Below are 118,979 nucleotides of genomic sequence, written 5' to 3' on the forward strand. Positions count from 1 at the left end.
ATCTATTTACAAATAAGAAACTTCCTTTCCACAAACCGATCCCAGGTGCATTCAAGTAATTGTACAGTCCTGAATACTGTCCAGAATGAGAATGTATTTACATAAACTTGGGCTAGAAAATTAATTTTGCATTACAGTACTTCATGTCAATTTCTGAATCCTTATAAATGTTTGGAAACTCCAGGGCCGAACACAGAAAGTGTAGTTTGTTCATATGAAGGAAGTTTTCCATGTTTGACTATTTTAAGAAGATTTAAGTTGATTCTGCCTAGCTTTAAAAAAACAAAACAAACATAAAAAACATCATCATCATCATCAACAAAAAACTTGTCTGCCCACAAATCTGCTACAAGAAATGTTCAAACCAGTAGACTGGTTTGAACATTTTGAAGTAGACTTCCCTAGTTCCAAAGTATATTCAAATAAGACATTTTATTGGCATTGTATTCTATTTCCCTGGTGATAATTAGATCCAATAAAGTACAATTTTAGCTCCTCATTATTATAAATATATTCTATTTGTATAAAAGCAGAACTTGATTACATACAAAACGAAGTGTGTGTTTAACTCAATGGAGACCTATTCTGGCAGACTCCAGAATAACTTAATGGAGTTCTACTCTGGTGGACTCCAGAAGAATCTGTATTGCAGACACCAGGAGTTTTAACTGCAGATCCACTAAAAAGCACCACAAGCTGAGATTCACATTGTCTGTGTCTTCTCTTACAACTCAGGTTGCAGTTTTATTATTTTTGTCTTCTTTTGTTCTGTGTGTAGATTTTGTTAAGGAAGAAGAACATCAGATTTTTCTTTCTGACACTTTCCCTCACCGTATGGTGCTAGCATACATTATCTGTTCATTCCGACACTCAGCAAAAAGTTCTGAAAGTCAGAGTGACAGCATTTTATGGTTCCCTGTAATGCCAATTATACCAAGCCATTTCCCATCAATGAATTGTATTTCAAAATTCAAAAAGCACTGTAGTTAACACAATTGCTTGCATTTGCCTGCTGTCTTTTTCCATCCACGCAACTCTTGGCAGCATGCTGAGTTTTATCCTACAATGGGAGAAAGGCGCATGCTCCTTATAAGGAATCCCTAAGCTGCTACTGAATTGTGACTCAACTTACATGGCAAGAAATGAGTTTACTCTGTCACCAGATCAGAACCACACCAACATGTGCTGAGCAACACGACTGCCAGGCTTCAAAGTCTTGGGACACTTAATGAGCCACTGAGAGGTGTGGGCATTGCTCTTCATAAGAGAGTCAGCTTTGTTAAAGAATTAATAAAAAAATATTGAGTCTTTATTTGCATAAAACCTGTCAAAAACTATTAAAATCAACTAGTGGGCTTCTTCATTTTAGGGTCAGTTCTCTTCCATGTTTTCATAAATGACTTGGAAAGAGGACTTGAGGATGATTCGAGTAAGTTTGTGGATGACACTAGATCAGGAGGAGCTGTTGACTCTGTCATGGGTAGAGAGGCCTTGCAGAGAGATCTTGGCAAATCAGAGGGCTGGACAGTTACCAGCAGTATGAAGTTCAACAAGAGCAAGTGCTGGATTCTGCACCTGGGACGGGGTAACCCCAGCAGTCACAGACTGGTGAAAAAGAGGCCAGAGAGCAGCCCCACAGAAAGGGACCTGGGGGTTCTGGTCACTGGCAACTTGAATGTGAGTCAGCAGCGTGCCCTGGCAGCCAGGAGGGCCAACCACGTCTGAAATGGGACAAAATCAGGCTTACACTGAGAGTCCCAAAAACAAGAGATGGCTTTTCTCTTAGTCTTTATTTTCAAAGTGGATGAATTAAGAGTTGTGTTTTCTTATTTATTTATTTATTTATTTTCAGGAGCTGACTTACATGCAAACCTGTATTTACATGTGCTTCTTCCTCTTTTTTATTTTATTTTTCCTTCAGTAATGGGGTATTCGCTCATATTGCTCAAAAAAATAGCTTTCTGAGAATGACTATCAATATTGAAAAAACTTCTTTGTTCTTTTTAACTGATATTTAAAGAAAGAGCACGTTTCTAAACAGAACGTGTTTCTCTCAAATGCTGGGCCTACCAAAATAGGGGAAGGAAAACCATTACAAACGTATGTACTTATCTTTAAACTTTAAGCACTTCACATCCTGAAAGATTCCAAAAGTAGAAGAAAAAGTGAAACACAGACTTCACAGAAATTACTTAAGCAATTAACTTCTCTAGTCTTGTTCTAACTCATGAAAGTTTTGCAAATAATTCCCCCAAACCTCATGAATAAAGAACAGACTTTGAATTTAATTTTGGCTGAAAATGACAAAGCTAACCACAACTAGCAGAATGTTTGCAATAATTACAATGAAACGGCTTCTATCGTTTCTAGCTGTTTGAACATGAAAATAAAACAAAATCTATTTCCTTGTCTGCATTTGAACTTTAGAATTAGAATTTGGAACACAGAAGTATCAAGGAAGTAACACCAAATCTTTTGCAAAAGTGGCAAGAATTGTAACTTGGTTTAACCAACAGACTAACTCTGAAGGGAAATTGTTAAAACAGTTGTAAAGTAATGGTTCATATATAATTAGTGTTATTTTTGTCCATTATTTGGGGATGTTTTGTAAGTTTCTGTCTGTGTTTTACATACCTGTTTAATTTAGAACGTTGTAGTTATGCCTGTTAGTACAGCTTGCACGTATTTTGGTTTAGCATGGAAATGTAGAATGACAGGTGTAAACAGGATGAAGCTGTATCACAGTTCACTCTTAAAAAGTTGCCACCTGTTACAGGCTGACACCATTGTACTTAAGTGTGTTAATATGCAAATGTGTGGTAAGTGTATATGGTCATTTAGCAAAGACAAAAGGAAAGGGGAATGCTTTAATGGGAGTCAGATGCAAATCCAAAGTGCTGTTTTTGGTGCAGGTGCCTTTGACAGGACTTGCTAAAATGAACATAGTAGCAGGAACACAGTTGAAAATAACAAACAACCCTGAGCAGCCTAGTGAAAAGAAAAGAAAACAAACAAACAAAAAACAACAAAGCAACAAGACATTTCATAGCAGAATGTTCTAAATTGCAATTAAATATAATGGAACACACACTAACAAATGTGTCCAGTATTGCTAGGTAAACTAGTGATGGGAGTCATAATGTAGACAGGACTTCTGTAATCCCTATCAGCTAACAGTGTTCTCTTATCAGTCAAGAGTTTGTAAGATTCTGAAGGTCCAACCAAACCTGACACTGTTAAAATGTGGAAGCTTTACAAACCATAATATAAGGAAGTCCCATCCACTTTTTAAAAATTCTTTGAATTTGCAGTGTTTCGTCCACAGAGATCTCGATGAGCAGAGTCTTGGATATGCACTGACGCACAACCAACATACGACACTACTCTCCTGATCTTTTAAGTGGTCTGGATACCAGTGGTGATTATACTCTGGTGGCACCAGAACTATTTTATTTTGCAATTTGCCAGAAGTTTTCAGTGTCATGGGAGTAGGTGCTTGTGTGAGCTTTCAACATGACAGTCTGGAAAGACAGAAAGGCATTAAAAATGAAAAGCAAATTATTAAAGGATGTAGTACCAAAGAGACTTCCAGTGAGATAGGGGACTAGATAGATGTACTATAAGAAATAATAGATTTTATTTCAAAGTCACTGAGTGTCCTTTAAACTGCATATTTAAGGGAACGAAATATGCAAAGCAATGTACACACTGAGTTAACTTCTAGTTCTGAATTGCCTTAAATTTCCATAAGATGATGTCATATGACACAGGCAACTCTTTTTCTTCTGCTTAAAGAGTTCAAAAAAAACCCAAACATGCCACTGTGGAGATGGCAGTGATAAGCTTGCCTTAAAGAACATTTTTTCTTTAGCAGTACCACATGCTGTTAGCAGACAGGTACCAGTCTGCTCTGGAATTGGTCAGAGTTTTGTGTGCATCTGCTGGTGGTTTTCAGTCATCATCTATGTCAGATCAAATTGTCTTGTCAGTTCTTCCCGGTCCTTCTCTCGGTTGTCTCCTGGGAAAAGACTTCATGGTGCTTTCTTGTAGATCAAGTCCATTGATACCATCATTTTTCCTTATCTCACCATCTCTTCAGGTCAGCAGTGAAGCTCCTTCTCTTCCTGCTTGCTCCAACAGCCAGCCTGGCTCACCCCTCTCAGCGCTTTGAATGCGGCAGGTTCACTTGGCGCACACAACAGCCAGCACACAAGTCACAGTACGTTATCAAAGTTAAGGGTTGTGCAATGAACCCAGACCTGGGACAGAAATAGCAGATAAAAAAAAAAAAAAAAAAGAGAGAAAAAAGAGGTGCAGTGTTCCCGGCTAACACACACACACACAGACACACACACGGCTGCCAAGGGAGCTGCTGTTTACTCCGCCTGGCCGAGGCGCGGTCCGGCGGGCTCTGCGGCTCGCCACCTCGCCTTCTTTCCCTTTTCACCTCACAGCGGCTCCCTTTTGGGGACGGAGCGCGGAAACCTGACAGCACCGGGCGCCTGCCACCCCTCGCAGGGGAGGCACAGGAGGAGAGGAGAGGAGAGAGAAGAGGAGCGGGGGGCACCCCGTCCCCTCAGCCTCCCCCCCGCGCCCCTCAGGCGGAGGCTGCCTGACAACGGCCGCGGGGCGAGTAACGGCCGGCGGCGGCCCCGCCCCGCCGCCCAGCAGCTGCGTGATGACGCAGGCGGCGGGAGCCCCGCGGCCCGGCCCCCGCCCGCTGCTGGGAGGGGGGTGAGGGACGGGAAGGGACGGGAAGGGAAGGGAGGGGGGGAGGAGAGGTGGGGCGGGGCGGGGCGGCCGCGCGGAGGCAGCGGGCAGAGCGCGGCTGGGCTCGGCTGGGCTCGGCTCGGCACCGCGCCGCCGCCGCCTCCTCCTCCTCCTTCTCCTCCTCCTCCCCCGGCGCCGTGCATGGAGAGCGAGCAGCGGGCGCTGAGGGGCCAAGCCGCCTGCCTGCGCCGCGCCGCCCCGCCCCGCCGAGCCCCCGCCGGGTGAGTGCGGCCGGCGGCGGGTGCCCGCTGGCCGCGGCGGAGGGGGCGGGTGGCCGGGCGGGCAGGCGGCGGGTGGCCGGGCGGGTAGGCCGTACCTGCGGCGGGGGCACGGCGGGGGGCACGGCCTCGCCTGCGGGGCGGCGGCGGAGGGACGGGGGGAGGGAGGCAGCCGGCCCCGTCCCGGTGCCGGTCCCGGTGCCGGTGCCGGTCCGGCAGCCGCACCGTGTGGCAGCGCTGCCCCGGGGTGTGCGCGGCGCTGCGCGGAAATGCTGCTGGCGTGTCGGTGAACTTGGGTAACTTGCATCGGGCGAGCGGGGATCGTTAACGGACTGCAGGTTAAAACTTCCCCTTCCTTTTTCTTCCCTTTTTTTTTTTTTTTTTTAATTTTCTTTATTTTTTTTTTAAGGGGGGTGGGGGATGATGTCTGGTGTCAGCCTAATGGGCTCCGTCTTCCAATTTCCTTTCCCCACCTCTCCTGTGAGAGGGGAGAGAATAACACCTTGCTTTGGGCTCCCGTAAAACCCCCGCGTTCGGAGGGACGCGGGCTGTGCTTCCTGGTTGTTTGACAGAGGAAAGCATAACTGGGAAGGCCACTTCAAGTCTCAAGTGCGATTGTGCAGGTAAGGCTAGCTGGTTGCTCGCCAGCGTTTCTGGCATCTTAGCCCCGTACAGCTCCCCAGTTTAACGTCTAGCTCTCCCTTGTTTCTGACGTTAGTCAACGTTAATGCAGTTCAGGTGAGAGAAATATTTCTGAATTGTGTGTTTTATATAAAATCAATATTGACAAGAGATTGTAGAGAGGTTATGCTCACTGTGGAACGGTAGCTTGGACTGATTGTGTGGGTTCATTTTATTTCCTTGTCCTGTTCGCTCTTACCCGTAATTGATACGGGGTTAACGTGGTAGTGATGTTCTTCAAAGGTGCCTGGTTTTGTTCCCTGACTAGAGTCAGTGACATGGTAGTTTGAAGACTCAGTGATGGCCACCTTCTTCCTACTGTCTTCTGCTTCGAAGACAGTGAGTCCCCAGTGACTTCAGAGGTGTAAATAAATAATTTGATACTCATTAACTGTAGTATTATGGTATGAAGTGGTAGTGGTTGTAAGCGTGCTTTCCAGAGAAGCTTTAAATCTGAACCATTTACAGGAGCTCTTTCGTTTTCATAAATGTCGATGACAACAACACAGGGAAGTAGTGTTTGCTTCTGGAGGGGAAATTTTAATGAGCAACAAGTTTACAGAAGGTGGAAAATGGCTCAACACGCTTGTTGACTGGAATCAGATTGACTAGAACTGCAGAATGGAAAATGAAAGGAGACTGCTGCTTCTCACGTGTAACTGTTAGGAGTGGCGATTGGCCTAATAGAATAACCACTTCCAAACTGTGTGGAGCTGGTGTTGTGCGTGACCAGGAGTATGACTAAAAGTGAATGTCGCTGCCATCTTGTACTAGCAGTGGCCTCCTCTTTCTGAAATTGTAGGAGCAGCAGTTACTGAACAGGGCTGTAACTTTTGACATTGGTCTCTTTATCTCAGTTCTGGGGCATTTTTCCTGTATGACTTAAAGTAAACAAAAAGCTTGGAGAAAATGTTTGCAGTAACAGGAAATGTTCGAGTATCTTGGCTGAAAGAACCTCAAGAGGGGAAATAAACACGATTCACATATATGCTAACATTAAACAAATGCGTGAGTTACATTGTGTAACGTGTACCTAAAAGGGAACTACTATCAGAGGTTATGAAACTTACATTAAAAAGCAGGGTAAAATAACTACTCATGCATCAACTAAAATGTATTTGTAGCAATGAGATTTTCAAAAAAGAACAACTGATACTGAATAAGGCAATCAAAACCTAATGGCTTTTTAAAATAAAAATAACTGCAGCTTTGAGTGGGAGGTTGAACTAGATGAGACCTCGTGAGGTACCTTTCAACCTGAATTATCCTGTGCTAGTGGTAGTGTGCTATTACAAGTTAGCATTTCTGTTATAAGCATCCTTCTGTCACCCCGTTCTTTTCACCAAGGCTTGCATGCAAACATTAGCACTGTTATTAGGCAATACACAGTTATACTTTTTCCATTTAACTTAATGGAGCTGCTATTTCAAAGCATCTGACCCTGGCTATGCACTGATTTCAGTGGGTTCTGTATGAATTCATGCGTCCACCCACAGGGTTCTCAGCATGAGCCCAGTGAGATGACTAATATGAGTAAGACTAGCAAGATCTGAGTCAACATTTGAGCTCAGGCTTGTATTTGTATTTCTCTAACTTGTTTCAGATGTGACTTCTGTATCAGAAGATAAATAATCAGCTTTCTTGAATTTCTGGATGTGAGATTTTGCAAACTATTCCATATGGTAGAGCGTTTTGGAGACTTGAAAAGCAAAGCGAAAACATACGTGCGCTACAAAGTTTCCTCATAGTAGTTCCCCTGGAAGAACTGTAGTCAGTTATTTGGTACGTGCACAGACGTGCTTCTTGGCTGTATTGCTAAGTTGATCTACACAGTTCATGATGTCTGTCACTTGGGTGACCATCGGAATACAGTGACAGCTACAGGACTCGAATGTAAGGTGTCTTGGTGCTGTCATTTGTAATTTGTCCGATGCTGGAAGAAAAAAAGCTGATTCCTCACTCCATAACCAACTCTCTCGTTATACAGTACTGAACACAGAGAGATCTGATTGAAATCGAAAAAAATAGAATCCCCTTGTGTTATCATGGATATTGAGTACAGCTGATTTGATCTTTAGAAGTAATTTCTAACTTCTGTCTTGTTGACCTGTACTGGAAAGCAATTTTCTTTGGTGGAAAGTGTAGGTAGTTTTTGAGTACGCAAGTAGAATGACCTGCCAGGAAGGTATTTGTCTCTATAATTTTGGTTATGCAGTCATTCTATCAAACGTTCAAATGTAACTATTTAAATTGGACTTGTAGGGAAAAAAAAATCCTGAAGGGTGCAGCCTAACTATAGGTATTTTCTTTTAAACCAGTAAAGATGTTGCCCTTTTATGAAGTGAGTTGTCTCTGCATCTTTGTCTTTATGACAGTGACTTCCACAGTATTATTACACAGTTTCTTTTGTTCTTAATAGATCACTTTTTAATCACAGTTGAACGTGCTCTTGTGTTAGGAAGACAGGCATTAGTATTCAGTGTCTTGATTTTTTCCATACCTCTGTCCCTTCTTCTGTACTTCCTTCTGTATTTTTCCTAGAATCATTAGCATTTGTCCATAGATTAAATAAATCTGTGTCGCTTTTCTATGAATTGAGTCTGTTTTTCTGTTTTCTGTAATGTCACAAAAGACAAGATGCCAGATGAAACTAGAATGTATTTGATCCCATTCTTCGTTCATTGGAACACTTTGTTTCTTGCCTTGCATGTGCCTGTATTTAGCAGAAAGTGTTGAACTGCACATCCTGCTGCATGGTTATTTTAACCGCTTACTTAAAATTCAATGCCATTTGGAAAAACTGCACATTATTCTTTTAGGAGTTTAATAGTTTGCATTTGTTTACATAAAATGTTAATCTGTCTTCTGTTCTTCATTTGGCTAGCTCTCAATTTTGTTAAGACTAGACCAGGATCAAGATATTCTAAGTTGACCAGTTATTACCGCTGCTGTTCAGTACTTATGTGAAAGGTGAAAAGTATAATCAGTGCTAGGCTTGGGAAATAAAACTGGAGGTTTTTACAGCCTTAAGAAACTAGAAATTGGTTACTTAGGCAGGAACTCTGGAAGCGTTTATATGCTTGCGTGCCTGTGTATAGGATGGCACTTCTTGCTTTGTGTGCATACCCGCATAGAACTTGTTCTGGTATTTATTGTGGTTCGTAAGCTATGTGTTCTTCTTGATGTGAAATTTGTATTGACAGTCTGGTTGAGCTAGCTTAGCTGAATCTTTATCAGTTTGCTCATGTGCTCAAAGGGTTGCAATAGATTTCAGGGTTTACGAATGTATTTTACAAGTGTCTTAATGATTATATATGTTCAAAGTGATGCAATTAAAGTTACTTGCATATATAAAATACAAATCAGAAAATGGTTCTTTGACTTTATTGGTCCTAAAGGTTTATTTTTACAGTATTTAGTAAGAATAATTAGGAAATCAGTTTAAGTCAATTAGTGGGACTTTATTTTTGCAGTCAGCCTGTCTTTGAAAAACAGTATGAAAAAAATACGTTTCTTGTTTTTTAATATTTTATAAGAATCGTGTTAACATTTCTTAGTTCTAACATTGACATTCTGCACGTATGAAATAAATTGATCTTTAATGAAACCTAATATGCTTTAAATGAATATCTTCAGTCTTTGTTCTCCATTAATCTTTGTCAACGGCTAAGAGCTTCTTAGTTACGAGCAAAATGTTTGTAATTCTTTAGCGTGTTGTGCTGCTCCTTGTGTTTCCAGAACTGTAAGGTATTTTTAAAACAAGAAAAAATCTTTTTACTTTTAAATACCTAATCTTGATACATAAAAATATACAGTAATTTTTTTACCTTTAGTTTTCAAGCAGTCGTTGGAGGCCTCAGTAGTTCAAGTGCATTTAGATTGGGAGCCCTGTTGACTTCAATATGAAATTATGGGATTGCTTTCATGGACTCAGTTATAGAAACAGGGTTGCAGGTGGTGTCTGAGTTTCTCCGAGTATATCGGTAAAACTTGACTACAAGCCTAACACAAGAACATTTAAAGACTAAGGCTATTGGGGAAAAAACAAAACAAAACAACACTATTCCTGATGAAAGAGTTTTTGTTTTTTTCAGTCTGTTTTTTAAAGATGCTTTGGAAAGCTCTAATGATAGTCAAATGACATAGGAAGCTTTGTTGAGGTTATAAAGACAAAAGGCTCTTAACAATACAGCCTTCAAGTGAGGGCTCGTGTTGGAGAATGATGTTCAGAAAACATAAAATTAAGTCTGCTACGTGTGGTATAGTTGGTGTACTGTTTATGACATTAGAGAGTATACGCCAGCAAAGATCCTTTCTTTTGCAGCATTTCTCAGTTGTGAAGAATTCAGACATGCTGTGACGTTTAGGTCTGGTTCTACAAAATGTAGCAGTACTGTTTGTTTCTTATGTTTGTTCATAAACTGAATAGAATATAGTTGCAAGGGACAGTAATACCCAGTTCTCTGCATGTTTCTCTGCTTGCTGAAATGTAGAGGGGAAATAAAGCCACTTACATGTTTGTTATATCCCATCTGTATGAAGGAGTACTCCCATGTGCTGGGAAACCTGGAGTTGAAGCCAAATAGCAACTGGTCTCTATGAGCTGACATTCCCACATGGAGAAGCAGAATCAAAAACAGTATTATTTCAATCGTACAAAGGTAAAGAAGGCAAAACATTGCTCCCCTCTGTAAATGGGGTAGTAAAAGGAGCTGAATGAAGTGAAAGCTTTTAAAAACCCTCTGCTTGTAGCTGAAAGAATAAAAATTGGACACAAAGCCAAACTACTTCCATTTTATTGGCTGTTGAGTGAAGGCTGCCAAGAAGATACATGCACTTGAAAGCTTGACTGTTTTTCAACATTATCATCAAACTGCTAAAGAAAGATACTTTCTCTTGCAATGAAATGTACCTCACATGGAGAGAAGTACTTCTTTTACAGACTGACTTTGGAAATTATAGCTGGCATCTCTGGCCTTATTTCTGACACTATTTTGACATGCTTTGTAGTACTGTCGGCATAGCTTCTGTCTTTGGATTATTTCTGAACCATTAGAAATTCTACCATAGAACATATTACAGTCATGTCATAATATAGTCACAGAAATGTGTGCAGCTTTTGTTGTCATGTACAGTCAGATTTAATCCAGCTTTACAGGACTGTACTTTGCAGAGTCTAAGATCGCTGGTTTGAAATTTGGATACCTACTCTTGTGACTTGAGATCAGTGTTAATTATGCAGTTTTTAAGCAACTGGTTTAATTTATTAGATTGACAAATCTTCTGCTATGCAAGTTTTTCTGATTTCTGCACTAAGTAAACAGTGATGTGTTTTTTTTTTGTTTTTTTTTTCCCATGATATGATACCTTGAAGTTTTGCCCTTTGGAGCGATAGGAAGCAGACTACCTGCTTAGCCAAGGGATAGGAGAGTTTTTAATGCTGAGAAAAATGGATGGGAATCTGAGCAGACAAAGTGAAATTTGGCCTTTCTGTCAGAAATTATACACCAAGAAATCCCAGAGATCTAACAGAAAGCTAGAGGTTGGAGTTTCTTGATGTTTTAAGTGTATGCCACACAAGACGTTTCTTTCCTCAGCCTCTCATAAACTCTGGAATTTGCTGCTCCATCAGCTTTGTAAACACAACAGCTCTTTGTAGGGCTGTGCTGTAAACTGTATCACAACTGTGACCTACGCTTAAAACTTATTTTTTCCTCCTTGAAACAAGTGGCAAGAGGGAAGGGGAATGGACAGGGTAACTTCTTAAGCTGGTTTACAGTGCCAGAGAAAACGTTGTGCAACCACATCCTGGATAACCCCAAAGATGAACTGAGCTACAAAAGAAAGTTTGGGTTCCCAGTGGAATCTGAGGACATGGGATTGCACAAGACACAGATGCTCAGCTGTGGGCAATAAAGCATGTGTCAGTCCAACAGCTGGCTTCCAAAAGGTTGAGACTTTGGAACTATTCTAACAACTGTGTAAATAGGTGCATAGTTATCTTTTAATTAAACCTTTGCAACTATGTTGTCTATCAGGGATTTTATGATTAAATATTTCTAGTTGCTTTTATCTTAACTTGGCTTCAATTAAAGGTGATTTCAAGGTAGCTAGCTACAATTAGGATGTTCTGTTTGAAAAAGTACTTTGATCCCTAAAACTGGAGACTGGCACACTAAAAGTGTTCCGGACGTTGAAAGAATAGCGAAGTTGCACCGAATTCTGATGAACATTTTGGGAGCATGCTTGCCAAAATTGAGTAGAACCGTGTTTTACTGAAGTTTGTGATGATGAGAAAGTGAAACTGTTGCTAGAACTCATGGGCCGGAGCAAGGTGGGTGTAAAAAACGAGGGAGGATCTTCACTTTTCATTGTTACACATTTGCAGACCTAAAAGCAGTGTGATGAAGTAGACTCAGACCACAGCATAGAACAGATAAACCAGGAGGACTGCTTGGTTGAGGTTGATGTGATTACATCGGTCTAAGTGAGAGCCATATCAATTAGAAACTATTTCTGCAATGTAGTTGCATGTGTGATTGTAACACATGTGGATTAAGGTAGAACAAGCTCATATTTCAGCAGCTGGAAGCTGGAGGGATTGTGCAGGACACTGCCAATTTCATGTTGTTTTTGCTACCCAAGCTGGTTCTGGCACATTAATGGTGTTTACAAGGGTATCTGTAGGCTGCAGCAGACTTAAACCATACCGTAATTTTCTCGGGTTCTGGTACTTTTCCAAGTCTGTCTTTCTAGAGCTCACCATTTGCTTAGACTGATAGCTTATCAATATTTTTGTCTGTGGACTCAAAAGACCAAGTCCTAACCTAACATTATAACATAAGGGATTTTATTTGTTTACTCATTTTGTAAAAACTCAGTTGTTTATACGTCAGTTTTATAGTGGTTCTGTGAGTTTTGACACTTTTTTGGAGCACTTGTGAGATTTTTTTTTTGATAAGTTGTTAATGCAGAATGCTTTGTCTTAAGATACTATGTTGTGATCCAAAGACTGAGCCTGCTGGTGAAATGGCATTTCTTACTGTCAGATTATTTAGATTTTTTTTTTGTCATTACCTGATGTTACAGCAAGTTTGTGACATGTCATGATATGCTAGGATGTGGCAGCTGCAGAAGTGTTATCAGCTACTTATTTTCAAATATTTATTCCACGTTGTTTGAAAGGATATCTGCAAATAGCCGCATTTCAGTGTCGTCTGTCTAGTTTCTTACTGGAAAGCAGCCGTGTGGGCTGCTCTGTGCGACTTCTGTGAAATATCTTTGAGCAGCTCTATATTTAGATTACTTGAAACTCTTTCAGGAAATATGGAAAAGCTTTACTTTTAAATTGGTGCTTTGTGTTAATATGTCAAATTACTTTTCTCCTTCCTCCTTGTATGAAATCTGTCTTGGCTATGAAACCCAGTATTGTTTTGACATGCCGCAAAAGTGAAGTGTTGTGAAGCTGAAGTGTTTCAGACTGAGAATGCCTAAGGGGAAGGGACCTTCACTGCCCTTTGTCATACAAACAGATTTAATCTATTTAACAGTAGGTTAAATACGTGCAGAGCCAGGAAAAGTGGCCGTCTCATTTCACCTGAAGTAGACGAACAGAAGGAAAACAAGAACATGCCATTCCTGCTGTTGGGGGGGACAAACAGTTAATATGGATGAACAGGATTTCCTTAAATTACTGTTTGTAGAAACTGCCTCTGAATGGCTTTCCTTAAAGCGATTCTGCTGACACCTAACTTTAATCAAATAATGTAACTTTTGGTTAAACAAAGGTACTGTATTCATAGAATCATGGAATAATGGACTGTGGAGTGGACCTCACAAGATTTCTGCTCCAAGCTCCTGTCCAGAGCGGCATCGGTAATGGGGAGCTGCATCCAGTCAGGTCGTGAAAACCCCAAGGACAGGGACAGCACATCCTCTCTGCGTCCCAGCTACACTGGTGGGCTGCTCACACTTTCTCCTTGTGTCCTGTCTGAATCTCCTGTGTTTCAACTTACGCTTCTTGCCTCTTGTCCAGTGAAGAGGCAGGCTCTATCTTCCCACTAACCTCCTTGTAGGTACTGGGGGCTGCTGGTAGGTCCTCTGAAGTCAATTTTTCTCTGGGTTGAACAAGCCCAGCTCCCCATGTCTGTTTGTCCTCATGTGACTATGTCAGTTGTCCCTGCTGTGAGCTCACTCTATCCAGTCCCCAGTGTTTTTTATGTACTGGGGAAATGGGTTGAGACAGAGACCAAGCACATGAGCTTTAAATTCAGATAAGATATGAATATTGTTCAAGTTTTAGAGAAAGCCAAGACGGTAGGAAGTCAAGGACTCTCCAACAATCAAAGGCAAACACTTTACTCGCCCCATTTATGTGTAAACAAACAAACAAAAAAGAGCAAGCAACAACAACAAAAAAAATAAGATGATGAAATGTATTCATTTTAAGCCCTTAAAGGACATTGTCACCAGAAACAATCTGTTCAGTTCAAATAAGTGTAGTGTTTCCTCTCTGTAATGAACTGCTCAGTTTGAAGTGTAAAATGTGTTCTGATAACTGTATTTGGTTATGTGTCATTTCTTTAAGTGTCATATTTAAAGTCAACTTAAAAATGTATTTTTATGTATTTTTGTTATATTTCAATTTTCCAAATGTAGATTGCCAGACATGTTTAAAAACATTGTCTTGAAAATCATAGACAACATACTTGTGAGCATAATGTAATTAAACACCCAAGTCTAGATTGAACAGAGTACATTGCATTTTCGCGTGAGAAGCAATGGAACGCAGCGTGTCTTCTTTAACTAAAAAAAAAAAAAAAAAAAAAAAGATAAATCAAGTTTAATGCTAAGAAGTATTATTTGACTGGGTCAGTGATTAAATGTGGTTAACTGCAGAACAACAGCTTAAAAATCACAAATGCAAACCAAAAATGATTTATAACAAATGTTCCCTCCAATTTTAATCATAACTTAGGCAATTTTAAATTAATTTGAATAAATCAATCTGTCTTGCCCTGAGACTGTTGAATACTTAATTGTACAGAGTTTATACAGTTGTGTGTATATTTATAGTTTATTTATTTATTTTTTAAATTCTCTTTGGTTCTCTAAGATTCATGGATTGTTAGGCCAACTGGAACTTTTGGAGTATTACAATCTTGTGGTTTTGTCAAGTCATCAGACTTCAACCACTTTAGACAAATATGCCCTCTTTTCTGGGATGTTATCTAGAGTTAGTTACAGGGGTATTACAGTGGGAGATAGTTCTTTCACCACTCTGAATTCTTGGTTATGAATTCACAAATCAAGTCAGTTTTAATATTTCTATTTCTTAACAGTACTGATAAACCAATATTCCCTTTTATGTATCATTTAATGACTTTATTATCTTTGTTTAGTAAGAGGTTGTACCATTGATATTATGTATTCCTGAAGTTTTTGTTTCTCAGGGACTTAACTGTTGTACTTGAGAAACATGTTATGTATGTGAAACACCTGCCTTCTGTTTCCATATCTTTATTTTGTATTGCTTTTAAAATACCATGTTGCTGTACTTACTTTTTTGTTAAATTAAGATGAGATAAAATACTAAGTTGTTTTTTTAACTATTTAACATTAGTAAAAAGGAGGAAACAATATAAGAAATCCTAAATTTAATTGTTAAGCCAAATGCCTTTTTAAATTCTTTTCATTTGATAAATAAATCCATTTGGAAGCAGTAAGCACACATGTATTACCTCTGTGGTGTTGTTAGATGAAACCGTGTTTCCTTATTTCCAGTTTAAGCAAATACAGATTCTCATCTAACTGTTAACTTATTGTAAACCATTACAACAACTTAGAACAACAAACCTGTAGTTTGGTACAGTGTCTTTTTAATCCTGTCATCATTTCCAGTTACTAAATTTGCCTCTAGAGAAAGAAACAAGGCAAACAACACATGGACAACCTTCTGCTGTCAGGAGAATAAGATAGCAAGTCATCCTTCCTGATAACACATTAAAGAGAAGAAAGAAAGATTAAAGGAACAAGAAAACAAAAAAAATCAGGGCAAAACCAAGATAGATAGAGCAACAGAGTTAAATGGACTTGTATACTTATTTAGTAAGCTTGCATAGCAATTTTTTTTTTTTTTAAAGCACTTAAATTATAGAGGCATTCTGATATCAACAGTATTGCACCGTACACAGTAACTGTATTGAACTGACAAATTTAAAAAAAAAATTCAGTCAAAGACACTGTGGGGAGGACATAACATCTCTTTTCTTATTCTAAGTGGCTATGTTTCCTGTGCTATATAAAAAGGAATTGTCCTTTCCCACAACAGTAAAGATATTGCTGCTGTCTTCCCTTGCAGTAGTGAAGCGGCAGGTGAGTTTACAGGCAGAAGCAGGAACTCAGTAGGATTCTGGAAGCAAAATGGTTTAAAGCAAAGAGGGAGCAAGTATGCAGCTTCATCCTTTTATCCCTCCAGATACCTTCCTGCCTTTTCCCTTTTTACTGCATCTCTACTGTACTTTTTCACAACTTTTTTTTTCTTGTTGTATTCATTGGCTTCTTTTCCTACTGTGGGTTGCTTTGTTGTGTTCTTGTTCCTCCTTCTCCTCCTGTTAATAAAAGAGCCATTAGCTGCCGAGTTGTTCCTGGCGTCAAGTAGTTTTTAAGACACCTTTCTGATTTCAATAGTAGTCTGACCTACTTGGAACCAAACTTCAAGGCCAAGTGTTTAGACTTTCAGTTTACCATGGTGATACAGCCTTTTGTCCTTTTGGATCCATCATCTTCAGATTTACAGCATCTACCATTTGGGACAGAATAGTTCTCCTAGGTCCAACTCACCAGTCAACTGTGAGCCCATTTGAATGGGAAAATAGAAAAAAAAATAACCCAGAAGAACAGTTGCATAAAAAAAAATGCTAAGATCAGATGCTACATGCCATATACTGTTTAGCCCAGCTTATAACTATATTGAAACTGTCTAGGTAGTTGAAAAGTTGATTTTCAATTGGAGGAGAACTCTTGATGGTTTTGGAGGGAGCTAACTTTGATTTGTTAGTAGAAGAAAAAAATTGTGAAAAATAGTTTGTGAGAAGACTTGATACTGTTAGTCTCAGTAGGGAAAGGTGTGGTATTGTAATTAGAATTAGAATTTAAAGTGAAGATGAGAAGAATCAATTTTTATGGAAGGAAGCAAGACTGGCAGGTGGCTTGGCAGTAGACTGGAAGAGAATTTATGTTTGGTTTGAAATGGAGGGGATGATGGAAGGAAAAGTCAAAACATATTATGTATAAGAAAAACATGAGAAATGGGTACAAGGAAGTGTGGGTGGATGAGTGGTTTTGTATTGGAAATGCAGACAGGGCAAGTCCTTGTATATGTTGTTTTAATCTTGAGTTTTTGTGTACAAGTTTAATTATTCTAGAGGTTATAGCTGTTGGAAAAATATTGTGTAATTTCAAATTTCAGCAGGGCTGATAATGGAGAACATAGGAGTTGCATTCTGATAAGAATTTGGAAATTTTCTTTTGTAACTTCAGTAGAGACAGTTGATCTGGAAAAACATACTGGTAGTGTTTGGGGGCTGCTGTTCATTATGAGTGTCATGTGTACTTTTGATTCATGATGGTTGAGGGCAAGACACTGGCCATTTGTGAGCATTAAGAAATCATAGTTTAAATTAAAATTATCTCTAAAAAGAGCTAGAATTAAATCTTTGAGCAAATGCAGTTTCTGGCATGCATGTATGCATCCCTTGCTTATTTTCCACCAGTGGCTTTTTATTTTCGTAACTATGAAATGAGCAGAAACATTTCAGATTACAGTCCTTTCCTTATTTTGACCATGGGATGGCATAAAGTAGTAGTTCAACAAACCTTTTTGTTTTCTCACATCTCTGTTCTACTGTCATAGACTTTGTACAGCTTGAGTTTTTGCAATCATTATTTGTTATCTCTCCTTTCCTGTTTGTTCCTACATATTTCCTTTGCTTTTATCTTCGCAGTGGGTGAGGTCCTTTTGGAGACATAAATATCATATCACAGCATGAATGGTGGGTTATGAATTGCTACAGAACAGTAAAACTTTTAAAGTTACTTAAGCAGTCCTATACTCAGAAATACATAATTACACACGCGATGTTTACAGCAAAATACTATGTAGTTTGGAATTTATGAGAGGGAATCTCTGGTGTAGTGCCATTGCATGCATGAATATAAATATTTTTGTTATATTTAAAACTGACATATCTGGTTTATGGAACGTGGGTGTAATCTGAATCAGATTAGATGTTAGAGAGTTTGACATGCCTTCAAAATCTGAACAAAGCATTGAAAATGTTATTACTAATGTTACTGCTTTTGCTAGTTTCAAAACATCTGAAAAGTATTCTTGGTGTTTAGCGAGTAGATCATTAAGATACTAGTTGGACTAGTTCACACAAAGCCTGGCTTTAGCAAATCTCATTATATGATTACAGCCATATTTAAAGTGTTAAATGGTGTCTACAGGCATTGAAAGAAATGGCAGGTCAGCTGTGGATTACACAGTCTGTGTGGGAGTGTCAGTTTGTTCATTTGTCTATCTTTTTATTTTTGCCTTTGTAATGTGGAAATCGTGGCTCAGTAAAGAACTCCAGTCATCTTATTTGCTGTCAAGATTACTACAATAATTAGCCTGTTTCCTTGGAACAAATGTATGGTATCTAGACTCAGTAACAGTAATGCATCATTTGAGATCTGCAATCTGTTCTTTTCACATGGAAAGTAGCAGATTTAAAAAAAAAAAAAGACTTTTTTTGTGTTTCCATAACTCACTTATATTGGTGTAATGAATAAAAGTAACACTAATCTAAACTAGATCATGGTTTGATTTGAAATGATTTGCAGTACAGCAGCAAGAAAAATCTGGTAACACTATCTTTAATGGTAACATAACACTAATTTACTAGAACCCTTTCATATTAATTTTCTAGGGTTTTATGGGGAAACAACATAGAAATTTATGTAGAAGCCAGTCTGACTGGATACTGTCTGGAGATAATCTTCTGAAGTTCTGTGATCACACATAAGTAGTCTGATCAATAATTTATGCTTCTAATGGATTATTTCTAATTACTGACTTGGCAACCATTGTACAAGAAGACATTGCAGGTTATCAACTCTAAAAGTAACTTCTTGTTCTTGAGTGATAACAAAATGAAATACTAGGGAAAACTGGCTTTTTTTTTGTCTTCTACAGAAGGGAGGAAAAAAAAGCTTTCAAAGATGAGAATGGATTCCTCTGAGGAATCCTGATGTTAAAAAGGGAGTGAAAGGAGAGGAGAAATGGAGACTACCCAAAATAAACAGAAAGGCCATTTAAAGTGGAGAATGTTACAGAATAGAGCAGGGATGGAACAGGACAAGGAGTAATGGCCACAAGACAGAGCACAGGATGTTCCGCACCAACATGCGAAAGAACTTCTTCACGGTGAGGGTGATGGAGCACTGGGACAGGCTGCCCAGGGAGGTTGTGGAGTCTCCTTCTCTGGCAGTATTCAAGGCCCATGTGGACGCCTACCTGGGCAGCCTGCTCTAAGGAACCTGCTTTGGCACGGGGGCTGGACCTGATGATCTTTTGAGGTTCCTTGCAACGCCTACAGTTCTGTGATTCTGTGAAAGGGGAAAGGACAGAAGAGGGGGTGTATGTTCTTTTCTTTCTATGTCTGCTCTCTTTCTGTTCTGCTTTTTGGGGTGGGAAGTGAATCGTGTTGTAGAGAAGAGAAGGGAAGAATATAAAATCAGAGGAAAAGGTTGAAAGGGATCTAGCTGCCAATGTAATTATAGTACTGCTGGACTGGCGTCTCGACTTGAGAATTATTGTGAGGCTTTGCAAGCCAGGTATAGGCAATATATCTGCAGGCAATGTATTCCTTTGGTGGTAAAGAGAGAAATAGTCACTTAACACAAAACTGGGAGGAGTGGCTGATATACCAGAAGAGCCTGGACAGCCTGGAGGGCCCAAGCACCAGTACAGGCTGGGGGCTGACCTGCTGGAGAGCAGCTCTGCAGAGAGAGACCTGGGAGTCCTGGTGGACAGCAGGCTGACCATGAGCCAGCACTGTGCCAAGAAGGCCAATGGGATCTCGGGGTGCATTAGGAAGAGTATTACCAGCAGGTCAAGGGAAGTGATCCTCCTCCTCTACTCAGCCCTGGCAAGGCCACACCTGGAGTCCTTTGTCCAGTTTTCAGCTCCGCAGTATATGAGAGGCTTGGAGCTACTGGAGAGAGTCCTGCAGAGGGCTACAAAGATGACCGGGGACTGGATCAGGGGACTGGAAAGGCAGAGACAGCTGGGCCTGTTTAGCCAAGAGAAGAGAACATTTGGGGAAATCTTGTCAACATGTATAAATGTCTGAAGGGAGGATGTCAAGAGGATGGGGCCAGATACGTCTTAGTGGTCCCCTGTGATAGGACAAGAGGCAGTGGGCACAAAATGAAACATGGGATTTGCTGTCTGAACATGAGGAAAAAAAATATTTACTGTGAGGGTGACAGAGCACAGTAACAGGTTGCCCAGAAAGGTTCTGAAGTCTCCTTCTCTGGAGATATTTGAGACCTGCCTGGATGCCATCCTGTGCAATGTGGGTGCAGGTGACCCTGCTTGGCAGTGAGGTTGGAATGGATGATTTCCAGAGGTCCCTTGTAACCTCAACCATTCTGTGATTCGTGTCAAAGTCATGTTACTGCACCGGAAAACTCAGAAAATTAATTACTTGCAAGTAAAGGGGTTCCTCAGCAGTTGAGTGTGGAAAGGACTGATTTGAAAGCAACTGCAGCCCAAGGAGGATGGTTGGACTTTGTATGGGACAACCTTGAATTTCTCAAAGGAAAAAGATGCGATGACACTTCAGCTGTTTCAGCCATAGATGAAAATGTACTTATTTCATTAAGCATGTTGTCTATTCACCTGGATCAGGGCACTGACACCTGAAGCCTTTGATTGTCTATCTCTAACTCTCATATTAAAGATGTGACAAAAGTGTCCTATGCAACATATCAGTTATTCAAAGCACACAAAAGCAGAGTATAACGGAGAAAAACAGCACACGTGTTTATTGTTTTTGTTTGCTTATGGCGTAGAATTGCTAATCAGGTGGTAGAGGCAGTAGAGTAAGGGGGGAAGAGCTTTGGCAAGGCTGGGAAGGAAAGGTATGTGGAAATGTAGTGTCACCGTTACCAGTGCTTCCTACAGACAAACCTGATAAAACAGGAGGAATGTGATTCTGAAGAAGACACTGAGTAGAGAAAGGGAGTTAGAACACGTTAAAAGTTTTGAGTACTTATGCTTCCTGTGCTGTAAGGGGCTTGGCAAACATACAAGGCCATGCTACTGCAGCTGTTCCTGAAGGGCTCCACAAGATAGCGTTTTCAGTACTGCAAGGATCTTCCACTGACTGAGTCAATGGACCAGTGGAGTTAATGGGGGATGGGTTGCATAGACAGAGGGGGATAGTAGTTTTGTATTCATCTGTTTGTTTGTTTGCTTTCTGGAAGAGCTGCCACAGTAATAAGCAGCAGGCATTAAGTTGACAAAAGTCTTTCACCCAATTATACAATATTGTTACCGTTGTTGAAGGAATTGAAGGAAATACTGTTCTGGAGATAGATATAGGTGGCTTTCTTCAAAGTACTGATTATTTTGATTATATACAGAATAAAATAAGATGCATATAATACATTGAGTGCAAAACAATTATAAATGCATATGTGGTTAAAGCTCTTGAAGCAGATAGATTGTAGGTGCTGTTAAAGAGGATCTGCAGCCTGACTGTATCTTTTGTGTGTATTAAAATCATATCTATTCAAAAGTTTCAATATTATCATTAGAAGCCTAACTTCTGATGTTTACCTAGTTTAAAATACCCAACTCCAGAGACTCAAATTGAAAAATGCATTAAATAGACTTCCTTTTTGAATAGCAATTAATCATGTTAGACTGCCTAATCTGACCTAACTACAGCTTGTTTCATTTGACTTTTTTTTTTTTGTATCAGGATTCAAATATTATTTTGCTATTTTGGCTTTCAGTCAAAGCCTTATGAAATCAACAAAATTAATTTGAATGCTTCTCCATTTTCATTTTGAGCTATGCGGACATGATGAAAAAAATGTTTGAGTAATATTTGTGACTCAACTGGCAGCTGAATAAATCTAAGCAGGTTTTATGTAGCAAGAGATTTTTTTTTTAAATAAGGTTGATTTCTGAGTTATTGCTGAGGAAATTAAAAAGTTATACTAGATGCAAGAAAAGACAGCTTTTTTGAGGCATGGGAACATTCAGTAGGCTGTGATCTTGTTACTTTGAAGAACATTTCTTTGTTCTTCAAATTCCTGCTGTTTGTTATTAATGCCTTTAGGTTCTTGGTGTAGTCTAACAGCTTCCTTATCCCAAATCTTTTTTTACAATGCAAATGAAATGCTGAGAAGAGATCAGGGAAAATGCACCGTTCCACTTGACTTGAATCCTCCAATGATAACAGAGGGCTAGGGGTAGGAATGTAGGAAGCTCTGCCCCTTTGTGCCAAAAGATAAGCCAGCAGGGAAGAAGATTGGCCTGGCTGAACAGGGAGCCTCTGGAACTCAGGAAGAAGAGGAGAGTTTATGACCTTTGGAAGAAGGGGCACTTAACTGAGGAGGACTACAAAGATGTTGTGAAGTTATGCAGTGAAAAAATTGGAAGGTCCAAAGCCCAGCTAGGATATTATAAGACTATAAAAATGTTTAAGTAAGGAGGACAAAGGAGACCATTATATATAGGACTCCCATATGTATTGGATGTGGGGGGAAACATAGTGACAAGAGATGGGGAAAAGTCTGAGGTACTTAATGCCTTCTTTGCCTCAGTCTTTATTAGTAAGATCAGTTGTTCTGTGGGTACACATCCTACCAAGCTGGAGGCAGAGACAGGAACCAGAATGAAGCCCTTAAAATACAAAGGGAAGTGGTTAGTGCCTACTACGCCAACTGAACATCTTCAAATCCATGAAGCTGGGTGGGATCCACCCAAGGGTGCTGAAGGAGCTGGCAGAAGTGCTCACCAAGCCGCTTCCAATAGTTTAGCAACATTCCTGGCTAAAAGGGGAAGTCCCAGTTGGCTGGAGGTTGGTGAACGTCATTCTGTTCTACAACAAGGGCAGGAGGGAGGACCTGGGAATTACATGCCTGTCCGTCTGACCTGGGTGCCAGGGAAGGTTATGTAGCAGGTCGTCTTGATTGTCATCACATGCCACATGCAGGACAACAAGGTGATCAGACGCAGTCAGCCTTGATTTATGAAAGGCGAGTCCTGCCTGACAAGCCTAATCTCATTCTATGATAAGATCAGATGCTTAGTGGACAAAGGCTGTGAATGTTGCTTACTTGGACTTTAGCTAAGTATTCAATACTGTTTTCTACAGCCACCTCTGGCTGAGTGGCTGCTCGTGGCTTTGACAGATGTACTGTTTGCTGGGGAAAAAAAGCAAAACCTGAGTGGATGGTTGGGCCCAAAGGATTGAATGGAGCTAAATCCAGTTGGTCACGTGGTATTTCCCAGGGCTCAGTTTTGGGGCCAGTTTTGCTTAACATTTTTGTTAATGATATTGAGGGGATGGAGTGCACCCTCAGCAAGTTTACAGACAACACCAAGTTAGGTGTTACTGTCGATATGCTTGAGGGTAGAAAGACTGCAGAGGAACTTGGATAAGCTGGAGTGATGAGCCATATCTGATTTTACAGCATGCAACATGTCAGGTGCTCCACGTGGGTCGTAACAACCATGTGCGATGGTACAGGCTGCGGGAAGAGTGGAAGAAGACCCGGGAATGCTGGTCAGCAGCCAGCTGAACAGCAGCATTGTGCCCAGGTGGCCAAGAAGTCCAGTGGCATCCTGGCCTACATCAGAAATGGTGTGGCCAGCAGGACTAGGGAGGTGATTGTCCCCTTGTATGGTCTTACCAGTGCTGTGTTCTTCAAGTACTCTGTTTAGATTTGGGCCCCTTTCTACAGGGAGGATATTGAGTTGCTGAAGCATGTGCAGTGAAGAGCAAAAAGTCTGGTGAAGCGACTAGACAATAACACTTACGAGGAGAGGCTGAGGGAACTGGGGTTGTTTAGTCTGGAGAGAAGGAGTCTGAGGGCAGACCTTCATTGGTGTGTAAAGCTATCTGAAAGGAGATTGCAGTGAGGAGGATGTTAGCCTCTTTTCTCAGGTGATAAGTAATAGGACATGATGCAATGGCCTCAAGTTGTGCCAGCAGCAGTTTAGGCTAGATATCAGGAAGAATTTCTTCACTGAAAGCCTGGTAGGGCATTGGAACAGGCTGCTCAGGGAAGTAATGGAGTCCCTAGAAGTGTTTGAGATGCATGTGGATGTGGAGCTTTGGACATAGTTTAGTGGTGGACTTGGTAAATGTTACCTGGACTTAATGATCTCAAGGATCTTTTACAACCTAGGTGATCCTATGATTCAAGTATTCTTTTTTGATTCTAAGTGGACAGCAGAAACCAAAAGTGTTATAGGCCTTGCTTGTATTTGTTGGCAGACAATGTTTTGCAATTGCTAGTCATTTTAATATTTATGATTTATTGCCTACTTACCCTTCAAACTAGAATACTGTTAAATAAATGTCACTCCTGGTGGGACGAGAGAGCTGTAATCTTGTTTCTGATTTTAGCCATGTGGTGTGTAAAGATGAAATTATCTCCTCCCTTGATGCCTCTTTATGCCTATTTTGCTTTATATATACATATATATGCACACACACACACACACACACGTTTTTATGCTTTCTGCTGAATTATACTGGAAAATTTTATGTCTTTTCAGTTATCATAACTAATACTTTTTAATACTTTTTAGGACATTGGACTGTTTTTTATTTGTAACCTGCATTATTCTTGCACATCTAACTTGGCATTTGTATCATTAAAATGTATTTCTTTTGAAACGAACTTTTTTTTTTTTATTTCATTTCATAGAATCATAGAATCATTAAGGTTGGATTTGAAATGAATTTTAATTTTTAATTTGAAAGGACAGTCGTTTTGTCTGATTATGCTATTTCAGTTCAGACTTTCTTAGTACTAGGCAGACATTGACATGCTGGAATGAGTCCAGCAAAGGGCCACCAGAGATGTTCAGAGTGGAGCCCATGAGGCCAAGAGAACTGTGTGTGTTCAGTTTGGAGAAGTCTGAGTAGACATCTCTTTGCTGTCTTCAGCTTCCTAATGGGAGACTGTATAAAAAAAGATACAACTGGACTGTATTTGGAAATATATGGTGACTAGATGAGAGACACAAGATATTTTTGTGAGGTATTATTATTATTTTTTTTTTTTTTCAAAAAAAATTTTTGAGAGTGGTCAAATATTGAAACAAATTGTTCAAAGTGGTTGTGAAATATTCATCTTTGAAGATATTAAAAACTTCACTAGACAGGTTTTTGAGCCTGGCACAGTTTTACCCTACTTTAAGCAGGAGTATTGGACCAAATGACCACCAGAGGCCCTTTTCAAAGTATGATTTCTTGTTATTAATTTACATGATATTGGCATTTGGCATCTTCATGCATAATAGTTGCAACTTTTGTTTTTGCTCTTGTATGGAAACAATGTATTTTCTTACACAAAATGTTTGCTTGAATAACCAATTGATGCTTTGAGGCTTTAGTTAGAATGCGTAGCAGTCTCTAAAACGTTTGTTGAAGTGGAATGTAGTGGAAACTAAAGAAATCCTTGCAAAAGCCTGCTGAACCTATATAGATAGATATGTGTTTAAATGAAGTGTTATGTGTAGTTCTTTTATAACAGGGAAATGGATTAAAAAGTTGAATCTGCTTTGCAGATTAGAAATATCCCAGTAAGAATATGTTAGCTCTTATTTTTCCATGTCATTGTTTTTTGTGAGCAGAAAAATGGGTACATTTTTGAAACTGAGCAGTGCTCAAACTTGTATTATTGGCCTCAGAAAGGCCATCATCATCTGCCTTAGAAGTTAGAACTGAAACAAAGTTATAACTATATGAAACTAAATAAAATAAGATCAAGATTAGTAGAATACTGTAATACTGTTAAGGTCCTCAGTTTGAGTGGAAGCAGAAGTTAGTTGAGATGCTGAAGTGAGGTGAGAGTGAGAGGGCTAATGTGGGATGGTTGTATGTATTGAAAAGGGGACAAGTAAAGGGGTAAGCAGAGAAATTCAATAACTTTCACAAAATATCCTGAGTTGAAGGGACCCACAAGGATCATTGAGTCCAACTCCTGGCTCTGCACAGGACCAGCAAAAATCAGACCATGTGTCTAAGAGCATTGTCCAAACACTTCTTGAACTCCATCAGGCTCGGTGCTGTGCCCACTGCCCTGGGGAGCCTGTCCCTGTGCCCGACCACCCTCTGGGTGCAGACCCTTTCCCTAACCCCCCAGCCTGACCCTCCCCTGTCCCAGCTCCATGCCGTCCCCTCGGGTCCTGTCGCTGTCCCCAGAGAGCAGAGCTCAGCGCCTGCCCCTCCGCTCCCCTCGTGAGGGAGCTGCAGGCCGCCATGAGGCCTCCCCTCAGCCTGCTCTGCTCAGGGCTGAGCAAACCAAGGGGCCTCAGCTGCTCCTCATACATCTTCCCCTCTAGACCCTTCACCATCCCTGTAGCCCTTGATCTCCTTTGAACACACTTATAGTGTCCTTTGGATATAATATTTTTATAATAGTTTTATGTCCATCTTATATCAGGGAGTGTTCTTAGAATATCAAGCGTCCAGTGTATGACTAGACTAACAACAGATAAGAAAGGAGATCTAATGAGAATTGGCAAGAGCTGATGGAGTGAAGTGTGGAATGTCTGATGGGTAGAACTGTGTGTCTGATTGTAGAGGAAAGATGAGGTAAAAAAGCTGACTAAGGGTCAGAAGTGGAAAGTGGAAAGAAGGCTCTGAAAAATACTGTAGATAGCTGTTTGTTTATGGGTGCGGATATTACAATAAGGGATTGAAATGATTGGAAGCTGAGGATTGGAAAGGAAGTGATGAATCCTATAGATGCTAAGAGCAGGGCATAGAGCATTGTACAGCAGCATAAGAATCTCTTCTTCATACAGGTGAAAGCCCAACAGATTATGAATTTGGTTTATTTGTGTTAAGTTGGAAATGTTTTGTATTAATAATTTTGCATAAAATATGCTTGGAATTGGCAACAGTCTTTAATGTTCACTATAGTCACAGATTGATCAGACAGTTCAGGCTAATTTAATCCATCTGTGTAAAAATATCTTATTTCACTTCAGAATGTTTTTTTTTTTTCCAAAAAATAAAATTAATATTTTTCTTCTTGAAAAAAAAATGTTTTAACCAAAAAAATATATAATAATAACATAATAGTAGAAATTTTCATCACATCAGTCACTTTTCTCTCAAAACTGACATAAGAAAATGAAATGTGGGAATGTGGGCTTTTTTTTTTTTTTTTGACTTACCAGAACCCTGCTATAGGCTTTTGGCAGTGACATAGGAATGATACTGATGATACAGGTGGAAAATTTAATGTACAAAATTGTTTAAGTGTGAAGTAAAATATAGGGGGAAAATAATGATCTTAATGCTCGGATAAAACACCTTCACTGTAGAAAAGCTGACTCTTCTAAAGTCAGGAAAGAAAGAAGGGAGTAGGATGTATATAGGCAATTCCTGCAAATGATTAAATACCCTTCTGTCTTAATCACAGCTTAATTCTGAACCTACAGGAATGTGAGGAAATCTTGAATGTGATGTTAACAAGAACTTCAGTAGTTATAAATAACTTCGTAAACAATCATTTGTTCTACCTCTTTTCTGGTGTTGTTTACAATGATCATAAAGATGATTTTGTGTTGTTCTGGGTTTAAGAAGCTGGTGAATGTCAAATCCCTGTGAAACTATGTTGGTAAAGGACTGTTGCAGGCTTGTCCTGTTCACGTGCATGTTTGTGGGGATTCATTCTTGGCCACTGTTGGAAGAAGAGCCAATTGTGCCTTTGGTCTATTCATAATTACCTTTCCTGAAACAAGCGGGCAAGTGAATGGTTTGGAAAAATTGTACTGAGAGAGAGTTAACCCTGAAAATCATGTTCTCCTATTGTTTGTGTGCAGAAAAAATACAAGTTACAGAATTGCTTGGTGATCAGCTGCAAAGCAAAACTAGTTTGAAATCACACAATGTGGAAAACATTGAAGCTGTGAGGAAGGACCTCTCTACTTCTGGTCTTACAGGTGATTCTGAAACACTCAGCCTTCATGTCTGCCAGTAAGCAAAAAGTATGTGAAGACCAGAATGCTATGGAAAGCCAAAGATGACTCACTGCATTGCATGTAAACAGGGGAAACAGTCAAAACTGTTTCAAAAATGCTATAAATGTATTTTCACCAAGATGCAAAAGAGTTTTGATTGCTGTAGCTAAACTTTCTCAAGATATTTCAATACCGTAGTTAGTTTTCTAGCTGTCAGAACAGTTGTTATATAGCAGTCCACAAGGAAAACAAAGAATTAATGCTTCAAATAGCTAAAACTAGTGGAAGCGATAGGCTAAAGAACTGTTCCATAAGCAGCGAGCATGAAGAATTGAGCATTTCTTTCATTGTTAGTTATTGTTATCACGGAGTGTAGGTTTTCTGGAAATATTTGCTCATACTCCTTTGTTTTAAGATTAAAAGCAACACCTAGCACTGTAGAGATCAAGAGGTATTAAAGAAGAGAGAAGGGGCTTACGTGGGAGGAAGCAAACATTTAGGAGTTTAGCTTTTTAAACAAGGAATATGCATGTCCTGAGACTTCATTGAAAATGGATGAAAAGAAGGCTGTTAGGCAATAGCTGTAGTGCAGAACACGGGAAACAAAACAGCTTTTTATGTGTCTTTTCAACAGCTATGGCCCACATTTGTTATCTTTGTTGTAAGTTCACATATTTGAAAATGGCTTGCAACAACACTAGTTAATTTATCTTGTGCTCTCTGTTCTAGTATAGAATAGCTTCAGTCTCAGCAAAGGAATTGCTTGCCATCACAATATCAGTCTATTAGAGTTTTTTTCAAAAGCTTGCTGTGCTGGCTTTGACTGAGAGGGAGTTAAGTTTCCCCACAGCAGCCCATACAGTGCTGTGCTCTGGACTTGTAGCCAGAGCAGCTCTGATCTCACACCAGTGTTTTGGCTCTTGCTGAGCAGTGATGGCACAGCGCTGAGCCTGGCTCTCCAGCCCCCTCAAGGGCCGCTATGCTGGGGGTGGGCAAGAGATGGGGAGAGGACACAGCCAGGACAGCTGGCCAAAGGGGTATTGCATACCATATGATGTCGTGCTCAGCAATAAAAGTTGGAATGGAAAAAGGAAAAGGGGGGATTCATTATGAAACTATTTGTCTGCCCAAGCCACAGATATGTATATTGAAGCCCAACCTCCCAGGAAGTGGCTGAACATTGCTTGCTGATGAAAGTAGAGAATATTTGTTTTCCTGTTGCTCCTGCATGACCTTGGCTTTTTTTATTCTTCCTTTAATTAGCCCCAAATACGGAGCTTTGAGCAAGCTGGTCTAGTGGAAGGTGTCCCTGCCCATGCCAGGGAGGTTGGCATTGGATGATGTTTAAGGTCCCTCCCAACACAAACCATTCTGTGATTCTGTAATTTGAATTGAACTGCCCTTTATCTCAACCCACAAGTTTTTTTTCTCATCATGTTTCCTCACCATGTCCTTCTGAGGAGGGGAAGTGAGAGAGCAGTGTGGTGGAGCTTAGCTGCCCATCAGTTCTTAAACCATAACAGCTTTTTTTTTTGTTTGTTTGGTATGATTACAGTGGTCACTGGGCTTCTGCCAACTGCTGTGAGCAACATCCGAAGAAGTCTTAATTAGGAATTTACCAGGCATCACTGTGCCAATTCCTGTTCCTGTGCACTAGATAGCTGAATCTAGGCAGTAAGAAATTTGCATCGTGTACTGTCAACTGAAAGAAAATTAAAGAGAATTTTAGGCTCATCACGTTGGTAGTCTGGGAAAATGGTTAATAACCACAAAATAATTTGTAATGAACTGTCTCCTGCTGTGATATCTACTGTTTGTAAAAGCTATTTACTGTTACTAAAAATAAAAAACCACTAGTGTTACAATGTACTCAAGTGCTTGAGGTAAAATGCAGGTCTCAGAGTTTTTTTCCAAAGGCTCAAAAAATGAGCTACTTAAACAGCAGGTACCTGCCTCTACTTTCTCATAAATCCATCATATACATTATGATAATGACAGGTAAAGCAGCTCAGGGAAGGAGATGTACCACAAGTGCATTTAATTAACTCTGTCAGCCACTTCAGTGAATAGGTGAAACATACACCACTGAGTGTGGGAGGGTTTGCTGTGTTGGATATCATGCAGCCTCTCTCAAACCTAAATGAACCTCATGGCTGAGGACTCAGGCTGTAGAAAGACCAATATTAATTTAGCATCAGCAGGTGGGGATCAGCTAATTGTGTTGCCCATGCCTGCAGTGCTTCTGAACATCCAAATGTCTTCAGCCTGTGCTTCGACCTCTCAGCCTTCCCTGTGGTACCAAAGCCTCCAGACTCGTGTTACAAAAACAAGGGTGGGGTGGGAGTGGAAGCCCAGGGGCAAGAGAGGAGGGAGTGAGGAGCTGCTCTGAAAGCTGGCCATGAAGAACACCACCAGTGAGTACCCCATTGGAACTCTTAGTGCTGGCTGTGTGTCTGCTTGGCTGGAGAATAAACCAGCTAGCAAGCACTGATGCATTTTACACCCCTTTTCAAAGATTTATGTACGTAGTTGGCACACCTTGCTGAAAGTCATTTGTGTCAGGCTGCACATTGTAAATGCTCTGGGGAAAGACAGTTTATTCCTTGTACAAGAAGGTGCAAAACTATTCCTTCTGAGCAGATATTTGTGTAGGCTGTCTAGGAAAAATTTGAACAGTTCGCTGTCCACCTCTGAAATTCCCACGTGAGAGCTGCTGGTCTCTGCAGCACCATTTCTTCCGTTCTGTTCTGCTCTGTAGGTGTTTGAGGGACAGGCAGATGCATAGTAACATTTCAAGTTTGGCTCATTGTGCATCCCATGTGGAATGAAAAAAATACTGCTACCTCCCCATCAGCACATTCTGCTTGAGAGTAGTAGATCATGATGTTGCTGGAACCACAGACTTTAGTATTTGCTCTTCTGGAGGAGTGTGTTGCTGATTTCTTTCCGTAAGACCAGTGGGCTCTGTGACAGACATACATTTGTCAGCAGCTGATATTCTAAACATTCTTTGTTCTCTCATTGGGAATACACATCCATGTGCCACTATCTCAAGTTTGTTTGATGAGCAACAGTCAACTTCACTGTTATTTTTTACACACAGCACAAAACAGTGAGAAGGTTCAGAAGTTACGAGTAAATTTTTCACTCAGAGGGTGGTGAGGCACTGGCATGGGCTGCCCAGAGAGGCTGTGGGTGTCCCATCCCTGCAGGTGTTAAAGGACAGGTTGGATGAGGCCCTGAGCAACCTGATCTAGTGGGTGGCACCCCTGTCCATGTCAGGGCGGTTGGAACTGGGTGGTCTTTGAGGTCCCTTCCAACCCAAGCTGTTCTGTGATCCCATAAGTTAATTTGTAGATCTGCATTATCTTAGTCTTGCTCTAGTGTTCTACTGGAAGATTCCTTTAAGCCTTCTCCTGTGAATTACCCCGGATGGTCTGAGTTTCTCAAAAATATCTTTTCTACTGCTTCTCATTTTCTGTTGGTTTAAAATATGATTTCATAGGTTTCATTTCTTCTGCCATCAGAAGAAAAACAGGCTGCAAATGTCAGCTACAGGAGGGGGATGTGCAGTTTTATACTTTGCATTAGTGGCTATGGAGATGTCTCACAACTATTACCCGTGTTTAGAGAGGAAGAAATGACTTAAATCCATCCTTGGCTTAAAGATCCTTATCACCATAAAGATCCTTACCACCAGTCACCGAGGCTCTGCAATGTGATCAAATCTTTCTCTGCTGGAGAAGGGAGGTGAAAGAAAAAGCTTTCTTGTAAGGCAGGAATGTAGAGGTGCTGGAGATAAAGTGGGACAGACGACTGCCTTTTGCAAGCTTTCTTGATTTCTGTACCACCAATTCAGTGTGCTGTCTCTATCTTCCACTTGAACTGAGGCTGAACTGAGGCTCTTGCCTTTACTTCCTTTCCCGTCATGGAATATCTCAGCCATCTGGCGTCTGTCACTGCAAGTAATCACTGTGAGAAATTATCTTCTTCTCAGCAGTAGTTTAAACTTCTTCCCAAGTTTTCATTAACAAAACAAATGCTTTCGCAGAAGCTGACTGTGGCAGGATGCCTTCATTTCCTTCCTCTTTTCTGAAATTTTCCAGGAATTGAATTGAGTCTAGACTTCTGGTCATGCTAAGTAGCTACTGTGTATTTTCTTATACTTTCTGGGGTCAAGCAGGCTGCTTTTTGCATCTGTGTATGCACTATCATCTGTTTCATTTTGCATGTATTGAGGTTATGCTTGTCACTTAATTAGTAATACACCGTCACTTAATTAGTTTTAAAGTGATTTCAGTTAGAAGTATGAACCTGGTTCTGTGCAGTTGTAGATGGGAAGGTAAGAGAGCAAAGGAGAATGCCTTCTCTGCTGGGAAAGCTTGGGGAGAGGAGGAAGGATGGGGGGAGCAGAAAAACGCTGTCTTATGAGACCCATGGGCTCAGACTTGGCATGCTGATCTTTGCTTAGAAATAGGCATTCTCTGTCTTTATCTGGGGAAGATTTTGCATTTTGCTGTAATAGCTGGTTTCTGTTACATGTCATCCCATTCTCTTTGCTCTCATCTCTCCTTTTTGCCCAGGGATTTGCTTGTTTTTCTTGTTGCTCATTCTTTTTCTTCTTTCTGGCAGTGAGCAGACACAATGCCTGCTGAGGTCTTTGTGTGTGACTCAGCTGCTGTGCATGCATAGCTTAACAGGAGATATTCTGAGAGATGGATAATTTGGCTTTAGAAAGATTCTGCATCAGGTGAGATGGAATCATCTGCCAGAGGATGAGTCCTTACATTACGGTGTCTTGCTGTCAACAAAAGCATGTGGCTGATAAAACAAAGCGTGGAAGAGAACTATTGTGCACTGACACTTGTTTTGTTACTTTGCTTCTAGAGTGGTCACTAGCAAACCTTATGGATTATGAGAGTCTTCAAACTATCTTAACTCCTTTTCTCAAAAAGAAACTGATATACCACCCTACGGAGTTCTGACTGTCTGTCTGAAGGGACTGTCATGATCTGTCCCACTGTGTACTGCCCTTACATGTGGTCATGGTGACGTATGCTGCTTATGCCAGTAGGTTGATGAGGTCAAGTGTTAAGTGGTGATACTGTCTATGAACAGTTTGAGGGAAGCAGATACAGCATCTGGTAAAGGAGATAAACTTTCACTTCATTTAGAACCCATCAGTCCTGAATGGGAATGGAAAAATAACAAGAGCCCATTTCTGTGACCTTGTTTAATTTAATGCTATTTAATGCAGAGTTAAGCCTACATAGTTAGGGCGTTTAGGCTGAATCAGTACCACAGAAACACTAAGAATCCTGTTCCTGCTGAAGGAATGAAGAATGTTTTGGTCATCTGTTACGTACTGAACAATACACCCACAGCCCCTTGATAGAGATATTCACAGTAGTGTTGCTTTTCTTACATAATTCTCTTTTTTCTGAACTCTGAAGAGTAATAGAGAACAAGATTCTGCAAACTGTTTTCAAGATTTATATTCCTTGCTTTGAGATATTAAACGTCTATCTATGTCTTTCCCTCTTAATGCTTTTTCTTTGGTACAGTTTATCTCATTTTTTTTTTTTCTTACACATGCCCTTTATGTTGAACTTTGTGCATTCAGGAAAGATTATTTTTCTTTCCCCTGCTTGAGGTTTCTTCTATATACTAAGACTGAAAAATGAAACTGAGACCTTTTGAATGGAGAGACTTATGGTAAGAGCTGAATTTTAAAATGGATTTTCTCTAGCAATGTTTAAACAGTTTGGAGATTTCAACAGCACTTCCTTTGTGGTGTTACTTAATTTTTCAACTATTCATCTTCCTTGAATGGAATTATGAGGTAGTTCTTTCTTTACAATAGAAATTCATTTTATTGTCTATATTGTGAGACAAAGAGTTGTCTTTATATCTGATTTACTACCAGTGTCTCACAGTGTGAAATTAGGTAAATAATTCAGACTCCTTATATTTCTGCTTTTAGTACACTGGTACTGAAGTGCGATGCAGACTAGAAGTATGAAAATAACTATACATCATTACACATGTGCAAATTGGAGGTAATCTTTAACGGTATTCTAGGCAATCTGATGGAGCTGAGGCTGTTAGTGACAGAATTGTGTTCTGTCATTACAATAGTGCTGTATTATGATGTTTTGTTTTTAAATTTGATACCAAATACATGCTATCACTGATCTTAAAAAATAAGGCATAGTCTGGCTTCTCCTGATTTGTGCTTTTTTTTGGTACATTTTTCATTTGTCTGTGTACCAGGCAGAAGGATGTAATTCCTCTGTGACCTTCTTATTTGCTTTAACAAAATGAAACTCAATTCAGTTATTATTTGATGAATTGGCAGATGGATATCTTGATGTTTGGTTTGGAACTAGGTGTGGGTGGAATGTTTCTTGCATGTACTGGCGGTCAAAGTCCTTACTATGTGCCAATTAAGAAATGAAAAAATCTATTTAAAAAATCATTTACTGGTAGGTGACCAGATGCGGTAAACACTTAGGGTAGGAAGGGGTAGCAGGATATCCATTTATAGCGACTGAAATGCCTTGTCAGAAGTGGTCCATTCAGACGATTTTAATTCTTGCTTAGGATATCAGATGGACTGAGCTTGCTGACAAAATCTAATTTCTATTAGTGTTTATACTAATGTAAATATATTATAAATATGCACATTCTAACAGTATTTATAGCTATTTTTGGTTTGTTGCATATGTATGGTAGATCTTGAGGAGCCCAAAATATTCATAAAGATTAGATACTGTGGTCATTTGTAAAACTCCCAGTTGACTTCAGGGGGTGTCAGCAATTTGCCTTATATCTGCAAACGTGTACACAAAAATGCCTTAATGACTAGTTCATCTGGGGACGTGTCTTACTCTGTTCAGTTTCCAAGTTTAAAACAAACAAACGAACAAAAACAAAACAACAACAACAAAAAAACCTTGGCTGTAATGTATGGTCTTGGTTTTTAGATTTAGAATCGTTTTTAATTAAATCTAACTAGAAGTAAGTGTACTCAACGAAATAAATCAAAAAGGCTTCAGTGCCTTTGACAGGCATTTTCGGGAGGGCTAGCTGAGTTTATCATTGCATCATGGTCATAGCTTGTTGTAATCTCTTCAATAGCTATGTATTAATACTTAGTCTTCTGTTTTGCCTTGGGATGTGGTTCTTGAAGTCCATGAAGGTCTACTCCTTTGTAGCATCTCCTTCATAACCCTTGCAGCAAAATCTGCAATTGTAGCTTGTCAGAACTGAGTTAAAGCTGCCAAAAAGCGTTGTATATTATGCTAAAAAGTTCTATAGAAAACTGAAGCGGCTCATGATTTTGAGACTGATCTAGGAAAAAGTCCTCCTCATTCTGTAATCTAGAGAATATAGTACCCTAACATTTGAGCAGATCACATTAGGTAGATCTGGATATTCCATCCACTGTAGAGTAGCAGTTGGTGGGAAAATAACAGCTTCAGGCAAGGATAAAACAACATGGTTTCTAACTGGAAGTGGAATTTATCAGGAAGAACTGATGTGTCTTGGAAGACATTGCAGAGTGGTTACATCCACAGAATTTTCATTAGAGTAGTGGGAACTCGTCTGAAATTGAAAGGTAGGCGGAAGCCGCAAAGTTAATGGCTCAGAGGCAAAGCCTTTGCTGGAATTTGGCTTATATAATGAGAGACTTGATTATTTTTTTCTGATTTTCTGTCATCAGAGAGACTTTTAAGAATAGCTGAATTCTTAGAAGTTCAGTGGAAATTTTAAAATGTAATTTGCTATAAACAATTAAACAATTTATCAGTTTAAAAATACAGTCATGCTATAAATATTTCATCTTTATTTTACGATGCCTTCTTGTAAAGGAACTGATAATGTCACAATCTCTAGTGACACATTTTGAAATCCAGAAAAGAGCACCCTATCTTCCTATCTGATCTTCTGTGTATCATAGACCAGTTACATTTTGGATTTCCTTCTGAATGCAGCCCAGTAATTTGGGTTTATCTGAAGCCCATTTTGTAACAGTGTATCTGTTTGAGATATTTTAAAATCAAGAACTACAGAATCTACTGGTTTCTTGACTGTTTGTTCCAGTATTTTGATATTCTTATTTCTGAGAGAACAAAAAATTGTATTTCAGATAGGCATTCATATGGCTTTAATCTTCAGCCACTGTATTTTCTATTTGACTCATTACTTGCTTTTCCATTATGTTTTTTTTTTTTTTTTTTTTCTTGAATTTATTTCAGGTAGCCTGATGGAGCTGCTAGAATTATTGGGGCAGAGTTCTCATGCTCATGCTTTGTGCAATTTCCTTAATGTTTCTTAATGTTTTTATCAGAATTTAACATCAAGAATCATGGAAAAAAGCGTCAATCACCTTAGAACTTGGGAAAATATGCAAGGTGGATATAGCAAGCTCATTATAAATGTATCTTATTTCCAAATAATTTCTTTTTACTTAAAGCAAACAAATTGGAATAATCTTATTCAAAACAGCTCTGTAAATACTAGATGCATATGATGAGCATTTGTTTCTTCTCCAGTGCGAAAGGAAAAGTCAGGTGTTTTTTTAATTTACAAGAGAACACAGGGTATTTTAAATGTTGCAATGGGAAAATATGGTTGCCTTAATTAGACTTCTATTTTTGCCCTTCATTTTAAACAAGTTGATCATTTTCATCAGAGTTTTGCAGTCTACACTAATGGTATATTTTATGACGAACCTTTATTTACTTTCAGAGTCCTGCTGTTTTTTTTTTTTTTGCTTCAATTTTTTTTCTGACAATCTGTGTTTGTAGAGATAACGTGATCTTGGCAAAGCATGTAGTGCTGTATCTTTGCAGAAGCTGGCTGGTATTTCAGATAGGGAACAAGTGGAGAGGTCTCAGACCATTGGTGATTAAAGAAGCATTAAGTAAACTATCATGCAAGTACATTTTCCTGAATTATAAAGATAAAATGTCAACATTGCTATCATAAACTGTTCAACAACATAAACCATTAAAATATATATTTTTTTAAAAAAGAACATATTCTTTTTTTAACATATTATAATGCTTATATATAGCATTTTCTGTTATTTTCTTATAGATGTGGTAATTGAACTCTAAATCACTATTTCTTAGGCTTTCGAATGCATTTACATGGATTTGGGTTTTGGAGTATTAGTATTAAACTTCCAGTTACAGAGATCACTTTTTTTTCAGCTGTTCCTTTGTCATTGTCTCACAGGATTGCAGCCTGGATGTCTTAGAGGGTCTTTGTCTTTAATTGCGTCTCCTTAGGTAACCAAGCCCTGATTCCATAAGGACTTGAATACGTGATCTGCTTTGTGCACAATGCACATTTTCAGCCGTATTGCATCTGTTGAGGGTCTAAGTTGGGGGACAAGGAGGAAAGTGTTCTGTGTTTTTCGTTTGTTTGTTTTTGTGGGCAGGTTTCTGATTAGGTGGTTTGGTGCTAGTCGTTAGTCTTCACTAGGTTTTCACTTGGCATTGCAATACCAAAGAAATCTTAAATCCGAATGTACAGCAATTTATCTAGATTGAATTTACTTTGTAGAAAATCTAAATTCATACAATACAAAGTTAAACACTTGTAAATAAAAATAGTGTTTCTAGTTAGTTTAGCTGGTATGTCATTGTAAGTCATTTTATTTTGTCTAAAAATGTTAAGGACTTTTTAAAAGTCCTTAAAAAAACACTTAGGAGGGAATTCATGCATGAAATTTGCAACAGGTCTGGTCTACTCATGTATGATTTCTAAACTGAGGCAATTAAAGGAAGCTGAAAAAGCAGGGTAGGCTGAAGATGAAGGTGCGAATCTATTGCTCTTGGCTGTTCTGTGGAGATTGCTGATTCACTCTGACTTAAATGTTATCCTGTTTACATTCTGACAGTTATTTCTGCAAAGGGCTAATTTGGTGAAGCACATGTTTTCAGGTTCTCTTCAGCTGTTGTAAAAGTAAGGGGTAACTTCATTCACCCAGATGTTTTCACATTTTTGACAATGCCGTTTCAGATTTACTAGTCTTTCCCTCCCCCTATTTTTCACTGAAAAATATTAGAGAAGACAAGGTCAGGCGTGTTTATCAGGCAGCAGCATATTATGCAATGTTCTTGTCCAAGACCACTTTTCCCTCTGCTTTTGTCCAGTTACGAAAACGGGAAGAAGAAAGAAACCGTAGAACACACAGACATGGGAGCAGCAGGAGGGAATGTTTTGTAAACAATTTTGTGAAGAATGTGTTTGATCTCATTTTCTCTTTTTGTAGGCAGAAAAGGTGGCTGGGATTGTGTTGATATTCTCCATGATATTTTACCCCATATGGTAAAGTGTAAAAGTATACTTCTATTGTCTAGAGGTAGAGGTTCAGAAGCGCGCCAGAGGAGTAGTCTCAGTTATGATACCCTGGTCGTTGAACCTGGAGCCAGCAATTCGTCTCAGACAGTATAACAGAGGCATAGCGATACAGTTCTGTGATATAGCTTCTCACTACGCTTAAGGTGACTGCAAACCTCTGTAATCCATCTTTGAGGTCTGATTAACACTTTTTCTTAGACTATTCTGATGCTTGGCCAGAATCAAGATCTTTCTGTACTTTATTCATTTTTTCCCATTTTTTTAACAGTACTAGATTTGTTGGAAGAGAATAAACAGATAAAGAAAATTAAGTGGCTTAACTCATGGGAGAGAAGAAAGGTCTTTAAGCTTTGTTTTGACACTTTACATCTTTACTTTTTGGTTCATCCTTTTTCTGCATGCTTCCTACTTGCCTGTAAGAGTCTAGCAGTGCTTCTACCCACCACCCCACATAGTCTTCTGCTCCTCCTTCACAGGAAGAAGTTCTAGCTCCTCAGCCCTCGTGAATTTCTGCACACCATGTAAACACATATGACAGTTACTTCAGAAGCAGTAGTTTTACTAACCTCTGAGGAGGGAAGTTGCCAAACTGGGGAAGTGAGATAAGACAAGAAAAGGGAGATGACAGAATTCAGAAGGAAAGGACCAAAGACTTCAACTTTTTAAAATCCAGGTCTTGGGAAAAGCCTTCTGATCCACAAGCTGGGCAGTTTATCCTGATCATCATCAATGGTATCTGGAAAGAGTTAATGACTAGTTTTCCTCACAGAAATGTTTGTCATGAGAAACACTTTATCTTCAGTGAAGGAAGAGGACGTTGTGCTTTCTGTCAGGATATAACTCTGATTGATGAAGCTGTTGTGCTGTGCTATGCCTAGAAGATACCTTTTTTTGTAAACGTGGAGCTCCAGAGCACTCCCATAGCAGGAGGAGTTAAAGAACATCATCTAGTTTCTGTCGCTCTTCGGAAATACCAAACTACAGCAAGTGGTGGGTCTTGGCTGTTTTGTTTCTTCCGCGGTTAAGCTGTTGAGAGCAGACGTTTCCTTACCTGAGAAATCCCTGCCTGCCACAGGACAGGGACAGGTGTTTGGAGGCTGGGAGAAGAGTGACAGTTTTGAGACCTTTTCCTTCGTGGTATGGCCAGTGTTGTCTGACTGCAGCATGAAATGTGCATGGCTTCTGATAGCGTAGTGCTGCTTGCTTGGTTCTTGACAGCATCTGCTGAACTGGCATCTGTTCTGTAACTGTTGATGCTATTCTTTGGCAGCGTGGTGCTGTTGTAACAACTGTTAGTTCGTGTTTTGACAAAATCCTTCTTCAGTTGTGACGCTGGCAGTTGCATTTTGGAGAAGGTTAACTTGCCTTCTTCAAAAGTGTCTTCCAGCATCGCCTCCTCACTGCCTGGTGTGGCCATACCAGGAACCCTGCAGTGTTTGAGAAATCCACGCAGTTTGACAGATGACTTTGCTGCTGCTGTTGTTGTACTTTTTGCTTTTGTTTGCACTTTCAGTGTTTATTTTAACCTGTGAATGTAGCTATAACTGTCATCTGTGTGCTCCAGAGCTGGTTGATGGGTTTTTCCCCCTAAACAGTGTTTTTGACAATAACGCCTTTTAATAGAAAAATACTTCTTTCTGTTTCAGTGGTGAGTCAGAGTATTTTTTCCCACTTTGAAATGTTTCTTTCTTTTTTTTTTTTTTTTTTTTACCTTTATTACTTCCTAATTTCTTGGTAATTCATTAGTACGTGTTTTTACGCAGAAGCTGGTACTTTGATTGTTTGATGTAGGAAAGTGGTTCAACACTTTGTAACCAAAAGCCACCAGGCAGAATGAGACTACCAACTAGCAACCTTCAAAAATACTTTCTACCTTGAGTTAAGTTGTTCCAGGTACACAGGAACATTGGCAATTCCTTTTTTATATATATCTTTTGGAAATAAATTGAAGAATCTATTAAGGAAGTTCTGTACTCTCCTAATTAACCCTTATATTCATGATCTATTAAATAGAGTTCAGTTTTCAGTATAGCTCATGGAACATAAAGTCTTGCACAATGTGGCATAGTTGTGGAAATACCACTTCAGTCTCCAGGTCTGGTAGGCTATGTTTGCAAGAAAAAGAAAACATCACACAATGAGGGCATTCTGGAAATCTTTTTTTCCTCCACTTCAGTTGCAAGCACATACGTACAGACTGACCTGCTCTATTCTGTCCTAGTTCATGCTGTTGTCATCTCTTATTGCATCACTTTATAAGAATTTAAGAGAGATGTGTGAGGGAATCATGTGAAATTGATGACATTTTTCACATACCTCATGTGAAAGGTCTGTCTGACCTACTGCGGTTACTGTTCCCACATCTGCTTTGCATGTAAAGCTGTGCAGATAATGGTGACTCTGAATGGACTAAAGATCCTCAGATGCCACTGTCTCAGGAGACAATCTTTGCCAAAACAATTGGGCAACCATTTGAATTGCTTGGAAATTTTCTGATGAAATAGTCTTTTGCTGAAATTTATCAGCATGGTGAAACTGAAATGTTTTGCAGATACAGACCAACTTTTGCCAGGGTTCTGATGGAACATAAGCAGAGCTGTTGCCTTTGGTTTGATCACTTTTCTGGCAACCCACCTCCTTGGCAGGTTACTGTGATGCCCAGGCTTCTGGGATGTGTTTTTCATTCTGCTATTCATACAGCACCTGTAGGTAGGTTTTATTTATATGAAAACCTAGAGCAAGGGCTTCATTATGTTGTGAAGAACTTAAAAATCCCAGGTTTTATAATCAGAAGAAAAAGATTAAAATCATCATGCTAGCAGCTTCTGTCTGGCTAGTCCCTGTGTCGTACAGGCAGATCAGGCCAGGATCATTATTCTTTCCTTGTGCAAAAGTTCATGGACTCTTGCTGAATTGCTGATACAGGCAGTGGTTTGCCAAGTGAAAACTGTAAGTAAATGTTATCTTTGCTTCTCTGGGTTTTATAGCATATGTTTTGGTATGTTAGAGATGTCATCTTCCCTCTGTATCTGCTTGTTACCAAATGCATTCAGATTCTGATGTATCAAAAATCCTTGTGTGATATTAACATACAGCTGATGAAACAGGAAAAAATCCTTTGGAATTGCTTAACTTTTTGCAGTGATTTCTTCTATGAGCAGTTGTTTTCTTTGTGGTAGTGGCTTTACCTTGTAGTGGCTTTAGATCCCCCAAATAAGTAAAGCATATGAGAAAAAGGCGATGATAACTGAAGACGGTCTTTCCCTACAGAATGTTGTTAAACACATTTCAAGGTAACATTTTATATTTTTGTAAGAGCTATTTTAAAAGTTGCAACACCATACCTGGGAAAGGAAAGCAGAGTTTTCTTACTCTAGAACATTATACAATTAAAGCAGTAATTAATTTTCTGTGGAAACATAGCATTTGTTGTCTAAGCAATGGTAGAAGCTCTCAGATTTTCTAGGTTGCTGAAGTATTTTTGAAGGTATTGCTGAATACTGTGAGTTTGATAAAGTTAGTGAGAAGATTTTTTTTAACATTTTTTTTTTCCATGAACGCATGTAGTGGAAAGATAGGAATCTGTTGCTGTGAATTTTTTGTGAAATACTAGCTGATATATGACCATGTTCTAACAGAAGAACTTAAGAATCTTTTGTCAGGCCTTTCAGGACTAATTGTCACTATGTACTTGTGCACATAGTGACAGTTTGAAGATGCATTTCAATACCAGTTAAACAACGGTCCTTGAATTTAGTATACCTTTCTGACCACTGTCTGCCTACCCCACTCCCCAAAAAACCTTCAAGAAAGCAAATCACACCAGACGTGCAAGGACTGCTGCATACTGTGTGTTGTATGCACAAGATGAATACTGCTGTTATTGTTTTTAAGATGTTAAAATTTTCATAGTGTAACAGGCCATGCTGGACACGTGCCATGAGAAGGTCTAGTTGTGTGCAACTGTAAAGATACTCTGAATATAAATATTAAGTATAATTTTTATGTGTAAACCAAACAAGCCGAACAAAGCAATCAGATTTTGGAAACTGACTTTTTGTCTTACTCCAATCTTATTTCCAAAGGTAGAATTTATTTTATATCTTGTAATAAGATCCGCAATACTGATTAGAACTTACTAATGATGTTCTCCCATTAATATATATTAGTATATACTAATAGTATTAGTACGTATTGGTATATATGACTAATGTGTATAGAGTTCTTTCAAATTTCTTGAAAGAAGGATGTGTGTATAAGCAGGTGGAAAGTGTGTTGTTTTTTGTTTTGTTTTGTTTTGTTTTTGTATTTTAAAGTTTGCACAGGATGTCCTGCTCTACTAGCAATAAACATCTTGAGTTGTTGGGAGGCAACCTATGTCTTGAAGGCCTTAGAAATGTAGTATAATAGAAAATGCTATTATAGTCTGTCTCCTCAGTTGCTTGTAAATTGAGTATTCAAGGTGCACAGTAGCACAGGTACAATAAACACTAATTGCGTTTATGGGAGTTCTGAAAGCCTGCTGAGAAGTGACCTCTCAGGCTGTAAGGTTTCTACTGCATATTAAATTCTGTACTGTATTCTTGGCAAGTACTGACAACAGGAAGATGATGGACGAATGTGTTTTGATAGTTTCATTAGATTCTGAAGTTTGTTCTGCATTAGGGCATTTAAGTCCTTGCAGCTGCCATAAATGTGGAGTGGTATAAACTTAAACAAACTGGAAGAAAAGAGGAAATGAGAAAGGTAGATTGCTGGCGAGATGGCGCGCTCTCAGGTTGGCGCGACCAGGAATGTAGGCAACATCCTTTGCAATCCTGCTGCTAAAAGAACAAGTTGTGTCAGACAAGACTTAATGAGGCAGAAAGTTTGTAAACTGGGTAGTTTTATGAGGCATTGATACAGATCTTGTAAATAGGTATGTCTGCAGGCATGTGGGGAAGAAGGGATTGGCTCTCATTCTTCTGAGCAAGAGTTAGAGATGTTACGATAAGCCACCGTGAGCTTGTTCAGCTTTGACTCCCTAAATTTCAGTGCTTTTTGTCCAGAGCTGCGAGTTGTTCTTTCACAAGCAAGCAGTGTTTTTTCTGTTTGTCATATGAAGTAGGAGAGACTTGATATTAGGTTCCTTTATTCAATTGTAGCATTTGAAATGCAAGCGGCAGAGTTACCAAGCTTACTCAAATGCTGCAACCCTTGTTCTACTGGGCAATGCTGGCTGGAGAATGGAAGTGGCTTGAGTTTTCAGCTCGACCTGGTTTGTTCCATCACCTCATTGGCAGCTCTCTCATAGTTAATCACATTGTGCAACTGATCTGAAGTTTGTGGGAAAAGTTCACAGTTAACTACAGTCAGGTAAATCTTGATGTGGTGTCGCTCAGAGTCAAAAGCCAGGCTGGGAGAGATGGACGCAGAGCAGTTATGAACACGGGGCAGCACTTTTAAAAGAGAAGCAGTTTAGAATACCCCTAGGTCTGAAGCCTGCTTGAGCAGGTAGTGGTCCTGTGCTTCATTGGAAGCTGGGGCTGTCAGATCAGCATGCAAGAAAAACATGTTCAAAAGGTTAGTGAAAGACTGTGCCCAGTCCCCAGACAGCTTCCTCTGGAAAACTCACATTGACTCCACTGGACTTTGGATCAGATCTTAATTGGCTGACTAGACAGCATTTGAAGGAGCATCCCTGGAGGTACATACAAAATGTGCATCTGCCCAGACAAGGCATAACTGCTTATGTCTAAAGCCTGTACTGCAAGGAGAGAAACACTAACCATTTCCAGAACAGTCTGACTTCGGTGGAGACAGAAGATGAGTTTACTGCTCGCTGAGATGGTTCCGTTTCTCAGGGTGTTGATGATACTCAGGAGGCATAGCAAATGGTGCTGAGGAAATGATGTTCATTTCCTTCTCTTTGCTCCTGTCCAGGAAACTTCTGTCTGAAGTCACCAAATCTAAAACTGGAAGAGTGTTCATATTCTGAATTTCTGAATTCTATCCCCTTTGAACTTCTGTTGTCGTCCGTCCGCCTCCTTTGCCCCCCATTCAGTTTTTAAATCTGTTCTTGCTTCTCTGTCTGGCCCTTTCCTATGTTTGTAGGATCACAACGGGGAATTTCCATTTCTCACTGATGCAGAGTGCTGCCATTTTGCTTAAGTGCTTTCAAATGGTGTTTCTTATGACCACGGAAATATGCAGAGAACAGCAGCAGATGTGCCCATGTCCTCCCTTCTTCAAGACACTTGGTGTTAGCTTCCACATGCATTTAAAGGAGAGACTGTTGTCAGTTTTTAACTAGAATTGTCTTCACTAAAGGGAGTATTACTACCTGATGTAAACATGCTGTGTCGTTTTCTTCTTACTTTTCATTTCTCTTCCTTATGTAATGTTGTTATCAGTTTTCTTCAACTGATGCTGTATTTACAGAAAGGGAAAAAACATGATTGCAACAACAACAAAAAAATAATTGTATTTTAAGTCAAGTGTCCATGTTGTATCGGAAGTTCTTGCCAGGACTGAGGAGCAAGGTCTATCAGAACCAAAAATCTGTTTTTGAAAAGATATTGGTGAAGAAGACAGTAAGAATTCAGGCAAACGAGATAGGAGTGGATCACTGAAACGTAACACTGGTGTGAATTCTGAAGTAATGACGTATTATGTATTGCTCACAGCCATTAACCTTTTTTTAATGTTAAGTATGTTTCTATTGCAGATACGTTATGTTCTACCACAGTTTGTGTGCCTGCTTTGTCTGACCACCTGTGGATACCGACAGCAAGTGGGTGACTTGTGATGTTCTCATTTAAAGAGTTTCATCACTCTTATGTTTCATACGGAGCTTTCTCAAGTGATAAAAGGTAATTAACAGTCAGGGGAGTCATCTGTAGTGAGAGTGCTCTGATTTTGAATCCTCAGAGGTGTGTGTTTGAAATGATATGGCTTCAGATAGTGGCCCGGGAGGTTTCCCTAGAAACCCACAAAACCAAAAAGACATAAACTGAAAGGCAGGGGGGCGTTATTTTCAAGAGGAGAGTTTAAATTTAGAAAAATTAGTGGACCCCATAAGTGAAATTGTCTGTGAGAAGAAAAACAGTGATATTCTGAATTGGGCTGTGAATGCTGCTTTAATTACATTTTTCCTGGTTGAAGTTAAAAGAACTATATGAATTAGTACAGGCCAATGTGGCAGCTAAAATAAATGTTCACCTAAATGTTTAGGTGCATTTGAAGGTACAGAGAGAAATAGAGAATTGCATATAAACACATTGCATTGTATTGTAGATAATGGTGATTGTTGTTTGAGCAACATAAGGAATAATTAATCTACTCCTTTAAAAATTCAGATTTGTAATATTATCAAGATTAGAAATATAAATATTGGATCAATTTCATTGTTCCTCAGTTCCAGAATCAGATGTTTTATACTTATCAGCTTTGATCTCCCAATTAAGATGTTCATATACCATGAAGATTTTGGTAAACATTTTTGCTATGTGTATAAATAGATGGACAGGCCATTTTTGACTTTCACTGAGTTCTAATTACATGTTGGACATAAATGTTCAGATAGATATGTGTGGACTTTGTGTATTGCACAAATACCTCTGTGGGTACTATGAATAATGTACCTACAAATGTCCCACTCTGGGTATATTAAATCTTCTTTGCTGCCACAGGAATGTTGAAATTCTTTACATGAACACAGAAGTTCTTCTTGAGTTACAGTATGATAACAAATCTGTTTTGTGTTACTCCAGAAAGTGATACTTGGTTATGTTGTGCAAACAAGTAGATTAATGTATCCCAGTATTTTTACTCTCTAATTTCTGTCTGCGTGGAAATATTTAAAACATGGCCTTTGGTTCTTACAGTTGTGGAAGTTAATGCATTTTTTTTTTTTTGCAACGTTTAGTCTTCCTGCTGCACTAAAGCAGTGATCTGTGGATGGAACAAAGAAGGGAGTAAAGTGTGTCCAAGTGGAGTCTTGTCTGTTAAGAAATAAAAGTGAAAGCAATTTTGTTAATGGTGAGCTCTTTCACACCACCTGTGAGTGGTGACCATCTGTTTCAATGAGAAGCTCTCTTGAATTTCTTAGAACCATTTTACTTAGACGTATAGGACAAAGGCCAAGAAAACATGTTTTCTATTTTTCAGTGAAGAAAATGATGTTTCAGGGATATTTTACTTTCACCTATTTCATGTGTGCTTTGACATAAAAGACAAAGTTTGAACTTAAAGATGACTAAATTGAAATGGTGACAGAAATGGATTGCAGGTGAAAAATCTCAAAATACTATTGTCTCCTGGAAGCTTTGACATTAGTGCAAAAAAGAAAAGAGGAAAATAGGGTAGTCTGTTCCAGTATTTACTCTGAATTTTTTACTGCACGTTGTTGATACTTGATTTGCCATTCTTAGATAGGATTCAAGAATGTTCCCTTGTGTGTGGGGGGGGGGGTGGGAGGGTGTTTAAACATATAAATATGTAATAACAAGGAATTGTGAGTTTTTTTGAATTGGCATATGTGTTTATAAAAATACAACCTTTATGAAGGAGAGCTAGACACAAGCATGTCTGAGTATTTTCAAATTGGTCACCTTTTCAGTTAGCCCTGCTAAGATTAGGGAGATGATAGCAATATTTCCATTGAGTGTCAGAGAAAAGCAATACCAAATGACCAAGATAAAAGTATCTGCCAATTTAGGTGAAGGTTTGAATTCAGCAGATCATTAATATTAGAGTATTTCACAAAAAAAATCTTGGTAATTAGAGAAGGCTTGCACTGGAGATTAAAGGTGTGAAAGATTTATATAAGCGAATGCTAGAACACAAAGATTATTCTCTTCCATATTGCTGACAGAAGTAGTGAGCTGTCTTATAAGCATGACAGTTTCTGGTGAGGTCGTGGTTATTTTCTTCAATGAAACATGAATTTCTAGAACTTCACTGAACACTTAGTTCTGTACAATCTTTGCTACTTGAAAACTGAAGTATTTTCATTTTAAGGTGCCTGACTGTGGCTCAGGCCTAGTGGATCAGGACCCAAATAATGTATTAAATGACACTTGCACCTAGAAATTCAGATTTATATTTCTGTGATATACTGGATTTTTGTGTTGCTTCAATCTGGGAATTTAAATGATGTATTGTTCTGTTGATGATGGTGTTGGATTAGTGTTTGTTTTAATTACCATTAAGATAGTGTAATTTTCTTCTCCTGTATATGTAATTGAATATATTTATCTAGCACGTAGTTCATGAAGCTAATCCTTTTTTCCTTTATGATGTTAAGCCTTTTTTCTACTTAGGTATGATCCTTTCCCATAGAACAAGTCATCTTTAACCTACATAAATGTATAATCATACACTCATCCTTTCCTCAGTAATTGTAGTTTTGAGAAAATAAAAAAATCTCCAAACAGTTCTTTTATGATAAAGCAATGTAGTTCAATATAAACAAAAGCTATTGTAAATTGCACCTTAGGAATGCAACACCCATCTGGCAATAGACTTTTATAAGTTAACAGTAACATTTTAAAAATCTACTCTTTGTAACTGGTGGCTTATTTATACCTATTCCACATTTAAAAATATTAAGGTATGAATTTTAGGTGGTAGCTACTTGTTACACAGTTATCATAAAAGTAAGGCTTTATAAACTGACTTAGCCCTAATTCTGAAAAATTATATATATCTAGAAAGTCAAAGTGAAGCTCAGTTCTTAGTAAACCTTCTAAACTTGTCTCTTGTCCTCAGCAGTAGGAATCAATGTTTTCCATGTGTCAGAAAGGTACCATCATTAGATAGGCATATTGCAAGCAAAACCAAATACAGTTGGTCAAGGAGTACTCCTTACGTTTCTTTTAGGGAAATGCTCTGAGAAGAACGAGAACAAACAATGGCCTGTCTTACAATGACAAATATGGAAGGCACAGCAACTTCTACCGTGCACCAGAATGGTGACATCCTTGGGAATACCAGTGCACCCAAGCAGACAGAACCATTGCTTCAAGTGTACCTTTATCATTCTCCTGGGAAGACAGGAGGAGATTATCTTCAATTTCCAGCTGGAGAATATATTGCAGAAGAGATTTGCACTGTTGCCTGTAAAGCCTGTGGTAAGTATATACACAATAATTTTCCTAATGAGAAACTGAAATTCAACTTGATGCAAGAGTGTTTTTAATAATCCAGAGCTCATCAAAATGGTGGTGTTTTGATTACTTCTCAAACATCAGAGGGATTCGCATTTCAATCACTATCAGAAGTAATTAGCACAAGGCTGTGAAAGTCTTGCTGTTGGAAGGGTTGTGAAGCAGAGGTTATCATCAGGTCACTGCCATCTTTTTTTTTTTTTTTTTTTCAAATAATTTGAAGGTATATTATCCTTTACCCCTAAAAGTTTTATCTGAGCTGAGATATTGCTTGGAAAGTTAAATCACAGTGGGAGCTGGAAATGTATTGAATTACATTCTGATGCAACCCTGCAAAAGAGGTCAGTTCTGACAGTTAAGTATAATTTGCTATAAATGCTTGAGTCACTTTTTAGATGAAAACTGTTCCATTAGTATAACACGGCTCCTTGTGATTTTTTCCTAATTGTTTATGAAATGAAGTAAGTAAATGTAACAGCAATAAACTTGAAAAATAAATAAAAATTCTATATATAGTTAATACCTTTACCACGAACAGATGCTAAGACCTGTAGTAAGATAATTCAAACATGCATTTGGTATAGGCATTTATCTTTCATTACAAAAGTAGGTTAAATCTGTGAATTTGGGCAATTTGGGAAGAAGAAAATTAATCTCAAAAAAGTCCAGATATTAAAGCAATTCTTTGTCATCCACATGTGCGCACACATACACATGTACACAGAGTCATCTTTTATTGGCTCTCAGTGGTATGAGGCTGGTTTTGTCTTTTAGCTTTACAAGTGCTGTGTTGCAGGTGTAAGTGAATTTAAAAGAAAGGATCTTAATTTCAAATATTTCATTTCCAGTGAGTCACAAGCTGCTCTCTCTGTACATTTTGTTGTCTCTTAGTGTCTTGTATTTTGGTGGTTTTGTCTTTTGATTGCTGTACTGTATTTAAGCATGGTTTTACTTGTTTTTTTTTTGTTTTGTTTTGTTTTTTTTTTGGCAGGGGTCTAATTGTTTTTCCTGTGCTGTTGAATGTCTTGTACTGCCTGAGTTGTGTGCTGTGAGTGGGTGATTTGTTTGCATGTGGTAGTTTTCATAAAGCTTCTTCTGGATTTAAGCCCCACTGCTCCTTAGAATTGTTTAGGCATGATGGAGTCAGACTAAGATCTGAGGATCTGAGTCTGTAGTGTTGTTGTTCCTGTGATATCTTTATAAGCCTAAGAGATTTATGCAGATAGGCATGTTTTAGTGATTTTGGCAGAAGCACTGCCAGGGATTCATTTTGGGACAACCATGATGAGGTAGTATGGTATTTAAAGATTTGCAAAGTTTTAGTTGCAGTGTGAGATTCTGCTGCTTTAATGACAGAAAGACCTGAGAGTGTTCTGGAAATTGAAGCATCTTTTTGATGGTATCTTGGATCAATATCTTCCAGGTATCTTTCAGTGTCTCCCCAGACTGCTATAGTATCTTTCCTCCACTAAAAGCAAAATAAATAAATAAATAAATAAATAAATAATTGTCTTCCCCACTTTGGAAAACGTGCCCTCAGAGACTTCCCTATTGTCGTTGAGTTCTGCAGTAAGAATGCATTGCTTAGCATTGATGACAATGTTTTTTGGGCTTCAGTTTTACCTCTGTTGCATGTCAGACCCTCAGGTACAACATCTAAAAGTGTGTAAAGCTGGTGCTGCATGTGTGTGCATGTGAAGGTTCTTTGCTTTGAGTGTTAGGATGGAATTGATTTTACATTAGGTAGGTAAATATTTTTGTGAAAATAAATACTGGTGTAGTGATGAGGCATTGCTGAGGGAGTGAACTGGAGAACAATTTTACTAGATACTTGTGAGAAAAAATGCTTCTTTAGCTTTGATCTTCATGTGCTAACTTACCAGAATATTAAATCAATGGGGTCTTATATCTGTCAAACTTAGTATCTTCAAAATACCATGGTCTTGAAGGAATATACTGCATCAACATCCATGACATCAGGTACCTTGCTTCCTGTGCTTCCTGTCCTGTGATGGTGTGTGTTTTTTTTTTGTTTTGTGTTTTTTTATTAATTTTTTTATTTTTATTTTTTTTATTTTTATCTTTGTGTGTGTGTTTTTTTGTTTTTTTGTTTTTGTCTTGGGAGAATAAAAAGACATCACAAATCTTTCTATCTTTCCTGATGAATGAGTTAATTAAAACTCTCACCTTCCAGAAAAGCTCCCAGCCTAGTCTGAATTCACTGGAATAGTAATTACCTTGGTAGTTTTACTAGCTGTTTCTACTGTTATTGCTTGTCTGCCCACTTTTTTTTCTTCCTTTTTCTCAGGTTTGAATTTGCCTTGCTTAATTTTCAGATGTTTGTTCTATTTGTGTTTTTCTCAGCCTTTCCCTGTCACCAATACCTATAGCGTGAGATACTTATATTACCACCATCAGATTACTTTTAGATCTTCTTTTTGCTAAAGTTTTTTGATCGATTTCCTTAACTTGAATGTATTAACTGTTTTCATTTTTGTCTGTCTTTCACACCATCTCCAATTTCCCAATAAAATGTTCAGACCAGGCCATGTGCAATATTCTTCTCACTCATATCACAAACATAGAGACATAGAAACTAATTCCTGTTAATTCAGGAAGATTTCTCAGACCTCATCAATCTGTCTAAAAGCTTCTAGCATTTTGGGGTACTTGCTCCTGTTTTGTATCCTTTTGTAGTTGACTCTTAAAAATTATCTTGTATGAGTAGTATTCCTTACTAAGCAGTTCTTAACTTTTTATCTATTGTTCCATCATTCTTCACCAGAGTTTGTAAACTGCATTGATAATGCTTTTGTACTCATTTCTACAAATGAAAGTGTTTTATCATGTCGAGGCTTTATCCTTGTAGAGCTGAGGTCCAGAAAGTCTTCTGAAGAGTGGTTTCTGCCTGGCTGCTACTATGGCATTATTGCACAACCTGTTTCTCAGAGGAATTTGTAACTTCATTTCCTCCTGAGTTGCTGGAAAAGGATGGCTGTAGGTTTTTGTTCTCTTTCATAATAGTCATTAGTACTTAAATCACAACCTTCCACTTCTTATTATTTTCTCTTTTTTCTTGGAGCTTTTATGCTTGTGAGGCAAAACACATTGGTCTGCAAAGCACATGTGCTCCAATAGTGCTTATGTTGGCAAGACTTTTCTTTCAGGAATTTTCTGTGAATCAGTATACTTCATAAAAAAGAGAGTGGTTTAGGTAGGTAGTAGGAATGTTTGAAATACAATAAACTTGGTAAATGTTAATGAACTTTCTCCATGATTTGAGCAATTGCTAGATTTCTTGATAGCCAAGCTGGTTACATCAAAGTATGGCTGTTACTTGTGACAAGCAAGATTGGATCTAGGCAAACACAGCAGTCAGAGGGACAGCCTGGTTATGTACCTTTTACACAGTTCAAACAATTGAAGGTTTTCCAATCTATGCGAACTTGGCTTTAGATCTGTTGTATGTGGCATGTATTGGCTATATAAATATTAGTCTGCATAAATATTGTTCTGTAGTTGCTTGCCAGTTTAAGCCATGCATGTAGAAACTAAGTCTTTCCTCACTGTATTTGGAAAGAACTTCTAATTTGGGGAAAAAATATAATAAATAAGGTACTTCTCAGAGGTTGTTCAGATTTTTACATGAAAAAACGTCAGAATATGAAACTGAGAATTAAGTTTTCTAACCAGAAATGCAAGAATAATTAAGTGTCTTGAATTTAAGCTTGAATTGATTAGTCATTTTCAGGGATCAGCAGTACCAGCATGTTTGTTGTCTGCCATGTTGAAGAGCTATAAATGTCACCCCAAAAACAAGCCTTAGACCTCAGCCTGAGAAAAAAAAAATATTAGAGGAAGTAACTGACTGTGGAAATAAAATAAGACGGTATTGTGGTTTAACCCTGCAGGCTGCTAAACACTACACAGCTGCTCGCTCACCCTCCCCAGGTGGGATGGGGAAGAGAATTGGAGATGTAAAAGTGTGAGAACTCCTGGGTTGAGATACAGACAGTTGACTAGGCAAAACAAAAGCTGCACATGCAAGCAAAGCAAAACAAGGAATTCATTTGGTACTTCCCATCAGCAGGCAGGTGTCCAACCACCGACAGGAAAGTCAGGCTCATCATGTGTAAAACAGACACCTTCTGTCTTGTGTAAGACAGACACTCTTGGGAAGACAGACACCATCACTCCCATCACCCGCCCCTTCTTTCTTTATCCTGGCTTCAGCACAACGGTATAGACTAACCCTGTGGTCAGCGGGGACCAGCTGTCCTGGCTGTGTCCCTTCCAGCTCCTGCTGCACCTCCAGCCTCCTCACAGGCCCAGCAGCATGAAAAGCAGGAAAGACTCTGTGTAAGTGTTGTCTATGACAACTAGAATATTGGTGTGTTATCACCACTACTTTCTTAAAAATCCAACACACAGTCTTGTGTGAGCCTTTATGAAAAAAATCGACTATGTCCCAGCCCAAACTGTGATAGACAGAGAAATTGTTCCAGAGGTTATAGCATTGCTGTATTAGATTCATTTTCTAGATTCAGTATCCGAGACTTGTTTTCAAAAGTCATGTTTTATACCCTTCCACTTTCTCCTTTCCTCCAAATCAATCTAAAATGAAATTACTTTTAATTTGTTTTAGTGTATTTATATTCAGTTTGTTAAAAAAAAAAAAAAAAGTCAAAACCATACAAACACTAGTAGTAATGCACCAGAAATGTTGTGAGACAGCATTAAGGCAAGCTCAATGTGACATTATACAGAAGAATGGTTTAAAGAACAACTGGATTCTTCATTTATAGTTAGTTTCACTCAAAATGTAAGCTAAAAACCTATAAATCTGTTTTTAGAGATTAGAAGATGTAGTTGAAGCTATCACTGGACTGATGTTTTTGTGGTACAGGTAGATCAGATACAGACTGCTGGGACCATCTGAAGTGTTCAAATATGAATCATGGAAGTATTTATTTGTGTACGGAAATAGGGATGCTTTGTATACTATATTGGTATAATTACTTAATTGTGATTTTCAATAAGATATTGCCAAGTTTCTTGTAAATGGATTTTAGTGTTTTCATCATCAGATAAAATAATTCCAAAAGTCTATGGACTGTACACTGTAAATAACCAGAATGATACTTTATGAGCAAGATCAGTATTTCATGGGAAAATAGTTTTCTTTTAAATTTTAAACTAACATTTTGTTGACTCATTCTATCAGCTGAATTGTATGAGTAAAAAAGATGCGTGTATCATCTGCATATAATCCAAGTTGTGTGGTTACTAAATTAAAGTTAAAAAGTGAGGATATTTTATGTTACAGTAGGCAGGTGAGTTTGTAAATCACAGTTTAAATAGCTATATAGTTAAAACTATAAGCAAAGCATTGCTTTAATATTAGCCAAATACATCTTTGCTCCTAAAATCTTAATAAATTAATAGTGAAGTATGCAGAGCTAGGACCTTTGGAATGTAACTGTACTTTTTATATAGTGTACTGAAAAATGTTTTGGCAAAATCAGCCAAGAAACATAATTTTTTTTCCAGCTTACTGCATTTCTACTGTATCTTGTTTCCCCAATGTATATGAACCCTCAGTTTCTGTAGGGCCTATCTCACTTCATCATTTTTCTGATAGGGCTTTTTTTCTGATTTATTTTTTTCCCTTCTGCTAGGATCATTAAACCCCAAAGATTTAACTTCTTAATGCATCTAAAATTCCAAGAGGGAACCAATTAGACAGTCATGACTGGGTTGCTGTGTTACAGACAGCTAGCAGTTACCAAAAGACTTTGAATAAAGTTATCATTGACCATAGCTGCTCATTGGTTGTGTTTTTAGGTAGACTCTCCGGACACTTTTTTTTTTTTTTATAAATACAGTGCAAAAATTCAGTAGTTGAAACTCCAGATGATTCTTAGAATCACAGAATGGCTTGGGTTGGACGGGACCTTAAGAATCACCCAATTCCACCCCCCTGCCAGGGGCAGGGGCACCTCCCACCAGACCAGGTTGCCCAAAGCCCCATCCATCCTGGCCTTGAACACCTCCAGGGATGGGGCATCCACAGCTTCTCTGGGCAGCCTGTGCCAGTGCCTCATCACCCTCATTCTTCTGTTTCTGGCAAGAAAGGAAAGGAATTTGATTGATTAACCATTCAGAAAAGATTTTGTTGATGGGATGACAACACTGAATGGTATGTCAAAGTTTGATAAGTGTCCAGATTGTATGAAAAATTAGAGTAAGATTCTATATTTATGTTAGAAAACCCAAGGAATTTTCCTTCTGACATATGTAAGTCTAAGTTTGAGATAGTTTATTTGACCGTTGTGTGTGAGAGCAGACTCATGTTTGTATTGGGCTTTGAAAAGAGCGTTATTTTTTAATGATACTCTGCATGCAACTAATGTCGTGAGACATATACAGACAAAATCTTTATTAATATGCTTGACACTGTCAGAAGACACTTCTGGCTGTGGACTAAGTATGTTGTCCACATTGTATGGTGGTGTCATGGCTTTTTATGAGTTAAAGCTTTTTTTTTTTTTTTCTTCCCATTGCAGGGAGAAATTCCCAAATGAGATCATGCTGTGTGGGTGAAAGAGTACCTTATGCCAACAAAGGAGATGTATAACTAATATGTATTTCACTACTCCTTTGGCTGTTTCAATGTAAATGCAGTAGCATGACCAAAGTGGATATGAAGGTCTAAAAGCACAAAGAGGAAATGAAGGAGCTCTGTGTAAATCATTGTGTGGTGGTTTTTTTTTGTTTTGTTTTGGCTTGGCTTGGCTTGAGGCAGATGTTTAAGGAATAAAACTGCGTTACTGCCTTCCACGGTGCTACTTGACAAACCGTATAGAGGGAGGAGGCATTTTTATTTAGTGTTATGTACTAAATAAAATGCTTTGCAAAGAGACAATCCTGTTTTTGCCTTTGCAGCAGTCCAGAAAATCTGTTTTAATAGCCCTTGCTGGAGATGCAAAACAGGGAACTATTCGGCTTTATTATGTGTACTGAGTCATTGTTGCATCTCCTAACTATTAATTGTTTGATTTGTTAACATGATTAGTGCAGTGCAGAAATCCAGGGGAGGTTTTTAGTACCTCTGGTGAATGACCTTTTCTGATTTTACTTGTATTGAAAAAATATTTCTCAGAAATGTTCACTATTATTTACTTGTCTAGGCTTCATCAGAAGTGTGTTGACACCCCACCTCCCTCCAACCCCTTTTGGTTTTCATTGTTTGTGGAGAAAACACTGAAATGTTGCAGTTATTAGGTGCTTGAAAAGTCCCTGCAATTAATACTGCTGGTAAAATTTAAATGAAAACGGAGTTTCTGACCACTCTGCTTTCATCATCCCCATATGGACAATTTTCAAGACCTTAATAAGGGGATTTTCTCTATGTGTATAACAATTGTATGTCTTCAAGCGTGGCAATATTTTGGCATTGACGCATAATTCTTAAGGAGGAAAACAAAAGTGGTGGGTGGGAGGGGATTAAGACAATTAACACCTTTTCTTGAAAAACGTGTGAACTGTGTGTCATTAGGCAGGGGTAGTGAAAGCTGCTGGTTACCATCTGGAATTATAGATGCTGAAGTATAATGAATGCTTGAGTGCACAATTTAGTTTTCCTACATAGGAGGGAATTGAAGAGGGTTTTTTTTGTTATGTTGTTAATGCCAACATTTCTGCTTTGTAGAAGGAGTTCCAAAGTCCTGTTCTTTGCTTAGGAAAACAATTTATTTTGAGAATGGTAGTGATGTGATCATGGATTGAAATGCATGATTGAAATAGTAGGGGGCGATGCATTCACGTGTGTGTTTTGTTGCTTTTTTTTTAGTTATTATTTATGTTTTGTCCGTAGTTTATTTGATGAAATACGGCACCTTAACATTTGAATTTTAAAAAGTGTTTTTTTTTTCTTGTTCAGTGTGCTTATATGGGATTTTAATAGTTTGATAGTCTATTATTTCACTTGCATTTTAATATATTAGTGAGACTAAGTAAATATTCATCGCTTTCTTGAGTGGTATTTAGTATTTGGCTAGAATCCTGAAATAGGTTGGTGATTCACATGCATTGTACTGTAATTGTTCTGTGATTATTTGGGGTGCAGGCACCACACAGCCTCAGAACTGCTAAGGCAGTTACTGTTGCTTTAGAGGCAACTGATCTGTCATGTAATCTGGTTAATCCCATTTCACACGTTGAGTGAGGACCACATTTTGTTGCATAGGATAGATGTATTCTTAGCTCCACAAAATGAAGTTAGTTTGGTATTTCTCAAATCTCAGATGGATCTGATATTTCTTACTGCACTAAATTTGTAGCATCCTGATTTAGAGCCAACCTTTCAATTACTAATCTGTTCGAGGTTATTCCTGTGGGGTTTTTGTTTAGTTTTGGTTTCTCTTTGATTACTTTACAAAATTCTTTCAATTTCTTTACTTTCCTGTAAGTCTATGACTCCTTTTCTCTGAAAGTCATGTGTCAGGACCTGCAGTTCTGGCATGTTTTGGTGAGCTGTAGTTTAAACGAGTGTTGGATGATTAGCCTGTAGACTTCCAACAGTTTACTCTTGACAGCTGCACAATAGGGGTCTTGTTCTAAACCCTGTTGCTGGCTCCCTGCAGAGACATACCCCATTTTGTAACAAGTTCAAACTTGCTGTTCTTTAGGAGTGAATTACTTTTTGTTGTACAAGTTTGGGTTGTTTTGTATGTGGGGTGAATTAGTTGTCTTAACAGGTGCTTTAGACGTGAGGAAAGAAATATAGGTCTGCCTCCTGTAATAGTTACGCACACTTAGATGTTTTTATGAATAGAAATACATAAAGGATTTCTTTTCTCTTGTTTTTCTGTATTAATTTCTGTGATTTTATTCTAAGCCTTCAGGAGAGCGTTGTGAGTAGTTAGCGTTTCACCAGAATTCTTTTGTCTCTTAACATCATTTTAATTTATTCTTGTCATTATCCATTCCTTCTTTTAAATATTTTGAATTCTTCTCCCAAAGTATATAGTTTTAACAGAAAGACAGTGTTCTTTCTTTATGACCTACTGTGACTTTCTCTTTGCAAATTTTCGTTTTACTATGTGACCTGTAGACTTGTATCACCTTGTCTTCAAAATTTTGTTGTCAGTTGTTGATGTTCTTCACTTAATGGTGTGAAGTCTCAGACAATTAACCTGTTTTCCAAGTCATGCCGTTGGCATGCACAATGGATGCACAATGTTATGGTATATTACAATGCTGTACCATCTGTCTTTTATGTTAGACTGTACCTGCAGCTAGCGGCCCCTAAACCAAATAATAGCTCTTGTGCTACTGAGGGGTTGCTGCTCAGCTGAATTACATAGTTACATAGTGTGTAATCAAGTAAGATTCTGCCTCAGTTCTTATTAAAATAATTCTGAGGTGGTGTTGCTTTTGTTTTGTTTTGGCAAAGGGAGAAGGATATTTTCCAGTTTTGTGTACGTTTGGTTTTGTTCTTAACTGAGCTTCTAAAACATAGAAGGCATGTTGTTGTTTTAGTCATGATGGCTTCTAATTTTTCATCAGTCTAAAATAATGAAATCAATACCTACATCTGTTTTTAGAAAAGGTAAGGAAGGAGTTAATGTACTGCTGTTAGCTGTTACTTCTTAAATAAACTGAGGCTAAGAACACATTGTATTAAATGCCGTACAGATAAAGCCCTGTAATTAAAACAAATATGGGACAACAAGTGAATTCAGTCTTCAGTAAGAGAACATAAAGGAAGAATGAGAAAATAAACCAGCAAAAATGCTATAGATTTTGGTGTCATCATTGCAACACTGCTGACAGTGGTAGAGCAGTGCAATGAACAGTTGGATAACATGTACCTACCTGCTACTTTTAACCTGCAAATTATTTTTTCAGAATAAAGTTGATTCTCTATGAAAGCAATTTCTTATAAATGTATGCTTCCCTGTTCTGTGTGTAGGTATCATGCCAGTGTATCATAACATGTTTGCACTCATGAGTGAAGCAGAGAGAATTTGGTATCCCCCAAATCACATCTTCCATGTAGATGAAGCAACCAGACTCATCCTACTGTACCGGATAAGGTAATTTAAAGCAACCATTATGCACTTTTCATGCTAATACAAAACTATGGTTTTACCTTACAATAAGGTATTTACGTGAACCATAATTTCTCTCAGAAGTTACAGACAGATTGTTGGTGAGATTTTGGATAGATAAAAGAATAAAAATGGATTGAGTAGGTCTAAATGACATATTTTGTCAGTTGTCTACAAATCATACATATGCCATTTCAGGTTGAAGAAAGAAACGATTATGTATGAAATGTATCAAAAATAAAAATAATATTTTTCTTAATAATAAAATATCTCATCTTTTCCATGCTTGCCCATTTAGAGTAAGTAGGAGTTCTGAAATTCGGAATAATTGTGTAGGCAGGAGAATGTGTGCAACAGAACCACTTCCATTTGATCTGATTTTTGGATGTGGACTGTTAAAGCTACAGTCACAGTTTTCCTTAGGAAAAAGACTTTTTTATTTCTTTAAATTGCATAATGTAGCCTGAATGTTTCTTTAGGAACTGTCTCAAAGGAAACTGGAAGAGTAACACAAGATTCTCTGTATTCTTATTAGTAAAGATAAATTTGCAGATCTCCTCATTCTTACCACTTCAGCTTCTCACCCTGCTTAAATGTTGTACTACACATCAAGAACTGGATCCAAAGCCTTCTGTTCGCTTGGTGGGCTTCACGTTGGTCCTCCAAAACAGTCAGCACCAACTATTACACATCTATGAATGGAATAATGTCTTTGTGTTGGGAAAAGGTATCTTTTTATTGACCTTTGCTTAAATGTTTCTTAACAGGTTTTATTTTCCCCACTGGTATTGCAATGGCACAAGCAGAGCATATCGGTATGGCATTATTCGGGGTGCAGAAAGCCCTGTTCTTGATGATCTTGTCATGTCTTACCTATTTGCACAGGTATGATTTGCTTGATTTTTTTTTTCAAATGCAGATTAGTAACAGCCCATAGTATTTTCTCCCTTTCACATCTTCTGATAGTAGCTATGCAAGCTCTTTTGACAGCCTGAAGTTTACTTTTAAAGATGGAAATGAAAGTACGTGTCACGTTGGTTTTGGAGAGGTGAAGTCAAATGGGAGAGCAGTGCGATTGTGCAGCGATTGTGCAGCGATTGTGCAGCTCCATTCAACTGACACTGCTAGGTGGAACTCTTTCAGTGTGATTTTTCATTTTGGGCTGATAAAGTGTGTAACAGTATCTTCCACATATAGACATTGTCAAGATTTGAAAATGAAATATTTTGAGAACAGTTTCTAAGTGTGATGGTACCTGATATCCAATATGAATGTATGCAATTTACTGGGGGAAAAAAGGTTCATTCAGAAGAGTGCTGTCTTTAAATATAAATACATATTTATTGTTAAACAGCATGTCTACAATTTTAAAGTGCTTATTTGCATCTTTATTTTTCAGTGGCGAGATGATTTTTTGGATGGATGGATACAGATGCCTGTTACTCATGAAACACAGGAAGAATGCCTTGGAATGGCTGTTCTGGATATGATGAGAGTGGCCAAAGAAAGGGACCAAACACCACTGGCTATTTACAACTCGGTCAGGTAACTCCATACTTCATAACTGTATCACACCTGGTATCTGAAGACAATAATTTTACATACTAGCATCTGTGTGAGGATATTCAACTATTGAGAATTGATTTAGCCTAGCATAATGATTCCATAAATTTACTTTATAATGATGATTATGGAATCATTATTATTTCTACTGAAATCAATAGAAAGCTTGTATCACAGTAGCCATTCTTTGTTTTTCCATACATGGATTTTGTGTGCTTCAGATCAGGGTCAACTTCAAAGTTAGATGAAGTTTTTCTGGGCATCATCCTGCAAAGTTCTAAAAATGTCCAGGAATAGAGATTGTACCATATTTCTGGTACTGATGTACAGCTTTGACCTGTACATCACCCTCACTGAAGAGGATTTTAATGTTATCTCTCTCATCAGTCTCCCCTCTGTGATATTGTTTGCACATTGCCTCTTGTCCTTTTACTGTGCTTGTCTGAGAAGGGTCTAATTCAGTCTTTTCCATAACTTTTTATATGGAGACAATTATTAGAACACCCTGTTCGAGCCTTTTCCCTACACTGAACAAATCAGGCTCTCTTAGGTCTTTTTGTTTTTATCAGGCTCCTAACTATCTGTAGCAGTTCTCTACTAAACTTGCTTCAGTTTAGCAGTTCAATTTATCAACATGACCAGTTTCCACCAGTTAATTCTCTCTACTTTGTGCTTAGCGCTCGATGGTTGTCTTTTCATGAAAACTAGCAAAAAGAGTTAAATAGAATGAGATAGACTTGATCAAACTACTCCTTTGCCCTGTAATAGAATATGGACTGTAAAACAAGAAACTTAAGCAGGAACCAGCCATAGCGTTGTATTCTACCACATGTTGTTTCAGCCAGGAAATCTTGCCTCTGTCTGTGAAGTATTCCCTTTACAATTTCTACGCTAAACAAAGAAACTCTGTATGTTGGACTTTTCTCCTGCTACCTTACCTCAAATTTCAGTAATGACTAAAGCAGGCATGTCTGGATTTATGGAAAATAATGCATTATTTAATATATGTTGAAACTAAGCTGAGAGGGAAAAAAGGGAAAATGGAAGAAGAGATGGGACTGTATTTGAAGGAACATACTACAGACTGAAGAAAGGATCTTTGTTATCCTAGAGTTTAAAAAGCAAGTCTTAATATTTAGTGGAGAAGGTCTTTTCATGTTGTCTTGTTTAACACAGAAATAAACATCTTTGCTGGATTTAATGGGTAAAATCAGTAGGTTTTCTTTGCTGATCATGTATTCACAGCTACAAAATGTTTTTGCCTAAATGTGTGCGAGCAAAAATCCAAGACTACCACATTTTGACCCGAAAGAGGATAAGGTACAGGTTCCGCAAATTTATACAACAGTTTGGCCAATGCAAAGCTACTGCCAGAAACTTGAAACTCAAGTATCTCATAAATCTGGAAACCCTTCAGTCCGCCTTCTATTCAGAGGTTTTTGAAGTAAAAGAACCTGGTGGAGATCCTTCTGGAGAAGAGAGTTTTGCAACTATTGTAATAACTGGAAACGGTGGAATTCAGTGCTCAAGAGGAAAACTAAAAGACTGTGAGACCCTGGCAGAGCAGGTACTTGCTTTGGGTATATCCACTTTATTATTTTAATAATTGTTCAGTTTATAATGTGACAGACTGATAAGCTTATGCTAGAATTAGTTAGATGGAAATGCATGGTGTCTTCAAATTCTCTTTGAAATCTGGGTTTTAAGAGCTACAAAATACATAAATAAATAAATAAATTTCCCTGTACCTCTTTATTGCTGCAGTTGACTCCTACCAGTATCGAAGCTAGCAAATTTAAAGTGACATTTCTGTGACTGTGGAGTCTATTTACTCTTTGTTCAGGAATTATATACTAAATGGATGAATAACTTGTGGTAACCTTATGCCATTGCATTTTTATTTATCTGTATTGTTTCTTTTGTGTATGGTTTCTCTGCATGACTATTCTTTTGTCAAATTTACCAGAAGCTGATACTAACTCACAGCTGTATACCTTGAGAGTGTGGGAGTTTTCTAAAGATAAAATTAAAGGCAAAGTGAAGCAGATGTCAGTTTTTCAAAATAATTGCATCTGTTACATAGGCTGTTTTGATGCATAATGTGTAGCACTCAAGGCCAAACTGCAAAATAAGTGACATTTTTATGGTGTGCAATAATCTGTAAAAAATGCCACCTTTTCCTAAAACATAAAAAAAAAAAAAGAAAAAGAAAAAAAAAAAAAAGATTACATACACAGATATGCTAAGTTTCTTTTTCTTAAAATACTTGTAGATTGATGTTAGGTCTGGTTACCTCCTTCAAAGTTGTCATGTGCCAGCCCTCTGTCTTTCCTAATTGCCTGTAAGCACCAGCAATGTAGCTTCAGAGGGCAAGAGCTAATATAAATGCCATATTCCTGCAATTTCTGGTTGTAGGTGTATACAGAATTTATGCATACTATGCCGTTTGTGCATGGCAACCAAATCTTTAATCGGAACAGTGTCTGAATTGATCATTTTTCATATAGACACTTCAGAATTATTTTTCATAATTGATAGTATTAGCATCCTCACTTATTGACAAGATGTAGGCTGACTATTTTCATTAGTACAGAAGCCATTTATAAAATTGGTTGTGAAAATTTAGTAAAGGAGTGAGTCTGCCTGTAAATGTGATCATAACTCTTCTTTCAGCAAATGGTACTGATGAAAATGTATTAAGATGTTGAATTGAAACGGGAATTTAATTTTTTTTTGAAGGTTTGAATGATATACATAGGGTAGGTTATGAGGAAATTTGTTTTGACAGTTCACATTTCCAACAGAGAAATTAATACAGTTTCAGGAACTTCAATTCATTTGAGCTGATTTATGCCTGCAGATAATCATGGCTGTAAGACTCAGTAGAGATATTATACCTGTTTATGTAGTAGGATATGCTTGCAGCCATATAAATGGGGTATTTTGGTTTGAATAAAATGTTTGCTTTGGAAAAATAATTTTAGATAGATACATATATCCTTATTTAAGGCAGTTTCTTAGCATCTGAAGTTCCACAGAAAACAAAACAAGATATGACTTATGTGACTTACAAAAGGACCAGTACAAGTGATATGGAATATCATAGTATCAAAAACGACCTGAACTTGACATTAAAGGAAAATGTCATCGATTTCCCACGTGGTTAGGACAGGTTCTTCCTGAACCTTTTTACCTACTCAGAGATGACTGTGGCTGAGAGGAAAATCTTCTCTTAGACCCTTTCACCATCCATTCTACATCCATCTCAGGTAGCAGATTTTGCAGCTTGTGTCCATGCAAATGAAGCCATGATGTTTTGGAATGTAACAGGCTATCCAGTCAGGATGCTTTAAAAAAAAAAAAAAAAAAGAGAGAAAAATTGTGAATTGTCACAAAATTCCACTTTATGGAGCAAATATGGATATTTCCCTTCAAAGTTACTAGATCTTTGTGCATTTTTATTGGTGCTTCTAGTGAAGGTCCTATAAACACACGACTCCTTTCTTAAGTTTTAATTAATTAATTAAGCTTACACGTTTAGAGCTATAGGAATTCTAATGCTGCAAATAGGTGTTGTTTTTTTTTTCAGCTGAAGTTGATGTTGTTGTTAACCTTAAATAACCACCATTTATTGTAGGATTTACAAACATACTGTGATTTTCCTGATATCATTGATGTCAGCATTAAACAAGCAAGTCAAGAAGGCTCCAGTGAGAGAAGAATTGTGACCATTCACAAACAAGACAGCAAAAATCTGGTATATACATACTTCACTTGCCTATTTTTCTCAAATAGATGTTGCTTTGAGCAGACTGATTGCTATAGTATTTATGGTATTATATAGCCAGTCACCATGTTAAGCATGAGATAAAACTAAATGCATTTTGGTAATATAAACAGCCTATTACAAAATTGCTCAAAAGCCCAGAATCATAGGGGCTAGCTTGATGATCTGGAGATCATCAAGTCCATCCCTCCTGCTAAACGCAAATTCCCTACAGTAGGTTGAGCAGGAAAGCACCCGGGGGGGTCTTGAGTATCTCTAAAGAAGGAGACTCCACAACCTCTCTGAGAACCTGTTTCAGTTCTCTGCCACCTTCACTATAATGAAGTTCAGAACTTAGAGCACTGAAGGACCTGTGCATGGACTGAAGTAGACACTTACCACTAAGGATGATTTCTGATACGCAGATTGGCTATTTTGTTTAGAGTCTTAAACCTGAGTCTGTGTTTTTAGCTATCAAGTGTACTGTTTGTATGATGTCATGGTATGCTAGCTGCCAGTGACCAACACATTGAAAAAGACTTCAAGATGCTCTGAGGGAATGATTATACATAGAAAATGTATATTTTCTAAAAGTGTAGGCACAAAATTAACATTGTTGCTTTCACTGTTTAAAATTAGATGAAGGTCTTGGGAAAGAATGAGTACATGAGTGTAAAACAGAATACATGAGCATAAAAAATTGAGTTTCAGTTTGAACTCCAGCAATACACTTGAATCAGACTTTCCAGCAGGAGCAAGTGCTACATAATTGTTTCTTCCGTGACTGGTTTATGGGTCTTCAGGACCCATGATCTCTACCTTTGTGTGTCCAGAGGGCTTCCTGCTACATGTGTAAAAAAAAAAAAAAAAAAATAAGCTGCGTACAGCTTTTTTGCACTTCTTTGTAAAAGTACTACTACTAATAATAATAAAATAAGAGCATTGATCATTTTTTTAAAAATACTTCTAATGATTCTTTGGACAAGAAGACATATGGTTTACTTTTACTTATGGTCAAATTGTGATTCACAATCATTTCATGTGTTAATGGGTTAGAATTAATGACTAATTAGAATTAACACTAAGAATTTAAATTCTTTTCAATGTTTTTAATTGAAAAAGGGAGGATATCTGTGATATATATCTATGATGCCAGGAGTATAAAAATATTTTGGATAGGTGAAGGAGAATTCTTTAACCTTGAGCCATGAAAGTTCTCTTAAATTCTCAATACCAATAGAGCAAGGTTCTTGACTGCATATGTTTCTGAGGATAAAAGTAACTTTCTAAAAGCTTGTCGAAAAAAGCTCCTGAAGAGTAAGACAGAGTAGGAAAATGAAGTACAGCAGCTTCTGTGTTGCTTATGACTTTCCTGTGGACATTTTGCACATCAGAATTAGCTGATGTCTAAACTACATTTTGTGATTTAGTTTTACCTGTTACATCACTAAAATTCATTATAAAAATGTATTTCACACAGTTTTAGGATACATGGCTCAATTAAAATCGCTGGAGTTGTAGATGTGTTGTTTGTGGGGTTTTCCAATCCGGTTGAAACAACTGGAAAGACCGTTGTTTACAGGTCCACTGTAAGATAGAATCTGAAGATTCCAAACAAGTTCTTTGCACTTGATCAAGAGCACCATCTTTTTTTGTTGCTGGCTGGCAGAGAAGTTGCCAAGGACTCATGTACAGCCACTATGTGCGTCTGTCCCCAGAGTCATGGGGAAGCTTGTGCAGCATGTACTAATAATGCTGATTGGCTATGCTGCCGAATGAAATCTAGTCCAACTTTGTAGATAATGGAATAACACTTCTCAGCTGAAGTGAAGAGAGCCTTTAATGCTCTCATCCAAGTGTCTTGGTTAAGGAAATAGGGATAACTAATAGGGATAACTAAAAGAAAATAGTTTTTTTATGTATTTGGTAGTAATAAATATGTAGTGACAGATTTAATCTTGCACTGCTCTTACCTATGAAAGTATTGCGTATAGACCTTTACCATACCCAATTTTCTTTTGACCATGTTATTCTCCTCTCTGCTTCCCTCCATTGCACCTCTCTTCACAGTGGTCAAAGGTCAGCTTCTCTCTTTGGTCCAGTTTAAGTTACTAGCTTTTGGTGATGACTACATAAATTTTCAGAAATTTAGAAATTTTTTTCAGAAATTTAGATTTTTTTTTCAGAAATTTAGAAATTTTTCTTTACTACTTGAGTGCAGCCCCATAGATCTTTGATGAGTAGAGGCTTCCCTTTAGGAAAAAAAAAAATTACTGTGCTGCCAGTGCGGTAGGTGTTTGCCATGCTGAACAGTATCTCCTCAGTTTTTCCATTTCAGATGTTCTCTCTTGTCAGCATCCCTTCCTACTTAATGTATTTAGACTAAGGTTTTTTTTTATTTGTTTGTGTGTGGTTTTGGCAGATTTGTTTTGGGTTTGAATTTTGAATGTTGAATGTAGCTGACAAGTTTTGGGCACCTAGGAGGTAGAACTATGTAAACAGTAGTTAAAAACATTCTGGATGTATATAATGTACACGCATTTGTATCTGTTATACTATTGCCATATCCAGGAATTTTGCGTTGCCTATTATGAATTTAAATTCTCATTCTCGTTCTCTCTCCCTCTTTCTCTCTCTCTTTTTTTTTTTTTTTTTTTCTCCTCTCTTGGCAATTTAACAGGAGGCTGAATTTCAGTCTTTAAAGGAAGCTCTCTCCTTTGTATCGTTAATTGATGGATATTACAGATTAACTGCAGATGCCCACCATTATCTCTGTAAAGAAGTAGCACCACCATCAGTGCTTGAAAATATCCAAAGCAACTGCCATGGACCAATTTTGTAAGCAGTTTTTCAGCAGTATAACAAGTTGCTATTATTTTTGAAAGATTAACTTTAGCTGATTGCAAACCATGAAGGACATCCTGAGATGTGTATTTATTCCATTCAAGTAACATAAAATGCTTTACATTCTTGCTTTTATTTTTCACTTTACAGAATGCAATACCTTCTAGATGTATTATTAAAAGTGAAATGAAAGATTGTAGTTTTAATTTCTCCCCTTAGAATTCATTTTTTTCTTCAAATGAGACAGACAGGAAAATCATGGTGCTGATTTTTACTGAATTACAGTTATAATCAGGGCAGCAATGTATAATGTCATAGAGGATGTTATATTTTCACTGCATCCTCTAGCAATTACAGTATTTGAGGAGTAAAGGGGAAAAAGACAATTCAATACCATTCTCTTCAGGGTTCCTGCAGGAAGGCAAAGATTACAGTAAACTGTAATAAACTACTGCTAACCATATAAGTAGGAGGGTTTATTTCATTGTCTCCTTGTTCAGTTTTGCTGTACTTTCAGGGAAGAAATTAACTGCTTTATATATATATTTTTTAACAGTTCATATAATATTGTTCTTTTTTTTTATTTTTTTTCTCTGAGGCACACATGAGAACTTAAAAATATTTTGTTATATAGAAGAAAAAATGGGTATTTGCTTTAGCTACAGGAAGTTTGAAAAGAGAAATGCAAGATACATTCCATAAAACTATCACTGTCCTACTCTGCTAGTACAGAATGCTTCTGGAATTCTTCCAGTGACAGTAAGAGTGCTGTAACTTTCGGAGGATATGAAGGAAGAGAAGAATAGAGATGTCTACAGTTCAAATCCTGTTTCTTGCACCTTGCAAACCTAGACTAATGCTGTATATTGATATTTATTTAGGGCTGTTTAGAAGGATGTGCCGTGAACGTAGACCTTTCCAAGCCATTCTGTTCCTCATTCCCTGAGATGGATGAAAATAGTTAGCAAAGACTTGTTAGAGTGAGATTATTTCTTGTAATAATAAATGAAGTTTTCTTTTTCATATCCTATTTCTTGTTAGCCTTTTCCCAAATTAAATTAGTCATTTTCTGTGCAAATACTTCTCTAATTTTAGGTTGGTTGTTAGGCAGTTTTACCACAGCTTATTCCATGAAGGAGGCTGGAAGTCATATCATAAACCTAGCAGAATACTTAAGTCTGCGAAGTTTCACATCAGGTAGATCACTGTGGTGTTTTCAGTATTAAGAATTTTTAGTATATTCTTCTATACACAAGCAGCCCCCCACCTATTATTGGAAGATAAATAGACAAAAAGATTACCTTAAAGGAGATTCTAAAACAAAGAACTTGAATTGGCCTTATATTAGGTATCTCATAATAGTGTTCATCAGTCAATATCTAATCTTTTTTTTTTGGAAACTATGCAATATTAAACACTTTCTTTCTACTATAGCATGGACTTTGCTATCAGTAAACTGAAGAAAGCGGGTAATCAGACTGGCTTCTACGTTCTTCGTTGCAGTCCTAAAGATTTTAAAAAATACTTCCTCACCTTTGCGATAGAGGTTTGTATTCTGTCATAAATGGTATTTGCAAAATGTCTATTGCATTACAACAAGGAGTATGATGTGCAATAAATGATTGTGTGTCCTGTTCAAGATGTTCATGTGATATGTGTATTTATTGTACTGCTACTTGTATCAGGACAACTTTCAGGGTTGTGTGAGAAACATACCAAAATGCATTCATGGTAAAGAATTCACTAATGGCACATAATATACACCCTGAAGATCAAGAGAGGGAGTTCTTGATTTGGGACATGACTGTTGTGCTGTTGTAATTGCTGAGGTGGTGGTGTGTAGTTTTCTGATCGTGGGTTGTTTGTTTTGTTTTTGTTTTTTTTTCCACCACAGTTAGGCTAAGGTAGACACTGTTGATTCCCATGGTGATTTGAGAGTGTCTGTCCTTCTAGGTTTAGGTCTTGTCTCCCATCCACTGTGCTGGGCTAGTCAGATTATCTGGCAACTGTTGTATCAAGACAGATCTGTGTAGGATATCTGGTGTAAGTTAGGGTGGAAGCCATGCTTGAAATACCTGCTGTTCTCATGCTACTAAAGAGCCAGATGTACTTCTGCTCTATGAGATTGCAGTTAGTGATAAATACAGCACTTTAATTTTGCTGTTACATAATTACACGATCTTGTTCCAGTATTTATTTTGTGCCAAAGATGGGCTTCTTTTAATTAAATTAACAGAGCTACGTTGTGTTTGTAACTAGGGAAGGTAGTAATATATGTATTTTCCTACTTGTTTGCAGCAAGCTTTAAAATTTGCTAAATACTGTCAGAAGTATGTAAATATCTGAAAATGACAAAATAATGTGGATGCATGGATGGAGAAGTAAACAGCCCTTTTGAGACCAGTTTCAGTAAAATTATATATCCTGTCAGTGAAGTGTGTTTGGTAGAATTTTTTTAGGCTGAGATATCACTTTGACTCAAGGCATGCTCCAAGTCTGAGAGTCAATCCAGCCATTAATTGACCTGGTCATGTGTGGTTTTTTTTTTGTTTGTTTTTTTCCTTGTTGTTATTTCTGGGCAAGCATTTGAGATTCAGAATTTGTTGGAACATTTTTTCACAGCATTTATATGAAGAACCATGAAAGTGCCATTAAGAAATCCTGTCACTTAAAAATATCGAATGAGATTTTCTCAAGGTTCACTTCAGTGCATACTGAGAATTTGTACTAAGAACTAATTGCTTACAAATGCAGGATAGACAGCAGAAAAAGTTATTGCTTCCAACATTTTTTTTTTTTTTTTAAGATTACCCCTTGCAACCTTGAAAGGGGTGAAGAAATTTTCATTACTAGGTCTGAAGGACCATTCCTATGATTCTTTATCTGTTTTCTCAGCTCCATCTTTGCAGATTCAGTAATGTTTGTGCTTAGCATCAGCATACTAACTCTAGTGATGAGAGTAGAATCTAGTTTTCTCAGAATCATTATTACATTGTGAGAACAAAATAACAAACTGTGGTAATATTTTGCTGAAGCATTCTTTCTTCAGTTAGAAAAATGCTGTGCATTTAAATATTTTCTAAAGTACTAAATATTGATCTATTTTCTTTTAATGGGAAAAAAATCTCTGCAGCGTGAGAATGCCACTGATTATAAACACTGTTTGATTACGAAGAATGAGAATGGGGAATATAATCTTAGTGGAACCAAGAGAAGTTTTGGTAATCTTAAGGATCTGTTGACCTGTTACCAGACAGAAACTGTCCGTTCAGACAGCATAATTTTCCAGTTCATCAAATGCTGTCCACCAAAACCAAAAGGTAAGAGAAGGTACCTTATTTCCAAACAGGAGTGTTTTCAAGTTTTTGGTTAAAGATTTTAAAATAAAGCAACAGATAAATGACTCTCAGTTAAGTAGATGTATTGGCTTGTGTGGGTTCTTTTTATTTCACTTACCTATTTGTTCATCTTCTTGGTCAGAGTTTCCAGTCATACTGTCTGCCAAATTTTACTTCATTATGACGTGGTCTTTCAGAAGAAATTGTAGTAACTATCACAGTTTCATTATTAGAAGTAAAACCAGTTTCTTATTTGCAGTGGATTGTGTGCAAAAGCATTTCTTCTGCAATCAAGTGTTTTCAAGTCTTGAAAGGGAAAGAACTACTAAAAGTATCATTTCTCACTGTGGATAGATCCAAAAGCAATAGAAACAATAATGGCATGTTTCCAGAGAATTTTTTTTAACTGATTGTTGACATCTGAGCTGAATAACGCCAAGGCTGCACTGTGATTTAATCTTCTCTTAACACTGAAAAGTACACACTGAATAGTCCCTGCCAGAGGAGTGGATTTTTCTTTAGTTTTATTAAATGTTTTCCTTTATACTATACGGATTTTTGAATAAATTGGTATCAGTGAATATCTTATTTTTGTTAGATAACACCTTCTCATTAATAATCTTTCTGAAACAATATATTAATATATAATAGTTTTGTGTTGTATAACTTTATTTTCTTTACTCTCTTTCTTCTCCCAGATAAATCAAATCTCCTAGTCTTCAGAAGTAATAGCGTCTCTGATGTACCTTCATCACCAACGCTACAGAGGCACAATAACGTCAACCAGATGGTCTTTCACAAAATCCGGAATGAGGACTTAATCTTTGTAAGTCCGTTAGTTGCTTCTTTAACTGCAGATTGTTGGTTTAGTATATACTAAATTTTTAGAACTCAGTATCTGTTTAAAAGAATCTTATCTGAACTAAGAGATTTTGCTCTAATCTTTCCTTAAAGAGGAAAGTAATTTTTTAATCTTTCTATTATTATTGATATTATTTTGTCCTTTTGACTGCGGTAGTGGTTGTTGTTTTCTGTACTTCAAGGGATGTCTAAATATATCTTCATAATAGCAACTCCTTCCTCTCTGGTTCTTGCAGCAATTTATTTCCTGAGACCCTTGACAATCAATATTTTTTAAAAAATGAGCAAAGACTAGGTTGCTTCTTTGTCCCCTTAATCTGACTCTAGAGGTGTGCTAACTGTACAGTTTTGCATACATGCGTTACTTAGAGTGGAAGTTTTACACCTTTCACAGAACAGGTAGAGATTTCTCATTTTCCCTGTCTTTTTTTTTTTTTTTTCTTTCAGGAAGAGAGTCTTGGACAGGGCACATTTACTAAGATATTCAAAGGTACAAGGAAAGAAGTGGGAGACTATGGCCAGCTCCATCAAACTGAAGTTCTTTTAAAGGTGCTGGATAAAGTGCATAGAAACTACTCTGAGGTTGGTGTGATTTTTGGCTATTGTATAATATTTGTCCATCCTGTGTTACTTTTATTACAAAGAACAACTTGAACGTGTTATGTGGCAGAGGGTTGTTTGTTGAACCAAGCTCATTCTCGGCCTTGAGACAATGGGATTGAGACTTGCTCTGAGAAGTACACCTGCGTGCTTTGTTTCCTCTCTCCTTACTTTCAGAGAAGTCATAGCTAGCCACAGCCAGCCAGAGAATAGTTTGCTTGTTTTTTTGTTTTTTAGTTTTTTTGTACCATGCAGGTAGTACAGGAAAAACAGTTTGACCGCAGAATTACCTGTATCAGTAAATTCATTATATACAGACAAGGTACCAACAGTTAGAAAAAATACTTTCTCTTGATTTACTATCTTCAGTTTTTTTGGCATATTACAAATTCTCCAATAAAATAGACATTTCACATCAAGTCATAAAACATCAGAAATATTAATGTATGACACACACCCATTTGTAGATTCATCCATATTCAGTTAGGCTTCTCAGTCTTTGAGTGAAGCTGTGAGCAAACCTGAAACACTCTTCTGTACAAACCAGTACTCTGGTAATATAATTAATTTCAAGACTCAGTATGGGAAAATTTAATTTTAAAGAAATTAATAAATGCGGTAATTTTCACTGTTTATTATATATTTTGGTTATGTAATCATTTCAAATTCCTAATTACCCTGACAGTATTTTCAGCAAGCCAAGAGAGCCAATCTGGTATTCAGTGAACTTTTCAACTGCTTAGTGCGAATTCTATATTAAAATCTAAACAAAAAGGAAAAGACATTTTCAATAGCTAATATTCATAAGCATTGTATAGACATACACTTAATATTTGAAAACAATAAGCAATATCCTGTATTTGAATTTAGAGAAGTTAACATTTTCAAGTTAAGTGAAAATCAGATGTTAAAGGTACCTTAAGAATATAAAAATATAATCACCTGAAGGAAAACAAGCTAATTTTGACCTCATCTTCCTGGGGAAACAATCAGTACACAAGCAAGCTTAGCTGGAGATACAACTGAAAAGACTAAAAAAATGGCTAAAGAAATAAGTGTCTGAAACTTTCCTGAGGAGGTCAGGTAAGGGCTCACAGTATTGGACAAGTGATATAATAGTTCTTATCTTTTAACTTAATAATGTTCTGTGAAGAAATAAATTGGAAACTGAATAGTGCATTATGAAAGATTAAATTGGAAACTGAATAGTGCATCATGAATTTGTGCATTGTTTACTTAGTTGAGATAGAAGATGATTCTCTTTAAAATGTGGAGATACACCTGCCTGCAGAAATAAAGATCACTAACCTCTCTGGAGTGTGGATTGTTATTTAAAAGAAAACAAAAACAAAACACAGGGTCTTTGCATTGAGATAGGAGTTGAAATGGTTTTTAAAATATCCATGGTTTTAACAAAGTTTTTAGAAATAATGTATTGGAGTTTTGCTTTCACTGATTTATTCTCTCTTCTTTCTCTTTCTAAGTCCTTCTTTGAGGCAGCAAGTATGATGAGCCAGCTTTCTTACAAGCATTTGGTATTAAATTATGGAGTCTGCGTGTGCGGAGAGGAGAGTAAGTAGAAATAACTTGCTTTTTTCACTAATTTTATACAGCTGTCATTAGAGTTTGCTGTTGGAACCTTGTAAAAACAGGGAAAAAATTAAAACAACCTGTTCCCCACAAAAACTCTACAAACGTTAATAATAGTAAAAATTTATTTTCTGCAGAATTAGAATGTCTGTTTAGTTTAACCTACTGCATTGTAACTATTTATTAGTATGTTTCTAAAAACACCCGATATGGAACATCCATCTATATGATGATGGAATATCAATCCTCATAATGAAATCTTAATTTTGGACATCTGTCCAATTTTTGTGTGCTGCCTTTGAATTCACATTGCTGGATCTCGCTTTAACAGTTTCTGTCTTAATTCAGTCTTTGGCAGAGATGCCAGTTTGCAGTAAAAACATGTTTTTTTCTGTGATTAGCAATCTGTAACAAATTGAAGCATTTTTACAGTAACTGTTTATTATGTAGACAGCAGGCTCCATTCAGAGAGAGGGCATTTGCAAAACAGGCGGGGGGTGTTCTAGTGGACGTCACTTCTCTTAGCAGGTTGGAAAAGGCAGCATAATGTTTGGATGAGAACTTACAATACCACTTTCTTTAAAAAAAAAATAAAAATAAAATTGCTTTCATACTTTATTCATGGAATCATGTACAAGGACAATATATAAAATCAAATGTAAGGAGTGTATCGTTTTGAAATAAACAAAAAGAACAAACTAGTTACCTAAGAATGGATGCGGTTGCTTATTTTTCCTTTAGAGCACAGTTGTCATCCATAGTCTGTTTTAATTCTGGAGACAAGAGGCTTGCTACATTTTAGCAAGAGGCAGAAATTTAGCAGAGGCAGAAATGGGAAGAGAAACTGTCATATTTTATTCCGTGTCAGACATTTGATGTACAGATTTGAGAATAATTTCTTCATGTAATCGTGTTGTTCTTAAAAAAAAAAAAAAAAAAAAAATCCAACTACTAAATAAACATTGTGAAAATCAGTTTGTTTTCATTAACTAAATACAATACTGGTAGTTTCTGGTGTCTTCAGAGTCTAAAAAGCATGGCAATGTGAGCATCCTCTCTACAGTTTCCTGAGGACAGGAAGCAGAGAGGCAGCTGCCAGTCTATCAATGATGACAAGACATGTGGGGATGGCACAAAGCAGCACCAGGAGAGATTCAGACTGGACATTAGGAAAAATTTCTGTTCCGTGAGGGTGGCCAAACCCTGGAGCATGCTTCCTAGAGAGATGCCCCAAACCTGTCAATGTTCAAGAGAGATTTGGATGTCTTTATTAGTATGTTTTACCCTTTGGTCAGCCCTGAAGAGGTCAGGCACTAGATGATCTTTGAAGGTCCCTTCCAAATTAACTGTTCTATTTGATTCTATTCTAATCTTGCAGCTGAAGGCAAGAGTTCAGTCATGCAATTTGAAGCTTTGTATAGGAAGTGTTGAAGACTGTGTAGCAGTATGAAATTGATCTTGTTTTGTGGGTTATTTGCTGCATGACTGCATGGAGACATGTGTCATACATATACGTTTGTTTTTTAGTGCAAATTTTTATTGGTCTGTTTTTAAGACCATCTTGTTTCAGGAATAAAAAAAAAAAAAAACAACACCAAATTTTCCAGTAAGATTGCAGACTGTAATCAACTAAGAAATGAGTGACTTGAAATTTTGACTTACTACATTCATGTTACTGTGCAGTACTGTGCTTGTCAGAAGCGACATTATTTATTGTGCCTGTGGAGTGAGGATGGATGCTCACCAGATTTGTTAAGGCTGAAACCTATTTTGCAAAAGAATGATTTATTAGCTCTTGTAATTTTGCATTTTAGAAGAAATTAGTCAAAATTTAGCACCCTGAAGAAATGTAAATAGCATAGAACATTTATGGCAATATTAAGATGTCATATAAGCTTCAATTTATAGTGAATTCACCAATATGTATCAAAGAAAGTGGTCTGTAATGCTTGGATAATGTGTCTGCCTGAAATTTCATTTATTTTCTGTTAACTGTTACTCTTTTAACATTTTAAATCAGATATCCTTGTACAAGAGTATGTGAAATTTGGATCCTTGGACACGTATTTGAAAAAGAACAAAAATGTTATCAATATCGTGTGGAAGCTGGAAGTAGCCAAACAATTGGCATTAGCTATGCATTTCCTGGTGGGTAGTTTATTCTTCAGTTTTGTTAGTGGTTGAATTCAAGTGTTCCAGGTTAATGTATATAGAAGGTCTAAGCCATTACCCTACTTCTTGAAACTAAATGGGGATTGTGAAAATAAGATGACATTTGTGAATAGCCAAGGACAGACCTTTGTACAATATGCAAAATGTATTTTTTTTCTCATTTTTTAAATACTTCTTCATTCATTGTGAAATAAAAACACTTTTCCAGCAATAATTCTGGAAAAGTTATTTCTCCAGCAATAATTTTCTTCCTGCATTTTCCACCTCAGCTAATGGTTCTGAACATATAAACGCTTTCCTGGTAGTGTTAGTAGCTAACCACTGGAAGGAAAAAGTGTTTCCCTGTTAAAAGGGCCAGTACATTCTTTTTGCGCATTAGGTACCAATCTTCTATCAGTTTAAATGAGCATAAAGACCTTTATTTGAAACAGGATATGTGATTAGATTAATTTTCCTTTTAACAGAATCTAACTGTTCTTTTAGGGACATGGTTTAGTGGCTGGCACTGGTAGTAGGGTAATGGTTGGACCAGATGAGCTTGGAGGTCTTTTCCAATCCTTATGATTTTATATGTATCATATATAATGATAGCTATTAACTCAAAAGTTTATGTAGATAATTAAAATGAAAGTAATTTGGCTAGAAGCTGTTAACTTTGAGAGGAACTGGTGAAAGTTCTGAAATTTGGTATGCCTATCTATGATCATTATTTGTTTTGTTTCCCTCATGCTGGGAAGTACTGATTTTTCCTTTTCAAAGGTAGACAAAAAAAAATCTATATATAAAAGATGCATTTCTGTTCATCAGGAGGATAAAGGCCTTGTTCACGGAAATGTCTGTGCAAAAAACATCTTGCTTATCAGAGAGGAAGACAGGAAGTCTGGAAACCTTCCATTTATAAAACTAAGTGATCCTGGCATCAGTATTACAGTTTTGCCAAGAGACAGTAAGTCTTTGTGTCAACTTCCTTGTTTATTGCTTATGACTTGAAAATTAAGCTTTTTTTTTTTTTTCTTGTTACCATTGCTGTCATAATAAGTTACTTCATTCTTCTATCCCTTTAAAATAATCCCTGCAGTTCTAGTCAGCTGTCACACAGTTATCCATTGTGGAAGTGTTTCCTGCTGTCCTCAATCTGAAGAAGTATTTTTCACTGGTAGTGCTATTAGTATACTATAATGTACCACAAGTAAGCGTGCAGGTTGCTGCTGGAGTAAGTATCCTATTATTGATCAGGATTCAATTGAAAATTAAGTTAAATTATCTCCACTGCATTTCTTCTTGAATACCTGAAGTCACTGACGATGCTAAAAGTAAGCCTCTGCCACTGAGGCTGTTTCATTGCTTTATAAACAGCAAAATTAATTCAGTCTAGAAGAAACATATAGTGTGTGCAAGATCATTATGCTTGCAAGATCATTATGCTAATGAAATTGAAGTAATATTATTCTTTATATAGTCTTTTTAATGGAAAAACAAACATACTTTAGGTTTGTTGATTCTATAGATACCAAAAGAAGTAATGCACCTAAGATACTATAAGCAGCGCAGTGCTATTAGTTTCCAATTAATTTTCCCCCTTTTAATATAAGAAGCCTTCATTAATCTTACAAGATCTCACTTTAAGAAGCTTTAAATCTGCATCAGCGCAATACCATATTTAAGCCTGTTACTAGAATCAGTACCAAAAGTTCAAAAATCAAAAAGTAGGGAATTTCTCACTGTGGCTCCTTTATATTGCTGCGCCATAATGTGTCAACAACTAGTAAAGTACTTCCAACTCTTTGCAATCTAGTTACTTCACGGCAACTACTAAACCCTGATAACCTTGGGGAAAATGTTAAATTAGAGCAAAAATATAATTTGAAAATAAGGTTTACAATTTTTGACATTAGTCTAATTTTATAATAAAATCAATGATTCTCTATTCGGTTTCATAAGTATTATTTTTATAGATATTCTGTAGCATTTTCTAGGAAAGAACAAAAACTTGGAAAGGCATTAAAAACCTCTCACAGAATGAAATACCTATGTATACTAAAATAATTTTTACTGAATCAAATATGTTATAAAATTTTCTAGTTTTATTATTGATCTTAACATGTTGTTTCTATTGTGCAACTGCACAGTTCTTCTTGAAAGAATACCATGGGTTCCACCTGAATGTATTGAGAATCCCAAACAATTAAGCCTGGCTACAGATAAATGGAGTTTTGGTACTACTTTGTGGGAAATCTGCAGTGGAGGAGACAAACCTCTGAGTGCACTGGATTCTTCAAGGGTAAATATTACTGGATCTTCAATAATAAGTTGGATACTTAAAACATATGCTGCTGTACTACTCTCTAAAATGATTTATAGTATAAAAGGACCACTATTTCTTACAAAGTCTGATCCAGTTTCCCAGGTGTTGTAATCAGCTCTTACAACAAACTCCAAGGTCTACTTTAGACATAGCTTTTAGATATGTGTATTTCAGAAGTTGCCCTCCTGTCTGCTACTAATCCACATGCTTTTGTAATAACAATGAAGCTTTTTATATCTAAAGAAGCTCACATAGCCCAAAGATGGACAAATCTTTCTGTTGGATTCATCCAATTTAGGTTTCATGAAATTACCAACAAAGGAGACACCATCTTTCTCATTATCTTTCTCTCTTACCTTCCACCAGTAACTGCCTGGGAATTTTTCAACTCATTACTCTAAATTCTGCCAGTTTTGCTACATTGTCAGTCTTGGCTTTTGATGTAAATTGGTCAGATGTGCACGTTGGTGAGATAAAAAGCCTAGGCTGAGAGCTGTATTTTTTGGTTGCTTTGGTCAGAATGTTATGGTTACCGCAACTCTTTGTGGCAATATATTAAAGTGTTTTTTATCTCTCTTTAATTACAGAAACTACAGTTTTATGAGGATAGACACCAACTTCCTGCACCCAACTGGACAGAGCTAGCAAACCTTATAAACAACTGTATGGATTATGAGCCAGATTTCAGGCCTTCATTTAGAGCAATTATACGTGACTTGAATAGTTTGTTCACTCCAGGTGAGTCCAAGTCTGTGATACAACAAGAATACACTAGACAAAAAGAACCCTGATTTCTGTTGTTTCACTTTCACATAGTGTGTTCAGTTTTGGGATGTTAATCTACAACCTCTTTGGAAAGCAAACACATAAGTTAGCAATATTATATTACTACTGTTTAGGTTGCTCTGAGAGAATACATTAAAAGTTAGCATTATTATTCAAAGCAGTTTTTTGGTTTGATTAGTATCTATCTTAAATTTTTTATCTCCTAACCACAAATACTTGTGAAGCTGTTTTGTCTCTGAAAATAGAAAGACATTATTTATTTTATTAAGAGAAAGATGCATGTTATCACAAGCACTTGTGAGGTTTTCATTTCTCTCCTCCACAGCTGTGGGGTCACTGCACAATAGCTGTTAAACTGAAGTACAATAGGCCTTTAAAAAATTGTATTTGGAAATTACAGCAAGACTCACTGTGAGTTAAGAGAAGGTATTTGGCTGTTTGGTAATAGCTCTTTGTCTCTATGGCTGGAAATTACTATGTAGAAATTAGGGGGATTGTTAATACTCCACTAAGCTCAGGGTATGCCTAACAGAGGTAGAACATGCATTGTAATATTCTTTTTCATTCTCCTTTTCTGCTTCTCTGTGCTTTCTTCTCCCTTTATTTATTCCTCCTTCCCCTCAGATTACGAGTTATTGACAGAAAATGATATGTTGCCAAATATGCGAATTGGCGCACTTGGATTTTCTGGGGCTTTTGAAGATCGGGACCCAACACAATTTGAAGAAAGACATCTTAAGTTTTTACAGCAACTTGGCAAGGTAGGTTGTTTGGAAATTCTCTAAATGCCCAGAAAAGAAACATCTTTTTCAGTTATCTTCTGATGACCCCATATACGTGTGACGTTGAACACTTCAATTACAGAAAATAATAATTTGAGTCACAACACGATTTTCAAGTTCCTTTCAATTCTTTTTTCAGTTTCACAAGGTAATTAGATAGGAAAAAGGTGGCTGGTCTCTACAATGAATCCAGTCACACTGAAAGGCTAATTTCTCCAATTATTTCCTAATAATGCTGAGCTGTTGTTGTGGTTTAACTCATCAGGCAGCTAAGCACTATACATCTTTTTGTGTACTCCACACCCCTGCAGTGAGATGGGGGAGACAACTGGAGTGTGTGTGTGTGTAAAACTGATAAAGACCGTTTATTAGAACAGAAAAGGAAAATAACGATGATGATAATACACAAAGCAGGTAATGCACAATGCGATTGCTTACAACCCACTGACTGATGTCCAGCCTGTCTCTGAGCAGCAGCCCCCTACCCCTGGCCAACCACTGCAGTTTTTGTTCAGTATTACATCATATGGTATGGACTATCCCTCTGGCCAGTTGGGACCAGCTGTTGTGGTCATGAACACTCTCACATTCTTGTGCACCCCCAGCATCCTCATTGGCAGGGCAGCATGAGAAGCAGAAAGTCATTGTCTCTGTGTAAGCACTGTTCTGGAATAACTAAAACATAAGTATGTTATCAGCATTATACTTGTCCTAAACCCAAAACACAGAACCCGATCAGCTATTAGGAAAAAAATTAACTCTATCCCAGCCCAAACCAGGACAGCTGCATCTGAAACTCGTTTTTTGTCAGATGTGATTCATTTGAAATTGTTCCAGAGTAATCTTGCATAGAACTAGTGGGATTTTTTTTTTGTACGTGCATATTCTGGGATATCTACATATACAGTCTCTGAACTCAGTAGTGTGTTTGAGATATACGTAAACCTTGAACATTTTAGACTTTAGAAGTCATCATTTCACTGCTAGTTTTGCAAGTCATTGCAGGCTGGCTGTGGAAAGCATGCCTAGATAGATGACTTAGTGCAGCTGACAGTGTTACCAAAGTATCATTTTTCCAGAATGGTCTCTTGCTTTTTTGTATTACTATTGGCATGATAGATACGTATTCATTGGACTCCAAGTACTAGCAAAAACAAGTCTGAACGCAAAGTAGCAGAACTACTTTTATTTGCAGATGATTGTTGACTTTAAACAACAAAATGGCAGAGGGAGAGGAACAGAGTTGTAGGTAATGACTGCAAAAAAGAAGGTAAAGAAAATCTGAACAGAGAGAAGGAAGAAAGTAGAACAGAGAAACAGGTTGGGAAAAACTAAAACAAACAAGCAAACAAAACACAAAAAAACAGCCAGGAGAAGCCTTAATGTGATGTGGTTTTGCAAGTTCAGGAAAAGAGCTATCTCAGAAGGTGTCATGGAATTGTAGATAGAAATTTGTGGAGAAGGGGGAGAAAATAAATGTAGGTCACCCTCCTTTCCTCCAGTGCAGTTTGCTTCCTTTCATAGAGCGTGTTTATTATAGACAGTTGTTATGGAGCTGTGACCTGTGATCCTGCACTCCTACCTTTTTTCAGGTAGGGTTTGTGGTATTTCACTTAAATAATTGTCTGGTATTACATAAAACTTATTACATAATTGCATTATTTAATGCTAGTACATTGAGCACTGAGGCTATTATGAACATTTATTAAGAAAGAGAATGGTGTGGACTCATTTGTAATTCAAATACTTCTACTTCTGATCTAGGGAAATTTTGGCAGTGTTGAGATGTGCCGGTATGACCCCCTACAGGATAATACTGGAGAGGTGGTGGCTGTGAAAAAGCTGCAACATAGCACAGAAGAGCACCTTAGGGACTTCGAAAGAGAAATTGAAATACTTAAATCTCTGCAGCATGATAACATTGTTAAATACAAAGGAGTGTGCTACAGTGCAGGTATGTGCTATACTGAATACACCGTCAGCAATGCACCTAAGCATGCATACTGCGAGAAATTCAGAGAAATAAGTGTTTATGAAAGTTACCCATTTTCTTTATCTTAAAGTATGAAAGTCTTCCTAGAAATTAATTTGGGGTTAAGTAGGAAAATGTAACCATTTTTTAACTGTTGTTTTTTTGTCACTTAATGTGATGTTCCAGAGTGGATAATATTACTTCTCATACAGTCTGTATAACAGGAGACAGGAAGAAATTTCAGAAACAGATTTATTTGAGTTAATTGTTCATGGTGTTGAAAATGAGTGAAAACATGTTTTTTTGCCCAAGGTCTTACTGTAAGAAAAAAAAAAAAAAAAACTTGTGTTCAAAATCTGACTAAGTTTTAAAGATGGTAAAATTGCAGAACAGATGATGTCAGTTACTATTCTGAGTTTTACCTCAGCAATGAAGAGGAATTATATAAAACAAAGACACATATGGGTGGGATTTCTGCTTTGCTTTAGCAATAGAAGCTGAAGTCTTGATGAGGTGATATGGATCCACATTATTGCTATGTTTAAATAAATGGCATTTCTTTAACAAATGCAGTTAACTAACCAATGAAAAATTGCTTAGTGATGAACATATAATAAATTGTGTGTTTTGGTACTAAGACTTCTCTATTACTTTTATTTGTTTGTAAACACCTATTTCAAAACTTTGCATTGGAAAATGACAGAAAAATTATATGTGTTTTTTTGCTGTTGTCATCAAAGGTCGTAGGAATCTGAGATTAATTATGGAGTATTTACCGTATGGAAGTTTACGAGATTATCTGCAGAAACACAAAGAAAGACTGGACCACAAGAAGCTTTTGCTGTATGCATCTCAGATATGCAAAGTAAGAGGGCTTTCAGATGATTAATATTTTTCAACAATATCTCTCCATTTTGTACATAAATCAATTGTTTTGATGTATCCCTTATAATAGTGTTGGGCTGCTAGCAAAGTATAGACCTTACAAAATAGCAATGCATGTTCATATATTCAAGAACATTACAAATTTCTGAGTATCTCAGTGGTATTGACTCATCCATCTGCTAACTGAGGGAGAATATTTACCATTTATTTTACTGTTTGTTTAATTCATATTTTCATTCTGAAGAATTAAAAACTCTTTTATTCCTAATGAGAGCTGGAATAGAATTTTGGAAGAGTTCATATGCTTGTCCAAGCAAACACTTCTTGACATACTGTAACTGATTTTTCAAACTTAGATATTCAGCTATAAAACCACTATTAACAGTATGCATATGCTTAAGACATTTTCTTTAAAATGCAAATACTATTACCTTATTAATCTACTGGAGCAAAAAGATATGATTTTTGTCTGAAGAAATAGAGGCCATGGATGTTCCCAAAGCTGTAAAAATTAGTCTCACAGATTAGCCCTGAAAATCCTTCATAAAATTCTGAAAAGGGAGGCAAAAATATGATCTCCCTTGTAGCTACTTCATTTCCTCAGAAGCAGGGTGTATACCTGCCCTAGATTTATTCTGTTGTTGTGCTTGAGATATGAGAAACACGGACACTACAGGTTTCTCTGCATGTTCAGCAGCTTGAATAAAGAAAGAAAAGAGCAAAGCAGGCAGATAGACATGCATGCACACACACACCACGCACACTCTGCTCTCCCTGTTCCCCTTCCCCAAGGTATGTAACAAGTATTTTAAAACTTCCATTCCCAGTTTTCCACATAAAGCATGGAAACAGTAGGTTATTTAGTGAGTATTCTTCAGGGTACGTAGCCCCTACCTATTTTCACATATAGTAAACTTGTGTCCTGCCACATTCAGGGCATTTTCTGTCTGCACTATCCCTAGAAAAGGCCTAACAAGAACGAGGCAGGAGAGTCTCTGCAAAAAGCAAGATCTTCTCCAGGCATTCAAACTTTTCATCTGGTTAACACAGCTTGATAGTTTCCTTCTTGTAACTGGACTGACTTGGTAAACCTTTTAGCTGCTGAACCTGGAGCATGTCCAGATGAATGCTGCATGCTTCTTTATCAGCTGATTCTACTTATTCATGTATTCACTGAAATAAAGCTAGGTGAGTTGTCTCCAGCAAAGCCTCCTAGATGGGCAAGCAGCCTGCAACAGAGCTGAAAACAGGAAATGTTTGGTCTATGGCAAGTGTCAGTCTTCTCACAAAGAGGAAGTATTAAACATGTGACTACCCACAGAAAGAGGGTTCAAAAAGTCCTCTTATCAAGGGGTCCAAAGCAGTACGTTTCTCTCTAGTAAAAGGTCTCAAGCATTAGAAATTCTCTTGCTATTTTTGCCACAAAATAACTTGGTATCCGTGCTGGTAAATCACCTTAAACAACCTTCCTTCAAGCAAAGATCTGGAAAAGTCTAAAACTCAGCACCACCTAGGAGGAAGGAGACCGAATTTTTCATAGAATAATCAGGGATTTTTGAACAGGCAAAAGCAGCAGCCGCTTACTTGTTGTATTCTGTAGCCATCTCAGCAGACCCTGAGGGATCAGAAGATATCTGCACTGTTCATTCCCAGAAGAAGCTGTGAAAGCTTGTATTTGCAAACCTTCAGGCTTTTAATAAAGTGTCACAGTGACAACAGTTTTTGGGACCCTGGCCTCTGAGACAGATGCATCAGACAGGGGGATTGAAAAGTAGATTTTGGCTTTTGCAGGCAGTGCGAGTATGGCAGGAAACTTTGGAAAAGGAATTAAGGTCAAGAAAGTAGAAAGAAAAACGTGGTGTGTTTGTTTGTGTGTGTGTACACGTGCTTATAAGTATGCATTTATAAGTACATATGTAAGAGAAACATTAAAATACTGCAGGTCTGCAGGATGGTGCTGAAAAATCAGAAACCAGATGGATTGACTTTTTCTAAGTAGCAGACACCAGGAGTAAGGGAACTAGAATATGCGTTTTGCAGATACTTAAGTGTGAGAACTTCCTGCTTTCATGTGACAAAGCATGGGCACACGCAGTACCAGAAAGTGGGAAGTCCACATGAAGGTTTTACTCTTAAAGAAGCATCTGCAGCTAACATCTAAGGGAGTCAAAGCCCAAGAATTAAAGTGGATGTGCTTTCCTTTGACCTCTTTTCACTGTTCTATCTGTAAAGCAGAGGTTATATTGATTGCTCTGATGTTTCTGCAGTATTCTGTTGCCTCAAATTTTTTGCTCAAAGGCTGGTGAGGCACTTAAAACAGGTTGCCCAGAGAGGTTGTGGATGCCCCATCCCTGGAGATGTTCAAGACCAGGTTGAATGTGGCCCTGAGCAACCTGATCTAGTGGGTGCTGTCCCTGCCCATGGCAGGGGGGTTGGAACTAGGTGATCTTTAAGGTCCCTTCCAACCCAGGCCATTCTATGATTCTGTGATTCAAAACAGCTTATTTTTTTCTTCATAGGATCTAATGCAGAATTTCATTGTTGATAAAATCTAGAGGGCTAGTGGTTCTGTGCTTAATTTGGAATGCTGAATTAAAAAATAAGGATCTTCAAAGCTGGTTAATGAACTCTGACAAAAATATCCAAGTTATGATTTATGACAAGATATTAAAATTGTAGTGAGCGCATAATATTACAAAACTGGAATCTGAATGCTTTTCCTTCTTTTAGCTTAACACCTTTTCCCCCTTTATTTAGATATTTTTTTCTTTTGCAATGTTTGGTACTATCAGGATCTCAAATCTATTTTTCCTGCTGTGAATTTGTTACTTTTGTTTGTTGTATAAAAATCTTTTTCCTTCTGCTTTGTTGCTCTTGCCTCAAATATGTGAGAGGAATGAAGGCATGGCTCATACCTGAGGGTTAAGTTGAGTGTAGTTGCTTCTTTCTGGTTCTTTACTACTAATCTGTGACAATTGTCCTGACTTACAGATGACATTTTTTGTACACATCTCATACTGTGAAAAGCAGGGTTTTCAGAGATGGCATTTGCTAGGAGTGATATTTCTGTAGATGTAAATCAGTACAGCTATCATTGGGTGCAGCTTGTGTCAGTAGTGCTGTTTGTCTGGTGGCAAGCAATTGGACTCTACAGTCAAATTTTCAAAGAATTTTGGCAACAGAACAACAAATATATATAGATATATATAAATATATATATATAATTATATGGTTTTTTTTCCCCTCAGTACATCTGATTTTTGGGATGTTCTTTTTTGCTCTATTGGCCCCACATTTTTTTAAATGTTTGCTGATAGGGGAAGAAGCTAAGAATAAGTTTATTTTTCCATCTCATAATGCTTAAAGTACTTCATGTGTCCTTACTAGAGAGCCCCACAGCGAGCTCTTAAATGATGAAGATGGAAGCATTTGAAACAGTGTAGTTAAACTCAGCTCCTGTCATGCCACAGGATTATGATTTCCATTCAAAATTTGCATGATTTCAAGTAACCATCTCTGTGAGCCTGGAAAATGCCTGTTGTAACAGGAAACTTATTAGTATCAGATACATTTTAGGACTGTTTTCAGGACAGTATCTAAAAGTAAAAAAAACGTATAGCATTTCCATTGACTGAGTGTATATGAAACTCAGGAGTCTGGCTTTGAAAAAAGCTAGATTTGGTGTTTTTCAGGATGGCAGCAGGTAGGTGATTAACGGGGAACAGGGCAGTTCTGAACCCCGTTTTGGAATGAGATGTTCTATATAAACAGCAATGCCATCTAGCGGTACTAGGCAGTAACAAGAATCTGAGAAAAGTTAAAACTTCGTAGTTTTTCTGATTTTTTTCACTTAAAAAACAAAAAGGGAGATAAATCTTTTGGAGAGAATAAATCTATAATATTGTTGTCCAAAACACTTGAGTTTAGCAATACTACAACATCATTTATTGCTTTTTGGTAGTTGGAGTGACGTTTTCTTGTAAAATTGACAGCCTCCTTGGTGTTTTATTTCACGTGTGAGAGTCAAGCATCTTCTAACACTGTGCACTGTCCAACATTTATTGCTGTGTAAGCAAGATTTTCTTTTTTGTAATGCTCTAATACTTTAGCTTGGTTGTCACTTCACTCACTGGCTTCTTCTACACTTTATTGATAGCAAAAATAAGAATGTATATAGGTAAGAAGGGATCAACAACGGCAGTAAAAGAAGACATGGCTCCAGGCAACTGCAAATATAGCCAGAGAACAGGTGTCAGATCTGAGGAATCATAAAGTTTGATAAAGCAATCAGGATGTGGAAAACGAAGGAAGAAGATTAAATAGAAATGGGTAATGAAATAGGAGACTTTTCATATGCGCTGTATTATGTAGCTTAGCCCAAATTTTGTTTCCTTTTACCTATTACTGGCAAATTGCATTTGGAGCTGTAACAGCTATCTAGCTGTGTAATCATAAACTATTGGCTCTGAGAGGTACTCTATGTAGCTGCCATCAGTTAAGTAACGACCCTGCATTTGGAGGAGTAACTCATTAGAGAAGACAAATATTCAACAGTCTTTGGTTTTAACTTTGTCCTTAATTTATCCTTTTAGAGGAAGTGCAGTCACTTAATGCTAAAAGTAACTTTCTTTTCTTTGTGTCTGTGAATTTTATGCTTAGGGTATGGAGTATCTGGGTACAAAAAGATACATTCACCGGGATTTAGCAACAAGAAATATCTTAGTGGAGAATGAGAACAGAGTTAAAATTGGAGATTTTGGATTGACTAAAGTCTTGCCACAAGATAAGGAGTACTACAAAGTGAAAGAACCTGGTGAAAGCCCTATATTTTGGTAAGTCTCCTTTTGATATATGAAATCATGGCACATTTTCAGCTCCGTATTTTCAGCAAATTGTTTTGCATATTGTAGAATTATGAAGTGCAAACTCCAACTCAGTTGTGAAAGCACTGTGAAGGTCCCACTCATGATATATGACTTTACATGGTGTAAGTGTAGGTATTCTCAACATATTTTAATGAAAAAAAAAAAAAACCAAAAAACTTCGGTATTTAAAAAATGCCTTAGGAATTGGCTCTTATCTAACATGGGAAAGCTTCTGGACTCTCACAGAGGCCACCATTGCAACCCCCTGCTACTAAACCTTGCCATATAAACCCTATACAACTGTACAACCTATACAACTGCATTCAGAATACAATAACATATACTTCTGTTCTGTGTATTCATAACGAAGACACAGGAGTACTTAGAAAATAGTCTCACAGATAATTGTGATAAAACCATTTTCTGTCTTGACAATGAAAGAAAATTCAATCTCATACCTTTGATTTTTGTCTATATAGCTGCTGTAGATGCTATTAAAATGTAATATTTAAAGGATGAATAAAATACTATAAAATACTATAAAAATAAAAACAGCTGGTGTTTTTGAGAGTTCAGAAGTACCTGGGACACAAGTCAAAGCTTACTGAAAGTGAAGGAAGGTGCTTACTGGCTAGAATTGTCTTTCTTTCCAGTCCTTTTCACATTAAAATCTTGTTCAACAAACAAAAAAAAACAGCCTTGGATATAGTAATCACTAGCTGTGTTAGTGTAAGCTAGTTTGTGTTTTTCAGTACCATTTAGTTACTGTTAACAGTAATTAGTGAAGGTAATGGTAGGAAACGGGAATGTGCTAATGCCTGTATACTAAGGGTACGTACTTGTGAAAAATCAATCCTGGTCTTAGTAAAAGAAATATATTCAAAACTAAAAAGCAACAAATCACACAGAACAATTTTTTTTTTTGACTATGTCTTGCAGGTATGCTCCAGAATCTCTGACAGAGAGCAAATTTTCTGTGGCCTCAGATGTGTGGAGTTTTGGTGTAGTCTTATATGAACTCTTCACTTATATTGAAAAGAGCAAAAGCCCACCAGCTGTAAGTACATAATGAATGGTTCTCGGAGGTTTATTTAAATTTTCAGAAAGATAGATTTTTACGGTACTTAAATAGCTTGAGAGTTACTGATCCTTTTCAGATGACACCTTCACATTTGAGACCACATCCAATCAGAAGCAGTAGCGTGCTGAGAAACATTACTATCGAGACATAGGAAGCAAAAGAGATCTGGAAAATCACCTGATAGTCTGCGCAAATTTTATCCACACTGTTACTCCCAGCTGTTTGGGAAAGATTTTAAAGTCTCTAAGTATAGATTCATCTTTCTTCTCCTTCATGGAGAGCGATCCCAGATGCAACTATTTCTTTGCAACATGACAAGTATATTTAATGCCATTCCAAATCAAAGGCTAAGCCAAACAATTACTTAAACATTAAGTTGTTTTAAATGTAGTTACTCTTAAAGTTATTTTGTTATGTTACTCAAACCCAAGCTAATAATCTTTTGAATTTCAGGAAAGAAAGGGAATAATTTTTGCAGACTCTTTACAGATGCTTTTAAGGACGAGTTTATACTAAACAGAAAAATATTACTTCTGCACTACAAAACAGTTCTCCAATTGGAAATGAGATTCACGATGTTACTTATACCTAGCATGCTCTGAAGGCAATACAGGGGAGAGCTGAGTATTATATATGTAGTGGAGCTGTCCTCACTGTTGGCTAGTGTTTCAGTCATGGCAAATGTAGTCTTGAGAGCTCAACGATTGTAGGTGAAAATGTACTTGGGAGACCGCTGCACTGACCTCAGCAGACCTGTAAGTAATTGAATACAATTACTAAACTATCAAGGAAGAACTCTCAAAGCAAGGACAGCACTCCCTGTGTAGGAACAAACATTGCAGACATCTGGAGTTCTTCAAAGGGACTGTGAGATGGAAAGTAATGGAGTAAGTCATGGGCTCAGGTGGAATATGCTTTGAATAAATGAACTTTTGGGGTAGGTTACTCTGTTATGCATCAACAAAAAATCATTTGTACCAATTAGCCAAAGCAGTCATTCATCACCTTTACAATTATTCATTGTATTATTGACATTGTCTGTTCGCATGTTCTATCAACAGTTATTTTGCATTTTCATATCAAGCATCATTAAAGAAATATATGTAGCATTGGATGAGTAACAGTTCAATTACATTATGCTTAGAAATTATTTTCAGAATAATTAGATATTATATAATATATATATTATAAATACTTGCTCATTTACTTTTGATCTCTGACATTCTGAGAAATATTTTTATCTACTTTCAGTATTATGTTCATTTCGGCTAGCAATATTTATCTAGTCCATTTCGGCTGGCTTTAATTATGCCATCCTTTCTGGCCTGTAGTTACTGATTAATCCTGTTTGTCTTTTTTTTAATACATCAGGAAGTTATTGCCTGTTTTCTGTTTGTTAAGAATTTTTAAAGCATCAAGATTTTTTGTTAATGTTTCTGGAAGATCTTTAAAATTAGCAGTAAGATTTATCCTTTTAAAAGGATTTAATCATCATCAGATGATAAATATTTTAAAGATTTTAATTTATTGCTTTAGATCTTGTGTATATAATCTTATTGTCTTACACACATACACACAAAAAAAAGGTGATTATTAACATTTGTCTGGACTTATTTATAGTTTTATCATTGCTATATACTGTGCTATTTATAGAATTTCTACGGTTTTTCTTATAAAGAGTTTTGCTTTGGTAATGATTTTTCAGCATCCTTTTTTTCCCTTCAAATATTATTTACAATAGTTGGCCTTCTGTTTCAGGAATTCATGCGCATGATTGGCAATGATAAACAAGGGCAGATGATTGTATTTCATTTGATAGAGCTTTTGAAGAATAATGGACGACTGCCAAGACCAGATGGATGCCCTGATGAGGTGAAGTATTATTATAGTAATACATTACTATAGTCTGAAAGGTGCTCAGTAAGGGTGAGCACATGGTAAATGCAAACCTTGTTTCCTTCTGCACGGATTACTGAAATATTTATACAGCCTGAATGGTTGTGCTGTTATTTTATCAGTTACATGATGAGTATAATCACATTTCTTTTATGATTCTTTAGATTGTATTCCCTCAGGAGCCTAGTATGTAGTCCTTCTAAATATACGAAATAGGATTATTGTGGCTGACTGCTGCAGTGGAGCACTCAGGCTTCTACTGCAAAAATGTAAATTTATTAAAGCAATGAAGTTAGCATATAGAATTTGATCCATAGAAGTCCCATATAAACATTCTTGTTCAAAATTGTGGACAGTGGATTTTTTGACATTTAAAGTTTAGCAGAAAAAAAAAAAAGCTTCTTCAGATTTAATGAATCACATTTAATTCCAAGATTTAAAAAAAACTTTATCTTGATAATACTCGTTCGCTTGCTCTTTCCTCCTCAAGTACAGGAAAACAACTCATGTTTATCATGTATATTATTCATTGTCGAGCATTCTCATCCAGGAGCTACCTGAAGTCTGTAGCCACAATGAATTATATGAATCAGATTTTATATGGTCAGGGCCTTTAGATTTGTATGCAGGTTCTTCATAGATACTGAATTTTATATGCCTGTAAAGTCATCTTCAGTGCACACATTAATTCAGTGTTCTTTTATTTTGCTAATACTCCAGGTGTTTTTAAAAAAATATTTCTAAGTCTTAATTCTCTGCTCTTTAGAGGAGGGGGCACTTCAGCTTGAGTCAAACTAGTAGGGCTGGGTAAGTGAATCAGTAAGGAAAGAATGTTTTATTTGTGTAACTTGTAGCTCAGATCAAATCCTACATCACTTTAAAACCAGACACACTTGGCAATAAGTCCTGAAATAATTCATTCAAACCTGGAGACAGAAGAGAGATCAGGGTCAAGTGATCTAGAGGAAAAACAACAGTACAAGTGGGGCAGAGAAAAACTAGTATACATTATATAGAACTATAGTATATACTAGTATATAGAACTATACAGAAAATTAAAGGAGAAGTCTCTGAAGTAACCTTTCTTCTATTATACATATGAGTATAACAATTGTTGAATCACAACTGTTGAATTGCTTAGCTTTTCACAGATAACCTGAATGTCATATTTATATGATAATACAGAATGTGTTATATTGAAACTGTCAATATCAGACACTGGAATCTTTGCAAAACTTAAGGTATCAAAGCAAGATGGAAATTCCTCTCTTCTGTCAGAAACTGCTCTTCCCATTTTGATCCTAAGAGGGTAGTCATAACAGATCTTAAATTTTCTGGATGTCTGTAGCATACAAGCTGCTTTAGTTTCAGGTCGATGCAGGAATTCCAGATTTGCGGAAAACAAAAGAACTGAAAGCTACATTTGTCTTGCGAGCCTTGCAGGGAGTTCCTCAGCAATACTTGAGAAAGTGTTGGTAGTATGAGAAGTTGGTAATGATCTGGGTTAAATTAGTGAGAAATGTATAGATAAAGAGGCTGGCATAGAAATCCTATTCTGGGATCAGGTATCAGTTACATGTTTAGGAAAAGAGTGTGGTCAAATGCCTATTGTAATAGAAATATCTTCAAAAAGTTCACTCAAATTCATTTTTACTAGAAGCAGGTTCAGTTTGTTCTGTCTTCTTTCTGATTAGATATCAAGGATAATGAAGAATTTAATAAAAGAATATGGAGAAATGTATGTTAAAGTTCTTGGAGCAGTTCAGAGTAACTCTTAACTATAGTGCCTGTGCCTAATACTGATTTTCTTTGTTTCTCCTCCAGATTTATGCTATCATGAAAGAATGCTGGAACAACAATGTTACCCAGCGCCCCACCTTTAGGGATCTTGCTCAACGAGTGGATCATATAAGGGACAACATGGGTGGATAAGAAAACTGTCCCTCCTTAAGAGGATGCATTGTGATGCAGAACAAAATGTACTTGGTCTGCTGTGTATAATTGACATATGTGCACTTGTGCATCTATCTTTCCTGGGAGTAAAATCTGTGTGGAAAATATCCTATCCGAATCTGCAAACTGAGGAATCCTGCTGGTTTTCTTTATCAGGATATATTTGTTACTATGAGAACATGTTGAAATTCACAATAGGGAGAGAAATTATTTTTCTAAATAAAATAATCTAATATATGGTCAGTCTACAACACCATTATTTGCCTTACTTGGCAGTGCAAAAAAAGAGGTGACTGAAAATATGGTGTGAGTAAGAAATGTAAAGACAGTGTATTTCCCTGTTGAAATGGAGATGCACAGAAAAGACTCCTAGTCCTTTCACTACAAGTCTGTAGTGACTTGGCACCCTGTTTTGTGTGTTGCACAAGGGCTTGTGTTTGTTAATACACTTTTATAACTTTCATTGTTGATGCAGAAATGGCTTCTCTGTATAATGAAATGGAAGTGGTTATGTAATCTGGCAACTTCTACTGTGCCTGTCTGAATCAGTTGTTGGTCAGCAATATATGCAAGGAGACAGAATAGGCTGTGTGATGTATAAAAATACTTAGGGGAAGGGAGCAAATTGTTTTTCATTTGGACAGACAGAAAACTTACCCATGTGAAAATTTTAATTTAAAATGAAAAGGCAAACATTCTTGTTTTTTCTTACTCTTCCTGTCTTGATTAAATATTGGATACCCTTAACATATCTAAAGATGTAATATAACAAGTAGAACTGAAGCCATTTTATACAAGGTAGTGTCTTCAGTTTGTTTCTGAGTATTAAAAAGCCAAACATATTGCTTTTAAATACTTCTTTTATTCCTTCCATCTTTGTAATTTTCATGTAGTTCTCAGTGTATCTATAAATCGGAAACTTTTTAAAACAGAATTAAAAATATAGAAAATGCCCTTCATTTTCCAGTTGCTCACTTTGATGTCATGATCATCATCGTATACATTCCTTCCAGTACCCTAAAAGAATGTTTATGTCCCCTTATGTCTGATATGGCCAGTCGCAAACACCTTGGGTCAGTTTTGCAGTGAATTGACCCAAAGTTATCTGATTTTTTTTTTTCTGTGGTAAAACCCAATGTAAGACCATTTGGAAGGAGGAAATATAAGTGCAGTTGCTCCACAGTCGGCTGGGGGCAAGAACATGATCCCAGTTATTGATAACTGGAAGGAGGTCAAAACTACTTGAACAGATTACTCTGTGTAATTCCAATTTTGAAATAAGTCTAACAAATTTATAGACAAGGCAACTGTTTGGTTTTTGCCTCCAAGCATAAAACTTGGGGAATAATTTCATATCTCAAAGCAGTAAAGGTTTCAGGTTTTGTTTATTTTAAATTCAAATATATATATATATTTTTTACTTAGATATTGTTGTAAAGTACAATGCTGGTTCTTCTTGGATGTTTGCTGAGAGAGGCTCAATCAAAGCTACGTAACTCGGCAAACTCTTGAAATGCACATTTGTATTTAAAATGAAGTGTTCATTTCTGAAATTCATGGCAGTGAATATGTGAAATAGAGAAGTTACTTCACTCTGAGGCCTCATTAAGATTTATGATTTAAATACATCCATCTTATCATAAGTTTAAGTACCTCAATTTATAAGAAGTAAAAATTCCTTATTCAATTAACATTGTGCCAGTATTGCAAAGTTTTGTACCACTATGATGTTTCTCTCCCACAATCACTCGTTCCAAATTCTGATTGTATAATATGGGAGATTGGTAAGTAGTGAAGGGGCACCATCAGTCCTCTTTCTGCCCATTGCATTTAATAAAAATTTTTGTTTGTTTTCTTGCCACCAAACTCTTGCATAGATAATTTTTAAACTAATTTCACAAGCAGTTTTCAAGCTGCAAATAATTTTAAAGTGCTTTGTTCAATTTAACATGTTTTCTCTACTTCTATACATTGCTTTCAAGATGATTTAAAAATTTCATGCAAGAAATGTCTTTGAATGTTTAGTCTCAGTTGTGTGTATGTGTTTTTTTTTTTGGTTTTTTTTTTTTTTGGTAGCAAGAGAAGGTAAAGCTTTAAAGCATTGAAACAGCATTTTAGCTGGAATAACATATGCAGGAACTATGTAAAATTTGCAGTGTATGACACTGAGTAGCCAATTGGTTTCCAATATATAATAGACTAAACATAATTTATGTAAAAATCTCAGGGAGGTTTGTGTAATGCAATGAAGAGATCTTCCAGTCTGCTCTTTTTTCAAGTGAATAAAAAGTCTTTTGCTTGTTCTACTACAGTATGACTGATTACATAGTCTATTTGATTGCTTAAATATAGTGTGGAACTCAAGGATAATTTTTAAGTGTTTTTGTGGATTTTTTACTTAAATACTTTATAATTTTAGAGGAAGCCATATCTTTACACTGCACTATAATTGTGTGCTGTTGGTCAGGAACATATTTAGTCCATTGTAACAAGTCTGTGCAAAGGGCTTGATCATTCAGGATGAGTATTCTCAGCTGGGTGAATAGGACCAAGTAGTGCTTAGGTCTCAGGGGATGTGTGATCACCTGCAGTGTCAATGTTTAGGTCCTGGTGCAGACAGAATCATGGTTTTCTCAAAAAGCTGTTGAAGATGTAAATGCAGTGATTTGCTGAATTTGCTAATGCCAAATGTAACCTTTTTTTTTTTTAAAAAAAAAAAAAAAAAAAACACATAAAAATGGCAATTCAAAAGCTCTGAGATCTACAGTAGAGTTGTATAATGCCATATTTTTATATAGTCTTTGTATTAACAGATCAGTTTTTGTTTTAGAATCTTTCTTCAGTTGGCATTGCATTTGTCACACTTCAGTGTAATCAATATGCTACTCAAAATGCTGTGATTTGTTGTAGGAAAGTGCTGTTTTACGCATACATGACTGCTGCTATGATGTAGAATTAAAATCCTAACTACTGCTTTGCACTTATATTTGAAGTGAAAGAATTTTTCAGTAAGTGCACAATGTATCTTAAAAAATCTCTGCAAACAAGTATTGTCTAATATAATATTGGTTTGTTGCCTATCGGTATAAATATGCTAAGCTTCAAAATCCATTTTAAACATATTCCACAACCTTGCAACAGTCATGTAATAAGCCAGATGAGGAATGGATTTTCAAGAAAAGAAACCCAAATTCTGTTGAGTCATGATATTGATTAAAAGCTTCCACAGTTGAGATAATTATTATTATATATACAGACAAATAACTGTAAAAAAAAAAAGATGTAAAATTATTTTTAGAAATCCAAGTTTTTGATTTTTACATTTGGTTGAGATATGGCCAACTGTCTTGATATGTGTGAGAAAAGATGTTGCTGCATAAGGTATGAAGAAAAGTAACTCTTGTGTAAAGAAAGCAAGCTTTTCAGGAATGTATGACCTGGAGGACAGACTTCTGAGAGTAAGAATGGAAGTTCAGAAGAACAAGAAGACTGTTGGAAAAAGGCTGATGTTACACAACAAAGAAGCTTTCTGAAATAAGAAATGCACGATGATTTATGAAAAACTGATAATGTCTACTGAAAATGCCATATCATGACAAATATTTGCTGATGTATTTCTTAGCTGTGTATTGTCTGCCTTAAATGTAAAATACTCACAGAGACCTAACTTGTTGGAAAAAATTCAAGGGTTGCTATACCAAAAGAAACTGCATAAAGTTATGCAACGCCAGACAGCAATTTTGAAAGATGTTTGACTAAGAAGGGTTTTTTTCTGAATTTTGCTTTCTGAATAAGAGGTTTAAAATACTTTATATTAAAGTAGAAAAAGTCCCTTTGGGGGAAGGGAGAAAAAAACACGTGCTACTTGTAGTTGGACTGCAAACATTTGAGCACATGGCTTATTGAAGAGAACGTGAAGGGGATATTTTCTAGCAAACTGTGTATTAATAACTGAAAACTGTGCATTTCTTTTGAGTATGGTTAGTAAAAATAAAATAAATACAATGAAAGGCGCATGCCTGCAAAGATTTTCATTTATATAATACTTAAAATTATTTTATGGTGTTCAAGTTGCTATTGAAGAGAACTGCTCTGTTTAAAGGGGTATAATACAGCACACACAACTTTGTGACTTTCCCAGAATTAGCCATATGTAGTGTTTATCTTTTTGTAAGGAATCTTTATGTACCAAACAAAAAGCTGACTATTGGGTGCTCCCTAAAAACAAGACTGATCTGATCTACCCCTTATTAAGCTGGTTATTGTGGGATGAAGAAGCACTTCCCTTTACTTTCAGTATTTAGTGAGAGGCAAGTCTGTAAGCCAAGAAGAACAGACTGACTGGTACCAGGGTACGGTTCTTCGGAATTTCTAACACCAGTAAACTATTATGCAAATATGCAAATCAAGAGATTATTCCATTAATTTATTGTCTTTATTGTAGGATTTTCCTGTAATTTTGAATTCCTGGGAAACATGAAGATTATCAACAGTTACTCTTGGAAAGAGTTGATGCAGATCTTTTTTTAAATTACGTTTGGAGAAGTGCAATGACAACACAAAATACACAAATACACAGAATCTGCAGATAAATACACAAGTATATGCTTAAGCTAGTACACTGTGGTGGAAGTAAAGCATTGTTCAGTTACACTTCCAACTCATACCATCCTAATGAAGTTTTAAAGGTTATTGTAGGCAGTGTTCCTCCTGACAACTACCAAAGATCATTGAGGATCTTTAATTGTTATAGGAAACAAATTTTAGATAATGAAGAAGTTAGAAGAAAATACTGATGCTCTCATGTGATTATTGTATATTGTATGATAGTAAGTGTGGCACAATATAGCCTTTAGTTCCTCTTCATGCTCTTGAAATAGTGTGATGTTCTGCCTTTACTTTGAGATAAATATAATATTCTTCTTTGGGGCTTACTTGACAAGGTTTGGGTAACTGGGGTGGGGGGTTGGGGAGGTGCTGCAGAGGTGGCCTCTCTGAGCAGAGCTCAGCAGCTGCCTCATGTCAGATCAGAGCCAGCTCTAGATGGCTCCAAAGGGGACCTACTGCTGGCCAGAGACAGGCCAAGGAGCTAGCCAAGGTGGACCTCTGGGAGAGCAAATCGAAGGAAGGGTGGCAGGAAAGACCTGCACACAACCCTTGCAGCCCCCCAGGTCAGTGCAGCAGGAGGGCAGGAGGTGCTCCAGGCAGGCAGCAGCAGTTCCTCTGCGGGCTGTGCAGGGAGAGGCCCCTGGTGGAGCAGGCTGTCCCCCTGCAGCCAATGGGTCCCACATGGAGCAGATCTCCACGCTGCAGCCCCCCCATGGGTGGAGGAGCCCCCGGCAGGTCTGGGGGAACTGCTGCCTGTAGGGGACCTGTGCTGGAGCAGTTTGCTCCTGGGGGATGGATGGACCCCGTGGTACGGAGCTGTGTGGGAGCAGTGCTTGAAGAGCTGCTGCCTGTGGGCAGCCCCCACAGGCTCAGTTCGGGAAGGACCCCACGTGGAGCAGGGGCAGAGAGGGATGTGAAGGAGTGGCGGAGACGAAGCAAGAGGGACTGACCACAGGTCCATTCTGTGCTCCTATGCACCACTTGGCAGGAGGACATAGAAGAGGGAGGGTGGAAGTGAAGATGTTTTTAGTTTGCTTGTACTTTCTCACTGTTCTAGTCTGTTAGTAATAGGCAGTACATTGTATTAATTTTCCTATGCTGAGTCTGTTTTGCTTGTGATGGTAGTTGATGGTATCTCAACCCATGAGATATTTTCATATTCTTCCCCCTTTTCCTTTGAGGAGGAGGAGTGAGAAATGGTGTGGTGGTGGTGTTGAGCTGCCCATTGGCGTGAAACCACCACATAAGGTAGGAGGAAGTGCAGAAACATTAAATTTTAAGGTATTAGCTAAGAAATGCTCATAGAAGTAGAACATGATAAAATTGAAAATGCTTGAAGTTTTAGGTAACTAATTATTTTAAGGAATATGGAAGCATCAGGAATAGAAGGAATTCCAGAACTTGTAGCTAGATAATACTATAGCACAGCACGTACTGAATTCTGATAAAATTTATAGAACTGTGGTTTTGTTTGTTTGTTTTATCTGTGGTTGGTTGCATTTTCTGTATGGTGCCATGCCATAAAACTTCAACTCAGTGAGCAATATCTATTAAAAATAAAAATAAGAATGCATCTATAAAAACACCTCTATATCACTTGTGTTTCCTGGTAGTAATTTTCCCTCTAGTGTTATAAAGATGTGAAACCTTTAGTGAATTTATAAAAATACATTCACATTCATGTAAGTTGACTAAAAAAAAAGAAGTGAAATAGTCATTTCTGCAACAACTTGAGATCACTACTGGAAGTCTGTGTAGTAATGGAGCCATTATGTTCAGATCCGTTTTTGGTCTTTGCTTTCTGTGTAAGTTTTACTGGAGACATGTAAATCCCCTGCCGCCCCCCCCCCCCCCCTTTTTTTTTTTTTGCCGCGGGGGGGGAGGGGATTTAAATGTCTCTAGTAAAACTAGAGGGGTATCACACTTTTGTGAAGCACATAGTGTGCTATGGTATTAACTTTAGAAAACTGGAATTTGATGGCAAATAGCAGCCTAGAAGGTAACAATTACCATATTAAAGCCAAGAAAATTGGACTAAGAAGTAAAACTTGGAAAAATCCTGGTGTATAATAATTGTATGGATACAATTCACAAAGCCAGATGCTGCTGTTGCAAACAGGTAAAAAAGCAAGAGAACCTGAAGAATTAAATCTGGAAAATGCTGCAATAAGTGGTAAGAGCAGAGACGTGAATCATTCATAAACCAAGTTATGTTTAATTCCTCCTTTCTAGAGGATAGCATCTAGCTGATAAACTGTTGTGTCACTTAAACCTCTTCAAAGAAGTGTTTGAGCTGTGGTTTGAAGTACTTCTGACACTGAGACTTTACAGGACTTAAGAAACACAGAGTGGAGCAAGGAGGACTTCAGTGCTTGCTGGCATTGCCTTGTTGTGCAAGAGCCGCTGGAGCAGCCAGAGGGGCAGGGATCTCCCCCTGCGTGGGATCCACATCTGGCAGGGTGCTCTGTGCCAGGAGCTGCCTCAGGAAGACATGCTGGTTTTGTCAGCTGGCTAAAACGAGGCCCGTACACTGCAAGGGGGTTTTGGAGAACATTGCATTCCTAGCAGTCACGATTCACGGTTTGTTGCCACCAGGACAATGCACACACATGTCCCTAGGGATGAGTTCCAGGATGGGGACCCCTGAATCTCCAAGCAGCCATGTGACAGCCAGGTGTTTGCAGGGACGTCTTGCAGGGGACTTCCATGAGGCCTCAGGAGTGTGTCCTTCTGTACCATGGCCATGGTGCCTATTGGAGCAGGGGGCATAGATCACGTATTTTTTTGTAATGCTATCATTAAATAGATAAATGAACAAGTAATACTAATTGAGCTAAATGACAATTGTGGGGGAACAGCAGCAAAAGTTAAAGAAAGCACATCTGAGCTTCTAACCCAAGAAAGCAGATTACTGGAGAATGAACAATGAATGAATGAAGTTCGGGAACAGGAGCTTGTATTTAGAATGTGAAGGCTCAGGTTAATAAATGTGCATGTGGAAATGGTCTTCCCTTCTTTTTGCTTCTCTACTCTTGATCTCTTGATTTGTAACAGTGTTTTTCTCTTAGCAGAATGGCATCCAATATTGAAAGGTCTGTGCAAGACAAAACAAACTTCAAATCTGTGGGGAAGATCAAAATAAATAATACTTGTATGTCAGCAAGGTATGAGCTTTCATTTCTCGGGATTAAGAAAGGTTTTATTACCTTGATGTGAACTGTACAACGCTAAGGCTAGTAACACTATGGGGAAGTTGATATGGTAATACCATGACATCCTTACAAGACTTTTGGGACATCCAATGATGCAAGTGTCTAGACAAATATGCAGTTATGGGAACAAAATGGTGTGGAGAAAAAAAAAAAAAAAAGCTGCCCTAAAGGAGCTTTAACCTTCTGTACTGGGACTGTTGGGCCCCTGAGGACATGGGGCTACAGACTACCTAAATGAGGACAGCAAAGATAAAAGTCATGCTCAAGTTCAAGTGTGTGATCAGGATATACTTTAGTTAAATACAACCAATTTTAACTTGGTGGTGTACATTTGAATGCTGCATGGTGGGAGAGAATTAACACTGTATTTCATTCTCTCTGTAAGTTGTCTTATTACTGATTTCCTAATAATAATAATAATAATAAAATAGTCCTACAAATGTAGTATCTAGTCGTGATTTTGTTTTGACAGTATAACCATCTACTTTTTTATTAAACTTAGACAACTTATTTTAACTTTATTCTTCATATCTCTATAACAAATTCTACAGAGTAAAATGTCATTAAGTAAATAAATATTAGTAAATAAGTTGTTTTAATTAGTCAAATATAGCTGAGTATATAGTCTAAGCATATTGCAATTCATGTAAAATTGCAGTAACTTCCCCTCAACATGAACTCTAGTTAGTAACTACCATCTTGTGTGTTAATTAGCACATCTGATTTCAACAACAGAGCAACTAAAGTTAGACAATTACATCAAGAGAAGTAGAGAAGAGAGTAGAAATGTGGATGGTAAATGTGTTGCCTGAGCTGCAGCTGAATGAGCTCTAGTCAAATCTCTGGTCTTTTCTGGTTATGCCATTAGAAGTTCACTATTAGAAGTGGCTTTTCCTCCGAATTGCTGATCTATCAATTAAACAGGTAAATCAAACTTAATACTGAGTCTGTGTACAGCAGCTTCCATATCTGAAGCACATGACTTATCAAAAAACAAGCAAACAAACAAACAAAAACCACAGAGGATTTCACCTACAACTGAATAGAACTCTCAAAAGACCTCAAATAAAATTTAAGGCTGAGTCTAAACTTGGCTTCAGCCTTCAGCAGAAGAGTATCTGACACAGGAACATGAATTCCTCTATTCCGTTAGTGAGAGGTATGGCTATTTAACAGGATGTTTTCAGAGCAACTAAAAACAAAACAAACAAACAAACAGTTTCCCAAAGATTTAAAGAATTTCTCCACTAAAAACCAAACAGAACCAAACAGGTTGGAATCCCATTACAAACTGAATCCTTAAGCAGGCTGAGATGGGAAAAAATGTGGATAATTTCAGAAATCCGAGGAGAATTCCCAAAGTGGGAGAACACCAAATTCATTAAAAGGGAGGACTGTTAAGTGAATTTTAAATGAACTAACATAGGCAGCACTTCAATTTTAAGGTATATTTCAGATAAATGGATGGGGCGATTGAATGAGTGTATCATAATCATGTCCTTTTTTCATACCACAAGCCACTTATGAAGACTGTATCCTGAACTAATTATTTTCTAGTATTTATAAAGAAGTTGTCATTAAAGAGATGAAGTCTTATTCCTTCCTTCCTTCCTTCCTTCCTTGCTTTCTTCCTTTCTTCCTTTCTTCCTTTCTTCCCTTCTTTCTTCACCTCTTTCTTCCTTTCTTTCTCTCTTTCTCTCTTTCTTCTTCTTGTTTTCTTTTTAATTGTTTCTTTGCAGACCTACCTCTCTTGCTATAGTGAAGTTATTCCTTGACAGGTACTTTTCCAGCATGCTGCAGAAACATTTCAGCAGTGAGGATCCCATAAGCTCTACAGGAAATCTGTTCCTGTGATTACTTTTCCTTACTCTGCAAAAGGCTCCTGGTTCTAAAATACCTTTCTATAATGTAAACACATCACTCTTTGTCCTATGCTGCTTATGTGAATTTTCTTTCTTTCATCTTTACTGTTTACATATCTGAAGACTTCTGTGTATTCTTGCTTCAGTCATTTTTTTTCTCTGTATAAAACAACAGCCATTTCCACATTCTTTCTTCATTATAGCCACATTTCCTACATCTTTGATATTTCTTGTTACTCTTTCACAGACTTTCTCCTTGCCAGTTGGTATTGTCCAAAACTGGACACAGTACTGCAGGCCTTACTTGTTCAGAATAGAAGAATTATTTAACATATCTTAAAGATAAAATTCTCATTTATATGTCCCTCTATGACATTTGCCTCTATTTGCAACAATATGATATCATTATCTCATTCTGTGATCATCCATAACCCAAGATTCTTCTCTATAACCAGAAACTGCTTGTATTTGTGTTTTCAATTATTTCTAAATGTAGGGAATAGTTTCCCTAATTTTTGAAAACCAGTCTCAACTCTTTATCTTCTAAAATAATTCCAGTCCCTTCCTTCTAAATGCCATCTGTGAATTCTTCTGTAGCATTTCTCTAGTTCTTTCTGCATATTTATTGTCTCCCTTCTTGCAGTCAATTAATGAAAATGTCAAATAGTTCCAGACCTAGAAGAAGATCTTCCTTGTCAGTAGTCTCTCTTCCTTGTCAGTACACCTTTGATAAATGGCTGGAATACAATACTGACGGACTCTGACGGTGTTTTTCTCCTAAAAGTTTAGTTCAGCTTGTGTTACCCTGGATTACTTGCAATGATTGTCAAATAAGTCTGTGTAAAAATTTTTGCTGCCAACATATGAGACAACTTACCTAACCACAAGGGCTGGAAGATTATTTTTTTCCTCACAAATCCATGATGGCGGTTGTTCATCACCTTCTATGTATCAGCATATTGTTTGTATAACAGTTTGTTATGTTTCTGCTTGCCCCCTATATTGCAGTCAGAGTGATTGTTCCGTAGTTCTTTGTCTAATTTTTAAACGGACCTTATATTTGTCTTTTCCAAACATCTGAAAGCTCTCTTGTCCACTTTGAATTCCCACAGATACGTATCTGGGAATTTAAGGCTTTAGCCTGGGGGATTGTGATGGGTTGACCTTGGCTGGTCACCAGAAACCCACCCAGCTGCTCTCTCACACCCCATCCTCAGCAAGATGTAGGGAGAAAGTACAATGCAAAACTTGTTAATTGAGATAAGGATAGAAAACTCACTTGCCATGGACCACTGTGAAGAGCCTTGCCCCTTGATGATCTCCCTACAGTTAGGGAGTGTCTATGTTGTAATTTTTTGCCTCCACTAAATGAAGTATACAGATCACCACACAATTCTTCTAAAGTAAATTGATTATTTTTTCTGTACTTAGTTGGTAAACATTAGTAAACTTAAATGTCTTACACTATCCTATGCTATTTTACAATTATAACAAGTCACTCACTGGTCTCTAAGTATTTTCTGCTCCTCTCTGTTCTAGCATTGTACCCCCACTGGCCAGGGAAGCTACATACAAATAGTCCAGTTACATGTACTATGAATTTTCCAAATGCTTATCAGTGTGTTTGCTTTTTATCGTGTCAGTTTAGGGTGGCTTAGCCCATAATCTATCTCCACTGATTCCCTTGTTGCTCACATGGACAGTATGAACATTTCTATGCTGACTTTTTCTTGATTTTTGCTGAGACATCTTGGTCTTTGATGACTCAGCTAATTGGTGTAGCATGCGCATTATACCCTGGACAGGGAGTACTAAATGGGTGCAGGCTGCTTGATAATGATTTTTGGGTTCCAATATATCCTTCCTGTGTGTCCTGAGATCCTATGCAAGCTCAAACCCACCTCACTGACAAATTTTGAGGTGGATGGCATTGCCTTAGTAAAGTTTTGAGAAGCTTATAGCCACAATAAGAAAACTCTCATGTATGCTTGAAGGTTCATTGACAAAGATAGAATTAGAGATGGTATGCTAGAGAGTTGGTGGGGGACAGCAAGAAAATGGAAGGTATGCTTCCACATGCCAGTGTGGGAAAGATTCCCAGGAACTGCAAGGAACTACAAATCCTTGACAAGAGAAAGTATGGACCTTGAAGGGTGACTTGCTAATGAATGAAAAGTCCTTTGCAAGATGAGTGTGTCTCTTTGAAGATACCTCCACACATCTCAAAGGCAATGTAGATGGGTAGCTGAGGTAATACACAGGAAGGTGTAACTACCTACTCTACAGTGCAGGGCAGGAAGTCATTTAAGTTTCCAAAAGCAAAGCAGAGAACACTTAGCTGACATCAGGTGGATGAATGTGTGAATGTTAAACCTGGGTTAAAAGCAAAACAAAATTAGACTTACATTGAGGAAAGAAGAGCTGATTTGCTTCTTTCAGCTGTCCAGCAGAAGAATAAGCTTCCCCTATGTCATATTAAATTTCTGAGCCTTCTAATTAGACAATACACAGAGAGTCCTCTCTCTAAGGCAACACTCAATCAGAGTGGAAAAGACCCAAGTCTTATTTGTCTCATTAGTCTATGCTAAGAGACATAAGATGAATGTGTGTAATGCTTTTTAGGAAAGCCAGGTCAGGAAGACAAGATGTTGCCCTTTTTGTGAGAGAACAACTGGAATATATGGAGCTCTGCCTTGAGGTGAATAGCAAATGGATCAAGAGCTTATGGGTAAAGACTAAAGGACAGACTAATAAGAGTGACACTGTAGTTGCCACAGGCCACCTGAACAGGAGGAAGTACATGAGGACTTTTACAAGGCCTGAATGCCTTCTTTGCTTTAGTTTTCACTGCAACAATTAGTTCTTGGGAATCCCTAACACTGGAGACCAGGGAGACTGCCTGGAGAAAGGAAGACTTTCCCTTGGTTGAGAAGGATCGGGTTAGAAATCATTTAGGTAAACTTGACATCCACGAGTCCATGGGCCCTGATAGGATTGCACCCACAAGAGCTGAGGGTCCTGGTGGACATCGTTGCTAGGCCATTCTTAATCATATTGCTAAAGATCATGGAGAATGGGAGAGGTTCCTGAGGACTGTAAGAAAGCAGATGTCTCACCAGTCTTCAAAAGGACAAGGAGAACCCAGGGAACTACAGGCCAGCCAGCTTCACCTCCATCCCTGGAAAGGTGATGGAACAGCTTATACTGGAGGCCACCTCTAAGCATGTGGAAGACAAAAAGATGGTCAGGAGTAGTCACATGGATTCACCAAAGAGAAGTCATGCTTAACTAAGCAGATTGCCTTCTATTATGGGAACAATCATCTGGATAGATTAGGGGAGAACAGTGGATGTTGTCTACCTGGACTTCAGCAAGACTTTTGACGCTGTCTCCCATGATATCCTCATAGGCAAGTTCAAGATGTGTGGACTAGGTAAGTGGACAGTGAGGTGGATTGAGAACTGGCTGAATGCTAGGTCCCAGAGGGTTCTGATCAGGGTCACAGAGCCCAGTTGGAGGCCTGTAGCTGTCTGTGTCCCCCAGGGGTCCACACTGGAGCTAGTATTGTTTAAATTAATTCGTCTATGACTTGGATGAAGGGACAGAGTGCCTCCTCGGTAAGTTTGCCTGTGATACAAAACTGTGAGGAGTAGCACCCAAAGTGCTGTGCTGCCATTCAGAAGGATCTCGACAGGCTGGAGAGCTGGGCAGAGAGGAACCTCTTGAAATTCAACAAAGGCAAGTGCGGGGTCCTTCACCTGGGGAAGAATGACTCCATGCACCAGTACAGGCTAGGGGCTGACCTGATGAAATGTAGCTCTGCGGAGAAGGACCCGGGTGTCTTGGTGAACAACAAGTTAACCATAAGCCAGCAATGTGCCCTTGTGACCAAAAAGACCAATGCTGTCCTGGGGTGCGTTAGGAAGAGTGTTGCCAGCAGGTGATCCTGTCCCTCTACTCACCTCTAGTGTGGCCACAGCAGGAATGCTGTGTGTTTGATTTGGGGTCCCCCAGTACAAGAAAGTCATAGAGCTACTGGAGAGTGCAGCAGAAGGCCCCGAGGAAACTGGAGCTCCAAGGGACTGGAGCGTCTCTCATATGAGGAAAGGTTTTGGGAGCTGGGCATGTTCAGCCTGGAGAACACTCAGAGGGAAATCTTGTCAATGTGTATACGTGTCTGAAGGGAAGATGTCAAGAGCATGGAGTCCGACTCTTCTTAGTGGTCCCCTGTGATAGGAGAAGAGGCAATGGGCACAAAATGAAATACAGGATGCTCTGTCTGAACACGAGGAAAAACTTCTTTACTGTGAGGGTGACTGAGCACAGGAACAGGTTGTCCAGAGAGGCTGTGGAGTCCACTGCTCTGGAGATATTCAAAAGTCATCTGGACACAATCCTGGATAATGTGCTACAGGGAACCCTGCTTGAGCAGGGAAGTTGGACTAGACGATCTCCAGAAGTCCCTTGTAAACCTCAACCATTCTGTGATTCTGTGAAAACTGGCAAACAGTGAAAAGTATCCAAATTTCTTCTAAGTTCATCAACACTGCTACAAACCTTAAGAGGTTCTGGAAGATTGTCTACTTGGTCAGCTAAATTGGCCTACACACATGGTAGAACACAGCAGCCTGTTCCTATGTTACTGGAAAAGTTATATACCAAAATATCACATTTTGGCAGCACAGAAAGTTAGACCTGACTACTGAAGTCTCAGTCCCTCAGGAGCTCTGCAGAGAGGGCACGAGACATCAGGGGTCAACCTGGCACTGCACTGGAACTTTCAGCCCAGTGTTGTGATCTCAAACGAAAAAGGGTGGGGGTGAAATGTGTGCTGTCACATGGTGACACATGTGTGCTGTTGCATGGGAAACACCCTGGTTTAGAAGCAATTTCATCTCTTGGCACAGGGCCAAAAGACGTAAAACCACAGAGACAAAGAAACACTTCAGTGATGGCCTCTGATGCCAAGATTGGTTGGCACTGAGCCCAAAGATTTCTGCAGTGCCAGAAGCACAGTCATAGGCAAGTGCTTTACACCAGGTTGCTGACACAGGGAACAACTTCATGTTAGTATTGAATAATCTAGTGAAGAGCAGTAACTGGAGAGCTGAAACCAGTGTGATTCAACTCAGGTGTGGAGGCAGAAACCGTCATCTTACTGTACTTGGCTTTCAGCTCATCAGGACAAAACAATTCCTGAAGAGGCACTCCTTGGTGCCAGAAAGGATCCATCACTGATCAGCTGAGATTTCACAGAAACTGCAAGTACCTGGAAAGTCTTGGGACAAGCAGCATAATCCTGAGAAGGTACACATCCTGCTGGGGGCTGTTCTTTTGGCCCATTTGGAAGGACAGATCTCACTATTTTTTGAAGTAAAAAGGCTGGAAGCCATTTTTTGTATCTCTTCTGAGTTTCTCTATGTTATATTTGCTACCTTGTGCAGCTGTGTTAAGAGTGAAACTCCTTGACAGCTCATGGGTACAGATTTGGCTTTAAGCATTTCAAGGTTAAAACATGAGAGAAGGCTGCAGCTGAAGGGATTTAAGTATTGCATATCAAGTACAGGAAAAATACAGATGCAAAGGAGGTTCGGTGGAGGAAACAAAGAATTTGCAGAGTACCAAATTTGCTTTCCTTCTTAGAAGTCCTGGTCAGAAAATAGTCCTGGACAAGCACACTGTGGAGGAACAGTATTTGATACCAAGACTTGACTGCAAAGTGGGTGGCTGTAAGAGTGAAGTAAACTCTGTTGGAGTGAAAATCCATAGAAAAGAGACAACAGCACCCGTGTTTGTTCCCAGGATATGGAAGAGCTGTGTGATGGAAAAGTCATTCAGCATATGATGGCAACTTGTGGCACAAATGAGAAAAAGAGCTTCTTACAGCTATTTGCTGACAATGGTGAGTGGCTGTAGAGCAGCAGAGTGGGTACAAATCTACCCACATTCTGCTGAGGAGCAAAGGAGTTTGCATTTTTTGTTTTGTCTCTGCTATTTGCTGAGGAGGAGAGACTGTAGTCTCAGAAAGTTTTTCAGAAACTGTGTGCTAACCTGAGGGCTGTTTCTGACTTCTTCAGCTTGTAGAAATACTTCAGTAACTCATAAGACTAGAATTTTCTGTATGTTTTATTAAAGATTGGGTGAAGTAAGCAGAAGATCAAGTAGGACTAGATGTAGAAGGAACTGCTGTCTCCCAGGTCTCTAGGACTTGTTACGATAGCTATCTGCAGCACAGTTAAGCAGTGCATGTGTCAGAAAACATCTTTTCAGAAACATCTTGATGCACATCTTGATGCTAGTAAAGTCTTTAGTTGTGTCCCTTCAATTCAGTGACATCAAAAATGAAATTATGTCCAAGGCTGTCTGGTGAGCAGGTACCATCTAGGAATTGAGAGACAGGCACAAAGCCCCTCTTTGTCACAGACATGGAATGCAATCTTTGGACAAATCACAAAGCTAAAAAGAGATTAAAGCTCCTAAACAGGACATTGGGAGTTTCTTGGTATGAGAAACTGCAGTTCTGAAAACTCCCATTCAACCATCACCCAAACTCTAACTTTCACACTGAAAATTTGTGGATAACTAAATTCTGTTTCAGGGTGTCATCAGACTTATTATCTAATGTACTTGACTCTAGATATATCACAGTCCGTATTTCTTCTCATTATTTCAGAATTTACACAAAGAATTCTGGCAGATTTTGAAAAAGGTGAAAACAGGGAATAGAGCTGGAAAACCTGTTGTTTATACTGCTACAGGTTATCCTCATGTGGGCAGGTTTCTAATGAGTTCGTAATCAGACCTGATTCAGACTTTACCCACAGTGAAAAAAAAAATAAAATCCTGAACTCCCCCAGAAGAATAAACTCTTGCAGACACAGATAGTGCTAATATGGCAACATGGTAATGTATCATTTTTTACTCAAAAACTCAAAATAACTCTTCAGAAGCTGGCTCACACTTGTTAATAGTTTACCCAGAAATTGGCCACTTCCTGTGAGCTAAGACCACATCAATGGGACTGCAATTTCTGTAAGCAGTGAGATGCTAAGACAATGGTGTTTTCTATAGCTAATTGCTCACTGAGTGAAATGTGAAAAAGAGGGAAAAAAAAAAAAAAAAAAAAAAAAAAAAAAAAGATATCTTTTCAAGAAGTGTGTTTTTGAACAGCCAAGATGGTAAACACAATGTGTTGCTGTGAAATGCTGTGCTCATATTTATGCTGCTAGAGATGTATGGCAGTATGCCCAGGGGAGCTTTCAGCAGAGGAAAGGTCCTTCAGGTTTGCCATTTGGATCAATATGCTAACTCAATAATGATCTTATACGAGCGTGTAATGATTTTATGAGCTGCCTGCTTCAAAACATGATAATTTCCCCTGTGTGGCTGGTCAGACATGTCATTTTATGTGACAGATTTGCTTCTGTTCTTAAAAAAAACTTTAATGTTTTTCTGTTTGGACACCAAGTCGTACAATCAGCAGCAGATGGCATCCTACTGCATGGCTATTCCTGTTGCAATTGAGTGACACGTAATGGTCACCTTCGGCTAGACTGTAAAGAAGCCTCTATGAGATGTGACTTACCACACAGACGTCTTTCAGGACTACATTTTCATTAAAACAAACAGAAAACCTTTGAGTATTCACATGTATACACAGCTACTACTTTACTGAAAAATATGGACTGAATTTCAACTTAATTCAACTTATTTGATACCTGTCATGGCTGGGCTACAAGCGGTGTACCTGGACTGATCTGTGGAAACAGAGTAGAATAGAACAAGCAGCATATTCCCCTTTCCCCATATTTCTTTTTGAAAGTTAGGCAGAAGGTTTTCTGGCAAAATGAGAAAAGCATACAGGCTAATTTTCATGTTCAGTCACGACATTCTCACATTTTCCCTTTTATCAGGGATTCTGTGTACTGCTTAGCTTCTACCTTAGTAAACAAACAAACAACTCCCAAAGCCCTTGATCCTGCTCAAAAATAAGGAATGCTTCCCCTCAAACTCCTCCTGTATTCTTCTAGGAAATCCTTACCTAAACTAGGGAATCTCTAGCACCAAAATTATTTGTGGAAGCTGGAAGATAAGCTACAGAAGCTTATCTAGGCTGTTGCAAAAAATACTACAGCGGAACTTTACACAGCTACCTTCCCCCCTCAGACTGACAAGAAGCATCTTACATTCACTAAAACAGAGGCGTGGGAGAAGATATCTCAGTTCTTGCTCAGCATTATCCCTATGACTAAAGAGCTGATGCTTTCCAGCTGGAGGGTAACATTCGCAGTGAATGCACATTCTGCGCAGTCTTTACTAAGATTGACATGGTTTGAAAAAAAATAATAAAAAGGATTAATAGATGCCTAAGTGCTGGAATAACAGTACCTTAGGAAAATGGATAAAGAAGTGAGGCTACAATCTCGTTAAGCAGTATTTTGTTCAAAGAACACTTTTTAAAAAACAACTTGAAGAATGAAGCACCATCAGCCAAAGGTAAGGATTGTGTAGTCCAAGCTATGAAGTATACTGAGTAAGCTGCTACAAAAGAGAAGTTACCATGAGCATCATTAAGGTAACAATAAATAAATAAATAAATAAATCAGAAACCTAATGGCATCAACATAGCTAGAAATGCTATTTATCAGAGCTGATAAGTTAGTGAAAGACAAAAGTTTACAAACTGCAAAGACTAAAGCAGCTGTTTTTAGGAGCAGTAGCTGTTACCAATTTAGGAACATGCCTGAAGTAGTGTAGAACAGCATAGTGTAGGAAGACATGGGAAAGTGTCTACATAACATGAGTTATTTGAAGCACATCCAACAGTCTCACTAAGCAATAGTAGACAAAAATGAGAAAGGTAAATAAGAATTAACATAAGGGTTAATACTTCAGCTCCTAATTCATTAGGTTTTTCTATGAAGATGAAGAAATATTTAGGCTGCAAGTATTCTATTGAGGTAAAAATGCAGAAAAGTATTGCATAAAGCAATTCTACAATTGTAAGGGAAGCGGGAAAGTGTGTTTAAAATAATCAGCAAGCTGAGTCGGTGTTTAGTGGAGTTTCATGCAAAATGTCCTTTTTGTACAGCTCTGTAGCATGAATCTCATCTCAAGAATATCACTGGGTGTTCCTTCTGTCAGAGAAAGAATAACTCTGTAACACTTAGTATAATTACATTTTAATTAAACACTTAATTTTTTCCTTACATGTTACAAAGATATATTACATTTGTAATATAAGAGTAAAGGCTAGACATTAAAATGAATTGTAAAGACTTTTTAAAAAAATATAGATTAAAAGTTACTGCAGCAAAACAAAGTCATTACAGTTACACTTGAGGATTTTTTTTAAAGAAAACCAGCAGTATTGACTGGCAATTACAGACAAAATAAAATACAGTAAGAGTTTTATTCCTCCATACAGTATTCAACCAAGTAGCACTGCAACTAACATAGATTTCATGCATAAGTGCAGAGAGGGTTTTAAACTCTGCATATAGTACTAATTTCAGCTTTTGTACAGCCCCATTTGCAACACATTCCTGCCAAACCCAGAGATTCACGTTTTCTTCTGGGATATCTGGCCCAAGGATAACTGTTTGATCCCACAGGATTTGCAATTCCTTTTCCTCCCCTGTCCTTCTGAGCAGCTTCTTCCACCTGTTGAAGAAGTTCTTTGAAGTCATCTGCCACAGGTTCATACTCATTATAGTCATTTAAACTATACAAGTCCTTCAGTATCTCCCATCCAAGAAATGGGCTGCTTCTCTGCATCTGTTCCAATTCAGGACCCAAAATTGATTGCAACTTGAAGTTTCCCAGAAGTTTGTTGCTTTCTGCTTGAGAGGAATCTATTTAAAGAAAAGACTTAAAGTTAAGACTTAGGAATATCACAAAGAGCACACAGTTCTAAAAATCATCAATAAAAAGCCTATTCGGCTGGCAATAAGGAAAGCATTTTTATTTAGGAGAGAAATCAGCTGCAGAGCTTCCGCTCATGATTTACTTATAGATTACTTCTAGGGCAAGCCTTGTTTTGAAGGCTGTCTATTAGACATGGGAACTATGCTGTGACAACTGTCACTGACGCATCCACGTCCTATTACAGCTGCACTGTTACGTATGGAGATGTGTCAGTCATTCTGTAAAGAAAATTGTAAAGTGATATATCCAGAGACTGCATAAAACTGTGTCATGCAATTCACAAATTAGATTAGATCACTCCTTTCCCATGCACAGTTACAGAAGCCAGTACCATAAGAAGAACAAATGGAGGGAGAAGGACTGAGTATTAGACTCAGCAAGCAAATATTTCGTGTATACTCTTGTAGATGGCATTTTTCTACAGCTATTTCAGCTGATATTTGCCACTCATTTCTCAAGACTTGCAGAATTTACTTAGAAACACACTTGGTCTCACTGACCCCAGACTTCTCAAAAATCCAGCACTACTTCCATTCACCTCACAGTTTCTCTTGTTTTTGCTTCTGCAAGGTGAGTGGCACTGCATACTTCAGCTGACGTGAGGAAAAGCAGCTTTTTTAGCTGTTAAGTTAAAAAAAAAAATCTGAAATAGGTGTTTGCCATGTGGTCTGCATGCTGTTAATTTGGTTTTGTATTTTTGTTTCGGAACATGAGAACATCAAGTGAACATTAGATTTACTTTAGTATAGCTAATCGACTTGTAAATAAATAAATAAAATAAAATAAATAGATGTAGCTACTTTACTAGTCAAACAGTTACTACGAATCAGTAGTCACTTGGGGCAGGGAAAGACTTCCAGCTGGACAGTACAGAGCACAGCGGGGTCTCCTTAGTGACTCTTAGAAGATGCTCTTAGAAGCTACTGCTCAAGCATAGAAAGAAAAAGTTTCCTGTGAACTTTGGTGGCTGCTCATGAGGTCTTCCCTTTGGAATTATAACAAGTTACATATTATTACTCTATTTGTTACAGAAAAAGGTAAAATAAACCCAAAATACAGGCTCCATTTACAGCATAAGTAAAAGGTTACTTCATTAATGGTATGCTGAAGGAAGAAAGAAAGCTCTTTCTTTGCAAGTACTAGCCGTAATTCCACCTTCCTTCCTGCTTAAAAGTGTTATTTCCACTTTTTGAAACATCAGCATAAGTGAGACCCAGTGCCTCGGATTACGTATTAGTATTTTGCAAGCAGAAGAAATACCTGCTTACCCTTTCTTAGTGTTTTTGCCTTAGTACCTGTGACAGGAAACCCTCAGGGGTATTTCACCCGCCAGAAACTTCCCCACCGACCCTAGAGGCGGCAGGGTTTGCGTTCATTCAGACCGCAGCCCGCAGCGCCAAGCGCGGGACCCCCCGCTCCTCACCGCGCCCGTCGCAAACCGAGCAGAAAGAAAAGAAAAAAAAAAAAAGAGAGAGAGATAAAAGTCCCGATCCCGTAACCCCACAGCCCAGCCCGGAAAGCTCAGCAGCACCGCTCTGCGCCCCCTGACAGAGGGGAAAACCCGACGGGAGCCGGCGGGGAGCTCCCCGGCGGCGTCGGGGCGCCCCGAGCCCCCTCCTCTCCTCTCCTCTCCCCTCGCCCCTGGGCACTCACCGCCGGCGGGCGCCGGCTCCGCGGCCAGCAGGGAGAGGCGCTTCCAGCGGGACCCGCCGCAGGTGAAGATGACGGCGCGGATGAACTCGCGGCCGCACAGCTTCACCCCGTAGCCGTCGCCGTCGCCCGCCGACAGCAGCGCGCCCCGTGCCGCCGGCTGCCCCGGCGGGGCGCAGCACAGCAGCAGCGCCGCCGCGGCGCACACCACTCGCAGCTTGGCCCCCATGGCGGCCCCCGACGGCCGCACAACCGCCGGCCCCTCGCGGCCTCGAGCCCGACCCTCGCCGCCGCCGCCGCCGCCGCCACCGCCGCTCCTCGGCCGCCTCCCGCCTTTTTATGGGCTGAGGGCGGCGCTGAGTCACCGCCTCGACACCGGCCCCGCCGACCAGGCTCGGGCCGGGGCGAGCTCCTACCCCGCCCCGGTCGCCCCCGCCGCTGACGGAGAGCCCCCCGCTGCTGAAATTGGCCTCCGGCCCCGCTCCGTGCTCTGGGCCCTCGGGGAGCGGCGGGGAGGCGTGAAGGAGGGGGCGAGCTCGCCCCGTCTGGGTGAAAGTCCTGAACGCTGTGGGTGAAGCACAGAGCGCGGAGCCACACGGTCCTGGCGGCTGGGAAAGCCCCCCAGGATCATCTGGTCCAACCGTCCCCCTACCACCAGTGTCACCCACTGAGCCGTGTCCCCAGGCACCACGTCCAGACTCTCCTTGACACCCCAAGGGACGGTGACTCCACCACCTCCCTGGGCAACCCGTCCCAATGTCTGACTAGATACACCTTTGCAAAGATGTTAAAGGAAGTAAAGTAAAACACAGGCAGCTCCTCGGAACCATTTAAGCACTGGACTCTTGAGGTGGGATTGGAGAGCCCGAATTCCTCCCGAGTTTGTCATTCTCAAGGCGAGGCTCAGACGTGGCCGTGGGCAGCCCAGCTTCAGGGCCACCTCAGCTCTGATAGCAGCCTCCCAGGGCTTTGAAGCTCTGGGTCCGTGTGTTCCACCATCAGGCCCCTGCAGCCTCTTGCTGATAAGGGTTTCTTGGACTCACCTTGTAGGCTACACTCCCGGTGAAAGTAAAGTTTGTATTTTTTTTTTTTTTTTGTTTGTTTGTTTGTTTGTTTTTTTCTCCCAGCACAACTGGACAAGAAATAGCTGCCATCCACTTTTCTAAACAGCAATTCTATGGAAAAACAGAAAAACTTCATCTGTAAAATAATAGAGTAAGGCAGTGTTCTGTGGATCTTTTTGTGTGAGGGCTATGCTTTCTGTTCCTTGAGAACTGTTTGTATATAGAAAAGCCTCAAAACTCAATCTAGAAGGAAAGCACCTCTAAAACATGTCCACAGACTAGCCTATAAAGGTGAATGATTCACTTGCACTGGAAGAGAAGACACAGACTCAACTACATTTTCAAGGAGGACTTTTGTGTTTTACACCCAGCTGGATTTCTGAAGTATGGAAGCTACAACGTTGTGTATATTTGGACTTTCTTTTTGGTCAAGTCTGAAACATTTTGGACCAGTGTACCTTCAACAGCAGACACAAACTGTTATCTAGGCTGTTACTAGGATGCAGTCCTCAGGAGTGGAAGCTGACACTCTGAAATTTCCCAAGGGCTAAACCTCCATCTGTTTATCTTTTGGTTAAAGCCTTAATTGCTATTCTGTTACATACAAGTTGGAGAGGGGTAATCACAGCATGCATTTTTAAAGAAAGCAACAGCTTGATCTTGTTGGTGTAGTAGACTTTTCCTGAATATATACATCACATTAGGTGAACTTACTTCTGGACTGCAAGAAGCCTTTAGGCAGGGGAACTGAATTTAGTTAGTGTGGCTGGAGAGCTGTCATCATCTACAAGCAAGCGCACTTTCAGGGCAATTAAGGAAGGTATCTCCTGAGTTAGGCAGTGACTGACCACGGTGACTTATTTAATCTGTAAACTAATACAATTTATTTTATACCCTGATGCGCATACCCTACATTGGATTCAGTCTTTAAAAGCAGTAAAATCTAGGATGTGTCTTTCTCAGTTTTTGCCTGGGGAATTTTGAGGCAGGTTCTATCACACTGGTTGGTCAACCTAGCTGTAAAGCCTCCGACTCTCCACGTGTTCTAGTTTCAAATTTAACCAGAACATCTGCTATTGTGATACCACATCTAACTCTCCCTTATCAAAGGCAGGGTTTAGGATGGCTATCTTCATTTTTTTTTTTTTTTTTTCACAAGAACCTAATTTTTGCAACTGTCTGAAGCATGTACACTCTCACTGCAGCTGCCAAAAGCAACCACTCCAAAGACTGGAAAACAAAAAGTTCAAAACAAGTTTTCTGACCTCACACGTTTCTCCTTCAAGGCTACCAAATGCAAAAGAATACTGTCTATGTTTTCTGTTGTGCTTGTTGGTAGGTGATAGAGCATGAGTTGTCAAAGAGGCCTCGGAGGGTATGTCTTTTTGAGACATCCATAATTCCTCGGGGGGAGCTCACACTGCAGCACTCTTCATCACTCCTTGTTGAAAAGCACAGGATACAAATTCTCTTTTACTAGGATTAAAGACTGCAACACAAGTCAGTGATTTAATGAGTTTGATAAAGAATCATATCTGAATGAGCCGGCAGTAGTTTGACATTGCTTAATGTCACTACGCTTGGTGCTGTTTCACCAGTAGGGTGTACTACTCAGTATTTTTCCTCCAGCCATATTTTAATAACATTGCCTGTGCATCTAGGGCTTTTGACTAGATCTATTGTGATTTGAATAGTAGGTTATAAAGAAACTTACTAGGTAAGTCATATAACTTTAAATCATACAGGATTTTATACAGAAAAGTCTAACTGGCAATCCTTCAGTGATTTGCCATGAATTTAAATCAAGTCAGAGGCTAAGCTGGTTTAGCTGTTTATCATAGCTAGAAAAACTACCTCTGTTCAAACTAATACACACAGAAGAGAAAAACTAATTTGAATATTTACATAGTAACTCAACCAATATGAAGTAACTATCCACCTTCTTACTGTCTGAATTATAGTGAAGAACAGACAATGGCATAGCAAAGAAATGAATTTCCACATGTGATCTACAGGGTCTTGCAAGATAGGTCCTGCCTCAATGCAAGTACATGTATTTTTTCATTTTCTATTTCCTAAAATAAGGTAAAGATAATCGTACCATTTCTCTCTCTTGTACTAGATTTTAAATCTGTTGGCCAATAGCAATCAAATTGTACAGAGGGTAGTGTGAATGATGAAAACAGGTGACTAAATAAAAGTTATACCCTTTGACAATACCTTGATAACCTTTAATACTCTGAACAAAATGTTTATTCCCCTGATGAATATCAGACAACCTACACAGAGGGTCAGACTTAGGACAAAAATGTATAGATTTCATTGGTATCTTTTCAGAGACTTCACTTCAAATTCATGGAGTCCACTGCTGCAAGAAATACTTAGGTTTTGGAAGCTGCTCAAACATGATCTTTAAATATTTCTTAAGATTGCTTAGTACCAGACAGAATTCTGTAACAAATGAGAAATGCCACTTCATGCATGCGACTGGTGATTACGTGTCAGTGTTATCCAGGTATCTACGTAGGGCTTCATCATAAAATGACTGGGTTTTAGAAAACAGCAGTTCACCTTTAAGGAAGCTAATAGCTCAAAAATGAAGAAACCCAAGAGTTTTAGATTATACATTCCAAGACTGATTAAATGACTCCAGAATAATGCAGAACTTATCTTGCTCATATATTGTCCACATAAGTGCTTTCCACCCCACTACTTTTAAGAGCAGAGAGATGTAGTCATAGTCACCAAATAACCTCAAAACACTTAGGAAGGGGCTTGTAAGAACCATCTTTTCCTATTGTAACAGAAGGTTTGGAAAGGATAAGTCATTCATCTAAGCAAACTGAACCCCCTTTACCTCTTTCTCAGCAACTTTAACTTTACTTCTTTCTCAGCAGTACTCATGTGTCCTATCAAAATCAGGTTAACAACAGAAGTGTGGGACGAGCAGTTGTGGCTCACAAGTAGCATGCACTTCCTTGGATTCTAAATGAGACATATCCATAACAAGAACATAAATAGTTTAATTTTGACAACCTAATCATGACTTACCTCTCACTTTCCCTGAAAAATCCTGTTCTGAGTGACATTGATTCAGGTTTCATGGCTATCAGACATTATGGCCCGGAACGACAACAGGATTATGGTGATAAGAGTAGCTCTCGGGTTAGAACAAGTTCTCCCTGCAGTTATTCTCCTTCTCTTCCCCCAATGATTCTTGAAAACAAAGGCAGTTGCTGTGATATATTAAAGGAAGTCTTAGAGCTGAAGCCAGCTGAGCACCCATGACAGAAGGGATCAGGATATTTTATGTTTTATGTATTTGCTTCTGAATACAACTGATATGATGATTATGGGCAACTTGTGCTGTAAAATTCTATTTCCCCGAAGTAGGTTCTGTCAAAGGTAAGCTTCTCTACTTTCCTTCGTTATTCTCTGAAGAGAATTACACAGTTCAGCCACTCTATAGCTGGATAGCTATGTGACAGATATAGCTGGGTTTGGCATACACAAGCATTTCCATTAGTGCACTGGCAGTAAAATAAATATTCAGTGCCACAGAACGAGAATCTTCAAAACAAAGGCATAATTTACCTAGAAAACAACAAACAAACAAAACCAGAATAAAGCTAACAGCAGGAAAGAAAGGTGGCTAAACCATTAACATCTTGACAGTCTTTGGCATGTTCTATGTAGCCCATTTAAATGCATTTCTGGGTTTGGCATTAGACTGTCCTGCTTAGAGCATGTTCAACCTTTTCCCCTATAAATTTAGTAACTTTCACTGATACTGACTGGATAACACTGCATGAAACTTGCCTTATCTTACTTTTGCGTGTGTGGAGAGGGGGGGGATCTTGCAATGATCTTAAGTTTAATCCTGGGGAGAAAAAATAAATAAATTAAATTTAGCTGGGATGGAGTAATAAGTAGCTTTCTGACTCCCTCTTAAAACTGCTGTCTTGGTCATTATTTTGCTTACCCTGTTTGCTTCATTTAACACTGCTTTTTGATCAAACACCATAGCCAGCAATCTATCACAAACACACAGATGCTAATTTATAATTCTCAGTGGGTAGGATTAGGATATTTCCTAATTTTCTAACACTTGTAAGTAAAACTACAATATGGACTATTAAAACTGCTCTCCCGTAGAATGTCTTTCATAGGATTAGAAGGTAAAATGCACTGTTGGAGACATACAAATACCAAAGCAAACTGTGTAATTGTTTTTTCTTTCTTGGAAGAAAGAGCATCAAGAGATGATAGAGATCAAAACATAAAAGCTTGTTTGAACATCTCCAGAATTAAAGCTAGGCCTACTTCAACCCTTGGAGGAAAGGTAGCAGAGGATATGCTACCTAAATAAAAATAAGTAAGCAGGGATGCTTACGTACCAAGAATAGAACAGATTATAGCAGCAAGTTAGGACATCTTTTTGTGGTGAGAGATTGTATTATAGGATAGGCAGAAAATGTGAGGTGGTCTTGGGCTGCTTTTTCAGAGTGTACAGAAATACACTGACTGGCAGAACACACCTGAAAGCACCACAGGCTGACTGAAGTCACTGCCTGAAATCCTGTGTGGCACTGTGACAAGGTGACTAAAATCACTGCCTGAAATCCTGTGTGGCAAAAGCATAGACCAAGCTCTTGAAACCAAAGCTATTATACCCATTTTACTGCTCTACACAATGAAATACATCACTTTTGAAAGTGTATGTTGTTTGTTAACATGAATATGAGAGAGGCACGCAGAACCAGTTACAAAAGTGACTGAATATAGAAGTGAATGCACTTTCAGGAATCATCGTAT

At 38.1% G+C, this 118,979-nt stretch overlaps 2 protein-coding genes and 1 long non-coding RNA gene across 7 annotated transcripts; 1 reads left to right on the forward strand and 2 right to left on the reverse strand.

Moving 5' to 3' along the window:
- Nucleotides 1-2,265: 2,265 nt before the first annotated feature.
- LOC113840411 (uncharacterized) lies at nucleotides 2,266-4,672 on the reverse strand. The gene is made up of 2 exons (XR_003493236.3): nucleotides 4,448-4,672; nucleotides 2,266-4,259 (listed from the first exon to the last, which is right to left on the reverse strand). It is a non-coding gene; the product is annotated as an uncharacterized lncRNA (long non-coding RNA).
- A 97-nt stretch (nucleotides 4,673-4,769) lies between these two features.
- JAK2 (Janus kinase 2) lies at nucleotides 4,770-95,851 on the forward strand. Of its 5 annotated transcripts, none has more exons than XM_027447150.3 (25): nucleotides 4,770-4,991; nucleotides 45,026-45,170; nucleotides 48,181-48,431; nucleotides 58,444-58,567; nucleotides 59,350-59,467; nucleotides 59,982-60,127; nucleotides 61,391-61,712; nucleotides 63,783-63,902; nucleotides 66,592-66,749; nucleotides 68,190-68,301; nucleotides 69,889-70,075; nucleotides 70,792-70,919; nucleotides 71,402-71,536; nucleotides 73,039-73,126; nucleotides 75,165-75,292; nucleotides 76,124-76,262; nucleotides 77,446-77,597; nucleotides 78,209-78,359; nucleotides 79,032-79,168; nucleotides 80,954-81,143; nucleotides 81,902-82,026; nucleotides 86,706-86,878; nucleotides 87,851-87,968; nucleotides 89,751-89,864; nucleotides 91,713-95,851. In XM_027447150.3, the coding sequence occupies exons 3-25, from the start codon at nucleotides 48,212-48,214 to the stop codon at nucleotides 91,818-91,820; spliced, it is 3,393 nt and encodes a 1,130-aa protein (XP_027302951.2). In that variant the 5' UTR covers nucleotides 4,770-4,991; nucleotides 45,026-45,170; nucleotides 48,181-48,211; the 3' UTR covers nucleotides 91,821-95,851. The 5 variants fall into 5 exon arrangements, with proteins under 5 accessions (XP_027302951.2, XP_038026137.1, XP_038026136.1 ...); XM_038170209.2 differs by lacking the exon at nucleotides 4,770-4,991 and adding an exon at nucleotides 5,173-5,326; XM_038170208.2 differs by lacking the exon at nucleotides 4,770-4,991 and adding an exon at nucleotides 5,436-5,611.
- A 14,837-nt stretch (nucleotides 95,852-110,688) lies between these two features.
- On the reverse strand, nucleotides 110,689-113,414 carry LOC113840336 (relaxin-3). Its single transcript, XM_038171428.2, has 2 exons — nucleotides 113,104-113,414; nucleotides 110,689-111,377 (listed from the first exon to the last, which is right to left on the reverse strand). The coding sequence occupies exons 1-2, from the start codon at nucleotides 113,327-113,329 to the stop codon at nucleotides 111,010-111,012; spliced, it is 594 nt and encodes a 197-aa protein (XP_038027356.1). The 5' UTR covers nucleotides 113,330-113,414; the 3' UTR covers nucleotides 110,689-111,009.
- Between the last annotated feature and the right edge of the window lie 5,565 nt (nucleotides 113,415-118,979).

Source organism: Anas platyrhynchos, chromosome Z (assembly GCF_047663525.1).
Source record: "Anas platyrhynchos isolate ZD024472 breed Pekin duck chromosome Z, IASCAAS_PekinDuck_T2T, whole genome shotgun sequence".
Classification (NCBI taxonomy): Eukaryota; Metazoa; Chordata; class Aves; order Anseriformes; family Anatidae; genus Anas; species Anas platyrhynchos.

What these genes read in the sequence shown, in the direction of transcription:
- JAK2 (XM_027447150.3), top strand. Translation starts at nt 48,212, where the DNA reads ATGGCCTGTCTTACAATGACAAATATGGAAGGCACAGCAACTTCTACC. An exon ending in GCTATTTACAACTCGGTCAG is followed by an intron (nt 60,128 to 61,390) that starts GTAACTCCATAC and finishes ATGTATTCACAG; the next exon opens with CTACAAAATGTTTTTGCCTA. An exon ending in GGAATGAGGACTTAATCTTT is followed by an intron (nt 70,920 to 71,401) that starts GTAAGTCCGTTA and finishes TTTTTCTTTCAG; the next exon opens with GAAGAGAGTCTTGGACAGGG.
- LOC113840336 (XM_038171428.2), bottom strand. Translation starts at nt 113,329, where the DNA reads ATGGGGGCCAAGCTGCGAGTGGTGTGCGCCGCGGCGGCGCTGCTGCTG. An exon ending in GGAGCCGGCGCCCGCCGGCG is followed by an intron (nt 111,378 to 113,103) that starts GTGAGTGCCCAG and finishes TTCTTTAAATAG; the next exon opens with ATTCCTCTCAAGCAGAAAGC.